Genomic DNA, 144,179 nt, shown 5'->3' on the forward strand with positions numbered 1-144,179 from the left:
ATTTAAAAAACAGCAGGATGCAATATTTAAAACAAAAACACTCAACCCAGCAAAAAACCAAGCCAACTAGTACAGTGTTTATTTAAATGCACAAAAGCTGTGATAATTAGAGAAGGTTAGTTAGCCTGATACTACTAATTGACTGCAAGGACAGGACTGCATGACTCAAAATGGCCAGTACAGTACAACATGTTACCAGAATGATTCTCGGTGAAGCTGCAGAAACCTTGGTATTTCTGCCAAGAAACAGCTTCTATAAACAGAAAAAAATGAATCCACTTTAGAATATGGCCTCTGGGTTCTGCTACTGTCATCTAAGACGAGAAATATATTATAATAGGTAAAGGAGAAATGTTTTTCTATTGTGGTTTTGTTTTACAGCAGGAGTTTTAACTGTCTACTTCTAGTAATTTTCCTGAAAGGAAATGACAATTATTTCTATATTATGTTTTTCCCTATAAAACCCTAAAAGGCAAACAAGTATAGTATGCCTTGATTGTGGGCTTTTTAATGGGTAGAAAAGGGTGGCAGAATGTTTTGAAGCTGGATTGTGGTCTAGCAACAAATACACTTTTTGCTTTATTGCCAGTTGTGAGGACTGAAGTAGGTGGGTACCTCAGTAGGGTAAGAATCAGAGGTTTAAGTTGAAACAGACCAAATTATCCTACACATGATGTCTATTTTTACAGTTCACACAGCATTTTCTTCACCTGCCCTTTCAAACTGACTGGACCTTGCTCCTAATAGTGACCACAAGAATGAGACAATGTTGGTTCTTGTCATGGAAGTAGTAGTTCAGGAACAAGATGAATTTGGTCCATTCCCCCCTGCTGATGACCAAACAATGGACCATAAAGACTTTAGATTCCCTAAGCTTTGGCTGTATTTGAAAAAAAAAAAGTAGTGGTTATGTCTCATATAAAGCATCTCACTGTCCCACACCCCATTTTCTCCATCTCCTTCAGGGTAAGAAAAGTAAATACTTCATTTTGCTGTGTTCTATTACCAATCTCCCTCAGTAAGGAAGTCAGCCCTGTAGGTTAATAATGGCATTTAATAGTGGTAAATCAACCCATATCTACTTTATAAATCATGCTTGCTAAGCAGTTTTGCTTATTTCTCTACTAGGATTTTAAAAAAGCCTCTGGTCCAACAGGATTACAAACATTGTTTCCTTTGGAAGACCCACAAATATGACTGGCTTCATACTGCACAAAAATGCTCAAATGAAGGGGGGTATCACTCACCTATTTATAACCACCCAGTGTTACCATGTAAGGCTGAATGAATTTTAAAAAAAGTTCCAGAACTGACAGGATCTCTATAAACTTTGTTCTCTAGGATACAAAACAATAATATTCAGCCCAAATTAAGAAGTTTTTTTGGTCTTAGATTGGTTCAAACTATTTTGGGGACAATTATACTGGACCTTCTGTTATTCAGTATTATGAAAGGTCTTCTTCATATTTCATAATGCTCTAGAGAGGAACATAGCTTAAAGCTGAGTACAGCTAAAAAATAGAAACAACCAACCTTTTGCTATTTACTACATACAATCTTAAGCCAAAACACAACCCTCCCATACAACTTCTTCCTGATTCCTTTTAAAAGCTGTAAATCCGGGTTATAGTTTGCAATGTGTTTCCTCCTCTTGCTTTTTTCTCTACTTGCTGAATTTGAGCTTGTTAAATTGTCCACTTCAAGGAATGAGTCTAAGGCTGAGACAAATGGATTTTCTTGTTTCTGTTTTGCTTCTTTGCCCTTCAGTTTCCCAAAATATGGTGGCTGTCAAGAATCAATACTGCTTTGAGAAAAAATGCCAAGAATTTATACTCATAGTCTGACCAAATTGGGGTATTCAATGAAATGCAGTGCTGGACAGTAAGAAAATTTTGGCTATTTCCTTAGGCACCCTACTCCTAAAATATAAGGGCCAATATCCAGGGAGATTTTCAAAGTGAGTTATCGGTGCCTTGAGACAGGTCAAATGAAATAAAAATCAAAGTAGATTCACCAAGAGCAGCTTATTTCAAGGACTATAGTGTGGCAACTCAGCAGGGGAGATGGAAAGATGATTATCAAAACAAAACCACATCAGACCCCAAGAAAACCAAAAATTCAGATATTTCAAAAATTATAGCCTTAAAAAAACCCAACAAACAAATAAACAAAGAACCTCAACCAGAGATAGAGGCCTGTGTTACAAAGATCTAAACTGTGCGGAAGAGATGTTGAAATTGATTTTTGGACAAGCTAAACAAAATCATATACAAAAAGCTTAATATTTTGTTTTGGAACAGTTCTAGTATATTTGGCACACTTTTCTCTTGTGCTGCTGACATATACATTAAGGATTAAAGACACAAAAGTAACACAGCCACTTCAGCAGAAGATCCAAACAAAAGTGTTTTCATTTTTCTCATCTACCAAATTCTGACATGGGAAAAAAGTAGGAGAAATGTGATAATAGCCATTATAAAAGACTAACTAAACTCAGGAATAACATTAATAACAATAGATTGTAACAAGCAACTCATTTACTTCTACTAAATTTCAAAATGGAGAAAATGAGCTAGACGAGTCTACATTTTGAGGAGATATTTTTCTTTAGATAAGAAGAAAAGTATGAAGTTATGTGTACTAAATACTAATCCTTACAACTCAAAAGACATAGCTGTGCTTTAAAGACACAGTGAAATTGTACTTATCTAATCTGGTTTGGTAAGAGCTGTTTCTCCTTTGCTTTTTGCCCAGAATACATTTATTTCTTCTGAAAAAAAAAACCAACAATATAGCAAATTCTAAAACAGAAAAGGAACATGCTACAGAGATGCAATACAAAAACACACTGATGATAAATGTAACATACTTAAGGATTACTTACTTCAGCAATCCAAATTTACATTAATCTGCACAAAGTGAATAATATCTTGATAGTAAAAAGAAGTGAAATCTTCAGTTTATTGACAAAACAGGAGCAGGCACTCCAGGCCTCAGAGCAGGTTTGAACACCACCCAGGAAGGAACCTCCTGAAGTTCTGAGAATCTGAATGTTCATTTTCAGCATTAGAGAAACCAACCAAATAACTATTGACCAAAACTTTATAAAACCTCTTGAATGTACCAACATTGATACAGAATATTGAGAAGGGTTTTTTAGGGAGAACTTTTTCCCCCTTTACATCCAAGTAGAAATTCTGACTGATTTATACAATGATCTTTAGCTGGTATAATACTGCAGTAGAAGATTAAGTAATGCAGAAAACAAGCCCTTAATAGCTGTTTTTGTCTGCTGAGTATAATGTTTCAGAAACTTCCATCAAACTGTCAAATTTTATAGTGCTCAGGCATACAGGCACAAGGTGTGTTTGGTTTTGTTTTGTTTTGGTGGTTTTTTTTTTTTTTTTTTTTTTTTTTTTTTTTGGTTTTTTTGTTTTTTTTTTTTTGGTGGTATATCTGAGAAGAAGATTGATGAAGGTGTATGCTATTTACTGCCCCAAAAAATCATGTTCTATAGCTACCTTCAGGAACACTGCAGTTAGATATAATGGGACACAAAACCTACACCATAATATCTCTTATTTTTTTAATAATATTTTGGTGAGGCTCTGGCACAGGTTGCCCAGAGAAGCTGTGGCTGCCCCATCCCTGGAAATGTCGAAGGCCAGGACATTGGATGGGGCTTGGAGCAGTCTGGGATAAGTGGAAAGACGACCCTGTCCAGGGCAGGGGTGGAACTGGATGAGCTTTAAGGTCCTTTGCAAGCCAAACCAGTCTGTAATTCCGTGATCTTAGGTTTCTTCATGTAATATGAAACAGGAAAACTGCTGCAAGGTACATTGGTATGTTATATCTTTTTCATTCTATGGCCTTCTGTTCATTAAGTATCTTTCTACTCGATACTGACTCTGCTCTGTTCACAAAAGAGGTTTGGTAGTGAAATTAACCAGTTATTTTCCCAGTTCCTCACAATGTGTCATTCATAACTTGGCTGTTTGCCCTTACTTTGGCCTCTTTATGCCATGTCCTCTCAGAGAATGGCACAAAGGCTTATCTCCTCCTGCCCAGCTCAGGGCTGGCGCGATCCTCACTGTCCCGCCAGTTCCCGATTCACTTCCATACTTCTCAGTACAAGAAAGACAAGGAGCTAATGCAGAAGGGCCACAAAAGTGATGAGTGTGGAGTGGGTCTCTGATGGAGAGACTGCGCGAGCTGGGGCTGTTTATTCTGGAGAAGAGAGGACTAAGAGGGGACCTTGTTAATACCGATAAACACCTCAAAAGAGTACCAAGAGGAGGGACCAGACTCTTTCCAGCAGCTCCCGTTGACCGTACGAGGAGCACAAGGCCATAAACTAAAACACGGTAAGTTTCATTTTTAACATGAGCAACATCCTTCCCACTGAGGATGGCAGAGCACTGGAACAGCTGCTCAGGGAGGTGTAGATTCTCCCTCTCTGGAGACATTCCAAAGCCATCTCTGTGCCACCTGCTCAGGGTGACCCTGTCCTGGCAGGGAGGTTGGACTGGATGGTCTCCAGAGGTCCCTTCCAACCCTCAGGATCCTGTGATTCTGGGATGACACTGACGGGACGCCGCTGGCGCTCGGCCACGCACCGAGCCCACGATCGGACTGGGTGGGCAAACATGGACCGGGAACCAAAGGACAAGGGGGAGAGGCTCCACTGAGGGCTGGGCGGCTCCGACAGCGGCGCCGGGGTGATGCCAGCCGGGATTCCAGCCGTGATTCCAGCCGGGATTCCAGCGGTGACTCCAGCGGCGGCCGGGCACGGCCAGTGACCGCGGGGGCGGCCCGAGGCCGGCCGGGATGAGCAGCAGGCGCTGCGGGGGCTGTTCCCGACTTTAGGAGCTCCCTAAACACAGCCAGAGCACTTCAGAATATTTACAGGACAGATACGCTTCATCCTCTAAAGGGCGCGAGACGGGGCTTTCCACAACCCACGCTCAGGTGGCAACTTCTTTTATAAGCAAAACTCACATGGACCCGCCTATCTAATCCATTGCTCTCCGCCTACCTAATACATATTTATCCCGTGATGTAATCTTACGCAATGCTCCAAACACAAGGTTGTTTCCTTCATTAAGCAACACGTATTGTAGAAGTAGTCTGACGCCATCGGTTGCGTTTGCACACGGTGAGACAGCCCAGCCCGGGGACAGACAATTCAGCTCGGAGGCATCAAGGTGACCTCGGCCGCGGGCACGGGGGGGCGGCCGGATCCACATCCGGGTGAGGCCGCGCCGGCGGGGAGCGGGGACGGGCCGGGATGGGCCGGGATGGGCCGGGCGGAGCGGCGCTGCTCCCGCCTGGGTCACGGCGCTGCCATCATGGGACACAGCTCTGCCGTCCCGGGTCACAGCGCTGCCATCCCGGGTCACGGCCCCGCCATCCCGGGGCACTGCCCTGCCATCCCGGGGCACTGCCCTACCATCCCGGACACAGCGCTGCCATCCCGGGTCACAGCCCTGCCATCCCGGGTCACAGCCCTGCCATCCCGGACACAGCGCTGCCATCCCGGGTCACAGCGCTGCCATCCCGGGTCACAGCCAGGAGCTGGCCGGGCGGGCGGCAGAGCCCAGCTGGAGCGTGGCTGCGGGATGGGCCCCTCGAGGTCCGGCTCTACCTGCCGCCATTCTCCTGCCTCCACCTGCTTGCAGCTTCACCTGTTTCCTCCTGCCTCCACCTGCTCCACCTGCCTTCACTTGCCCTCACTTGCCCTCACTTGCCCTCACTTGCCTTCACCTGCCCTCACCTGCCCTCACCTGCCCTCACCTGCCCTCACCTGCCCTCACTTGCCCTCACTTGCCCTCACTTGCCCTCACTTGCCCTCACCTGCCCTCACCTATCTCCTCCTGCCCTTTCTTGCTTTTTCCTGCCTGCTCCTACCTGCACCTGCCTTCTCCCCCTTCACCTGCCCCTGCCTGACCCGTCCGAGCCCTCCCTGCGCCGCAGTGCTGGCAGTCGTGTGTGGCGCTGGTGATGTCCTCAATGCTGGGGCATAAGGATCGCTACAAGAGGGGATTTTGGAATTCGTTCAGAGGAGCAGTCGGGGCCTTGCTCTCTTTACCTGCGCCTTTGTTCTTCACAGCAGAAAATTGGTGTCCCTGTCAACGGGAGAACCCTTGGAGTAGTTCTCTAGCCCAGAGGTTTGGAAATCCTGGCTATGAGTTCTTTGCTCTTCTGCTGCCAAGGCCAAACTGTACATGGCCAAGCTTTCAAACATTGTCCAGAATATTTTAGTTGTGAAATATCCTGGGTGATTTTTTAGAGGTGTGTGGGCACCTAGTATCTGTTACTTTAAACAGAGTTAGGTGTTGAACTGTTCCTGAAAATATCTCAGAATATTTAGGCACCTAAACCACTTTCTGTAAATCTGATCTTTAAACATTTTCGGAGTTTTGAGAGGTCTGGTCTTTGTAATAGAGTTGATTGTGTCCCCTTGATACCTCAGTGCCTAAGCCTACCCTTCTGCTCTGGATATTGTCATGATGAACTCTGCCTGCAGCATTGATTCTTGTCAGAATCTTGTAGTTTATCTCACAAGCAGTTTTTCTTTTCTACCTTAGTTCTTAGCCTACCAATTTGCCTACCAATTGTGCACCATGAATGCATCTTTTGCCACCTTACTGCAGCATTTAAGGGAACTTCAGATAGTTTTTGTCACAGTGCATGAAGACCTGTTTCAGTAGACCTGCTTAATAGGTTTTTTTTCAGCACTTCCTGGCTGATTGCCTTTCTGCTCTTTAGGTTTTGCTCTTCCACATACATTTTTTGAATGTATGACCATGATCTCAGTACGTCCACATCCATGGCTTGACTGTCTAAAGTGCATGTTGATGCAAGTGTTGTAATTACTTCCTTGTTTTTCCTTCAGGGGCTCTCAGTTTCTCACTCCCTAATATTGGAAGCAGACTGCTGGCCATCCTCAATCACAGCCTGCAGGGCAGACAGTGTCTGTTGAGTGCAGTAGTGATCCTCATGCTGGCAGGATCTGAAAGAAGAAAATCACAGTAGTGTTCAAACAGGTGATGCTTGGATGCCCAGTGAAGAGTAGATAATCCCAGGGTCTTTTTTCAGAGCCTCTTAAAGAGATTCTTAAGAATATTTTGAAAGGAAGACCGTTAAATACAGGAGAAAAATTTATGTGCTCTCTGCCTCAATGTGTCTGTGTGAATAGTTCCACCAGTAGCACTTTCTACTGTTAGTCTGGGACATTGAAGCTGAGATGGTGTTTTGCTTTAGCTCATCTCAGGGGGTTGGTGGGTCATGTGCACAGCAGATTGAGATTAAAATAGGGTCTTGTCACCTTTGGATTTGTTCTTTTCCAAATCTTTCTCTGGCCATTGCTATAATTGAGTTTAAGGCTTCCTACTAGTTTGGATCTACCTGGAATGGTTGAAAACTGAGCATAACAGCTGACACATTTGCTTCTGTCACGTTCACACAGAAACCTCCGCAAGGATTTTGAGACCCAGGGATCAGACTATCCCTCACTAGAGCACCAGTGCAGTTTCAGCCCTTTTGCAATTCATTATGAGCTCCTTGACTGTTTTTTGCACGTCTTTGAACACCGTGGCTGTTGGGCCAGCTCCTTCACATTTCCTTCCAAGTGACACAACTACTGCCAGAGCTTGGTGAACAGTATCTGCTGTCTAGGCACTGTTAGCTGCTTCTGTGGTGTGAGGCTGATGACAGCCACACAGATTTAGAGGTGACAAAATGCAGTTATTCTGTGAAGCATATTTCTGGTCCAGAGGAACAATTGGATTGCAGTCTTAAAGGGCAATAACTCCCCAAATCTTAACAGAACTGCTGAGACAGGTATCTAAGTGTGGTGTGTCTCTGGGAGCTTGGCTGGATTCCTACTGAAAACCCAGCTTCCAGGAAAGGTTGCAACACCAAATGGAAAAAAAGTTCGTGGTATGATGGGAACACACTTTCTGTGAGTCCTTAAATGTAGGGTTCACAGTGTCTGCCTGCCCATGTTCAGGTACTCAAGGTGTGGTTTGTTCAGGGTGTGTATCCTGTGTATGTGCTCATGTGTGGTGTAACCTGCTGCTGTCCATCTCTGCAGTGCTTCATGCTCAAGTGCCCTTACAGGGAATTTCTTTCTGCCCATGGAAAACTAATTTGGTCATAATAATGAAGGAGAAAAATTTTTGTTAAACGAGTGTTGATACTCACAGCTTTTTTCAGCTGGTTTGTTTTTGTGTTTTTGGTTTGGGGTTGGTTTTTTTGTTTGTTTGGTTGGTTGGTTGGTTGATTTTTGGGGGGTTTTTTTGGTAGGGCTTTCCCCCCAGTACCCGCCAAGGCTCAGGCTTCAGACTCTAAATCTTAAGTCATGTGGACTAAATCTACCTTTAGGTGCAGTGTAAGTGGCAGATCATCTAAAAAGTGTTTCCAGGTGACTTTCAGACACTGTATGTTAACATCTGTTATGCTCCATTACTTCGTTACTTTGAGATTTGTATTTGCATTTGTAAATGCATTTGATTTGCATTTGTGAATGCAAGATTGCATCAGAAGTTCAAAATGCAGGGCTTGATTTTTGTTTTTCTACCTCATACTTCTAAAGACTTAAGATTTATGTGGAAATAACCCCTGCTGGTTTAGTAAAAATAAATACCTTAAACGTGAGGGTTGGATTTATCTTTTCTGATAAGGCCTGTTGCAACCCTAATCTTCCCTTTAAGCATCCTTTAAGCAAAGGTATGTAGTCTCTGGACCTGAGTCTCCAGAAGTAGTACTATTTTTATAGATAAAATTTAAATGATTTGTGATTTTTATTAATGTAGAATTATACTATCTAAACTTTCTTAGCATACAGTAGGATTTGTATTACTTTGTCCTGAAATGTTTGGGATTGACCAATGTGAAGAATTTTGCTTTTCTGACAAAGCAGGCTTTTTTCCTTTTCCATTGTTCAGTTGGCAGATTTATTTTAGGTGTGACTGAAATGAATTCTGGGGGTTCTGTCCACTCTGTTAATTAAACCATTAAAAATGTAAATTGCATTCTAGGGAGTGGTTGGAGGAACAGAATTACATACCCATAAATTTCTTTCCAAGTAATCGCAGAGGACTTTCTGAATTAAGAAAAGTGAATTAAGTTTTTTACTTACACATGCAAGTGGCAATGGAAATTCCTCAAGAGATTTTTAGGGATGTAATTTTTATAGAGTTCTTTGGCAGTTTTCCTGCAGCTTTATGTGACATCTGTGTCTGCCTTAAGTTTGTTGGTGTACATGAGGCTAAAATTTCCTGTGATCACCTTGTTACAGACACTGCCTGGTAAACTTTCCAATCCTTTGAATCACAGCTACAGGAATGGTCATAATATTTATAAAGTCATTTTGGATTCTCAGAAAGAGAAATATTTCTCATACCTATATAATGCCCATAAAAGAAAAGCAGGTTTTTCTAGTTGTCTTTGGAATGATTAAAATTCAGGTTTTGAATGTCTTTCAGAGAAGAATTTGGAAATGGGTTTAGCTTAAAATATATCTTGTGTTATATTTGCAGAAGTTCTGAGTTTTAGTTTTAAGAAAATCAAGCATATCTAAACTATAGTGCTAATTTAGTAAAAAAGAAAACCAAACCAAAACAAAATGACTTCAAATCTCAGTCAATTTGCAGAACTTTGAAGTCTTAAAAACTTCCACTTAGTGAAAATTATATAGGGCTAAATCCTGAATTTTAGGGCTCCCATGAACAACTGTGGTAAGTTTTAGGATGTAGAGTTTTCACCTGTTCAGCACTTTCCTTGATTAAATAACTAAATTTGAATCTTCTTATCTGATAAACATATGGCATTGTAATAATCAAATATTAAATAGTCAGGCAAGTTTGCACCTCCAGTGAAACAAGTAAGATTCAGACCCATTCTTCCATAGACCCGTTCTTCCATAGCCTCCAGGAATACTGTTCTCATTTTAGTGTAGTCCTGAAAAAGATGGCAAATTTTTGTGCACATATAGAAATTGATTTTAGGTGACTATGCAACAGTAATGGTTGGTACTGTTCGTTTGCTTTTGGAAAAAGTAATTAAAATAATGCTGGTAACAGAGTTGGTTCCAAATTGAGACTTTCGCTTCTCTTTATCTTTCCTCTGAATTATAAGGCTGTAGCAGATGTGTACAGGGCAAAGCAGTCTCTTCTGGAGGGTAAGTTTGCTTGTAGAAATACAGTTGGAATCTGGCACTATGGGCTGACAGTATTTACAGCTTGATATCTTTGGAAATGAAGAATTTAAGATGTGCAAGCACATCTTGAGGTGCAAAATATCCAAACTCAAATTATTCTAATATGAAAACTAGTAATTTCAAGGCTGTAGCCTTGGATGTGTTACTAGAACTGTTGCTTTTCCTTCAACAAAGGACTTAAAAAGAGATTTAATACGCTGTGTTATTTATAGAAAAGCAGTGCACAGAGACAAGTGCTATCAGTGTTTGAGCGTGCTGGCTGCTCGTGTTTCAGTTTTTGTGCATGCTAGAGAATTGCACTCTGGCTATGAACCACTGCATTCACGAGAGCTCTTGTGTGGCAGCACAGCCACACCAAGGCACTGCATCGTTTGATCTGAGTAGAAGATGAAAAATTCACAACTGGCAATCATCTCTTTCAAGTGACAACGAGTGTGTATGAAAGTGGAGAGGAAATTCCCTACTTCAGCATGGATACAATGGAAGGTGTGTGCTGCGAGGAGCAACCAAGGACTTTGGGTTTGGCAAAATTTGGAGGGAGGGAGGCTGAAGGGTGCCCTCTGTGAGGGTGGCCAGGCAGGGCAGAGGCTTCCAGGTCGGTGGTCAGTGCCCCAGGCGTGTCCTTGTCTCAGAGGCACTTGGACAATGCCCTTCCTAATGTGCTCCAGCTTTTGGTGAGGGGTCAGGCTGTTGGACCAGATGATTGTTGTAGGTCCGTTGTAGCTGGAACTACTCTGTTCTGTGAAAGCTCTGGGGACGGGATGCAGCTGTGGGAGAGGATATTGAATAAATGTGAGCTGAAAGGGATGACAGATGCTTGCTCTAAGCTGTGGACTTTTCAAGACTATCACTGCTGTAGATGTCCTTGCCATTGCACATGGACTTTTGGGCACATCAGCTGGAGGCAGAAGAAATCTGGAAGAAGGTGAACAGGTTTAGAGGTGCTTCATCCATTAATAACCATGCTCACAAAAACAGAATATAATCTTTTGCAGCGGGACAGGTTGCTTAACCTAGCCCTGGAAGTAGTTTAGCATTTAAAAACCCAGCTGAACAAACCCCCTTCGTCTGGGAAGCCGAAACTAATAATCCATTACATCAATTCATAAGCAATTTGATCTCAGTATACAAGATTATGAAAGGATTCTTTGTCACAACCTTACAAGCCCTAAAATTAGAAGCTCAGAGGTAATTTTTTTGTCTCCTTCCCAGGTGTTTATATTCAAGTGAAATGATTCCGCATAAAATTTGAAGATTTGAAATACAAAACTTCCAAAGGTTTAGAAATTATTTTCTTTTAGAAGGTTCCATAAAATTGTAAATAAATAAATGTACTGAATAATGTGCTAAATATTATAAATTCATTCTGTGTTTCTTTAATGTTTGTGCTATGTCTCCTTAGGGTTTCTGAATGAAGTGAATGCAGGTAAAAGCTATCCAATATTCTGTGTATTGTTGCCAGAACTTGGTCTTGTAGCTCTTTATTCCTCATTAAATATTTTGCCAGAACCCACTGCTAGGATTTTTTTATCTTGAGTTGGATTTACAGAAAGGTGGAGTTGCTTTTTCTTTAAATTTGTTTTAGTATCAATTTATATTAAATACTTACGTTTTCATTTAAGTATCTTCTGTTTATTGCAGACAGTGATGTTTGAGATTTTTCAGAATTTCTAAGGAAAAGAGACCTACAGTCAAGTTCTTTGTGCTAGGCTTGCTTTTTTCAAAACTTTTAACAACACTTTACTATGTTACCGTTCTTGAGCTTAGTGTGTGTGTATAGAGAGAAATAAAGTGGAAATCCTGTCTCTGAGGATTGGAATTTAGTGTAGATTTAGATGGAAACCAAAATATTTTAGTATGCATTTGCCATTAAGCTCTTAAAAGGAGTTTCCGTGGGTTGCAGCTTCTGAAATAGTGTAATAGTGAGTTTCTGAAGAGGTTTCCACATTATACACATGCCACAGTCAAGCTTGCTTTTAGTTTGTAAGTTGCCACAGTGAAGAATCAGTACCTTGGCCTGATCTACTATAGACTGAAGAAAAGTTATTTTGAAATCACGGAATTGTTAAGGTTGGGAAAGACCTTTAGGGTGGTTGAGTCCAACCATTAAGCGCACACTGCCAAGTTCAGTGCTAACTCATGTCCCCAGGTGCCACATCCACATGCCTTTGAAATGCCTCCAGGGTTGGTCGCTCCACCACTGCCCTGGGCAGCCTTTCCCAGTGCTTGACCACCCCTTTGGGGAAGATTTTTTTCCTCAGTATTCCATCTAAGCATTTCCTCTCACAGCTTGAGGCTGTTTCCCCTTTTCCTGCCCTTTGTTCCCTGAGAGCAGAGCCTGACCCCCACCTGGCTGCACTGCACTGTCAGGGAGTTGTGGAAAGCCAGAAGGTTCCCCCCAAGCATCCTTTTCTTCAGACCAAACATTCCATACACTCTGTGCCTGTTCACCCAGCCATTTATTTCACCCAGCAAAGAGTGTACATGTCCAAACCAGGGGCAGCAAGTTTCTCCAGGTGAAAACATTGGAAAAAGATAAGTTTTACTAAAGTCAGGTAAAAAACATCCAAAGCCTTTCCCCCCTCCAAAACTTGGGTCACCTTTTCACAGAAGATCAGGTCAGATCCTTCCCTCTCTGTTTTTAGGTGGGAGGAGTACTTGGCTAATGTCCAGCCAGTTGGGACCTCCCTAAACAGCCAGGACTGCTGGTAAATGACTGGAAGTGTTTATGTGGGCTCTCTCAGCAGCTTGCTCAGCACCCTGAGGTAGATCCCAGCCAGCCCTGTAGAGCTGTGTGTGTGTCTGAGAGGCACAGCAGCATCTTCCTCCGGAATATGGGGCTTTGTTCTGCTTCCTCTCCTTCTCTTCCAGTTCAGGGCTGGGTACCCTTGGGACACCCGGTCTTGCTACTGAAGACTGAGGCAAAGACAGCACTAAATACCTCAGCCTTTTCCTCATTCTTTTTCACTATTATTTTCCACTGTATCCCACGAGGATGGAGATTTAGCCCTCCTTTTCTTGCTGTTGTATTTATAAAATCATTTTTGTACTCTTTTATGGCGGTAGCCAGGTGAAGTTTTAGTTGGGCTTGGGATCCTCCCTCTTAAATTCCTCCCTGCAGAACCTCATACCATCCTTGCAGTCCTGTTTCCCCTCTGCTGTGATGTATTTTCAGCAGACACTCAGTAAAAGGGCCAGTAATCATGAGACTTCTCCCAGTCCTTTAGAGAATACTTCATTTGTGTCTTCATCCTGGCTGGGTGGGCTGTAACATGCTCCCACCAGGATATCTGCCTTGTTTACCTTTCTTCTGATTGTACCCAAAACACTTTACACCCCCTCTCCCCTTTTTGATTTGGGTTTTTTTTTTCCTGCCTGGACAAGTTCCTGCACATTTGGTTGGCACTGATGGACAATAGCATTGGAAACTGTCTCTGGAAGGGGTCTCAGAAACTGAGTTTAAGAATTCTTTTGCTTAATCCACTTAAAAATGATAAAATGAGATACTGATACTCCAGGACCAGATTAATTTTATTAATAGGAGCTAAAACATAGGTTCTGCTTTAGGACTTTGAGAAATACTTTTCCTAGTTAAAGACTGCTTAAAAAGTGTATGACACAGCTATTTAACTTCCATCAATATTGAGCGTACCTGGGATTTAGTTAAATTATCCTTAGAAACGCACTTATGAACGGACTTTAATGTCTAAATAAAGAGGGCTGACTTGCCCTCTCGTTGGGGTTGAAAGAGCAATATTGGTTTAAGAATCTCGAAGTGGAGAAGAGACAAGAACTAATGTGCTTGAGAATTTCAAAAACTGAGGCAATATACTTATGTTTGGAAATTATTTCATTTAAATTGACTTTGTGCCCTGAAGACTTTGCTATACATAGATCCTTTACATTTTACTATCTGAAAATAAGTGTGTTCTTTGTCTTTCTCTATATCTATCTGTATCTTTCTCTATATCATCTATATCTATATAGTTTATATTTGCATCTACATCACTTATATCTCTATATAATCTACATCTAATCTATATCTATATATCTGTATCTATATCTATATATCTATATCATCTATCTATATCAGTTTGTATCTGTGTACACACACCTGTGTTGCCCCAGTGGTACTTTCACAGTTGAGCAAAGTTGGTAGTTGTTTTTTTGGGGTTTTGTTTTGTGTCTTGTTTTTTTCTTTTTTGATTACAGCAAGCAGAAATAATGTGGTATAAATCCCAGGTACTTTCAGAGCATACCTTTACAAGTTAACCACCGTTGTAATTCATTTATAATGGACTGAGCTCCATTACTGTTAGTAAATTAACTTGTCAGTTAAAAGTTTCAAAATGTTTTTAGAAGATACTGCCTTGCTAAATTGCCGTAACATATTCCAGAGTGTATTTAGGAAAGATGGAGGTGGTTAATTTTTTGAGTTTTTGTGATGTGAACTGTATTAAAGACACGTTTTTAGTAAAATGCATGAATACTGAGTAGCAAGAGTGCTCAAAAATAGTTACAGAAATGTAAATCACTTTTTTCAGGTTATTATCTAGATGTAGTATATGTGAAACACTCAGAAATGAAGCAATTCTCCTTCTAACATACTTGAATATTTTTTCTTAAAAAAAAAAAAAAAAAAAAAGAAGAAGAAGAAATTTAAAAAGTGGTTGCAAAGACATAATACATTTTTATTTTAAATGTTTGTCTTCCAGTTGCATCTGTGCTAAAATCTTTCCAATTTCCTCCTGGTGTGAAATACACCATGATCTGATTACAGTGTCTAGTTAATAAAAAAGAGTTTTGAGGGGGTTTTTGAAATATTTTTAATGCTAATTTTTATGTCAACATTGAATCTCAAGGAAAAATTCTTGTATTTAAAATGACACATATTTAACCTGGTCTAGCTCTACATGACTGCAGAACATGTGGAGTTGGTAAAGCTAGCAAAGGATGGAACACTAACAGTGTCTTTGGTAGAGCATGGGCTGATAATTACTAGTTCTTGCTAATTAATCCAGTCCAGTGTCCTTCGTAAGGTTTGAATTATAAACCCACACACCAAATAAAAAAGTGAGGGAAGGCTGAAAGTAGACCAACATTCTCAGAGTTGAGTTTAGTCCTAGTCTTAGGCGGACTAGAACAGGCTGGCTCCTGGTCGGAATTCTGGTACCAGCCAATCAGGCTCTGTCCCGAGCAGCTGCTCTTGTGAAATGCTCTGGATTTGATTTTCTTAAAATTACTTCGGATTAAAATAAAAGGGTTTTTTCTTTGCTCATATCTATTGAAGTGTTTTGCATGTTAATTTTCTGTGTAAGTTGTGTGTTGTGCAATATTTGTCCTGGGGAAGGTAGTCAGTTGATTATAGGAATAACCTAACATAGTATTCATTATGAGTGAAGGAAGATACTTGTGAGTTTTTCTGTTATTTTTGTTTTTTTTTTTTACAATCATATATTTTAGAAGATGACTGAATTAGCTTGAAGTTGGCCATTCACATACATTTTTTTTCAAAGCCTCTACAGAAAATTATAGTTATCACCTGAAACTTTTAATTGGTAAATGCATTTTTTTTTAATTGCTACTGAGTGTAAGTGTAGATTATTTTTCTAATATTCAAGTTTTTTCTTGCTGACTTTAGTCAAGCAGAACTTGTTTTCATGGGGAATTTTGCTGACTGAAGACTGTGTAATTGCCCAGTAATTAACATAGTTAAAAGATATCACTCTACGTGTAGTTTGCACTTTGGAACCTGAATGTTCTGCCGGTTTTCCAAGCATTGCCAGAAGGGATACTTTTGCATAGTAATTTCTGGATAAATTTCAGTAGTTCTCTTTAAACAGTGCTGGTTTCAAAAGCCATTAAGCTCTGTGAATATGTTAGGCCCTTGTTACCTTAAATAATTCCATGAATTCTCAAGTATATTATTTCTGATTTCACTGTGTGCTTGTATAAATAACTAAGTGTCCACTGCAGTTTTTTACTATTTTGTTCTTGTACATGTATTCTGTGTGCATGGAAGTTTTATCCTTTAGGATGAGTATCTATTAGGCATGCATTTATTTCCAGTTTAGCAAAGTTCTTAGAAGATTTATAAAATTGTGGTTTAAAATAAAGTGCATGAGAGAAGGAATGATTGGTTTCTTTTAAACCGGGAAGATGTGGAGTATTTTGGTTTTGTCTGTTTGTTTGGGGTTGATGGGAGGAGCTTAACTGTCCTTGAATGAGAAATAAATTTGGCTTAGTTGTCAACTAATGTGTGATATTCTTGCTATCAGTGCCCTCTTCACATACTTGGTCCTTAAATGTCCTGGTAACTTGCTGAATATGGAGCCTCTCAGGAAACATCTCCCGCTTTCTGAGAAGGGCCTGGTAGTTCTGGCAAATCTTTGTCAAAGGCTTTGGGCTTAGAGAAGGGCTGTATTCTAGAAAGGTATAGTAGGCATAAAGAATCAACCTGAAGTGATAAATTATTTTTAAGTATTGTGAGCTGATTAAAAGAAAAGCATTTAGGTGTTGATCTTAAATTCTGTTTTCACTCTGGCCTGATCTGGAATCTCTGTTTGCAGCTCCTTCAGCATATTACAAAGGCATTGATGGCAATCGGCCTTTTCTGTGAGAATTTTTTTTTTTTTTTTTATTGCAACAGAGAACATACAATTATGATAATACCCATTTGGTCAAAGGTCATGTGATGAAGAGTGTTGTGTTGCATGCTTAGGAGCAGACCAAAAAGGAAGATGAAAAAAAGGAAGATAATGTGCACAGACATTTTGGCAGCAGCGCTTTCTGTTGGAAAGCACATTAGCATTTTCATTTTGCTTGTTTATGAGTTGGGAGTTGGACGATGTGAAACCTCTCCAGTTGGCTTCTTAAGAGTCATATGAAAATGAATTTTAAGTCACATCATGAGTTGCTTCTTCATGAAACAGACAATCTCTTTAGGAGAGTACGGGAAATAAGATTATTCTGCTTAAAATGTCATCAAATCTTATTTTTAAGTATTAGCAAAGGGGGGAAAAAGACGCAATGATGATGCATTCTTCTTTCTGTGTGAGAGGGGGAGTAATATCTGGCCTTTTCTGCTTCTGACAGTATATCTAGAGCTTGTAAAATGAAGGATTGGAAGGGTTTTTTGATCACCAGTTGTGTTGTATTTCAGGGTTTGCATTAAACTTCCATAAAATCTGAATTTATAATAGGTGATTTGGATAAATTAATATTATTAGCATTATTTAAGGTTTTCATTTTCAAGACCAGCAACTGACTCATATAAAATCAGAAGGACTTGAAAATCTGAGACATAATTGTTACTATTTTTGAGGATGTCATCTCAGAGAAATAGCTTGATATCTTTTCTTTTGCTTAAAATGAGTACCTGTCCCTGTGAGAAGTGCTGTGCTTCCAGGGTTTGAGAGGAGTTGTTTTATGAATTGGAAATGTAAGTCTTATAGTTCATTAGGAGGCAAAGAGTAATGATAAAAGAATCCTGTGCATTTTTATTTACTACAGTCTTATCTTACATAATGTATTTATTTAGTATAATCCTATCTTATCATGTGTTGCTGAGTTTTTGCATTTTTTTGGTTCTTTGGGTTTTTTTTAAAGTATCCATGGTCTCAGCTTTTCTAACATAAGATTAGAATGATAACCTGTAAATGCTGACAATTCACAGTTTTTGTGAACTCTGTATATGTAAGCTAAAGAGTATCTTTTTCAAAATATTTAACTATCAGGTCTACTGATTATCTTTTATATTTAGACCTTTACTATCTTATTTCACTTTTAATTAACAGAAAAAGCTTCATTTTAAGTGCATAAAAATAATCTATAGAATTTTTAAAGTTTTTTTTTCTCTTTTTCTACTTCAAAGATTCTTCTGGTGAAGGAGTGTTGGTTTTTAGAGTAAGTGATTCACTCAGCACCAGATTTTCCTAGGCAGTGCATCGTGCCAAAACCAGGTATTACCCTGGGTTTGTTTTTGTTTAGTTGGGATTTTTTATTTTTTATTTTCCTGTAAAGCATATATTCCTTCTTAATGTGAAAGGTCTTGAGCACTCTTTTCATAACATTAATGGCATTTATTAGTGCAAGTTACCACACATTCACATGAGAATGTATTCAAAGACTTAGATTTTTGTTTGACATGTTGTTATATTAAATTGTGTTGCTGTGATGCTCTTGCTGTTACTAAGATTGTGTCAAACCTACTATTTTCACATACCTGTTCCGTGACAAAGTTCGCTTGAGGCAGAACTTGGTGTTTTTTACTCTTGGAAAGCTTCTCCATTGTGCAGGCACCTCTTTTTAAGTTCTGTTAAAGCATGTTACTGTGATTTGCAGGTAGAAGAATCAAAAGAATTTATTGCATTTGCTAATGATGCTTAGTAGCAGTAACATGGAGAAGCAGGAGAATTTCAGTTGTCAGTTTGAGTTCTTGAAGTTCAGTAATATTTTAAGTGGGAATGCATTTGAAACACGTGACCCTAGTATTTTGCTTTTAAACTCTCAATTTCTTAAGTTTATCTTCTACATGAACTGTAGAAGAAAGGCCATGGTTTGTTCTAGTATTCCCAAACCCCTAACAGAAGGTGTTCCTGTACCCTTTATTTGCTTCTAAGTAAAAAGGTTGTGTTCCTAGATCAGCGCTGTGCAAAAAACAAGCGTATAAGTTGGAGTGCCCAATTGCATGGACTTCTTGGAAGTGATATCAGCTCTTCTCTTGAGAGGAAAGCCCTGAATTACAAAGCACTGTGTTTGTTAAGGCAGAGAGGAAGATACAGGCTGAGACTACTGAAACTGGCTCACAGAGCCATTGATTCATTATGAAGGGTTAGACTTTTCTTTTTGAGAAAAAGAGTTGTTATTTGTAAATGTCTTAACCATGTTCATGATCAAATAGTACCACTTAATGGTTCCTAGGAAAGGTTTTGAATTAATTAATGAATTAACAAAGTAATTTATTAGTTTCAAGGAAGCATCATCCCCATACAGTTTTGCTTTCTTGTCAGGACTTTTTCCTTAATGCTGAAAGTTTGCCTCAGCCTTTTTCAAGAAACGTTTCTGTTCAGTACAGAGATTTATGTCAGACATTTTTTCATTGAACTCATAAAGAAAATATTTCATAGAAACATAGAATCATAGAATGGTTTGGGTTGGAAGTGACCTCAAAGCTCATTAATTTCAGACCCCCTGCCGTGGGCAGGGACACCTTCCATTATCCCAGGTTACTCAGAGCATCATCCAGCCTGGCCTGGGAACACTTCCAAGGATGGGGCAGCCACAGCTTCTCTGGGCAACCTGTGCCAGGGCCTCACCACCCTCACAGGGAACAATTTCTTCCTGATATCCAATCTAAACCTCCCCTCTGTCAGTGTGAATCCATTGCCCCTTGTCCTGTGACTCCAGGCCCTTGTCAAGAGTCTGTCTACATCTTTGCTGTGGCATTCATTTCATGAGGCTTTCATTCCTTTTATTCCTCTTACAGCAATGAAGATTCTCGAGCTACTCTTTCCCTTCATGCTCCTCCCTTGAGGTTGGTTCTTCTGTCATCAGCAAACCCAGTCAAATGATCTTGGATAGATGTTGCTAGGTATGAGTAAGGTTCAGCTGTAGAACAATGTCAAAAGTGGATTCACTTTTTCTTTTAATGATGCTGTTGTGGATCAAACTGAACACGTTGAAACATAGACCATCCATGGAATGGGCATTTGGAAGTTTTCTTATCCAAACCTCTGTGTAAAGCAGATCTGATTAGAACAGGTGGGTCAGGGGCCAGCTAAATTCTCTGTGATTATCCTCAGGAACTGAGAGTCCACCATGTCTATGGACAGCCTGTTCCAATATTTGGTCACAATTTTCACTATTCCAACTTCTGTCCTAGGGGTTTTGTCCTAATCCTTGTGCAGCTCTGAGAACAGCCTGTCTCTCTCTTTTAGTGGCCTGTGCCCAATTTATCAGAGTTTTTAGTCTACTATGGTAAGTTTTTCTCAAGCACTTTGGGGCACATGGTGTCTGATTTTTATGACCTTATTAGCAGATGACAATTAAGGCTTTTCTCAGCTTTTTTTTTTTTTTTTTTTTTTTTCCCCATAGAATACAAACTAAATTCCAGACCTTCTGATTATTATTAGTCTGAATCGGGTTTCAGAGACTGTTGTTCTGGACTTGATGTTGATTAATTATAGGTATTGCCTGGCTGTACTTAACACAAATGTTTAATTCTGTTTAATTTAAGCTGTTTTCTGAGATTTTTTTGGAGGTGGATGGGGAAAAGGCTTGGTGAAAGGAAAGGGATTTCTTCGAAAGCACAGTATGTTTGAATTGTATCCACTTTTCCAGACTTCTCACAGAAATTTATGTGCATTTTGTTAAAATGTGTGGCTTTTGAAGTAAAAGGATATTTGTGATAGAGAAAGCTTTGACATGGCCATTAGAAAAATGGAAAAAATGGTTGACTGTGTGTTTCCTTATTTTTGTAAAGCTAAAACTAGCCTTTCCATGTTCTGGTCACAAGAAACCAATTATGGTGAAGACTGAAGGCTCTAATCCTTGAGTTCCTGAAATTGTTAGAATTAAGTCTTGGGAAAGATAGGTTCTGCAGATATTGAAATACGCTGAATAATACCATTTTTTAATACTTCTGCTGGAATAGGTAATGTATTATTTGAAATCATCTTTGAATATCTAGAGAGAATAAGCGTATTTTTCAAGTAAAAGATATAGAAAGGTGGAGGAAATTTCACAGAACATGGGTTTCCCAGTTTTCTTGGTTAGTTTCTTCTAGGATATGGCTGAGGAATTGACAGTTCTTGAATGTGTTTTCCACAGAAGGTTGTGGTGCTGTGGTTTGTTGTTTTTTTTTTCCCTTCTGTGTCCTAAGTTAATTTGAAAACCATTACTTGCCCTCTCAGAGCTAATTTTCCTCTTGTGGGTGAAAGAGAAACTCTTCCTTTCTTTTTTGTGTAGTTGTGTTCAAACTATGGAAGGGAAATGGACTTCTAATTTGTGCTTTGTTGCTTTTTCCTGCTTTACTCACTGTTTAAAAAAGACAAAAGGTATATGCCGAAGAAGAGTGCCCTCAAATTCCAAACCACAGATTTTTATGTAATTGGTTTTGTAGATTATCTTAATACCAGTTTTTGTGGAGTCTCTGAGGTTCGTTCTCATACTAGTTCAGGACCACGAAGATGAGAATATTCTTTCTAATGATTATTCAAATTTTTTTTTAATAAAGGCTATGTGTAGCTAAGGTGTTTATTTATACTATATGGTTCTTTTTCCTTCTAAAAAGGCTTTTAACATTGGAAAAAGGCAATTATGGAAGTCCTATAGACCATGTAACATGGTCTTGCTGCGTGAAGCTGATACAAATGCTGCAGCTATTTTCTGGTGCTGTTTTGTACCTTGCAGCATTGGCATGTGAAAGTAGAGTTATTTCAAAATTACTGGTGATGCTAGGTGTGGAACATCACATCATAGGATACGGAATCTTACATGCTTCTTGCAGACTTTGGATCTTTTAGTTCATGAGGTCTCCTGACAAAAGGACTAAGTGGTCAAAAACGTTTCTTTCTGACCCCCACCTGGCTGCACCCTCCTGTCAGGGAATGGTAGAGACTGATAATGTCTCCCTGAGCCTCTTTTTGTCGAGGCTGAATGAACCAGCCTCAGTTCCCATAGAAGAATTACTGTGACACATTCTCTGTTGTCTTCTTTTTCTCTGGAACCTTGAAGTGTCTTAATTCAAGATGTGGGTGGGCAGGCTCCTGTCCCCTGTTAAAATGAAGGTGCTGACAGCCCTGTCACTGTGCCTTTCACTCTGGGAGCTGACCAGCACTCTGCTTCCTGGCAGGGGAGATTTCCCACATGTCCCTTTTTATGATGGAATCCCCACTGGAACGTGATGGAGAGCACTGCTATTTTAGTGTCGCCCGGTTTTCCCTGTCTTACAGTGGGGTAGGACATACAGCATGCAGAATTGTTAAGGTGGTTTTTCTTCTTTAGGAAATTTTACAAATGCTCTAAATATATTTTAGTTTTCATTATGCTGTACATTCATATTCTGGTCTTTCTTGAGCTAGGTATCCTTTGGGATATGTTTATTCTGTAATTAATTTTTTCCAAATAATGGTTTAGTAGTTACTGTAAGTTTTTAAGATGCCAAGTGCCTATCTCCTGCAGAAGATGAGGAGAAAAGCCTACATCAGCTAGGTAAGAAGAAGGAAGTTTTTTCCTGTTTTAAAATTTGCAGGAGGTGCTTGGAGTTTTGGTGACAAAGCCATGGGGAAAAGTGCATGTGAGCTGGTTAGAGCTCAGTGATACAGAAATTTATCATCTGCCTTGCTCTTTATCACAGAGCTATTACCAGTGTACATGCTTTCTAAATTACCACTTATTGGGCGTTTTGTTTTGGGTTTTTTTGTTTCTTTTTTTTTTAAATGTCATACTTATCCTGGGTAGACTTTTTGGAGCCTGCAGTTTTGGCCAAAGATTTATTCTTCAGATGCTGTGGTCTATATTATGTCCAGTCAAGGAACAGCTAATAAGCCTGTCCTGGACTGAACACATTGGATGAGGCATTTAGGAAACATAAGAATAAAAGTAAAACTGATAGGTTGTCATAGATAGGAGTTACCCACCCCTTGGGGTTGCCAGAAAAACAAATGCAGCAGCCCCACCCTCAGGCAGCTCCACAGACACCCTTCTGACAAAACAAACAGCCATATACTCTGCCACTTGTTCCATTAAAGTGTACAAAATTCAGCCTCAGACTCAAACTTACAGGCCAGGTTATACAGAAGTCACTTGGTTGTACGTGGCAGAATCAGTTCTCTATTACCTGGACAAATTTGGATTATCAAGTAATAGATCAGGACTTGATTAAATTGAATGCTCACTAACCAGTGGTGGATGTGAATGAGGAATTCTTCTTAATTCACCATTTGTTCTTTCCACCACTTTTGCCTTTTGGATATGAAGAATACCAGGATTTCTGGTGGGATTACATTTTTTCTCACCCTAACTGTTGGAATGGGGAAGAGGTTGGTTTTTTTTTCTCCAGGTTACATTTTTTGCCTTGTTTCTTGGGAATGACTCTTGCTATACCTGCGTATAAAAACAAGCTTGTGGTGTGCCTGTCAGGTAAGCACATTTCATGAAGTCCTCCTCACCTGTTGTAAGCTGCTGGCCAGGCTTTGGTGACTGTAGCTGACACAGGAAAGCTTGTGAGCTTCTCAGGTATGCACATCAATCTGAATAAATTCATGATGCAGCCTTACCAGCTGTGCAGGAGAAAGTCTTGAGCAACCTCATCTGAAATGCAGTGTTGACCCTGCTTTGAGGTTGGGTTGGATGACCCGCTGGTCTGAATTTTGGCAGGAGTTTTTGTTCCATTTGGTGGATACAAACTTGTTGATAAAACCTACTCAAAATTCAGTGGCTTGCATATTCGTTGTCCATGGAAACTTTCCTTCTTTTCACGGCGTGTGACTGGAGAGCTTCTCAAGCCTTTTAGGACATGGCTGTCTGAGAGCTGTAATGTTTTGGAAATGACCTGGGCTGGATGACCTACTGTGTCTTTTCCAACCATAATTTCTATGACTCTGTAATTTTGAGGTCAACTTCTTGTTGCCCAATTTTACAGTTACTTAATTCCAGTATCGGGCATATTTCAAGAGACCACATTTAGTCATGGTAAGACTGTGTGGGTTGTTTTGTCTTTTTCTGTTATTTTTCAAATCCTGAAGATTGTCAGCACTTAATGTATTCTTTCCTATTCCGGTGCCACAGATAATGTTCCTACCCTATGAGGAAAGAAAAGTCTGATTCCCCATTTTGAAATAGAAGGTTGATTAAAAGAACTTGCTCCCAAAATTGTTGCAGTTCTAAGGAGAGGTGTTAGGCTACTTCTTTTATTTATTTGTACCAGAAATGCATTTCCATCACGAGAATAAGGGATAGAATTGAGAAATTATGTATTTGATCATATTTTCAGCATTGTTCTCAGTTACATTTATAGTGAATTATTAATACATTTTTAGAGCTAAATGCACAGTACTTTGAGGACTGTGAATGTCTCCTATTTCTTTTTCTAAACAATTCCTATAACATTGATGTGGCCCTTTTCCCTGCAAAAGGCTCCCTTTTTATGCAAGAATAGATCATATTTTGGGAAAGGCATCTCCTAATAAGAACTCTTGCACCAACTCTCTTTGAAGGGAACCTAGCACCTTTGAGTTTTTGAGTTTATATCAGCATCCCTCAGGATTTATTCTATGCTTTCTATCCTAATCTACTGCCTGCATATTTGTGACACACACAGAATTTCCCAGTTTCTGGTATTTTTAGATTTTTTTTTCCACGGCAAACAAAGCATAGAAACAAATCAGGATTTCATTTTGAAACAGGAGTGCATGTATTTGTATGAATATATATTATACACTCCCAAATAGCAAACAGAGGTAGAATTCTCTCACTTGGGGGGAATCACTTCTCCTGGAATTCCTGTGGGGTCTCTGAAAAATTGGAAATTGGAGGATTAACAGCTAGATGTAAGAACACCATTGGTACTACAGAGACTTGCTTGGAGTTTGTTTATCTTTTATTCCTTTGGAATGACATGTGGAATAATTCATAAATAAATCACGCTCTTAGAGCCACAAAATGTCTGTGTTTAAATTTTGTGGGGTAAAGGTAATCTTAGGTCAGAATAGCCTTGGGATTGTTACCAGACTTAAAAAATTGTATGTGAAATGCAATAAAAAAGATGATGGATTCAATAACAGGTTGCTTTCCAGTTTTTCTTCTGCCCTGCATTCTTTTTCTCTATCAAAAGTTCCATTTTATTTATGCATAGTTTCTTATAAATGTTCTTGAAGGAGAAATGGAAATCCTCACATGTTTTCCTTACAGGGCCTTCTGTCTTTACTGCCTCAGGTCAGTGTTGTATTTGAAGAGAAATCAAAGTAGTTAAATCACTTCTTAGAACATGATTTTTCATATTTTTGTTTGCCTTTTATTTTTTTAAGAGCCTCTCCATTTTAGCATGCCTTTCCAAAATTGCTTTAATTCCCATTGAACTCCTCTGAACTTGTTCCAGTTTGTATTTTTAAAATACAGTGCTGAATGTACTTTCCCTGGTTGAGACATACCAGTTCTGGGACGATGGGAATAACATCTCATGCACTTTGTGGAGAAAATCTGCTCTGAAGGGATTTTGTGTAGAGCCTGTAAGACCTGTTGATGTGATACAGAGCGTGTAGATAAGATAGGTTTGCCTTTCTGAAGGCTCCCTTTGTGCAGCTGGCTGCTTGCTACCTGACCACTGTGCTCTGCAGTGATTGTGTCAATTACCAGTCTGCTTTGGGTGGGTTTTCCCAGAATGTGGCATGAATACAGTGACATTCTCAGTTTGGGCTGTCTCCATCTGCAGTCCTGTGCTGTCCACACAGTCTCCATCCATCATTGGTGCACACATGTGCTGTATCCTTGAGCTATGTCTTAAAGCTCTGAATGTTGATAGAATGCATGAAGTGACCAATTAATCTAGTTTTGACCAATTAACCTTAGCATTGATGGGAAAAATACCCAACTATCTTCTTTCTCTCTTGGACAATGAACCAGCACAGAACCAGCACAAAGCCAACATGACACCTCGTGGTCCCTAAAAAGATACTTAGTTCTTATGTCACATGAGACTATTGAACAATACTTGAATTTAATAAAATACTTACACTGTGATAGTGATGATTTGTCATTGGATCACAGAATGGTTTGGGTTTGAAGGGACCTTAAAGATCACCCAGTCCCAGGGACAGGGACACCTTCCACTGTCCCGGGTTGCTCAGAGCCCCATCCAGCCTGGCCTGGAACACTGCCAGGGATGGGGCAGCCACAACTGCTCTGGGAAACCTGTGCCAGGGCCTCACCACCCTCACAGGGAACAATTTCTTCCTGATATCCAATCTAAACCTACTCTCTTATAAACAGTCCCTTTCCATCTTTTCTGCAGTAATAGAAGTTGATCCAGCCCATAGACTGTTTTAACTGAAGTCAATTAGTTTTATAAACATTTTAACGTCCATAAAGACCATAAAGGCTTTTTGGATCTCCCTTCATTTACATATCAGAATTATAGATATGTATTTTTTGTTAATACATAATACCTTTCTTTCAACAGCTTTGTATATCTTGAGTTGCTTTCATTAGCTGAGTAACTTAGCCTGCTTTTTTTTAAAAAGGAACTGCAGTTTAACTATAAATATATCCAAATGCCACAGAATTCAGGGCTAAAAGTCAAAAATGCTGATCAGTTTGTAAAATCTTAATCAGCTCCTCCATGAAACCTAGGGACGGACCTCTGTGGTAGCAGAAAAATTTCCAGAAATTCACCGCAGTCTTGTCCCAAGCTGCAGTTTGTTCTGATGTTGCCAGACAGCTAAGAAGAGATGGGAAAAGCAGGAAATCTTTTTGGATTTAATCACAGTGCTGATTTGGAAAAGCAACTTAACAATGGAAAATATTTTTTATGCTTTAAATCATAAACACAAAATTATACAAGATCTACATGGTAGATCATGACTGCAGTAAGATAGGTTGTTTTCCTTGTGAGTGAAGATAATAATTTATTTTGGAATCTGGTGGTCAGAAATCCTATTTCCTGGACATATTTATTTGTTTATTTTACATATTTAGATACATATATATCCAGACTAGATTATTTGATGGTTGTAGTACCATTTGTTTAGGTACTGAGGACCTGTTTGCTATACCTGAAATCTTTAGATGTAACTTTTAGGTAACATCTTCCTATTTTCCTCTGTGAGAAAGCTTTTCCTGCATTTTTGCTTTCAAAAGATGGTGGACTGTGTTCATGGGCAGGGCTTGTGTTTTCCCCTGAAGTTATTCAAATTCAGTTGTAAAATACCCATTTTTTTGTATTCAACTCAATCAATAAAAAAGTGCTTCTTAAGTGAGATCTTGCAGTTCTTGGTCTTGCATCATCTGTGTGAAAAAGTTCTTATTTAGGCTCCTTGATCTGTTTTAGGACTTACAAATGATGGAGAATTTGAGTAGGCTGTAGAGATGAGACTAGGGGGAAGGACTGAATGCTCATTTCTGACGAGCGGGGGATAAGGTTATGAAAATGTTTTAAAATCAAGATTTCTTTTGTTTTCTAGTGCCTGCTGAAAGATGGATGATGATGACTTTGGAGGATTTGAGGTATGATGTTTGGATAACTTTGATTTGAAATTTAGCTGTTTTGAACTATTTCATGGACATTTATAGCATTTTGTAAAATATGTAACAATTTCTTCTTGTTTCCAGGCAGCAGAGAGTTATGAGTTTGGAAATGGTGAAAAGCAGACTACATCTCCTGCTATTGCTTGGGCAGCATTTCCTACAGGTATTGACAGAATCACTGTAAAAAATCTCAATATTCTATTCCTGTCCTTACGTATTCACTGTAAAAATTAGTGTTTAGAAGGCTGTATACAATAAAATAATGCTCAATAAAAGAATAGCCAGAAGAGTCAGAACTTGAGCCTAAGAATGTTCCTGAGCAATTATTTTGGGAAGCTGCACTTCTCAAAGTTAAACTTTGTTGAGGAATGAAAGAGAAATTCAGTTTATACAGTAGAAAAAGAGTGGAACTTCTTCATTCAAAGGTTACTCTTTACTTTTGAGTCTGGAAGGTCTGTTGCAAATTGTGATAAAAGAGAAAAAGTTAAAAATAGGATTGTAATGAAGTCTTTTACTTGCTTTGGGGAAGATGGGAGGGATGAGAATGATCTTTCTTACTTAAACCATTTATATAGTTGAAAAATATGTTACATATTCTTTATCTCAAGCAGAAGCAGAAACATTAGGGAACTATTTTATTAATTTATTCAAGTGCCTGGTGCCTGTCTGGATTTTAGGAAATTGATAAAAGTTTGTTGATAATTATATATTATCAGTAGAACTAAAACATTATGGAGGTGTTACTGATTTTGTTGTGGTCTAGATTTCACTCTTTTCACAAACTGAAACAGTACTTTTGCAGCATCAGGGAAAAAATAGCCAACAACCCACTTTGTATTGTTATGCGGAATAAATTATACAAAATAATTTATTTTTCCCAGCATGGGGTCTCTATCAATCATGTTCTTAAAATGTTTTTATTAATGTATTCCTGCTTTCATCTATTACAGAATGATTTATATTATTTGTCATTGAAACAGAGGAAAACAAATACTAAGGAAATGTTATTTTTCCAAATAACTTTATTATTCATCTTGTCATTTTGACTGATATTTAAAATTATTGCTTAAATTCAGTGGCATGTCTTAATGTGTTTAATAATTAAATCCAGTATAGCTGTGCAGTGTCTCTCAGTGAAGTGCAATTAAAATCCAGTAAGGTGTGTAGAATTGGAATTATTTGTACATAACACGGAAGTTTTTTGTATGGTTTTAAGTGACACAGAAGTCATAGGGTAAGCTATACCAAGGTATTTCAAGCATTTCAGAATTAAAGGAAAACTTCTGCCTTCTGGATATTTTGTTACTGTAAAATCTTTCAGTGACTTTTTCATGCAAATATTGCTGTGAAGAAATTAGTTTATTGCAATAGGCAAGGTTTTAATAGTATTGGTCAAGTGCTTCTTGGGCATTGACTTGTAGATCAATGTTTTTAGAAACAGAAATAACTGAATTTTATGCTTAATGTTATCTATATAGAAAGATGTTCTTGTCTTACCCTAGAAATTTCTTGGCAAGGCTTGCTGAAAAATTCAAGTGTATGATGGTGCTATTGAGGTGATTTTGATAAATTTGGGGGGGAGGGGGAACCATTGTATACACCCAAGATTTGGTTAACTTTACAGAGGAGGAGTTACCCATGATTTTCCTACATATCAGATGTTTGGAAGTTAGAAAGCAAAGCACTGAAGCCTGTGGCCATATTTTTCAGTTTGCAGGCAGAATTCAGAAGTCTAAGGCCTCAGTGGTGATTTCAGTGCAATTTTGGTCTTGGGCTTCTTACTATCTTTTTGATAGTATGGACCATGTGGCTGTAGATTTAAAATTTTAGGGTAGTAGATGTTTATTACCTTTCTTCTAATAGTTAATTACCTTTCTTCTAATAGTTCGGCTTTGGAAGAATAAAATGTGGGGAAGGGCTTTGTGCTGTGAGTTATCAGAAATCATCTTGAGAGTGCATCAGAGTGGTTTTCCCCGCTGTGGACGCAAAACCAGTTCTTAACTCAATCTTTCTACCTGAATACTGCTTTTAACTGAAAATGTCCAGGGATAGAGTTTTCAGTGTATACAGTATAATTGAAAGTGTCCTTGAGTTGTAATATCAAGACAAGGGGAGTTGAGGAAAGAAGTTTAATTTTGTTTCTTGGGGTTATTTTTAATAGCTGAAGCCTACATGCAGGGGAACTGTGCTACAAGTAGTTTGCAACATTCTACAAAAACATGTCAAATAATTATTATATGGTCTTTTGCTCAGGACCCTGCTGACATATCACTTCTTAATTACTGGATATAAGTAACGCCCAATTAGTAAATACTGCCCATGTGGAACATTTGGTATTTGATGTCTTCATTCTGAAACTCAGTACAAAGAAAAAGACTCAATGGAATGTTGATTTAACAGTTCATGTTCATCCACTTGGTTTTGTTTTCAGAATTTCTGATCCCCCATGGAATTTTAATATTTGTTTGAGCTTCGTTACCAGCATAAAGACACAGAATTTTCCTTGCATTAGCAAAATTGCAAGCTGTCCCTGATCTCTGCGTGTATTAACAAACTGTGTGGTTCTGGCAGTTCTTACACACAAACCTATGACAGAATATTCTTAATATTGGGAAGCCAGGGCTTCAGAAATTATTAGATACTTTTTAATCACAATTCTGGCAATAACTTATATCTGCATCTTATTTCAGCCTTTTTAGGTGTATGACTTTCGATATACCTGTGATTGAGTGCATGCTTCTTTGCTCTATAGTGCTGCAGATCTGATCAATGAACAACGAATTTATTTGGAAATTTATCAGGGTTATCAGACTTAGCCTGTTGGAATCAGGTCAGGTAGTTCCAACAGAGGCATGTTTTTGTTTCAGGGGTTGTGAAACTGTTCCATCATGGTAACTAAGACATGGTAGGCAGGAATGATTTAGGGGTTCTCTTTATAAGCGAATTTTGAGCTGAACTAAAATGCAATTTCACCAGTATATACACAAGAGGAATGAATTAAGAGAGCTTGAATTACAGACATAGCAAGTGTAATTCTAGGAATGTCTAATTTATGAATCTTTAGCATTGCTGAAAAGTGAAAAGTACATTTTGTAAAAAAAGATGTTTGAATGATACCTTGGAGAGTTGCCACCTTTTCTTGTCTTCTGCAAGGTTATGTGTTTCGATGAAAATTTTAAACCACAGTATTCAGAAGTGCTCACCAGTTGTTGCTCCTCATTTCCTAGGATTCATTTTTACAACTTAAGGAGTGGGGATTTTGTTTCTGGTTTCTTTGGTGTTTTTTTTTTGTTTGTTTGTTTGGGGTTTTTTTGTGGGTTTTTTTGTTTTTGTTTTTTGTTTTTTTGGTTTTTTGTTGTTTTTGTTGTTTTTTTTTTTTTCCATTCAAGATGCTAAGCATTCTTTACTATAGTTACAACTACTGAAAGCTCCACCTGATTGTAGGAGTGCATGTAAAACTCTACTACCTGAAAAATGGAGCTTTATCTCTAGGATTGGACGCCCCAAAATATGTGAATGCCTAAAGCTCTTATCTCAACAAGTCTACATTCCTCATATGTGCCCAGTCTCCATGGCTGTTTTGACCTTTGTGATAAATTATTTATGTGTGAATTATGCCTATGCTCTGGTTATCGTCACCAAAGGTTGAACACTCTCGTCACAAGGATCATGCTCAGTTTTTCCGTGTGAGTTGACAGTTCTAGTAAGAGAACCACTTGCCTGCTCAGTCAGAAATTGCATGGTACATTATTTTATCTGTTTTTCCATCAGATGGAAATTTAAAACTGAGACTCAGGGCATTAAGTGGTAGCATACAGCTGAGACTTTAATGTTTGTTTAGATACAAAAAGATGTCACTATGTCACTTCACTGCCACTTGAACTAACAGAGTAGGTAATTGTTATAGGAAGCTGCCTTTGAAAGCAGACATTTGAAATGGGAGGGGTGTTTTATCTTAAGGTGCCTAAAAGAAAGCCAGAAAGGTCCCTTTTCCAGTTCTGGGGAAGAGTTAACTACTAAAATGCAGTTACCTAGACTGGTTTCTGTTGTGTTTGCTGAAGTACTCTCCTCTATGCTTTTCAGCCAAGTTTCCATCTTCTGCTGAGCTGTGATTTTTTTTTTCCTATGTTTTTGGCCATGTCCAAATCTACTATCACTGCAATTACCCTACTGATACTTCTCTGCCTCATGGTCTATTTTCTTTCTTCTTTTCATTCGATGAGGTTTCCATGTTCCTCTATGTTATACCTGAATCCTAGGACTGAGAGCTGAAGAAGATGGGACAGAGAGTGCCTGGATTCAAGGATTGATGTGTCTTTTTGAATGCCTCGAGGCTAGTTGTACACACTGGTTTGTGCTGAGTACTTTTGCAGCATTTAGCAGTGATATCCAGAGGCTGAGACTTGCTCCAGGCTAGTGGCATCTTTTACATGTTGCCATAAAGAGTTGTAATAATAATGGGAGCTGCTTTTCCTGAAACAACTCGATGTGATTCTTTCTGCCTATTGCAAAGACACATCTGGAGCTGACCTTTTCAAAGTTTGCAGGACTTTGCTGTTAAATTAAAAATGTAGACAGAACTTTCCCTTTTTCTTTCTTTTTGTTACGTTTGTTTAGTTTATGTCTTTTTTAAAAAGAAGGTGTTTCTATTGTGCCAGGTTGGTAATGCTGTTCCACTGTTCCGGGTTTTTATGGCATAACTGGAATTTGGTATGGAAGAGCTCTCAGTCCAGTTAGTTTTATTAGCTAGAGACTTATTTACTTTGTTGTCTTTTTATCTCTTATAAAATATAAAGCTGCTGTATCATATGTCTTGGCAAGCTGTTTGTATGTGGCTTCTAATACAGTTGTGGATTTTTTTAACTTTTAAAATGTATAAAATTTGGGAAATTAGAAGTATAGTCTTCCAGTTGACTGAAACTGATTAAAGATCATGCTGAAGCTGACGTGCTGTAGGAATCAAAAGTGACAGAGTTAAAAGTGGTCCTTTTGAGAGCTGTTGTCTTGTAAAACCTCTGTGTAAATAAAAGTCTAAATGTATTGTGACTACCATTTTGAATGTCCTTAAGTTGATGCTACTGAAAAGCACAGGCACTTTGTGTGGAATTACTCTTCAGCGCAATTGGATTATAAGGGGTATATAATCTTAAATTGGTATGACTAGACTTGTGATAGTTTTTACGAGTATGGACTCCAGAAACAGAACTAACTTTTGAGTTGTTCTTCATATTATGTGTGTTTTCTGTTTCAAGTACCTGAAGTCCATAGATCTGCTGATGTTCTCCTGGAGCGCTCTGTGCCTTCTTCCTGCCTGGTTCCTTCTGACTCCTTCATTTTATCAAGTGATAATGTGGCAACAGCTCTTCAAACAGCCAAGAGTGTGATAAATTCAGCTCTTCCTGAAGTACAGGTAAACACACAATTTTTAAACTTCAGTGAAGGAACTCAATGTATTAGATGTCAATGTCTCGTCTTTCCTGTGCACATTTAGGTTGAAATGCTTTTTAAAGGCAAAAGGTTCTTGGATTTCTGTGATGCAGGCCTTGAATGATTTTAAAAGTATTTACGAAACCTATAACTGAGAGAAACCATACTGCTTTGGTATGAACTGCAAGAGAGAGAACTGTGTTTGAGACATTAAAGGCATGCTTATGGTGCTGAGCATGCATGAATGAAACATCAGCAGGAAGGTTCTCTCTAAAAAACTGGCTACTGTTAAAGCTGAAAAGATTACAACTGGAGCTGTATGTTGTACTTACATGTTTTCTCAAGTGGTTTAAGACTAGGTTTTTAGGATTTTCAAGGATGGGGCTTGGAGCAACCTGGTCTAGGGGAAGGTGTTTTGTCCCTGCCAGGGTGTTGGAATGAGATCATCTTGAAGGTCTTTCCAACCCATTCTATGATTCGAGAATTAATGTTTAATCTCTACTTAATTATAATTAAATTAATTATAGGGAGGTTGCATTTTATTTTGTTTTATTTTTCCCCATTACTTTTAAAGTTCGGTTTGGGGTTTTTTTTGGTGGTCTTACAGAGTCCTAGTTGTGGGATCTTTATCTCTCCCTGTGGCTGCAGTGCTGCTGAGAACTGATGCTTGTTTCTTTCTGGGATGTGAAAATGTTTAGTTTTTAACTTAACAACTAGGTGAGCAAGGAAGGGAAAAGCCTTTCTCCCTGAAGATTATCACAAGAATTCTGTCAGAATCTCAGGACCTGCTGCAGATGAGACTTTAATACGTTTATCCTTCCGAGGTTTTTATTGCCATTAATTGCAATGACCCCCATTTCAGCATGTTAATTCATTGTAAACTTCCCTGTTTCAGCACGTGGGGTGGTATATGCTTGGAAATGCTCTTGCCTCACTGTGAGGTTTTTTGACAATTTGGGCTAATTGTCAACCCTCCCATTTTCAGCACTTCCTTAGTTTCTTATTTCTTCAGGTAGGCTCATCAAGTCCTAAGGCTGTGCCTGGTGAAAGCTGAATTTCATGATTAAGTCAGATTTTTATTTTCTGATAATTTAAAAGCATTTCTTTAGAGCTATTTGAACAACATGCACAAAATACAGGTTTTGCTTTAACTGAGCCTTACTCTTTTTCTTAGAGGAGCATCTGTATTTTGGTACTTCCAGAAAGACTGTGGCATCAATGGGGAGTTAATTAATTAGTTACCATTCTGTGTTTGTTCCCAGGCTAATATTCTGGGGAAAGCCTATGAAAAGTGAAGCAGAGCTGATCCCAGATGCAAATGATATCAAAGAGATTTATAAATCCAAAAGTTATGTTGTTTTTTTTTTTTTTTTTTTTTTTTCCTGAGAGGGAGGAGTGTTTGTTTTCTTTTTTTGACTGATGCCAGCCAGGGTAATTTTCTATGTTGAAGGCTCTTCATCTGGCTCTTCAACAAAGTTTTGATAAGTAAATTTCTTTTACTGGCAGGATGATCAAAAAGTGATTTTCTTCAGCCACCACAGATCCTGCCTTTTTTTAATTTTGGCTAACAGTGAATAACCTTCAACCTTTCTTATTTGAGCTAGGCCAGCAATTTTAGCTCTTGTGTTCTCTGGAAAGAGCGCTTGGGTTATTCCAGAACACTAAGGCTTAGGGGTATTTTTTTTAAACTATAAAGTCATTTAGTTAGGTAATCTTACAGAAAACTAAGAAATACACTTTGTTACTTCAGACTAAATGTGCGTGCAGATTCTAGTTCTCATCCATGTTTCAGTTTTTCTCTTCTTGTTCTGTTCAGCTACTGACAGACCCATCATTCCATAAATTCTCTGTAAGGCAGGAAATAGTACAAATTTTAAAACTTTATTAGCAAGTCCTGCTGAAAGGAGTTGAGAGCAGGTTCTTTAACATTATTTTGAAATGGCGATGACTTTGCACTAAGAAGTAAACTAAAGGAAGATGGTAGGCAGAAAACTAAAATAAAATATTCTTATACCTGTTAGAGAGTAATGCTAGGAGAAGTGTATTCTTTTATAATTCTATGTCCAGAGCCTCCCGAGATTTCATGTAAAAAAATCCTTCACTATTACAGGTTCCATGGTCACAGTTTTTGGTGGTGCCAGACTCTAATCTTGAGTAGTACTCAGAAATGGAACTGGTACATATGGCTTCTCTTTGCCTCTTACAGAAGAATTCAGAGCACAAACTGCGGTTTTCTCTCTGTCTGTTTTGTCTGCTGTATTTTATATATTCATGTACAGTCAAGATCTCAGCTAGTTTGGTTTTTTACTTTACTTGAATCCTTTGAGAGATATTTATTGGAAAGTCAATGCACTATCCGAGTATATGTTTGGAATAAAAGGTCCTGGGGGTGGATTAGGTCAGATCAGTCAAACCTCTCTTTAATAAAGATGCTGAGATATTCCTTTCACCACCCAAATCTTAAATTTGCTTGGCTTTCAGATTGTTGAAAAAGTGGCAGCTGAATCAATTTTCCAGCTTTTTCCTTGGAGTTCTTTTGCTGCAAAATGGACAATTGTTTGCCTCCTCCTTTATTTTTTTTAAGAGGGAAGAAATAAAGGCTTGACTTTTATTTTGAGCTTTTTGTCAGTTATACCACAAAATGTTTTAAGCATCACCTAATTTATCTGTGTTCTTTATGAAAGTGTGGACTTATCATCAGTGTTTCACCTGTTTTCTGTTCTTCTACAGTTTACTGAAATAGCAGTAAATAAATGTTGTAGAGATGTCTGAATTACTTTTATTCTCTTAGTCTAGCCTAAGGATGAGAGATTTATTTTAGCGCAAACCCTCTGTATTCCCTTTCTGTGACCACTGTTTGCAGTATACACTGGGTGAAAACATGGAATGACTAATCCAAGGAGAGTTTGTTTCCCTGATGCATTGACAGAGATGATTCAGTTCCACTTTTCTCCTATGAATTAGACTCAAGCAGATACTCCAGTTGCCTCTTCAAATGTAATTGAAGACAAGACTTTAGCTGATGTTGAGACAAAGAGAACAAATGAACCCAAGAGCTGCCTTCAACAAGCCGTTGCAAACCTTGAAATCAAGCTTTGCTGTGCTGAAGAAGAAAAACTAAAAATCAAAAAGGTATGAGTAGTCTTTTTGAATAAAAACATTTGGCATTTATATGGGAATTATACATAGGTGGAGCTGAAAGAGGTTTAAAATCATTTGAAATTAATTTTTTTGTTGAAATTAGCCAAATTCCAGATAAACTGGCTAGATTTAGAATCACAGAATCATTAAGGTTGGAAAAGACTTTGAACACCATTTAAAACTTCAACCTGTTCAACCTGTCCTCACCTCATGACCAGCACAGAGCACTGAGTGCCACATCCAGGCACTCCTTGGACACCTCCAGGGATGGGTCTCCAAACCTCTGTGGGCAGCCCCTGCCAGTGCCTGACTCCCCTTTCCAAGAAGAAATTCCTCCTGATATCCAACCTGAACCTCCCCTGATACACCTTCAGGCCATTTCCTCTTGTCCTTTTCCTCTGGGAGCAGAGCCCAACCCCACCTGGCTACAAAATATAAGGTCCCTTTGAACCTGTGTTTTCCAGCCTGAGACCCCACTGCTGCCTCAGCCTCTTCTCGCCAGATTTTTGTGCTCCAAACCCTTCTCTATCTCTGTTGTTCTTTCCTGGATGCTCTCCAGAGATTGGCCAGAACTGGGCACACCACTCAATTTAGCTGAAATCCGTTTTTTTTTTTTTTTTTTTTTTTTTTTTTTTAATGTCTGGTGTCTGTTTTAGGCTGAATTTTTCTGAAGTGTCAGGAAAAAAATACGTCTTTAGCCTAACTGATTAAAAAGAAAGATACTAGCTTTCTCAGCATGAGCTTTGTTTTGATTTTTTTTGGGGTGGGAGCTCTAGTAGCTAAATTCTTCATATTCCTTCTGACCTGAGTACAATAAGAGCACCAAGCAGGGCTGTGCCTGTAGTTACACATCTGAGTTAGCAAAAGGTCAGTGAGGCATGGGAGAGTGAGTTTTAACTTCTGTTATTTTTAATACTGTTTCTTGGGAGGCCTCAGGTTGTGTTGGGGAAGGAGCAAATGACTTGTTGGAAATGAAAATGAGGGTGAATAACTGGAGCCAAGGATGAAGAGGTCTGCAATGGGCTGGTTTTGCTAAGTGTGTGAGGGAAAGGTTGGAAGGGAAGCAGGAATACAGGCTGAAAGAGGAGGCAGCTGAGAGAGAGGCTTTGAATGGGTGTTCCACAGTCTTGTTTCTATCTCACCAGTGGAATCTCTCAAACTGTTTTGACTATTTTGTCCAAAAGCAGGGTTGAACTAAGCAGACCTGCTCTTTTTGTCCTCTTCATGACCCTCTCAGTCATGCTTTTGTTTGAATAGCTGTGCACTGACCTGGCAGGTCATTTGTTTCTATACTGGCTTCCTACATGGCTTGGAGAAATTGTTGCTCTTGAGCAACTGAAAGGGTGCCAGCAGCTTATGTACAATAGCTATGGCTGCATTAAGGAAAAATAAAAAATCTTTAGCTCCTTGTACAGCAAATAATTTTGAAGTTTACTGTCAGTGGTGTTAGTCTCCTTTTTATCTGTTGGTACAAGTTGGCTCTCTTCAAGATCCCAGAATAGTTTAAGGTTTTATTAATTTTACAGATGTAGAAAGGGATCATTGCATGCATGCATATATGTCATAGGATTCCTGCCTTTTCAGTGAAAACATTTGCTGACAGTACATTTAATATGCTGCTTTTCAAGTGCAGAAAGGCAGAGTAAGATATTAAAATACAAAAATAATTGGAATAGAATAGGAGAGAATAATTCCAGTTGTAAAAACAGGTCCAGCTGCCTGAACCCTTCAGGGTTCAGAAGAAGTTAGAGGATGTTATTAAGGGCACCTTGGCCACTTCACGTGGGTCATTCCTTATACATGGGACATGCTTTGGGTTTTATATGGCTGACTCTTGAAAATAATGTCTCAATTTAAAGACTGCAGCCAAATTTTTCTTGCACTACCCTTTATCTCTGTGATAATTAAGACAGCAAATATCACAGTTTTCAGAAATTAAATTAGTTTGAATGGTTGAATGAATCTGTATTTTCACAATTTGCAAGCATTTGTAATTTCATGTGTTTTATTTTACAAACTTTACAGGAATTGGAATATTTACTGGAAAAACATAGTGTGCTAGAAATGGATTTCTTGAAGGAAAAAAAAGAAAAAGTGCTTCCACATCAAGATCATTACAAGACACTCCAGGTAATTTCTTTCTTGTAGTATCCTTGTTTTTCAGGAAGGTTTTGTATAGAGCATATTTATGTCCTGAAATATTCTTTTAGGCATCTGTGGGCCTGCTTCAAATCCATTTGAATTTAAAGAATTTCAGAGGTTTTTAGATCAGAGCCTGATTTTTTAGATTAGCAGGAATGTAAGTTTAATATCCCACTTGCCTAACTACATTTTTGTAGCTCAGGTCACTCTTCTTTGTTGGGATCTATTTCATAAAACAGATGGAAAGAAAACCACTTTGCTCAGTAGTTGTGTTTAAGAGCGTGACATAGCATGTTCTAGAGTGCTATGGCCAATTGTTTGTGCTGTCTTACCTAACTTCAATGGGGAATAATTCATGCTGCATAATAAATACCTGTAAAATGTAATTGGATGCTAGACAATGGAATTAGAATTGTTTCCATTGTGAAAGCTAACATCTTCAATTAAATACATGTGTAAAGTTTTGCATCCCAGTCATTTTTTTCATTGAAGTTTTGGGTCATCTTCCAGTGTTAGAGCAAAGCAAGCTATGTTACAGATTTCAAAAGTTTGTGTCTGTAACTCAGCTTCACTTAATTTTTTTGCTGCTGTGGATGATCTTTAATACCTATTGCTTTTTTTTCCCATTTGTACTTAAAGGAATGCTGTAATAATTTATTTTGAATTCCTGATAGCAGTACATTCTGGAATTTACAGTAATATAATTATCTAATACTATTTTTTTCCTTTTTTGTGTGTAACACTTTACTCAGTGAAAGAAATGTTTGATTAATCGAACCATGATATAAAAGGAATTTTAACTTAAAACCCTCATGATTTATGGAGTACCATAGTGCTTAAAGTTATTTGCTTTCCTAAACAATAGAACAGGTGGATTTCATGTTAGTACATACTTCTGCCTGAAGAGCGCTGTGAATTTGGATAGTGAAAATGCTACTGAGGTTCGCAACTATCAGTCCGTATCATAACTCATTGAGTTAGGTACTGCAGTTTTCAAAAATGGCTATAAAAGGGTCAAAACCTTTAACTTACTTTGTAGAAATGCTCATGTGCTTCCTCTTGTTGTGTTCTGAGTACAGCCAAAGTCAAACCAGAGCAGGAGAGTGAGTCAAGCTTCTAAGAGCTGCCTGTTAAAATTACTTTCATGAGACTTGAATTGTGGATGCCTTCTGTTACTACAGCTTTTAGTTTCTTTTGTCTTTCTCCTCTGGCTCCTGCACCACGAGGGTCACCACCTGTGGCCACACACTGAGCAGAGCTGGCAGCTCCTGAGGACAGATGTCTGTCCCACTGCCTCTGCCTTTTCCAGTAGAAGCAGCTGGTTATTAGTGCTGTTGACCTGAAAAGCTTTAAAGCAGACTGCAGTGGTGCCTCTGGCACAGCTTTAGGAACTCTCAGGATGAGGTTTCCAATGGAAGCGATGCCAGCGTCCAAAGCTGTAGGTGTGCGTTGACTTAATTCCTTTTAAATGAAATTGCTCTGTTAATGTTTGAGTAAAAAGTATAAAACCAGTGCCTCAGGACACTTTTCTAACTGCCTTTTACATGAACATGCACTGTTTCATACACTTTTATATTTACTAATTAACTGGCTCCAGGCACTTGTGACAGGGAAATCTCAAAATCCGCTGTAGATCTAACAAAGCCAGTCAGTTAATCAGATTTTTAACAAGGTGATATTTAGATAAAACCCTTTTATTTTTTGAAGAAGGTACTTTTCTTAGTTCTGGGAGATTTCATTGATCTTTGTCAAGTAACTAAGTCAGTAATCTTATTTTTTTTACATCTTTGCTTTTGGTTTCTGCCTCAGTCAAGGGTGACAGTTATGTTTATCACAGTTTTGTTCTCACAAAATTGCATCAATGACATATGCTTTAGGTTTTTTGATATAGAAAAAGATAACTTGGAAAGACAAGGTAGGAACATAAAAATATTTCTTGAGCAGGGTTAACATTCTAATGAAGCAAGTTTTGTACTGGGCTACTCACAAACTTTCTTCATCATAGGTGTGAAAAAAGCCTTAAACTGAATTTGGTAGTTCTGCAAATTGAAGAACTGAAGGGTAGTGTTAATCACTGTTCCTAAGTATGGGAGGCAGAATTCCAAATTTCTGGTACAGTGTTAATATTTAACCAATGGATAACAATAGAGTGTGGCCTCATTTATCACTGTGTAAAACCAAAAGGTAAAAAGTTCTGTGTTCCATCTAAGTAAATTTAGCTTTTAAAAAAATCAAGATTGAGCAGACCACGTAGTATTTTCACATTCTTAACATTATTCCCATATGTAACTGCAGCAACCAGAGACAGTAAAGGGCCAGCAGTGGTTTCATAAACAGAATAAACAAATTACTATTAACTAGTATTATAGAATTGTTTGCATATTTAATGGAACAGTCTCTTAGAGATCTTGAATTCATATAAGCTAATAAAATTAGAGTTATGATTCCCACATTTCTGCTTTGGTGTTTGTACTATTTAAGAGGCAGAATAAAATAGTATATTTCTAACTTCTTTACTTGCAAATTGGAACTGAGTTAAAATTGCTGTGGGAAGTGTAAATTTAGGGAGTTTGACTTGTGTGCAGTGTTGCAACAATACAGTTGCAATCTTAGCCTTAGAATTCCTTACTTAGTTTAGACAGGAGAGAAACAGGTGAAAATGTATGTCTGATTTTTATATTTTCTTGGTTGGTATGTCAATTTTATATTTTTCCCTTTTTTTGATCAGAGTGCTTATATTCATCTCAACTTTTAACACTTCAGGTCTTCCTCAGGTGTGAGTTGCTACATATTTTTAAGTCATTTGGGACTAGTAAGTCATACAAGGTTTTGGAGATAATGCAGATTTAGTGGTCACTTAATCCTAGAAATCTAAAATTTTATTGTAGCCACATTACAGTATGTTGTAGAAATAAGCAAAGGCTGGATTTTAAAACTACCAGATTCCAATTTGTAGACAGTGAAAACCTTCATTAGCAAAATTAACATTCCTGTTCAGCAGGTGATATTCTCCTGTTTGCAAATCAGTGAGGGAACGCTTAAATTGAGAAAGGAAAGTAGGGCCTGGTTTCAACTGCTCTGAGCAGGACCTGAATTCTTTAGACAGATTGTTTAGCTGATAAGGCTCCTGATGTTTGGTCTATCTACAGACAACTGGTTTTGGTGATTGAAGTCACTAAGAACTGGATCATACTTTTCTCTGCAACTTGTTTGATTTACCACACAGTCCCATTTGAAGAAGTGCTGCATTTCCACTGGAAAATTCTCTTTGCAGTTATACACATTTTTTCCAATCATCATGCATTTCTGGAAGTTAAGCAGGCTGTTTTTGTAAATGACAATATAGTTGCTGTGGTGTGACCATTTTTGAAATAAACTTCTTTTTTATCTTTTGACAACAGATTTCTGTTCTTCCAGCTTAACAAATCTGTATGTTATGAAAACACCAACAATTTTTTTCCTTTTGGAAGCCAGTGTTTCTGTTCCACCTTTCTTTAGGGAATATCTTAAAAAAATTATTTAAAGAGAGACTTATATATGCATATTTTGTGCAGCAGTATTACTGTTTTTGCAAAGAATCATGATTGGAAATGAATTGGTTGGTAGTGTGACTTCTTCACTATACATAATATTTTTGAGTGTAAGAAAGTGGGTCAGATAGGCTCCTTGTTTGAGCGGTGTTTCAGAAAGGCAGGAGAGGAAGATTATCCTGAGAAAAACATTCACAGAACAGTAGAGAGTGATCAAAAGAAATTAATTAGAACATGCAGTAACTGGGATTAAAGGTAACAATAACCTAAATTCAGTCATTGCTGATGTTAGATATTGTTTCATATATGTATTTCCATAGCTGTTTATGTTTTGGGGAATTTTTCATTTGAATACCTGTACAAATGTCACATTTAAATTATACAGCTTCAAATTATGAGGAAAAAGTCTTTAAATGCAGTTCTATAAAGATAGGAAATGGTAAACCTGAGATTTTGGGCCAGTTTATTCTCTCTTATCTCTGAGGGATGACTTTATTTTTACTTTGATTAATATTGCCTGTTATTTTGGAGGTTTTTATATATTAGACCTATATATCACACAAATTCATAAAAACCAGGATGCATATTTGGTTGTGCCTCTCTCCTTGTTTTTGAAGTTAGTGCTTCCACTTCCCTTTTGTGTTAGAGTTTAGTGATGTTCATCCATGCAGGCTTCCTGCTGCCTGTGCTTGACTTCCTGCTTGTCCCTATGGACCATTCTTGAGTTTGGAGGAGATAATCCCTGAGCAGGAACCAGCTGTTTTGGAGCCTTCTCTCTAGAGCTGTATCCCATGTCACAGGCAGTTCCCAAAGAGGTCGAAACCTTATCCGTCATGTCCAACATTGTGATCCTTGGTTTTGTTCTTCTCCTGAACTCACCCTTCCATGGTCACTGCATTCAGGCCAGATACTCACATCCTCAGAGAGTCCTTCCATGTTTTTAAGGCTCAGGTCCACCAGAGTTCCTCATGGGTTGCTCCTCAGCTGCCTGTGTTCCAGGGGTTGTTATCTGTGTGCCCCAGGAATCTCCTGGATTGCCGTGTTGTCCCACTGGCTGATTCTGGGGTTGGAAACGTTCCTCGTGAGGAATCACATGAGGCTACATTCTGTTCCCTTGAGAAGGTCTCACCTGCCTCATCCCTCTGGAGACTGCCTGGCACAGCAATTCCCACTTTGCTGGCCTGCCTGCAAATCCTGACCCCCAAATCCTTCCCTGATCCCCTACCCCAAAACAGAGATCCATCCACACATTCCAGCTCCTCCCTCACACATGAGGCGACGCCCTGTCATCGCCTGCCTGCTCCTTCCTTCCAGGAGAGTGCATTTATGATCCTGGAAAAGGTGTTCTGCAGGAGGTTGGAAACAGGTCTTGGAGGTAGGTGGTTTTTATGGCTGGAGTACTAGAAAATGTATGTTTTCTTACAAAACTAATATATGACTTACATCCTGTTAAACACCATCTTCTAAGAAAATATTTAGGTTGGTTTTAGGTGCAGACATAGAGGAGACAGAATGTTAATAACAAAAAAAAAAAAAATAGGTGTGAAAATAAAGTTTATGTACTGTACATGCAAACAAATTTATAAATGAGATTCCAGGAAATTTCACGGGTCACAGCAGGGTTTAAAATTATGGAATATGGAAAAAGGGGGAATTTCAGAAAAGACACTTTAACAGATAGCAGTGCATCTTTTTGCTGAACTGTTAAAGGTATTTATGGATATGGCAACAATCCCTTGCCCACCTCTTTTTCAAGTGAGTGCCAGATACCTCACGTTTATTTATTCACCTTTAATTTTTTTAATGTTACTCTCTGTACTCTTCTTTCAGACACTCATTTTTATTCAAAGTCTTTATTTATTAATAATTTCAGAGCTGTTTACATTTTGGCATGTTTCCCCCCTACCCTCGCCCCCCTCCCCCCAGTTTCGATGTCTTCTTTCCTCTAAATTATTTTTCCATCCATGAGGAAAAATAACTTTTTATTTCTGTTATGGAAAGATTTCTGCTCTTTTGCCTTATGTTTTCCTTTTAAACTTCAATTCTTTTATTAATTGTTGTGCTGTCTTGTTTCAGAATTATTAGAAGAGTGGATGTAAGACTAAGCATTCTAATTTTGTTTGAAAAATATACCTCTCTTATGCTATTGTGCTGTCATTTAACAGCTTTGAAATGCCTGACTTGAATTATTATCTGATACTCAGTTACTGTCATAGGGCATGCCAAGCATTTGTTTTTTTACACTTATGTGCCTCCTTTGCCTCCCTGATTTTCAAAGTATTAAAAAAAATGTGCTTAAATATCCTTCATTTTCTTAGTGTGCAAGTAGGTACTAGCAAAACAATTTTTTACAAAACCAGGGTTTGTGTCCTGACTGCTTTGTATGTGTCCTGATCTGTTTTATGCCAGTGCATCCTGGATTTATTTGAGTGCATTGGTCAGACCTACTGCACATCTTCTTTTGCACATTCACAGCAAGTGCATTGGGAGGGATTGATCTTTACTTTTTCTCCTGCTTAATATGAAAATTCCACCTAAGAATGTTGTGAAATGCCCAGATATATTTAGCACTGATTGGTTAAGTGACTCTTTACCACCAGTCTTATCTCAAGATTTTCACATCCAGGTTTTTCTAGCTCTTGTAGGAGTAGCATCTTGTTGGATTTTTGAAGGGATAATGAAAATGTGCAGCATTTATCTGAAAAGAGACCTGTGTAGAAAGGAACTTAGGTAACTGTATTGCTAAGACAATGCTTCAGGCCAGTTATCTGTTACATAAATAAAATTCAATAGAGATTTGAAAAGTGAATTTAAAGGTGTAGCAGGTTAATGAGCAATAAAGTTTTCAGCAATCTGCAGCCATTCATAGTTTAATTAATGAACTGTGAACCAGACAAGATGATTTAACAGGTGAAGGGGAATGTTGCAATGCTTGTAGGACAGTTATCTGCTGCTTGGCATGCACCTCCCTAAAAAATACGGAGAACGGTGCCAAAGCATCTCCGTGTCCCTGGGTCCACTCCGGTGCTGTTTGTGTCCAGTGTAAGGCATCTGAGGCAGGGTAATTATTGTGAGTACCTGAGCATTACTCTCCACCAAAATAGTAAATCTTAACCAATGTTAGCTGAAATTAGTCAATACTTTTAAAAGAATTTGTACTTCCTGTTTATACACTTGGAGGCATAAGATGCACGGCAAATATCGGTATGTTGTTTTGGGGAGAGATTTAAAGGATTGTCCTTTCATTGCCCTTTACTTGTTAAATTTTCTTATTTGGTTTATAGATCATCAATAAACTATGAGTGACTGTGGAATGCAGCTTAATACATTACTGAAACTTTTACTGCCTAATTAACCTGCTACACCTTTAAATTTACTTTTTCAATCTGTATTAAATTTTATCTGTACACACTATCACTTGGTGTTGAAACACAGTTTACTTGTGCTTCTAAAGCCAGCTAAAATGTGTAATTTGCCAAGTACTAAGCAAATTTATTTGTATAAATGTATTCTAATCTAACTAATTCACACCCTGGAAGTTATTACATAGCCAAGAAACTCTTGTGATTTCCATATCAAAGTTGAATTTATTCACCCCTTCTCAGTTGCCTTGGAAACTTCCTTATTAATTATGCCTTTACTTTTTTTTATTTGAGTGAACTGCCAAAATGTTAATATGTAGCCAAAGTGTCAACAAATAACTAATATTTTAAACTACTGTGAAGGTGTGTAACAAGTCACTTCGGTATAACTCCTGATATTGAGAAAGCAGTTCCAGAGATAAAGTTACTTTACTATTGCTGCTCTTAAATAAATAAATAACGTTTTGCTGCTGAGACTTGTATAAGGTTTTTTTCCTCATTAAAGGATTAAAAGGTCCAGAAGAGCATGTGACATTTAAAATAATCATGTACTTAAACTGCTGAGAACTTTTTTACTATTCTTGGCGAAAGTTTTATCACTGAAAGAAAGCTGATATTAATGAAAACTTGAACATCTGTTCTTAAACCTGGAGGATATTAAGATAAAACAGATTTTCCTGGTTCTATGAAATTCCTTAAAAATAAACCTATTACTTGAATGTATTGATAAATACATGGAGTGTTTTGGGTTTTGGATATGCACTACAAGTTAAAGCGTTCTCAGGCAAATAATTGGTTAGGATGATCAACATTAATTTCTAGAAGTCAGTACCATAATGTCAAAATGAAATAATAGGTCTGAGTAATGCTTTCAAAATAACCTGAGGCATTGCAATAAAGGACTGAGAGAAATTCTGAATTTCTTCAGTTATTTTAATATTTCTTTATTTTTTGAAAATAATTTCAGCCAGTAAGTTTGTGCTTAATGTACTTCTGTTTATGTAGGGAGAACGCAAAGTTTCTGTGCTAGGTTTTCAAAGGGCTGAGTTTGTGTGACTTTAGAGATAAGTAAGAAGTGAATGTGTCATTGAAAAGCAAATTTCCATTGACCTGCTGGGCAGAGTATTTGCAATAAGTCTTGATAACTTCAGGGAAGCTCTGAAGGAAAACAGAGTTTGAGCTGGTAAGCAATAAAAAATGGAAAATGTTCTGAAGCTCCCTTATATTCAAACTTTTTAACTGGAAAGGTACTTTTTATGCTTGAAGAGCCTTCTTGTTAGTGATGAGCAGAAAAGGAGATCCATTTCCATCTTTTTGAGCTAAAACCTATTTCCAGGCACTGCTTTTGTGAAAATACTTTGTGAAATACTTCTGTGAAACACTTTGTTTAAAAGAGTAAATAAAACAAAAGGAAAAAGAAAACCTGAGAAAGGTCAGTGGAGGGAACAATTCCAGGGTTTCATATGGAGTGTGATTACATCTCTGCCCCTTGGGAGTTCAATTACCTGCACAGAATCCCCAGTGGGAAAACAGCTGCGTTCAGCTGGGCTGGTGGGGAGTTCCCTGAGTCCCTGGGACTTGGACTCACTGCTTGTAAAGACACAGCTCAACTCTGTGTCACTTTAGCACATTCAGTGGTGTTGTTTTAAGATACATTAGTCTTAGATATCCTATGCTGTTATTTTCTATAAATGTGGCAGCAGTGGCCAACTGAGGAAAATTATTCAGGGCTTTAAGGAATTTAGCCAGAAATGCAGTGGACATCTCCCATGCAAGAAGAAAGGAAATGTTTTAGCTAACAAAGGCTACAGGAATAGTCTAAAGATGTCTCATATTTTGCATATTTTCATTAGAGAGTTCTCTCATGAACGGGGATCTAGTGGCACTTGCCCTCCTCCTTACATCAAATTTGTCTGTCTTTACTTTCACATTCCTTTGAGAAATGATTATTTGTTAAATAAAAATAGCAGCTCTTTGAGGCGTGTTACAATTCCTGTGATAATATTTTATCAACTTTCAACATGGTCCGCTTCTGTCACCACCAATTAAATTATCTTATCCTGGACCAATCACTGCTATAGCAGATAAATCTTCCACTGCACAACAGAAACCCAGCAGTATTTATTAAGAAAGAATAAAAAATTTATTCATTTTTTATGATATTTTGTATTTTTTGACTGGTGCTGCACTACTCTACATTTTTAAATGTGGCCTCCAGTCCTTTAAATACCTTTACATATGCTTAATAAAACTGTATACATCCAGTTGAGAAGGCTATATTCCAGCAGGATTTGCTTTTCCTTTTTGCAAACACTTTCAGCCAAGAGCCTTACTGTAAGCAATGTTTGTGCCCCTCTGAAGAGGGGAGCTGCTCAGAACAAGAACGTGTCTTAATCATGATTTTTCTCATCTGGGTAAGCCAATTTGTGGGAGGTCTGACGTAGTGTAAAATACCAAGAAATTTCAGACCAAGCTAAAACACAGCTCAAGCTTTCTGTCAAATTCAGTCCTAATGCTACAGCCTTTTAAAAATGTATTTACATTTTAATTTCTCACATACAACAAAGGAAGAGTGAGCTTGTTTTTGCCTCCTTGCCAGCTGGCTTGGAGAAAGGAACTGAGGGACTTTGAAAGGGGCGGCGTTTGTATGGTCTGGGTTTGTAGAGTTAGAGGAAAGAATATTTGTGTTCAAATTAGAATCCCTCTGCTTCTCCCTCTCACTCTTTCAGCAACAAAAGGGTTCTTACTTGGGAAGGAAGGTTTTGGCTGCTGTGGGATATTTGGTGGGGTTTTTTGGTTTTGGGGTTTTTTGGGGTGGGAAGAGGGAGATTGCCTTTTTGTTTTTAACTGCAGCATATTGAATAGATTAAAGAGGGAGCTGTAGAATTACTGTTGTTCAAAATAAAAAATTCAAACATGAGAATCGTGGTTTTAACGTTGTTGGAGGGAAAGACAGAGTGAGGGGTGAAAGAAAGTGAGGGGTGTTCTAGAAAAAATGAAAAAGGCAAGAAAAATACATGGAGAGTGAATGAGTGTCAGATACAATAATGGGAAAGTCATTCCCTGCCTCATATTTGTGCATTTATCAAAGAATATTTTTTCAATTTTGTTTAAGTGTTAATATCATCAATGTGAAGAAGTAAATGGCGTGAATAAAAGTGTCAAGAATCTTGAGTTGTATTACTCTTAGACTCTATTTTGAAAAGCACAGATATATGTCTATTTTTTGTTATTTTCACTGTAACTTTAGAATTCTGAATAATTTTCTATATTAATCCATTTGCTTTTTGTGGTCAATAGTAATGCATTTAAAAAATAGATCAGTTGACATAACTTAATGGTCTGTAATTTTTAAATTTTAATAGATCTGTGTTTTTCAAATCACAGTTTAATTAAAAATTAAAACAACCAACCAAACAAACAAACAAAACCCCAAAAAATCAGTTAAAACCCAACATAGCATTTAGTTACTTCTACGTAACCTAAAGTGTCATCAATCATTGCTGACTCTTTTCTGAATGTTACATCTGATGTTTTCTGGCTTAACTTAGGAAAAAAAAGAAAATACTTTGGTGTTTTGTGATTTTAGTGAGACTGCTTTGCTTTGAGGAGAAGATCAGGTTAAATTTATTTTTTGGTTTTTAAGAGACTGGTTAGATTTTCCACCTATCCCATATCCTCAAACATAACTTTTCTCCTCTGGAGTATTTAGTTTTGCTATTAGTTCAGTACAATCAGTGTTTCTGTAACAGTAATTAAAATAGAGAAATTAATACATGTATTGTTATGGTTTTCATTTGGGATTGCTTGTTTAGATGCCCAGGTTTATATCTAGGCTTCAAAATATAAGGGAGTTTTGTGGGAGAAGTTGAGGTTTTTTGTTTGTTTCTTAAAAATACTGTAGAAATTGGAACTTAATTGATGTCAGGCAATTTGATGGTGTCAGGATGTCTTTGCTAATCAAGCCCAAGTTCTTTAACATATTCTTGAGAATTAAATACTGCCATCTTGATTTGTCCATCTTATGTGTTGCTTGTAAAAGAACAAAGCAAGACTTTCTTTCTCCTCCCACATTTGAGTTTAACGTCTATTTGTCAGAAGTGGGGATTTAATCATCTCAGAGGTGGGAGGTGGTGAAAGAAATGACCCAAAGCAGGCTCTCATGCATCAACCAGCACAACAATTGGCTGGATTCTGGGCACCCATGCCAAATGTGCACATACAAATGCACAGTGTCTGGGAAGCAAGCAGAGCCAGAACTTCACCAGCTCAGCAAAAAGAAATGGCAGAGAAGAGGTGTTGTTTGTAAAAACCAGCAGCTCCAGGCCACAGAGCTCAGGAGTGAGGAGAGAGTTGGCCACTGCCATGAGAGAGTTCTGCATAACTCAGAGATTGGGAGAAGCCACTGATTATTGGAAAGAGACAAGAAGGATGGATCCAGGCACACCAGACTCTTGTTCTTTGGGAACATCATAGCAGTCATTTCTGGGTACATGAACAAGATGATTGGAAATGGCCAACATGAATTTACCAAAAGACAAATTATGCCTGACCAACCTGATTGCCTTCTGTGATGAAACTCCTAGATTTTGGATGAGAGGATTGCAGTGTACACTGACTCAGTCTGAAGAAGAGAAGGCTTAGAGGAAACCTAATAGCAGATAGCCAATATGTACAAAGTTGTCAGAAAAATGGAGCCAGGCAGGTTCTGCAGAGGTGTGTAGCAGGAAATGGTGATAGATTGAAACATGGAAAGTTGCAACTTGTTACAAGGAAAAAAGTATTTTATGGTGAAGATAAGCATTGGGATGTCTTAGCCAGCGAGGTTGTGAAATCCCCATCTTCAGAGTTTTTCAAGATCTCACTGGACAAGGATCTGAACAATCTGGTTTAAATTCAGTGTTGATCTTGCTTTCAGCTGGAGGTTAAGCTAGATGACCTCCAGAGGTTCCTTCCAACCTGAATGATTGTGTGATTTTGTGATTTAATACTTTGGTCATAAACTGAGAAAAATAAATAGTCTACTCCCAGTCACTAAAGTTGTAACTCCAGTCCAGGGGATATTCCCCAGGCTGAATGATTTGGAATATTTTCCTCCAATCTGGCCTACCTCATTGCCACTTAAGGGCAGGGTCAGGAATGCCTGAACCAAAAATCTGATTAATGCCGTATTTGAAATTGTAAACTAGTCAAAATATCAGTTACTGTAAACTTAAATAATCGTTGTATGGAATATTACATTTTTGGTGGTTTTCACTATATCTGCCATGTTAGAATAGGAGCTTGTACTATGAAACCTATCCATGTTCAGTATAGGTTTTACAGGTTTTACAGGAAGCAAAATAGAGTTCAGAATGTGGAGCTGCATTACTAGTTCCCTAAGATACACTGGAAGTGAGAAGGACTTCTTATAAAATCTGTGTATATGTGATTTGGATACCTTTTTCTGGACTGTGGGAGATGTTTCCTTCCAGCTGGAATTTTTCTGAGGTTAGGCAAAAATCCCTTTCTTCCAGAATCCATAGCAGTATCCTAAAATAAATGAGCTCTAGTTAGTTCTCCTGTTTTCTTTATATGCTTCTTTGTTTTCTCTGGCAAAGGTGTAACTTCTATCTCTTTAGATACTTTTCCCCCTTCATGCTTAGACTATTTATGACTTTTTCAGGAAGTAAAACAAATAACCAACAAGTTAATTTGGAAGTTTACAGCTTAACAGCAGTTCTGTGATGGAGGAAAATGTTGGGAGTTCAGTTGCAGATGATGTTTACATTCTGGCTTGGACAGTATGGTCTAACTGACAAGCGTTTGATTTTATTTCGTATCCCTCTTTTTTCTGTAACAACAAGGTCAAGAGAAGTTTTTCATGCAGATCTTCAGCTAAGAAACTCTTTGATTTGATGCTCAATTTCTCAAGCTGGTTATTTTTTATTTTATTATCGGATCTAAATTCTTGTCATTTTTTTAATGAAACAAATACAGCAACTAGATGCAAAGATGGATACTTTTGTCTCTGGTTGTCCAGTGAATTCTCTGAGTTTTTGTTTAACTTGCACTTGTCTTCAGGAAACCGGCAAACAAAAATCCATTTGTAGCCCGGAATGAGCATGGCAACAATTTGTGTTGAATATGCTTTGCTTATACTTTGATGGGAAAATAGCTGTTGATCAGCTAGTTTTCATATACTTTGTCTGCTTTGGAATGCTCTTAGTGTTCAAAAATATATTTACAAATTAAAAAAGGAGTTAAGATTGAAAGAAGAGATAAGTACATCACCATTGTTTGCTCCTGGACTTTTAATTAAATAGGCAGCCAAAGAAAATAGTTCACATGCTGAAAATGAAAAGTAGATTCAAATGTAAAGATGTAAGTTTTCTTTCTGTTTATTTTATGCTAAGTATGATTGTTTGTGTTATAGCGGAACTTATTTTCTATACTTCAGAAACAAGGAAGAAAACAATTAGGTTTTTTATTACACTGGAAAAAATTCAAAGATATGTTAATCTTACAGCTTGACATAAAATTAATTGAGTATTTGCGTATAATTATGTTCTTTTTTACATCTTCTAGAAGTAAACCTTGGAAAGTTTTTATTTATGCTTAAGTGAAATTTATTCCTGCATGCTTTGAAGCCTCTTGACTGAGTGCCAAGTTTCTTTGTAGTCATCTTGGGTTTTTAAACATCCATGAAAAGACTGAAGGTGTCTTCTAGGAATCTGCTGTGAGCATCATTATGTGTTACAAATAGTACAACGCTATTAAAATTCCATATACATACTTTCAATTAGTTATATTTCTAAAGCAAATATTGATTACTTTGCAAAGGTTAACAGAGCTGCAGATGGAAATGTTACGAATTTTTGGCACATAAGATATCTCTAGTTAAAGTTTTGTTGATATAAATTGTAGGTTTGGTTACTGTTAGTTTTGACGTTTGACATTTCATATGTTTGAAACTGGTAATAAAAGGTTGTATCCAGAATAAATATTGGAAAACAACATGTATGCTGTAGTGAACTGTATGCAATGGGTCCTTTGGAAGAGCTCACCTGTGATAAATATGCAGCACTCCGCTGTTTGCTTTGTAAGATCTTTTTTAGTACTTTCTGTGGAAAAGTTTTGAGAAAAACCAAGGGGCCTCAGGCTTAATGCCTAGTGTATTAGGACTTGGTAAAAACAATTACAGAATCAATTAGGCTGGCAAAGACCTTGGAGATCATCAAGTCCAGCCTATGACCTAACAACACCTTACCAACTCAACTGAATGCCACATCCAGTCTTTCTTCAAACACCTCCAAGGACAGTGACTCCACCACCTCCCTGGGCAGCCCATTCCAGAACCTGACTGTTCTTTTTGTGTCATCCCTTCAGGTACCTATGTACATTGATAACATCCCCCTGAGCCTTCTTTTCTCCAGACTTAACAGCTCTCTCAGTCTCTCTTTATGATCCAGACCCATCATCATCTTTGTGTCCCTTTGTTGGTCTCTCCCCAGTAATGTCCATGCATTTTTTTCCACTGGGGAGCCCAGAACTGGACACAGTACTCCAGGAGTGGCCCTAACAATGCTGAGTGGAGAGGTAGAATCACCTCTCATGACCTGGGGGCAATATTTACCCTAATGTAGTCCAGGATTGTTGGCCTCATATTCAGCTTCCTGTCCACTGGGACACACTGCCACCCTTTGGGTGTTCAGCCAGTTTTCAATCCACGTCACTTTCAGCTTCTCCTGACCACACTTAGGTCTCACCATGATCATTTTAGAGAAGTGTCAAAATTCAGCAGTAACTAAAATACCCATGAGTTACCAATGCTTTTCCCAGCACAAATCCAAAACGTAGCCCCCTACTGTGAAACACTTCACTCTGTCCCAGGAAAAACCAACACAATTACCTTCCCAGGTACTGAGTTGGGACTGCCTAGTTGGTAGCTCCTTGTGGTTTCTTGTCATTTCTTGAAGACAGATGACATTTACTACCTCCAGTTCTCAGACACTTCTCATGGTCATTGTGATCAGCCCACAGGTATTGAGCAGAACCTCATTACATCTGCCAACTCCCTCAGCACTTGTGGGTTCATCCTGTCAGGCATCACAGACTAAATTATGTCCAGCTTGCTCAAGTATTTCCTAACATGACCCTCTTTCCCTAAGCCATCCTTTTCCCAGACACTTGCAATGTGCAGGTCAGTCTCCTGTCTACAGAAAGAAGGGAAACTCTCCTAGTGTAGTTTTTCATACACATCTATACGTACCATGAAGTGTACTGCAGTAAAGAACTACATAAATGCTGATATATTTTTAAATACATGCACCATGTACAGTTATGTTGGGTTTTATAATTGGCTTCAGTATCAGTAGCCATTGATGACAGCTGGCAGCCGTTTCCAGATTAATATTTTGTTCTCTTTGGACAATGGTGGAATTTAATTTGAGCTGAAGACTGATGCTTTTGAGATAAGAGACACGAAAATATCCTAATGAAGCTCAGAATTCCTTTCATCCTTCTATTAAACATTCTTTCATGTTGTTTAATGGAAATGTTCTCTTGTCATCTTCCTTGGCATTGTCCTCCAGTTCACTCCTTCTTCCTTGCTTCCTCTTGCTATCCTGTCCCACCATTTTGATTATGTGAGGAATAGGAAAGTATCCAGGATGTAAGTTGCCCTGGCACATTTTTAGCCTCATCCCAAAGGAGTATCTGTGTAATATTTTAAAATTTTTACACTATCTGTGTAATATTTTAAAAACCTCAAGGCAGCCAGGGAAGCCTTGAGCCAAGCATAGGTGCTGTTTACCGTATCATGCAGTTCGGTAGCAAAATGTGCATTCATACTAACAACACTTTAGCTTTAGCACATCTTTTTATTGTTTAATGTCTTCTTATTAGGGTCTCTGTATGCACATCCTGTAGGGAAAAAAAAAAAGAGCAAATATAAGCTGTAATTGTTCTTCACAAAATATTAATGTCTTAAAAGGATAGAGAAATCCTTGATATACACTGCAAATATTTGGAAAGTGGTGTGGGAACTGTAATTATGTTTCAGTTTGGGGCATGTACAGGCTCTTCCATACTATTTCCTTTGCATAGTTTTTCACATTTAATCAGTCATAATATTCCCAGCAGGCTGCTCTGTTCACACTCACTCAACTCTGGCTCAACTCATTTCTAACTCAGCAGGAAATGTCCTCACCACCATGATGTTAGGCAGTTGCTTGTGAAAGTTTGTTTGCTACCTCACTTCATTATTCACCTCAAAGTCTTCCATTGTTATGCTCCAGGTACGAATGATATTTACTTGTATGAAATAAATCACAGTGTCTCCTTGCTTCCTGTGGTGAGCTTAAGGTTGTGCATAATGTGAGGGTGTTGGTTATCTTGGGATGTCTGAAATCTTTCTCTCCTCCCTATATTTTTTCCTTATCTTTAGGTCCTTAGCTGTATCTTTCACTAGGATGTTGGCGATAGGACCAAAGTGAAAATACTTGCTTTGCTAGAGACCTGGAGATGTTCCTGTGTCTTAGTTCTGTAGAGCTCACATTCTTATTTCACATGAGCAGAAATAGTGACCAATCTCTATTTTATACACAATAGCACACTCTAGTGTGTATCTTAATTAGCCATTATGGACTGATTCTCATCATGCTTACCTCAATTTCTAATTGATTTAGTTCTATTGCATTCAGTATTACTATTTTTTTCTCTGTACTTGGATGAATTGAAGGAAATATTGATATCTTCAAATAAGAACTTACCAGTTTCTTAACAGAATCATTATGATGCTAAATGTTATTTGTAATTTTTTAAATGATGCTCTTTAAGAAGGGTTGATTTTATGAAGACAAAAATCTCAGTGCAGTGGAGTCCAGTATGAAGAGTTGTAATGATGTAATTGTGTAAAGCAAAGCTGCATAAGATGGATTTGAAATTTGTCTTCTACTTCAGTTACCTGCAGGGAGCTATAGTTCTCCTTCTTGCATGAGTACAGAAATGAAGGGGGAAGAGAGTGCATTACTTTCTGAGATCTGGCTCAGACTGGCAGCAATCTCTGAAGGTACCACAGCCTTAGAGAAGACAGACAGCCAGCAGCAGCTCAGATAACTGCCTTGAATATTTTCTACAGGAAGACTCTTTACAGGTGTTACGGGAATGCTTTGGTGTCAATGCTTCAACTTGCGTTACCAGTTCACATTTAGGACATGATCTTGAACAAATTGCTGGTTCTGAAAAACTTGAGGAATTTATTGTAAGAGGACAAATGGCTTTTTTTTGCTCTGTGCTTTGCTTTGCCTGGTAATGGGAGTGAAAGACACTGTGCTTTCTACCAGAATGGGATATCTCACTTCCTCAGTCAAAACAATTGGGTTTTTTTAACCCATATAATATCAGAGTTGGATTGATTTGTGTTGTCAGTGATACATGATTGCATCACAGTGGGATTAAAATTATGTACCCACATGTTGTGTCTTAGTTTCTGATGTAGTGTTTAATGTACACAGCAAAATATTTCCATCTTCAATTCTTCTTCTACTTAGCAGTTGTTCTTGCTGGGCTTCACAAAAGCCCTCAGTTTTATTAAAGAGAATCCAAATGTCTCATTATATTTGGGCCAGAGGTAAGAGGATTGTGTAGCTGCAGTTTCTTACTTTTTGCTGAGATGACTTTGAGGAGAAAGGAATTGAGTGACAGAGCAGAAATCTCTAGTTAAATACAGTTCAAATCAGATCAATTAATTTTTAATGGTCTTACATGCTTTGTTAGATACTAGGTTTTGCTTATTCCAAAGCATAGATTTGTATTAATTTCAACTTCATTGTGACCCAAAAAGCTAAAAATTATATAGTATAAGTTGTGTATGCAGTCGCATACTGCAAAGGGGCATTTGTGATTAATGTGTTTCTGCTTTCTGCACCAAGAAAATCCAGTAATTTAAATCCAAGATGAGTTAAAGAAAACTACAAAAAAAAAAAAAAGAGTTAAAAAAACTACATCCTGCCATAGGAGCTGATACAAGAACAGATCCAGAAGCAAAGAACGAGGCGGGAGGGAATATTTTTCATATTCTTTCTAATAGATGATTGGAAAAAGTGATGCTGCTCATTGATAAGTGGGAAATGCTGATGAGAATCCAATGAGGTGTTCACATTGCAGACTTAGCAATGATTTCCCTCCTATTAGGTAAAGGAAAAAATGCTAGAATGTTTCTCTCCAGGTTCCTGTTACATAACTGTGCAGAAAATAAGTGTACAATGCAGCTTTGTTTGAAAAATCTTTTTAGGATGTCTTTTGCAAGAAGACTTTCCCAGGAATCCTATGAATAAAACATAAGATAAAAGAGGAGCCATGGCCACGTAATTAGGAGAAGGGTGTGCATTTCTGAGGAAACTCAAAACTTCATCTCAACATTTTTATTGGTAGAGGCAGTAAATAGCATTTTCCAAGAAGGTGATTTGGAAGTCCTGCCATCCACAGGTATACCAAGAAACAAAGAAAGTTGTAAAAAACAATTGAGAACCAATTAGAATCATCTGGCATCTATAAAGTTAAAAAAAAAAAAAAAAAAAAAAAAAAAAAAAAAAAAAAAAAAAGTTTAATACTGGGGCCTACTTGAATTTAGCATATATGTATACACACACATATTCATATACATTATATATGTGTCTTATTATGTGTCTTATCTAAAAGATCCAGCAGTGTGCATTTCTTCATGAAAGATACCAAAAATGAGGAAAACAATTGCTATTTATTTATTTTTCTCCTAATTAAAATAGTTGTATCAGGTGCCTGTGTTGTATATAATGTTTTCTGTATTTTTCTACAGGAAAAGCATAAGCAGGAATTAGAAGACATGAGAAAAGCTGGACATGAAGCCTTAACTATTATTGTTGAAGAATTCAAGGTAAATGAGTTGCCAAGCTAACACAATTTCCAAATAGTGTTATTGTAATAGTGAATAGGATGACTGCCTGCCGTGCACAATTATTAGTACTGCTTGTGCTGATTGCTCGACCTCTCTCACTGTCTTTTCTGTTGCTTTCAATTTAGATTGTTTGGTCTGAAATTTTGCATGACATGTTTTCCCAGTCTGCACTTTGGAAAACTTCAGATAAAGTTGGTTAGCCACTTTCAGTAAGGAAACTTAAACCCAGAACAAACCCAAAATTCTCAGTCAGTTGTGGTAAACTTTGAGTTGGATTGTTTATCACAAATCCACATTTTGGACCTCCTCAGTCTCCAGAGCTGCACTTGCAGGAAAGCAACATCACAAAGCAGTTCAGCAGGTTTTTATCTGCACAGCACTAAGGGAGGAAGTTATGGATGAAATAAAGCTGAATCTGTAGTTCTTTCATGTTTTAGTTCCTGTCCAGCTTCCCCCCCGTCAGAGAGGGAAAGAACTGGATGGTACCATGGAGCATAAATCTGTGTCTTTTGTTCTGTTACGGAAACCATTGAGTAAGAAACACACAAAGGACAAAAACTGAACCAAGTTAGGAGGAGAAGGTAAAGCTAAAAATTCTGTTTAGACTTAAAACAGATCTGGCAGGAAGAAAACTGATAATGGAAAATGGAAATGAAGGCTGGTTTTGAAAATGAAAAGAGAAACTCAAGACCCAGTAGGCAACTGTGAGCTGAGAACACAGATCTTACAGTGTAGTTAGTGAAGGGGAATTTCAGGTTTTAACTGTTTGGTAGCAGTAATTTGTAACCAAAGAAGGATCTGGCATGGAGGGCAGAAAGATTGAGTGGTGGGCTTAGCAGCGCCGGGTTAGGGGTTGGATTTCATGATTTTAGAGATCATTTCCAATATTAATAATTTTATGATAATAAGAAAGCCTTTTAATAATTTTGCTAATAAATGTTAGTAGTGTTCTAGCTAAAATTGAAATTGGCTCTCTGTAGAAATATGTCTGTCTCCATCAATATGACTTATACTAATTTCATTCTGAACCTTTCCAGAAAAGATTTTCAAAATTTTTCCATTCCTGAGAAAACTAAAACATGGCCACTGGTGGTGTCCCACTTCTCCATGCCTCTCTCATTTCATTTCTGGGGGAGAATTATTGTGCTTCTCTTCCCTTACTTCATTAAGGACCCCTTTGCCTTAGAAATTCTCAGAAGGGAGTTTTATTTGGAGTGTGCACCTTCGGGTGTGCCACTGACCATCTTCAATGGCAGCATTTTTAGTTTCAATTTTGTTCTAGATATGTGTGAAATATTTCTGGCTGTTCCTGTGAAAACTTACATTTTGAAAAAGCTTGTGAGCTTTTGGTAATTGCTGCACTTATGTTTACTTCTTTTTAGTTCTGAAATATAAGCAAATTGTGAAATCAAACAATTTTATAATGTTTAATGAAAGTTTTCATTACTTCATTTTACTTCATTATTTCATTTTATAATGTTTAATGAATATTTTCGAGGTGTAATTTTTCACCATTTTATTCGATTTGTGTGAACTAAAGAAGAAGTCTGCATGGGTTATACTGGCCCTTTAAAGGAATAATTTCTTCCTGTGTAGTTGGGTAGAGGGATATATTTATGTGCCATAATCACTTTCTAAAGCTATTTTACCAGTCAGCAGTAGCTGGGCAGATCTGATATGCCTTCTGGAAAAAAAAAGATTTATGTTTATCAGTTTCAGTGATTTGGCACAAAAGATTAGGGAGTTAATTGAGCCTTGTGTTTCTAAACAATGTTTATATTGAGTGTATTATTTCTCATTACATGTTTATATTCAAGTTACATAAAGTCACTCTTTAATACCAGGGAACCATTACATGAATATACCTCATACAAGCCTTCCTGTTGCCTTGTGTGGTTAGTTGAACACTGATGAGGAATAATATCAGATATGCCAAGCTCTGAGTAAATGACTGTAATCAACCCTGTCTGCAAACATGAGGTGACCTATTCATCAGGGTAGCAAGAAAAATCAAAAAGGATTGCTAGGTTTAAAAAAACCCAAACATGTTTTGGTTGGTTGCTTATACTTGAATACCTTTCTTGTAACCCTTTGCCATGTACTTTAAATAAAGTAACACTGAATCATCAGGGAATTCAGTGAAGGCAAAAACTGTTCTGTAGCTTTGTTTGAGAAAATTATCTCATGGATTCTTTTAAAATGTTAATTCATTGTGAGTATTTCAATATGGAGCAGGGCTAAGATACTTTTTTTCTTAAGTAAATGAGTCAAATGTTGTTAAACATTTAACATTATAAAAATACCCAACATGGGTTGTTTAAGGATAGCTTGTAAAAATATGAGCAGTTCATCCTTAGCCCCAGAAATAATCCCCAGAATGCCTCAAACCCCAAATCCTGTCACTTAGGTACTGAAACCTTAAGTGGAACAACAGTGGAAGAAAGCTGACTGATCTGTCTTTTCTGTATTCCTGGCATAGATAAGTGTTATTGCTGATGGATTTGTGAACGTGCCTTCCTTTTGGTTTACAAAGGAAAAGAGAGTTGCTATTTCGTGGCTTCTCTGTACAAGGCTGCCAAGGTGGTAACCAGAAAATCAGTTTTCTTCCATTCAGAGCTAATTCCACTCCTTGCAGATGTACTGCAGCAGACCTCTGTTACTGTTGCTGTATCTTCCTTAAATGGCTTAAACTTCCTTCTAGTCCTTTTCCTATATTTTGGGGACTGACTTGTTGTAGAAGGGACAGTATTTCTCCGCACTAGTGAACTCTCACTAGTGTGGTATCCCTGGGCAGACCAGGTACTCAAGTTTGAAGACAAACTCTCTCAATTCCTACTCCTGACTGGTCCTTCTTAATATGGCAGCAGTACTGAAAATGCAGCTTACACAAGAAGTCAAATATTAAACAACCTATTTTCAAGGACCTGGATATAGCAAAGCCCTTAGAATTAAATTCAGTTGTCTTTGGAATGTTCACTTGTTGAATGTGTTGGGAAATCCATTAATAGAGACCATTAGGTGTTTTGTAGCACAAAGCCTCAAAAGCCTTGGCCATTGTTAAGCATCTCACATTCTAATCTTCATTACAACAAATAAACCATCTACAACATAGTCACGAAATTTGTATTAAAAAACCACAAGAAAGCAAATTAAAAATTAACTCAGTGTTCTGTGTAGGCCAAGTTTCCCCTTCTCATGTTTACCTAATTTTATTTAATTTCTGTCTTTCATGTCATTGTTGTTTTAAACTTTTATCCCTGGTAATTAACCATGGTAAAGAAAAGTAAATGTGGATCTTGGAAGTTATGCTTGTGGGATCACATCACATCTTAAGATATTTACCACAAGCAACATAAAAATTTCTCCTGTGCTTGTTTAGTCAAGCTTTTGTTCTGAAATTGTCACAGTTTTGTAAATAGATGAGTTAATAGTTTTAACCTGTTTTATTTCTCATCATATAAGATATCCTCTAATGTAAGAATTAAAGAATATGAGGTTACAGGCAGGTGTATTTGTTTGATGGGTTTTGTTTCCTTAGATTATTTTATGCAATTAATAATGTTCTAAAAGAGAACCTGCATTTATCAGATGTTCTCTTTATAGAAATTAACTCCAAGGTGAAAAGTTCTTCCCAGCCCTTGCTGCAGTAAGAGTTTTGTCCATCAGCTTTCAGTCTAGGGTGGTGGAGTTTTTTCAGATTTTAAGAATGTAAGAACAGACTGGTTTTCAAAGCACATGGGGATATGTGGGGGCCATCAGATTTTCTTTCAAATATATTTGTGTCAATAATACACCTCTGAACTGAAAAATTACCCTCTAGTAAACAAAGGAAATTTTAAAGGATTTCATTACAAAAGAAGTTAATCTAGAATCAGGATATCTGTTTTTAGACATAGTTTATCCCTAGTGAGAGAAAGCTCTGAAATGTGGCCAGTTCTCAGCTCTTTAAAACATCAGCTTAGCCTATTAAGTTTCCAAGTTGACATCCTGGCTCAGAAAGGCCTGACACATGAATAAAAGGACAAACCCAAAATTTTTGCAAGGGCTTATATTTCACTTCCAACTTCTATGCTTGCTCATGTGCAAGTCACACTAGAATTCAAGTGATCCTCGAATATATAACAACATTGTTTTTTTCTCATGGAGAGCTGATGGCTGGAAAAGGAGAGATTCCTTGGGATTTTACAGTATAGGAATAGTTCTGTACTACAGAGATGCTACTGTGGAAGTCTCTCTACAGAATTCCGATAAAAGTGAGGTGCAATTTTGTCCCATACTTTCAGAGATTTGGCTATCAAAACTATTTTAGCATTGATTAAATAGCCTTTATGTTTTGAAAGCAATTATAAAAATTGCAAGGAATCTCTCCCTCCCCTTCTAGTAACGATGAGTTGTGTATGTGCTTCTCACTACAGAATGATACATTAGATATTGAATTCTGTAAATTTTATAAAAATAGGAAGGTTAATAGAAAATTAAGAGTGAGTTTGCAGTTTGTTTCTGGCAGGAGTCCATGAGAACAGTATTTTGTGGAAAATAAATTTTTACACTCCCATACCAGTAAAACTGAGCTATCTAGATAAACCCAGCATGGTATTCACACTGTAAGTTGTTGATCCTTACTGGTATGGATCAAAACAGTTTCAACCATAAGCAGCTGAATATAAAACTGAATTTTTTATATCACTGCAAAAAATGCAGTAGCTCTTTGTGGTATTTAACCCCTCTTATTCCATAGTACCTAACAGGACATGTTCCCAGTCATGAAAACGTGTAGTATTTTGGGCTGAAGTGGATAAAGTTAATTCTTTTGAAAAGATTTCAGAAATCTTTTAAATAGTTTCATTTGTATCATCTCTGTCGTAGCTAATAGCTGAATTAAAACATAACTTGTCAAATACTGTGTTTTATTAAGTAAATGTGTCTTTTCCACGGGTCAGGAAAGAATTTGCATTGTGTCCTCTGCTCTGTTTTATCATTCTGCAGTTGGTTAATTGCATTTCACCCTTAAATTAAGTAGTAGAAAGTAATTAAATGGTGGAGACAGGATGCTGAATTAGATGAATCATTGTCTAATGCTATAAAGCATAAAAATTCTTTTAGTACTATTGCTGTATTTAATACAGTTTGTATGTTTGAAGCAATGTGGTAACTTCTCATTAGTAACTTTTATTTTTAAAGATGACTTGTTTTGGTCATCCTGACTCAGCAATTTTGAAGTAAAGAAGTAGTTTGATGTACTGGCTTCTGTTTAGCTACTTAAAGAAGCCGCTGATGCTTGAGCAGGATGTTCTTTTGGATTGATTAAGGCTTTTGATACAGTGCTTATAAGAATTACTCTGAAACATAACCCAGCAAATTGTACACTATGATTTGTATTTCATACTGATGTTACATATGAGTAGTTTTAGTGTTTTCAAACAATGCTTTGCATCTGGGAAGCCTGTGTTTTACATGGGTCAGAATTGCTTTTAAATTTTCTTTAGAAGAGATAGGAGAGGATAATTACCTTTGCTTTGTTTTTCCTGTTGCCTTTATTCCAAATAACTGTTTCGTATTATAAAGAGGAGGAGTTGAAAGAAAGGGGGTTGGCAATTTGTTACTCTTAGGGAATTTGGGAAGAACTGAGGATAACAGTCTGTATTTGGGCTGTTTAATTCAATAGGGTTTCTCATAAATTCTAGCTTCTGGCTTTACAACAAATTCTGTCTAGGCAAGTAGCTGTGGTTCTATTGCCAGTAGAATGAATACATTATGCACTAGGACTGTGCAAGTAAGTTTGTATGAAATATAGTCTGGCATGTCTGTGTTACACTTTTGGCAAAACCATAGTTATTGCCCTTTTGCCTTTTTAAGTATGAGGAGGAATATTGGAGATAATCTGGTACTCAGGACATAACACACTAGAAATACAGGATGAAGTGTTGTGGTCATTTGTGGTTTTAAGCTTTTCTTCTCACGTTGGGCACAGTGCAGTTTATCAGTCCCTAGTCTGTACACAGGAATGCTGTTCTCCAGGTAGTGTCCATTCCAGGACTAAATACTCTGACCACTACTAGAACATGTAATAAATGTGTATTCCCTTAAGAACCCCCCCAGGATGATCATGGGTCTTATTATGATACTTGGATTTACTTTCAGCTCAAGGTCTTCTAAGATTGTTCCAGTGTATGAAACTTAAAGCTGAGGTTAGTTCTTTATCTGAGCTCAAACAGGGGTTCAGACTATTTTACTTAGTTTACCTAGTTTAATTTAAAAATATTTTGTACAGTCATTTAGATGTGTGAGGATTTTTATAAGGAAAATAAAAATTTTTGAGGAAATAATGTTTTTCATAATGCATCATATATCAAACTTAAATGAAGACTGTAGAAAACTTAAGGGGTTTCAGCCTCTCTATTCTGTCAGAAGCCACCACAAAGTTTTGGTTATTGAAGGAAAAGCAGGATCAATTCTCTGACAGGCTTTTTTGTTGTTGTTGTTGTTAGTAGAGAGATCAGAAAGTGGGGAAGAAGCCAGGTTGGATGGGGCTCTGGGCCACCTGGTCTAGTGGAAGGTTTCCCTGCCTATAGCAGGGATTTGGTACTGTATAATCTTTAAGGTCCCTTCCAACCCTTAAAATCCTATGATCCTATGATCCTGTGATCCTGTGATGACCTTCCCAACCAGTGTTCAAGGAAGTTCATTGCACAGTTCATAAAAGGTAAAATTATTAACAAGAGAGCTTATATTGAAATCCTACCCTTGACTTCATGCTATAGGCTACATCCTGCTGTAACCTTACTTGAAATTATTCCATCAAAGGGAGATTGTTTCAAGAATTCCAGTTTGGTATTGGATCACTGGCCTTAGGTTTATGGCATGTCAGCCCAGCAGCATAATTAATATCACCTCCTAAGGTAATTAAGGAGGAAAGTGGTATTTCAGCAGTAATAAGAGTATTTGCCCAGAATAGCAATTAATCAAAAGACTTTTGGTGTCATTGTAGCTGTAACTATAAGATTAAAGATACTGAACATCAAGTAGCTAAATGTGTTTTTCAGTTTAGCAAATAAGCTAATTGGTAAATTATTTTTTTTAATTATTATATTTGAGTAGTTCATTATCTTGAAATTTCCCAGAGCTTTTGATGGGTATCACACCTCTGTGCTGTATTTCCCACTGAGAAACCTGTAGTACTGTGCTACATAGGGAGATTTTTCTCTCTTTCTCCTTACTTGGCCAACTAGTGGAACAGTCAAATATAGCATCAGCCCTGTGGTATTATTTAAACTGGGTTAATAGTGTGTATGACAGAAAAGGAATACACAAAAAAGCCTCCCACACAAGACTTTTGTTTCTGAATTGGAATTTCATGTGTTTTCTAAAGAAAAATAGTAGTAATAAGTTAATTTTAAAAATTTAACAGCTTCTACATGCCATCCAATGAATAATAATTATTTCCTTGAAAACTGAAAGTTCTTTATACCATTTAATAGAATTTTAACAGTTGCCAGTGAAGTTTGCACAGCAAAGTGCGTAAGGTGACTCAACCCTTGGCATGAGCAAGAAACTGTCTGAGAAATGCCATGGCAGCCTAATGACCACTCTGTTACTGTATTCACAAAGAACAGAATTATTTTATTTTCTTTTGTACCAGTTACATGAAACATTTCTTGCTACAATAGTTTAAGCAAAAAAAAAAAAAAAAAAAAAAAAAATCCCATGGTCCAGGCTTAATTTTTACCAATGATATGTAACTATTCTAATTTATTCAGAGTATAAAGATTCATGTACAAAGGTTATACTTTTTTGAGGGTTCAGTTTTTCTAAGTGCTGGAATTTCCATGAATGAAACAATTTAGGTTAGAAATAAATTGACTTTTTTGGAAGTAAACTTACGGTTTGCTAAATCCCCTGCAAACACCAGTAAATGTAGTCTTACACTTTGATTAAGCACAAGTTTTAACCTTTTTAATCGCTGAACTTGTGCTGAGAACTGCTACCATGCTACAGCATTACTGAAGAAAAGCAATTTTGGCACAAGAGGATAGCTAGTGGAAAATTTGGAAAGGTAATTCAAAAATTGTCAGAAGATTTTATCTTTTTTATACATTATTGGGTTTTTTTTAAAAGTATTCAGAATTTTATTTGATGTGTGTGTTATGTTCCATAAAGTAAATATATCTCTAAAATAAAGATTGTTTGAAAGATGGGGAATATTTTTCATTGTCTGCATTTGGGCCAAAGGTCTGTTTTCTGTAAAAGTCATGTCTGTTTTAACTTACCCAGTCATTTTGACTACTTCAGTATATTGATTACTAGTTTAGAATAGTTTGGTACATTGTGCATAAATAGCCCGATGAACATTTGGAAAGTAGCATAAAGACTTTGTTCTATTGGGGGAAAAGGCTTAAATCACATGAGCCAAGTAAATGTTTAGCTACCATCATTGTTTAAGGAAACCTGAGCATAATTCTCCAAATGATGATTTGGTTTCTCCACATATCTTCAAGTGTTTTATTTCTCTTTCTGCATTCAGATGCTGGAGGTTCTGCAGGGCTTAGCCAAGAGTGTGTGAGTTCAGGCATTTGCACAAACACGTGCTCACACACTCACAACTCCTACTCCCATCAGCTGTTTGTTACTGCCTTGGTACTTTGACTTTCCACACTTCGACTTCCACTGCTTCACATTCAAGTGTGAACATTCTGGGGGGGCATTCTTTTATGTTTTATGTTACTCAGAATTTCCATCTGCTTTTACTTGACTTGTGGTTCTGAAGATCATGCTTGGCCCATGGGATCTTACACAGTGCCGAGAGGATGTGGAGTTTTGTCAGCCAGGGAAATATGTCTGGCTTTTTTTTTTTATTATTTTTTTTTCTCTTCAGCAGCTTTCATATGCTCCTCTTCTTGTGTGGTCCCACTAAACTGGGTATATTTAACAGAAATACTCTCCCTCTATCTTCTGTATGCTGCTGTCTTTTAGGCAGACTGTATAAGAAATCCGAGATCCAAAAAATGTTAGTCCTGACTGAAAACAAGGTAGTGTTACATAGAAAGGTACTTTAATCATTGCACATTCCAAATTTATAACAGCATTCCACATTCTAGTTGTAGATGAGTCTTAGTGGATCAGCAGTTACCAATAAACATCCCAGTTATATCTTTGTTGAGTATTTTGTGCCCTTATTTTTTTCAGGCACTGCTACAATCTACAGTTCAGCAGCAAGAAGCAGCTATTGAAAAGCAGTATATATTAACCATTGAAAAGCATTCTCACAAATGTGAAGAGCTCCTTGATGCTCAGGTATGGATGTACACATGCAAGAATTTCCACGGTTTCCTTTTAGTTTCAACTCTTTCATGTTTGAAAAAAAGTATAAACATATATGATCCCCTGGGAAAATGATTAGTCTCTCACCTTGTTTCCTCAGCATGCCACTAAACAAAAGTATCTAAAAATAAGGAGTCTTCATCTGTTGGGATCAAATATGTTCTATAATGCTGGAGCCGGCTTAGAACAGATTCAAGGAGAGTGTAGCACTGAGAAAAGTCTCAGAGCGACTTAATACTTACTTCTTAACAGCTGCCATTTTCTGTGGTCTTGGAGTAGCCATTTAATTATTTTTATTTTATGTAGTTAAATGCGGGATTTGATTGTGTGGGTTTGCATGAATTTTTGGTCCAGATTTTGAGGTGGTTCTTAGATGATAGACAAAAATGTGTTGTCCACACCTTTTTTTGCTTCACAGAAATCTTACCTAAAAATTAAACGCTATGAGGAGTTATATAATATCTAGGAAAAAAAAACCATATATATAAAAATTATCTCATATAGCATGACTTGAGTAAAAGCACACTGCATAGCAAGTATTTGAGATTAGAGCAATTAGTCATGAGTATGTGAACAGTGTCTACCTGATTGGTTATCAATAACCTCTTGGTTTCACTGAAGTACATCTCTTGAATCAAAATAATAATGACCATAAGTATGGAAGTTTAAAAACCAAGAATTAATTTGTTAATAGCCCCCTGGAGTCATTCATATTGCAACTACGTTACCTTTTAAGTATTGTTAGCAACATTTCTGCAAAAAATACAAAGGAAATTTTTTAAAATTTATTTTTGTGGAGTATCTTAGACCTAAATATATCAAAGGTCCCCTCAAATGACTCCACCATTTCCTGAAGTGTTTTATGACCATTTGATTGTTCTGACCATATCAATTCACACCTAGTGCAAATGTGTGTTAAATATATAAACATCTGTCTAAACAGTATGAAAGATGCCATAATGTGGAGAAATTGATTGCATCATGAGTGAGGTTATTGCATAGAATTGCAGTTATTTAATACTTGCTATAAAGCTCTGTCTAAGAGCAAGTAAAAATGAATTTTTTAAAAAAAAATGTTTTCTGTTTTTGAAATGAACATATCCTTTGCTAACTTGATATTACTTTCTGAATGAACCTCATGAAATACAGAAATATCATAGGAAGATTTTTTGAGATTGTTCTTATAGACTGAGCAGTAACTTACACCTGTGATCAATCAGATTTGCATCAAAACCCCAGAAATGGGACAGAAGTGTAGAAACCTGTTGAAGAGGTTCAGATTTACCTGGGGAGAATCCAACAATGTAAAGAACTGTTCTTGGTCATGGGACAGGAGAGTGGTGCCCAGTTCACATCATGTCTGCATTTACCACCCAGAAAAAGTGTAAATTTTCTTCACTAACTTTCATGCCATTTCTCATTCAATACAGCTGAGGTTTTTCACCTCTAATTGTAGTGTAAAACTGGGATTTTGAAGCCTAATCAAATAGACAAGTGTGGGTGCTTGTGGTTGAGCTATCAGGTTTAATTAAATATGATTTTTACTGGCACATTTTACTCATAATACTTTGTTGAAAGACCCGAGAAATGGGTGGTATGTTTTTTATTCTTTTTGAACACATCTATTCTTAAATGTATGTTTTCGTGTTTATTTTCACACTTCTTTTTCTTCAAATGGTTTTGTTATGTGCTAGCAGTTGAGTTTGGTGGAATTGTTGCTGATATTTATACACAGATTTCATTGCTCTTTTGTATTACAGGATTGTACATGCATAGCCATCTTTACATGGAGATTTATGAGTGCTTGTATCACTGTAAAGAATTTTTTTGGTGCAGCAGTAATCACACCGTGCAAGTATACATTCAGCACAAAAATCAATTCCTTTTTTTTGTTCCCTTCTAATAATCTTGCCTTATAAGTAGTATTTTGCCTCCAAAGTTTTAAGCCTGTGTAAAACTGTCAAACCACATAGTTTTTTGTGCTTGTTTGCCATTCCTTTTAAATTTTCTGCTGTTTTATTTCCAGTTCCACACAATCAAGATTATCTCACGATAACTCCTTTCTTATGTTTTCTACTTACTCCTGGTTCCCCCGCTAAATTCCCATGCCCCTCTCTCACAAAAGTGCCTTTGAGATGGAAGAAAGGCTGTTTTTCTCTGTTTATCTTTAACTTTTTGTTAGAGTTTATTGAAGTTTCTGATTTGGAAACTTAATTTTATCAGGTGGAGATGCAGGTTAAAATCCTGTCCAGAGTGATGCTCTCCTGCTGATAACGTTCAGTGTACAAGGCTGTGTTTTCCAGGGTAGGGAAAGAAGCAGAAGACCGTATTGCATGATCCTATCCCAGTTTCCAGTGGAACAATACCTGCAGTAGATATTTGATCATTATGTGTCAGCCTTGTCAGCAAACTGCCTTGCTGTAGGTAGCATCCCTGGATGATGATCACTGGAATGGTTCCATTCCAGGTGACAGCCTTTAGGGCTGCTGGTTTTTTCAAGGAAATACATTTCCATATCCAAAGTTGTGTGGGGAGCACGGGAGGAGCTGAACGGTTAAGCACGGGGAGCCTGAACTCCTCTGTCCCACTGCTCAGGTGAGACCCCACCTGCAGAGCTGCCTGCAGCTCTGGGATCCCAGCACAGGAAGGACAGGGGGCTGCTGGAGCCAGAGCAGGGACACCAAGGGCATCACAGGGATGGAGCAGCTCTGCTGGGAGGAAAGGCTGAGGGAATTGGGATTGCTCAGCCTGGAGAGGAGAAGGCTTTGGGGTGACCTCACTGTGGCCTTGCAGTGCCTGAGGGGAGCCCACAGGAAAGATGGAGAGAGACTCTGGACAAGGGCCTGGAGTGACAGGACAAGGGGCAATGACTTCACACTGGCAGAGAGTTGGGTTAGATTGGATATGAGGAAGAAATTGTTCCCTGTGAGGATGGTGAGGCCCTGGCACAGGTTTCCCAGAGCAGCTGTGGCTGCCCCATCCCTGGCAGTGTCCAAGGCCAGGTTGGATGGGGCTCCGAGCAACCTGGGACAGTGGAAGGTGTCCTTGTCCATGCATAGGGTTGGAACCAGATGGCCTCCAAAGTTCCAACCCAGACCATTCTGTGATTTCCTGATGTCAACATTTCAAAAACCAAACCAGGCATTCTTGTGGCACATTCAGGGACACCAGTGTCATGGTGTCCTCCATCAATGAACAGGACAAAGAAAACTATTTTTCTCAGTGACAGAAATTAGTCATATCATCTACTGAATATTTAGGAAAGCTATGCTTGTCAGTTTTACTTTTTTATAATTTGATATCAGAAAATGCTAGTGGAAAACATATATATAAGTTCTCTGCAAGTTGGAAAATCACAAATTTCATCCTCATCTTTTTCTGAGACAGAAACCTTTGATGTTGCCTTCTGAAAATGAACACCAACTGTGATCTTGGGGTTTTACTCATGTGCTGTGTGAAAAAATATGCTGAAAAGCATAATCAACAAACTTTTGAATAGATTTTTTTTCATGATCAGAAATTTCTCCTAATATTCAATCAAGGCAGATGGTGTTAAAATTTGTCTGTAGCAAGGTTTATTTTCATATTCTTCCTGAAACAGTCAGTGATCTGTGTATTAAGATAAAATAAAATCTTAAATATCTACAGCAGTTATTTTTCATGATGATTTCATGTGTGTGAAACATGTCTCATATTTGTAGATGCTACAGCATTTAAGACAACTAGAGTTAAATGTCTTTAATGCTTTTTCCACTCTACTCTATTCCCCACGTCTTAAATGCTTTTTCCACTCTGTCATGATGTTGGCTGCCATTTGTGTCATAAACAGTAGTTCAAAATCTGTTGCATGAAATCTTTTGTCTCTTTGAGACTCACTCAGAGAGGTACTGGTTGATCTTCAACATGAAAACAATTGCTGAAAGGTCAGTCAGAATAAAAGTTCCATTGGCTGGAGCTCATCTTTCAGAGTTTATGATGCTTTCAAGAACAATCTGTGGACACGCAGAAAACTGATGTGACAATAGTCACAAACTGCTGGAATGTGATTGGTATCTTATCTTCTCTAGTATTTGGGTAATTAATTTTGATGATAACATATCATTTTGATATGTTTTGCATAACCTTTTGTGAAAAGTACCAGTATATCTCCTGACAACTCCTAAAATTTCAAATGTAGGAAGTACTGTTCTTCTACAGTGATTGTTTGTATGCCAGGGAGAATGTTTGCTTCAATCAGAAGCTTAGTTTCTGATATAATATAGGCGATATAATTTTCTTTGACTTCAAATTATTGCTTTTATATCTACTCGAAATGTTTCTCTAATAATGCTTATTTTATGAACTTTGATTATGTTTTTCTCCTCTTGTAAACAAAAGAGGCTCTTGTGTTTTTCCCATCTGATGGTAGTCATTGTGAATTTTTTTTTTAATGCCTGATTTTGAAGAAGCCATATGCAAACTAGATTCTGAGAATCTTGAGAGTATTTGCATTTTTAGGAGACATTGGCCAAATTTTTGCAGTGAGAGTAGTAATCCTGAAGACTTGGAGACTGAAAATACAAACACTGCGGTGGGCATAACCTTTCTGGTTCAATAATTCCAACTGTGATATGTTTGGAAATTATTTAGGGTACTTACCATGTCCGCTTCTTTGGGCATTTTCTCTCAATTCCCAGAAATCTTGTACTTTACTGCTGTAGAAGTATTTGTTTTTTCATCCAAAACCAAGTACTTCCAAACAGTCCTTCCTGTTACATTTTCAGGTAATTCACCTGTAATTAATCTGGTTGTGTCTTTTCACAATTTTCTTCTAGTTGTGTCTGCTGCTCTTTCACCAAGAGCAAAGTTGTGCTTTCTCAGAACTTAAAAGGAGCAAAAACCCAAGGATTGATTCAAGTCCTGTGCAAATTTGAGAAATTTATTCCTGTATTCCTGATACCTCCTTGATTTCCATGTGTATAGAGAGAATTGAAAAGAGCAAGAATCAGCCATTTCCTGCTGGAATGGCTTTTTGTTTGTTTGCTTGTTGTTTCACTTAAATTCTAAAATTTTTTTTCAGGATTTATCCTGCTCAAGCAGGGAAGTGGGACCAGATGACCCACTGTGGTCCCTTCCAGCTTGACCCAGTCTGTGATTCTGTCATTCCATGAAAAATCTGATAACAGTCATAACTGCTTGGTGGTGTTTGTTAAATATAAACCCTTGCCAGAGTTTTCTGACCTGATTTCAATATGCCCACTCTCACATGCTAGTTGGAAGTTGATTTTGTGGTCCCTTTGCACTGTCAATTCAGCCAGGATACTTTTAGCATCTCCACCAAAAATCTTACTTGGAAATTACATTTGCTTCCTTGGATTTGTCAAGTGGCACTTGAAAGTAGCTCTTTAGAGTGACTTTTTTTTTCTTTCTCTCTTTTGCTTATATAACTTGTTATCCTCAAACCTTCGCTGCTTGTTAGGAATTCAACTCCTGTCAGTATTCTGAACAGCTAAGTAATATAGAAAGATTTTTCTCCTCAGTTATTTTTCTGTCAGCTGTAGTTAAAAAAAAAAAAAAGGGGGTTGTTCTGTTTTGCTGTTTTCCGTTATTGAATATTTTACTGTTTACATTGGTCATATTTAAGGAGTTCATTTCCTTTATTTCTTCCTGATAAATGGAGCAATTTGTGGAGAACTCATATGGGCTGGGAAATGAATTAGATCACAAAATAGAAGTAATTGACACTTTTTTATTAGTGTCACATTTTTATAAAGTTACTTATCTTTGTATCCCCAGGAGCTTGAAGTGTGTTGGGTTTTTAATGGTCTCTATTACTATGTACACTTTCCAAGAAAAGTATTTTCATTATTAGATGCCTTTATATATCTTCCTACTTTACTTACAAAAACAATGAAGTACGTATGCAGCAAAATTAAACCTAATTTAATCCTCTGATGTGCCTCAAATAATACAGTTTGTGCATTCACTGTATGCTGCTGAGTGGAACCTTGAGTCCAAGCCTGTCCTTAGTTAATTTATTGCCTCTATTATAATTTTTCTTTATATTTACATTGTTCTAGCTTTTCTCATGTAATAATGTTTTGCTGATTCCCAAGCTGTCTCTTGGAAAAGCTTTGCCTCTCTTTTAGACACTTGGACCTCAAACTGGCAAAAAGATACAGTTCAACCATGCAGTAATAAGTTATAATTTGAGGAAGTGGAAATATGTACCAGATGTTGGAATTCTCCAGACAGATTTTCCACCTTGCACTGCCAAACACTGAGATGCCACAGATAGTGAGGACAGTGTAAGAAACCAGTTACAATTACCACTTCTTGTCATTTGACTTAGGCAGAGCTTAGCAGGGCTGAAGAAAAGGTGCAGTATAAAAGAAAATGCTGTTAAATGTAGACGGCCTCATTTAGAGGAGCAGAAAACCGTAATTATTGTTTTATTAAGGTCGCATTTTTCCTCAGGATAATATTTTGAATAGGATGTAGAAATAGGAATATTTTGATAACATTACAAAATCATGATGTATTTTTGTTACGTCACCCTTCCTCTCATGTTTCCTATGACCTGTGTTATTTCTTCCTACTGTTAGATCCTTTCACGAGAGACAGAAATAAAAGTAGAACGTTGTGAGTTAAGAAGGTTTCTTTTAAAATAGGTGAACAGATTTGAAGTGTCGAATTCTTAAAAAGCCCCATCCAGTGTTTTATTTTCTGTGCTGGTGAGTGAAGTGCTGAAACATTTACTAAATGTTCCTGAAGATAATTTTCCCCAAGTCTTGAAGGAGGTGGATGGTTCTATGTCCATATGTTATGAAGGTACAAAAAACCCCCAGTATTGTAGATGACATTATTGGGGTTTTTTTCCATTAAGCAATTAACTACAATGCAGTTTCATTACATTAAAAAAATTCTACTTTTAACAAGTAGATACTTGTTAAAAGGAAAACTGGTCTTTCACTTAGGGTGAATTAGGTATATGAATGTCTCAATATACTGGTTTTGATAATGATGGCATTAAAAGAAGGTTCTAAGTATCATTTCTTTAGTGTGTGACGATTCCTTAGATGAAAGATCTGTGGAAGATGGAAACAGTGATACACCAGTTAATGCAAGGCCTCTTCTTCCTGTTTAGTGTTAGGATTATCATACCAACTTCAATTGTTCCATGATGTTCTTTGCTGTTTTATTTTTGAATTGTTATCTAACTGACTATTTTACATAATCTATGAATAGCAGCTAACAAAATTAATTTAACCCTGCCAGATTTGGTGATCCATGCATAACAATGTACTCAATATTGAGAAGGAAAAAATCTGCAGAAACATAAATTGGATGTCCATTATTATGGCAAAAGAAACGCACTTTTATTTGTGGATGAATTCCTGTACACATTTCCTTTTAAATGAAACAGTACAGGACTCAGAAAGAAACTGTTTTTTAAAAAAAACATTTCAATTCATGCAGGACACCCAGTTTTTTATTTGGCTTTAAATTTGGAGTTTAGGATTAATAAGAATAGGAAAGGAATTATAACTGCACTAAGTTAGAATTAGTTATTGATAGGTTTAATGCATCATTTTATCTGTAAAGGAGCTCATCTCATACAGAATGAGTGTAATATCTTCTATGTTATCCTTCAAATTCTGCTTACCTGAAAGGAAAATTTCACGATTCTTCAGAAATAAATTTAATGTATAAAAATAACAGAAAAGACTGACTAGTTGCTATTGTGATTAAATCTGTTTACAATGTCTTCTCTGACTCACATTCCAGGAAAAAAAGAAAGATTTTTTTGATTTCTTTTTTACAGGAATCAAGAAAAACCACAGGACCTCTGTATTTATATTTGAATCTACATCAAACGATTTTCATTTGGAACCATTGCCTAGAGAACTTCTTGCAGGGAGGAAAACATTATAACCTATTTTTGAATGCCTTTTGTTTTAAGCTAATTTTCACAAGACTCTTCTTGACCCTCTCATGCTACTTTCCAGAGGGTAGGGTAGAAATACTAGTGTTTGTCTACACTGGAATACCACTTTGTAGAAAAGTTTGAGGTTTTCTTCTATTCTTTCTTTTTTTTTTTTTTTTGGAAATCTCTTTCCTATGTTTTACTGGGCCATCAGGTCATGAGACAATTTGCTCTTCCGAATTTTTACAACTTAGAATTTTGCATGCTTAACCCTATTCTCCCTGTCTAAGGAAAATGAGGAGGTCAGTTACAGCTTTGTTGGAAAGAAGTCTACGAGAGAGTGCTAGGCTGTGGAAATCGGGTAAAGCAATGTAGTAAAGAGCTGTCGTATTTGTTTTATCTCAACTAAAGGTTTTTTTAGATCTGAGTGTCTCTAAATAGTGTTCAACTCTTTGCTGTGACTTAGAGAAAACACACAGTATGAATATGCAGCCTAGGAAACTTAGACTGGGTGAAAACTTCCCTGGTGCTCCAAAGTGCAGCTTTCACTGACACTTATTTTTGTCCCTCACTGATTCATGCACTGAATTTCCAGTTCTGTAGCTATCACTTTTTATCAGTTTCAGTTTTCATTTTCATACTTAAACTCAGTAAGGCATATTTGTTTATTAGCAGTTGCAAAATGTGATTCAAAGTTCCAGTTTGTTTAGATTGGTTTTCTACCTGTTTTCTGCTTCTTAGATCATTGGTTAATGAAAGGAACCATCTCATCAACTTCTGTTTAAAAACTTCATGGGCCCTGTCAGGGGTTAATTGCTTTTTTCCAAATTTAAAGCTTCCTAAGTCACCATCCTAACTTTCACAGGAAACGTGGAAGAACTTGGTTACTTTTCACAGGACCATTAGATCTGATGAACTCATTATCCTCCTTACAGGAGACAGATCACTCTGCCTTGAAAGCTTTTATTATGTCTGCTTTTGGAAGCATGAGCAGTGTGCTCTTGACATGTACAATTACCAGGAGAAAGTGGCCTCTCCATGTCTTGGGAATTGGAGTTCATAATTCCCAAGCATACGCTCAGAGTGGTACCTGAAGTCTTGAAGTTCTTCTATTATTCATTTAATACTGTCTGAGAGAGGGAGGAACATGTTGTTAATTCTTACCTGTGGAAACTGCAAATAGCAAATGAGATTCATTCAATTCCCCCTCTTTGTCTGGCTTCAGCTCCTGGTGAGAAAGAGAGGGCTTGTGAGATAAAGCTCTTAGCTGTAGCCATTTAACCCAAGAGATATGTTCTTTAATTCTGCAGTGGTCTGTTGTTCAGAGGCCTTTACTATAGCTGAACAAAAATCTACAAGCCAAGTAAATGGACCTAAAACTTCCTGTTATCCTGTGTTAGCTATAAATACAAGGACACTTGAAAATTCTCAGACGTGTAAGTGCTGAAGTGAAACTGTCGCCTTCTGTTTGTTTCTAGCCTTCAATTCCCTTTACTAAATTTGTCTGAAAGACCAACTGAGGAAGCACTAAATGTATGTGAAGTTCACCATGAGCATCTAGTACCAGACTCTGAAGTCCTTCTGCATGTCTAGAAATTCAATGTATCCAATGCTTCTGTATAATAATTTCTACTTGGATAATTTTGAAATCTGAAATACAGACCCAGCTGCCCAAACTAAAGAATAGTTCCAAAAAGATTAGAATAGTTCGTGATGCAGAGCCATTTAAACTAACAGCTGGGAATTCTGTTGATGCAATTATTATTAACTTTCTTTGAATTTCTGCCTTTTTTTTTTTTTTTTCCCAAAGTCTGTCTGAATGCTGTCGTTATACAGAAATAGCTAAAATTTCTTTGTTGACAGAAGCCTTTACTATCCATAACTTCCCAGATTTCTTGCTCAAGTGATATGCATAACCATGCTCCCTGAATATGCCTTTGAAATATCTGTGCTTCTGAAATAAGTAATTCAGATGCATTCAGATGCAATCTTTTCTAGAAAATGGATTAATAATACCACCAAGATCACTCTACATCATTTTAATAAGTACAGCTTTTTGGGACATTCCGTGCCTCTGTATGAGGACTAACACTGCTGTGGGGCATAGTACTGTGGAAAAAACCAAGACATTCTTGATTTGTAATTAAATTGAATATTAATTACATGCAGAATGGAAGCTTTTATGTTGTATCCACACTAATTATGTCATATGGATTTTCTAGACTCAAGACCCGTTTGAGGGAGAAGCAGTTCATATAATATTTTATTCTATTTTCTCCATTTCTATTTCCTTATTTTTTATATAATTTATGTAACGTAATAGCTGAAGGTATGTTTCTCTCTGAAAAAACAAGACTGACCTAATATAGATTCTGAAGCCAAATAAACAGTTCTCCAAGGTATTTCTCTGAGACTAATACAAGAGAATTTGCTTTACTGGTTTGTATGGACAGCTGTTGCAACATTTGTGATGATAAATGATCTTTTGGATGTTCAGATATGAAGGTAATCATTTATTGGAGGATTATTTCACATGAATAAGCATTTATATTAAAACAGGAAAGGACATACCAAGCTATTCACAAGAGACTTAGAGTATTGAAATTATAAATTCTGTGATTCCATGAGAAGTAGTGATACTATTTAATGTATAATAAATTACACTGAATTATGACAGAAGTTATTAGCTTCTATTTTGAAAGCTAGTAGGGTTTATATTTGTAGTTACGGTTTTTATTTGTAAAAACATTTAGAAAGCATTCTAAATGTCCCTTTACAAACACTTACCTGTGGTATCTTGAAAAATATGAACTAACATGTTTTTATAAACAGATGCAATTATTCATTAAGTTCTTGCTGAATTTCTTTGAATTTAATAAAACTCCAAATGCAATACCATATAGACTTTCTAGTCTACCAAGTAAATAGGAGAGCCTAAAATCAAAGTAATCACTGCAGCCTTCTGGTTTTTCGACTTGTTTACTTACTAGGCAACTTTTTTGTAGTTAGAATCATTTTTGTAGTTTTAATTTTGGTTGTGATACTGGTATTTTTAAGGATTGCAGGTCCCTGACAGGTTAATGAGAATTAATTCTGCGTGCAGGTTTAGATTATGTGAAGCTCTGTGGTCATCAAACTTGCATCATTGGGGACTGACAGTGGTTTTCTCCATGTCCACATGTTCTATAATGCATTCATGCAAGTGTCTGCATTCCTGGACTTCCAGGAAGGGCTTGAATGCCTTGTTATACATACATGGAAAATAAAATTTTAAAACTCTTCCGGAGTTTAGAAGCTGAAAATTTTGGTCCCATTGAGAATGCTGTGATACATACATAGAAAATAAAATTTTAAAACTCTTCCGGAGTTTAGAAGCTGAAAATTTTGGTCCCATTGAGAATGCTGTGAGATAGATCTGGTAGCTGGCCTGTTGTGGCAAATGTGAAAACTATGGATACTGGTAACCCAGAAATCTGACTGAAATCTGATGGTCAGAGTCAAGCTGGAATTCCCCGCCTTCCAGGCTTAAAATAGAAAGTCTCATCTCACTGAACAGACTGACTCCCATTTTATTGCAAGTGTTTTCAAGATAGATGTGATTTTTTTCTAAGGAACTCTCCCTAGAATCTCCTGTGCTGCTTCTTGACAAGCAAAATAAAAATTCAGTGTTTTGCTTGCCATGATTAGTAAGCTTGGATTCATGACATATGTCTGCGAAAATCCTTGCCTGTGTTTGTTTTATATTGTGTCATTGTGAAATAACAAATTTGTAACCTGTGCAGTTAGTCAAGTGAAGAGTTGTGGAGAGCACGTAACTAATAAAATCCATTTATTGTTTCACCTTTGAGTTACTGGAAAAATGTAATTTCTTTAAGTGCCCTGATAGTTAAAGCTAATGTCTGAAAACACAAGAAAAGTGAGTTATGCATCATTAAGTATAAACATGATGTGAATTTTGCTACTCCTTCCACAGGTGTTTTCCATTAGAATATGTCTGCCACATTCAGACCTATTTTAAGTAAATTCACAAGGAAATGCCACTTTAGGTGTTTATACTGGAAGAGCAGATAGGTGTTTTGCTTTATAAAGCAGTCTAAAACTCTTCTATTCTTCAAAGAAAAAAATATTTTTCAGAACATAGTATTGCACTTTGGTAATGTATTTCTAGCTGCCATTAGAGACACTTGAAATTAAAACATAATAACATTTGTGAAACAGAAATTACTGTTTCTTAGATATGCTGATGAAAGGGGGATTTGCCTGCTTAACTGTAAAAAAAATACGTTATATACACTGATATTAATATAAAACTCTACTGAAACACCTTCCTCTTCGTGATCTTGTAAAATGTTAATGCATTGATACTGTACTTTCAGGTTACAATAGATCTTCTCTTTAAAAAGTTTTAAAAATTGTACTGAATTGCTAGCAATTATATCATGACAAATACGTAGCATCAATAAATTCCAGCAGTAATTTTTGGTTTTGGGAAACAGTTTAGCTCTTACAGACAAAACCCACACCCTGCAAATTCTTTACTTGATACAGAGAAAAAAAAAAATGAATCATGACTATGAACAGTTCTGTGTCTGCATATAGAATACATAATCATTTCAGAGTTCATTTTCTCCCTGAAAAAAATGTTTAGGATGACAAGAAATTGTCAAGAAAGTGGCATTCTCATTTGTTCACATTTCCTGGCTCTCGAGGGTCATGACATCACAATTGGTTGAAAAAAATACATCTGCCTTCTATTCTCTGTGCATACAACTGAGGTAGCACAAGACTAATTTAAATTCTGCAACTGTTTAAATGAAATGAAGTGGGGTGTTGCCTACACCATCTTTATCAATTGTGTAAGTGTTGCTTTTACATAGTGATTCATTTTTCAGTTTTCTCCCCAGTACTTTTCAGACTGAAAGGAAATACTAACTATTCAGGAAACTAAATATTTCTTATTATTGTAGTTTTTCCATGGCATGAAATCCCTTAAAGGAGTGCTGTGAATGTAATTTAACTGAATCTACATTTTAAGTAATTTTTTGAGTAACTGACAAGTTTAAGTGACTTGGCTAAATTATTTTGTCTGTTTTACTCACTGGCTGTGGTTACCAAAATATGAATATTTTCTCCCAATAGCATCAGCGACTTCTTGACATTTTGGAAGCAGAAAAGGAGGTTTTATCAGAAAAGATAGAAGAAGCTATGATGCAGCAGTCGCAAAAGCACAAGGTATTGCGTTTGTTTGCAAAAAAAAAAAAAAAATCAGCATTGTGGAGTTTAATGGGAATGATCCTGTCACAATTACTGACAGGAAGAAGAAGCTTTCTTAAACACTTTGACTGTTTGGAATGATTTTTAGCCCCTCCTTTATTGCCTGTTGCAGTTTTAATTTTTCACAACATTTGCAGGAAGTGCTGGACAAATGTTTGGATGAAGAAAGACAGAGAAGCAAGGAGGCTCTGGCAGCTGCTGCAAAGGTATCTCTCATTAATTAGCAGATAATTATGCAATGTGGATTCCATGTGTGTCATTACAAATGCCAAGTTCAGACACTTTTGTTTCATAGCTATGTTTATCAAGCTCTGTATTCTCATCTGTGTTTAGAAGAAGCTGGTTCTACTGAAAATGAACACATCTGCCAAATCCCATGCCTTGATACAGAGATGGAGCTTCCTTCTCTTGGATGATAGCCTCTGAATTGTTTCTAACAAGAAGTCACAATATTACAGTTCAGTTGTTGCTGTTGCCTAAATACCTGGTTTTGTGGTGTTTTGACATCATTCTCTTGATTTGAAGAGCTAGGTAGCAGGGTCAACTGATGATCTTAGTTAGCATCATGTCTTATTTACTTCAATTGAATACGGCCGTCTTCAATGAGGAGAGAACTATTCTTAGATTATATACAAACATGGACAGTTTAACAGGTCTTGAGTTATTTTATATAAGCTGATTGGCTAAAAGGACAATAATTTTGTAAATTTTAAGCTAGAATAACTTCTAATACTGATATATAATCCAGTACAAAACTTCAGTTGCATGTCATGGTCTGGGGAAGCTGGACGTGTGTATTACCTAGCACAGTTCATCAGGCTGTATTATAATTTTCAGTATGTCTTTTTTGTGTATTATATGAACAGTGGTTGAGCACTTCACTGAATAACATTCAGTAGTACCACAAACATTTCTTCCATGGTTGATATCTACAGGAAAATTTGTGTATATAAAACATCCTAATTTGATTATTATATTTCTAATATCTAAGTAGAAAATCAAGTCCCAGTGAATTGAAAGCTGCTTTAGTGGGAAGTGTGGGTACCTGATGAATACAGTGGTTTTTTGCTTTTTAAGACTTGATTTGCCCAGTTCCATATCACCTCAAAGGGGCATAGGAATGACCTATAAGCTTATTAAAAATTAGGGATTTGTGATTAAGTTTTGTTATCCCGTGTTTGCTTATTTTGAACTTCAGTTCTCCATTATTTATTTGTAGATATTATACAGTGGTTGTCTTCCTGATAAATAATTTGCGTGGCTACGCATGTGTGGAGCTGCTGGCTTCAAATTTTCAGTGATTTCAGATAATGGTTGAATATAATGACTGGGGAGAAATTAAAACAGTACTTCTTGTAGCATAATAGCCAAGGAGCTTTGGGAGGGAAGACATGTTTGTTTTAAGTGTATGTTGGCTAATTTTCTACAGAAGATTCTTGGACAGTTTTTGCACTTCAGATATTTGTAGATAAGCGCAGGACTATCACTTACATGGGGATAATTCCTGTGTTTTGAGTAGGTGGGAATTTAAGAGTCTAACCTGTGACTTGCTCTTCCTTTCTATAACTACACAAGTCATTGCCCAGAGGAAATACCTGCTTGATAGCACCGTAAGATAAATTGAACCTCATAGTTCAGAGGTGAAAATATTCACATCCCATGTCTTGCCAGCTCCTAGACCTCTTTAGAAGAAGGTGATATATAGGAGTTAGTCATTCAGGTTGAGTGTGTTCCTCATCTCATTGTGCCTGATCTGTTTCATAGGCTGAAAAAGAAGTAGTGCAGAAAGCTGTTCTGAAAGCAGTAGAGGAGGAGAGGAGAAATATGGAGAAGATTCATGCAGAAGAAAGAAAACTGTGGGAAGCAGAACGTGATAGTCACAGAGAGCAGATTGCCCAGGCTGTTTCAGAAGCCATGCAAGAGCAAAGAAAGCAGAACCAGGTTAGTATGTTTTACCCTTCCATGCATGTGCTTTACGTATTTTTGTTTTTACTTTTGAATGTCTTCTGTTATTGTGGTAGATTTTCCTGTGGCACTTGTCACTCAGTTGATATTTGCAATGCACAGCAAGCAGTTTATCTTCACCTAGACTGTGACTGCATGGAGAGAGGCTGGCACATACAGAGCAAAACTCCTGTGACATTTACAGATACATATTTTGAAATTATACAAATCATGCCTGGTTTTGTCCTCTGACTTCAAAAGGAGCCCAGGATGAGGAGCTCAGAGAGTGGCTGTAAACAGTTTAGATGACTTCCATACCTGTGGAAGACTAAAGATGTTACATTTGTTCCTTAGAGAACAGGTACAAAATAAAGAGGGGTTTATAAAAGCTGGAAAGTTAACAGCAATGAACTAGAAATGTTTCTAGAGTTAATCATTGGAGAGGTGCTTCTGTAATAATTGTAATTCATTAATGCAAATTGAGAGGGACAGTAACAACAGTGCTTTTTAGCATTCCTACAAATTTCAAATTAAATATGTTATAATCGCAATTAAATTACTCTTCCAAAAGTTGAATTTTGTGGTCTGTTATGCTAGAAATATTTGGAGGAACAGCCTGTAAATTCACTGATTTCTTGGTGACATATTCAAAGGTATAGTCTTCAGAAATTTAATATATTTCACTGGTGTGTTGAAATTTGATATTGCTGTATTTTTTTATGTGCTGCATAAGAAAAAAACCTCAAAACGTAATAATTTGTAGTAAAATAAAAGTACTCTTTGGAAACAGACACCATTTCTCTTTCCAGTGTTAAACAAAATTAATAACCTCATATACCTAATCAGCTACCAAAAAAATAGTTTTGATGCAGTTCGTACTGCCTAAATTCCTAATGTAAATAGAATTATTTAATTTTTTTATATCTTCTTTACTTCATTTAAATGTAAAGTATTTAATGGAAAAATGTTCATTTTCAAGACTTTTCAGTGGGTCTTCAGGCAGTCAAACTCTTCTTCAGAGCAGAAGGATAAACAGCTGGGTTCAAAGCTGAATTCAAGCTGAGAACAATTGCCTGGGCTTTAGTTAGATACAAATCATTCAGACTGTCCAGAATGAATACTGGTGCCAGTGGTGTAGAGAATCTGTTCCTGGAAGGAAGAGTGATAAAGTGTTTGTTTACTGGAGTAAAGACAGCAATTTTATAACTCACAGAATGTGAAGAGATTAGTAGGAGGAGGACTATGGTTAGCAAAGTTTGAGAAGGTGGATCCTGAAGATTTTTGGTGAAAGAGTCCCATGGCTGGGTGCTGGAATTCATCCAGTGTTCTGTATTTCTGGATTTGGGAGGCACTGGGTGGGTGTGGGAGAGATTTGGACTGAGCTGGGGGGGCAGCCTGGGGCAGGTTTGTCTTCCCTGTGGAGGGTATTGCAGACTCTCATGGTTGATGTTGCCTTTGAAGTTGTCATGAGACAGGATGACATTAGAAGTAGTTTAGTATTGATGGATATATTCTTTGATAAAGTCCTAAATACACTGCCCATGTCAGTGTTTCCCTGAAGAAACAATTCAGGCCTCTCCAAGGGGCAGGTTTTTCCTCTCAAGCTTCTTTTAGATCAAGTAGTTCCTAGTGTGGAAATACCTGGTGATGTCCTTGTGATGGTGAGCAGCACTGAGGTGTTGGAGGCTCTTGTGATTTATTTTGCTGTAAATATCTTGCCCTTTATGTAGTCCTTTGGTAGTGTCATTAGTTAATTCCTTTTCTTTTAATAACAAACAGCTTTGACAACTTTAATTTTAACAGGAATAGTTTCTCTTACTTGGTTATAACATGATTATTTCACCTTCTTGTCAGGTTCATTTTTCAAATGCCTAATCTATTTTTAATTAAGGAAAAGTGAGATTTTTCTTGAGATTTCCAAAATTCTATCACATATGTCTGTGGTATATATGAAGCTAAACCCTTTATTCTCTAATTAATGAGTACAAATTCCCTGAGGAAGATGGAGATTTCAGAAATTGTTTTCCTGGAGAAATTTTCCCTTCTTCCTATGCCAAGAACTAGCATATTTCCTTAAGGCCATTACAATTATAAGCATGCACCAAATACTAAAATCTTCTGTCAACAGAAGAAGTCCTGCAGAGTTATGTGCCAAATGATAACTTATATGTGATATATATGTCAGATACAACTTCAGTTTAATGATGAAAAACACTTGGGCCTACAAGGCACGTAGTGTGTGGGCACTATTTTTTTTTCTATGTATAGCCTTCCACACAGAGTTGTTTCTTATTTATGTTTTGTTTTCTGCAAACTTTTGTCTTACAAAAGCTATAACTGCATTCTTGACTCTCTTGCAGTTGTTGTTAAGGCAATATTTTAAGTCAGCTCTGTAACGGCCAAAATGCAAACACAGAGCCTAATATTTTAGACAATGAAATGTAAAATAATCCTAGAGTAAAATTTTTGTTTTGCTGTAAATTATTTCAAAGGGATTTGCTTTATTGATTTGAACTAAAGAAGAAATTATGCATAGTATTAAAGAGAAGAAGTTTTCCTTCGCTAATGCAGTAAGTCTGCGAAAAGGGAAGATCACAGAGGGTCAGTCCAGTACTCTGCAAGTCAAAGTGCCCACAAATAACTCTAGGAATAATTAATGGAAAAACTCAATAACACTGAAAATTTTATTATTTTCTTTCAGATGCAAACCCATAGAGAAAAAGGCATTTTCATCTGCATGGCGCAGGAGCTGATAAAAGATATATTTCAAAAACTGTAGCACCACTGTGTATCTGTAAAACATTTAAATTACAAAAATGAGGGGAGAAAAAATTTCCATGTCAAAGTGGAATGAATTTGTTTGCTTCTCCCTTACCTTCTGGACCAGAGAAACATGATTAGGAATTTTGATTCATTGGCTTAAAAGAGTAATTTGACATCCATTAATTTTTTTTTTTATTAAAATAAAATGTGTTGGTTTTTTCCACCAGGTTTTAAAGACGTGCACTAGAAGTTATATGGCTATATATGAGAAAGCAAGTGGAAAAAACCATCAAAGTGTGGGTTGTTTACATTTCATTGGTTAGGCAGTTTAAGCAGAACAATGAAGGTTTGAAGGTCACACTTGTGCTGAATTAGGCAGTGAAATCTCCCTTCGTCACCTAAATAATTTGTTAAAAAGAAGAAAAGATGAGTGTTTCCTTTGCAGGGATGATACAGGTATTGTTTTAGACTTTTTTGGCGGTGTTGCAGAGTGGCCAGGAAAGAGACCCACAGGGGATGCAAATCTGGGAGGTTTGTGCAGATGCCTTCTGCTTGTGAGATATTCATTGGCAAAACTTTGTCCTAAAAAAAAAGTTTGTCCTCAGTCAAATTGTTGTCAAGTCTCCCAGTAAGGAAATACTACTTCCATTTAAGATTTATTATACTAATTTAACATTTCTAGAGAAAAATCAAGAGACTTAGAGACAGTTTAATAAACCAATAATATTTAATATCAAATATTTTGCTACCAAAAATGAAACAGCAGAGTAAAGGTAAGCCTACAGTGCAAGTAGGAACTAAGACATACTGGGTTAATATTTCAACTTGATGGAGCAACCTTGACATACCCCCTTCTTTGTTTTTTCTTTAAGAAATTAATGGATTACAATAAGATGAATATTATTTTGTTTTTCTTTCTAATGAAAACTTCTCATGAAATCTTTGACTATTCCAGTGACTTGGGGTCTTTACTTAGAGATATAGTATTTGTACTTAAAATAAAAGTATTAATTTTTGAAGCCTTATAACTCTGAAGGGATAAATGTGATATTTTACATCACCAGAGAAATGGAAAAATAGTTTTTCAGAGGACTCTCTCGAGGCTGTGAAGTAGTAAAAGTCCAGATGATTTCCATTTTAGTTGAGACTGGCAGCATTTTCAGATTTTATAACTGTGTTATTCAGGTGCTTCATCCTTTTATAACAGTTTTTGGGGGAGTTTTTTGTTTTGTTGTGTTGTGTTATGTCATGTTGTGTTTTGTTTAATTTAGAAGAGCATGCTCATTTTGGGGGAAGAGCAGGCTTGCATTTTAAATCAGGAAGAACAAGCTCTCCTTGAAAAACACAAGTAGTCTTTTGATTAAAGATAATGTCCATTTGCACAGGAACCTCATGATCCATTTACAACACATTGAAAAGTCATCATAGATTAGGAGCTCATCTATTCAGCAGACTAGATGTAGGTTGGCATATCTCCAGTACTTTCTTTTCTGTTTTTCATACATTGTCTGGTGTTTTTTACAGTGGCATCCTCCCTGCGAGGACAGTTAATGTCGTCTGGTAGTTGTCAGTGTTGAGAGGAATACCTGGTGAAATTCCTTCACTAGATTTTTTTTTCTAGAACACCTATTTAAATAAAAAGTGGATATCCTCTAGATAAAGAGAAAGTATAACAAGCAGTGTGGTTGAGGCAGAAGCTTTTTACCCCAGAATTCAAAATTGCAGCAAAGCTCCTGGGGTACAACTCTAAACTGAAAAAACAATGGGCAATTCTCTCTATCCTTCTTTATGTTTTTTTTTACTCATTGAAAAAGCTGAAGTCCAAAACTTCTTTGGGGATATAGGACGATGATATCAATACAATTCTGAATAAAAGAGTGATACTTTAAATTCATAATTAGCAGGGAATGCAGAGTAACTCCCATAGTTATAATGGACAGAGGTCTCTGTGTCATTATCATTTTATGCAGCCAAATACTGAGCTAAATAAAGGAGATGAAATCCATGGTGGTGTGGGAGAGAATTAGCAAAAGAAACTGAAAAAAAAATTATGCACCACTGTTTTTGTTTTAAAATAAATTTATTAAAAGTATAATGAAAGCTGGCAGCTGCAGGGTGAGCCCTGGAAATTTAAGTCCATCTCATAGCTTGAAATAAATAATTCTGCTAAGGCATTTGAAGCAAAGAATCACCTTTGCCATTTCCTGAAGGCTTAGATTTAAAATGTTGTATATAATCTAGTGTAGTTTACTCTAATTCTCCAGGGAAAAAGAGGCTGAGTTCATCTCTGCCATAATCCACACAGCAGATCCATTAGAGACTCAAGTGTTTTGAAGGCTGCAAATATTTAGGAAAGAAAAAAAAAAAAAAAAAAAAAAAAAAAAAAAAAAAAAAAAAGAGAGAGAATAAGAACCTTTAATTTATTAAAAGAACTAACAAAAACTCTACTTCCTCTTGGACATGAGGAAAAGCACTAAAGCAAAATTATCTTACCAATGGGAAAGTATTTCAGGAAAACTGAGGCTGTGGTGTCTCATTCAGCCAAGCCACAACTGAGATATACTGAGGATATACAAAGAAAAAATATTTTTGCAAGAAAAGTTAACTAAAATGCTTATGAGAAAGAGAAAAAAAGGAACTTTCCAGTGGTCTTTGCTGAGTAAACTTTTAAGAATTAAAGGCGATTGAGTATGTTCACGTTTCTGAAGGTTTATGTGGTGGTGTTCTTTGCAGAACAATAAATTTGTAATCTATGGTTCTTAGAAAGTATTAATACAATTTTACTGGCAAACATCTAGATTATTGAAAAAGAATTTATTATTTAAACAGTGTTTAATGAAATTTGATAATTTATGAACATCAGTATATGCCATTGCTTGGAAGGTAAAAAAGAAATGTCTAGGACATCTGGTGCTAAATCCTAAACAGTGAGTGGCTCCTTACCTGCCACATTATCAAAAGTTTTTTGGTTCTCATCTACTTGAGGGAGTGTTTCTGTTGGTAGTTTGGCAAGCCTGAATGAATTTGGTATTGAAATTCTCAAGGATTTCCACACTCAGTTATGTGTAAGGCAATAAAAGATACGTGAATGAAAACATGAAGCTGTTGCCTTTATTCCTAAGGAACTGGCTTTTCTTTCTTTTCCAGAAGTCCCAAAATTAGTTGTTAAATTTTTGTTCAAAAATAATGTTTATCTAAATATTTTTCCCCACTGCCCTGCATTTGAGAAGGTTGCATGGACTAAGAAGGAGTAAAGGTTTTTTAAAAAGTTATTTCCCACTCTAGCTTTCAGGCAGATTTATTAGGTATTAAATGGCCCTTTCTTAGCCCTGTAAAAAAAACACTTCAATTTTTCTCATGCATCAAATGAGTAGGTATTGAAGGAATTTTTTGGTGGACAGTATAAGGGAAAAGGAGGAAATATATGGGGATTATACATTTGTCTTGTCTTTCCATTGTCCAATAAATTTATTCTGTGCAAGATTGCCTCTTGGTTCATACCAAATTTGGAAGCCTAACTCTCTTTTTCCTCCATGGCCTCTTTGTGAGTTCTTTCTGTATACAATGAAAACCCTGATAAATCTCTGTGATATCTCTTTTAAAATGCAGCACTATCACTCAAAATTTTCTTAGTCTTTATTTTTTCCTTTCCCACTTCCCAAATACTTTCTGTACCCTCAAGACTAACCCTGTCACATGTTACTCTGGATTATATAGTGGTTTTCTTTCAGATCTAATTGTAAATATAATTTTTTGTATACAGCATGCATTTGGCATCATATCTGTAGGAGATAAAAAATCATATCTAAAAACAAAGGTACAGTTTTCATACAAGCTCCCACTTTTCCTTTATTTTTATTAATGCTTTTTTTTCTCTCCTTTGAAAATATTGCCATAATTGCTGTTGCAACTTTCCAGCCCTTTACTCCAACACTATTTCTCTGTTAAACAGGTTATAAACTGCTTTTTGCCTCTCTTTCAGGGTTTGCTTTTGTCTCTTTTTCATCATTAATTACTCTATTTATAGCATTTGTTACCAGAAGATCAACTTTTACCTATATTGGCATTGCTTGCCGTTCTTCTATGATTTTTGTTTTACTAGGGAAGATTTTAACATGACACGATATTAATTTAGTTTCCTTAAAATTTAATTTCGTTATCCTCAAAGCTCTTTGTGTCTATACTATACAGAGCTTTGAGGGCATTGTCAGTTAAGGAAATACAAACTATTATGATTATCAGTCTCTCTTTGCCCACTTGGAGTTTTTTTTCATCTTTTTCAGGGGTTGCAAAGTCCTGTGGAGGAGTAAGAGTTTGAAGTAGTCCCTTTATTCTGTCTCTGAAATACTTAGCAAATTGGCATATTTTTAATTTAATTTCAGAAATAACTTTTTGCAACTCTGTAGGATTTTGATTGGATTGATCAGTGCTAATCTTTCGAAGAAAAAATGATTTTTCAGTAACAGGCTTGGACTGTTGTAACATTGCCCTTTATCTTCAGTATTTTATGGACTCATACAAGAAGTTGTTGGGTTTTTTTCTTCTATATCCCAATTCCTACCTAAATAGTCTATTGATAATATGGTGTCACACCATGTGCTGGAGAAGAACTTGCTCTTCAAAGAACCACTTCTCCTGTTTCTGTTGCCTTTATTGTTCAGGCTTTCAGAGGGAGTTGTGCTTACATTTCTCTCAATAAGGTAACAAACCATTATTTTCAGTTTTACTTTCTTCTTGTTTTTCCACTGTCTTGCAGAAACATTGGTGTGGCCAGTGTTTGTAGGGACACATTAAAATAAAATGTGTAATCTTGAATCTCTGAGGAAGGACACAACTCAGTAGCATTGAGTGGAAAGAGATCCCTGCCATTAGATGAGTTTATTTTTAATATGCTTGCAAAGTCTGGAAAAGGAACGGTTCACTGCATACAGACTTTAAACCATGTCTGACTTCAGAAGTAGATTGTAGTAGTTATAACCACAGACATTATAATTTGAGGGTTACTATTTTCTGAAAAAACACTAACATTGCAGTCTGTGGTTGCATTTCCTAGATAAAGTTTAGTGCTGCCACCTGATCCTTGTGTGGAGACAAAAGAATTTTCCTGTGAAATTGCAAAGCAACATATGGCTTGTTTTATTCTTTAAATACTGTCTGGAGTTCTCTGGTGTATCAAGTACACTGCTTTTTCTTTCTGTCTTCCTACAGATTTATATATTCTGATTGTGCGGTTGTCATTTCTAATACGTGCTTGACTGTCATTTGTCAATAGAGTATTGGAATAACTGTATTTTATTTTTGATTAGGTATTCTTATCTTTTAACTGGTGTCATGTCAAGCACCAAGCACTCATACTCATGTATGAGTCATGTAAAGAAGCCAACTTTGTGACTATGATTTGGTACTCCAGCCACTGATCAAATACGTTGTTTTGGTTTTTTTTTTAAAAAAAAAAAAAAAAAAAAAAAAAAAAAAAAAAAAAAAAAAAAAAAAAAGGGAGTAGGGAGAAGAATTGCACCTCAAGTGCCATTTTGTGTAGTGTTCTTCCTTAGCTTCTTACAGAGTTTTTCCATTTTCTTGAGTCTATTAAAATAGCACTAAGAGGCCCAAATAACACTCTGCCCTTTGTGGTTGAAGATGAAATACAGGCCAATTTTTACCTTTGCAACCAAAATCTAAGTTAGGATAGAATCTAAAGGTAGATACAGCATAAGAGGAAGGAGGAAAGAGATGAAGGAAAAGTAAACACATGCTGAGAGAATGTACCTGCAGCTAAGGCTTTCTTCAATAGCAATAGGTAATATCTGAATTTAATACCTTTATATTAGTTGATAATTTACTCTAACGACAGAGCAAAGACAGACAGTGACTTAGAGGAGAGCATGTAGTGGAAGGTCATATAAAAGAAGTGAAGGTTCTTGTCCCAGAAGGAAAAACTAATATCACTGAGTAAGATCAAAAGTATATGACTGAGTTGAGAAGGAACTATTGTGCAGTGTTTGCTCTTTGAAGACTTCTGAGATCTGAATGAAAGGGATAAAAGAGTTTTCTTTCCATTTATTGATATCTCAGCAGAGATTTCTTTTAATAGTCTCAAGTGCCATTGTTCCATAGGACTCTTTGTTAGCCAATTTTGAACTGCAGGTATGGGACAGTGCAAACCAAGTCAGCCAGTTCATGACCCTTGTAGAGGTTGTAGGGCCTGGTTTTTAAGACATAACCTCTGAAGAAAACTCTGGGTTTTATGGAACTGTCTAATTTCTCTTGAATCCAGTGAGCAGGGTAACATTTGAATTCAGATGAGAAACATATTGAGATCTCAGAGAAACACATCCATATGATTCATCCTAGGGTTGGTCGGTGAATAATAACAGAAAAAACCCAAGAAATCAAAAGTGTTGTGGACAGCTGCCAGCAGTCTGGTAAATCCAAACACTGGGATGGAGCCCACTAAAGCAGGAGTCTTTTTGTGCAGTCACATGAAATTGTCCAGTCTGGTGGCTCCAGGATCTTTCTGGTGACACCAACTCTTGAGATGATTTTCAGGTGGTAACAGGAGGTGGTCAGTGTCTGAAACAGAGAACTGTTTATAAATTGGGAAAATAAATCAGCATCTAATTTGGTTAACTAGAATGTGGTAGTTGAATCATAGAATCACTTAGGTTGGGAAAGACCTTCAAGATCATTGAGTCCCTCTGTTAACCTCACACTGCCAAGGCCACACTAACCCATGTCCCCAAATGCCACAACTACACTTTTAAATCACTCCCCTCCAGGGATGGTGATTTAACTACATCCCTGGGGACTTTTGCCAATACCAATGGAAATGAAAAAGAATTCTTTCCAATTTTACTTTTTCTGTTTTAATATCAGTGTAATTATCTAGTGTTCTGTCAGAGTATTGTGTGTGCTTTCTGTTTTCTTGCATTTTATTAATAGACTTGTAGAATTTACTTATGTTTTTATTTGGACTTTATAGTGCAAATCCTTATTTGGACTATGTAGTCTTTCAAGTATCGTATCAAGGATATTTAACATACTTTAATTGATTGTAAGTATTTTATGGGTGTAAAATTTTCTACATATTAAGATACATCAGCTTATCAGTTCTGTAATTTGCTTTGAAGAGTTTTATGGGATAGCTTATGACATCTTTTTTCCATTCTAACACAAGACAGTATTTGAGACCTTTTGACAAATTAAACTGGCATGAGAGTAATAATTATAAGTACAGCATATTTCTGTAATATGTAATTTTCTGCTACATTTTCTGTTAGTCTTGCCAGAGTTCTGTAGTGAAAGAGACCTTTTTCTTGGGATTTTTCTTTGGTAAACTTAATTAAATAGAAAAAAAAATCATAATCACTTTTCACAACTATGATTTTCATGTGTACTGCGCTCCAGAATAGTGGGGGCTACATAGTTACACATTTTAAATTTGGGATTTTAGACTTTTTCTGCTATAAAAATAGCAAAAGTGTAGTTTTGCAGAAACTATTCCTTTTTGGCTGAAATAGAGCAAACAACTAAAGGTAAGAAATAGAGCTTTCTTTTTCAGTGAATAACTTCCACTGAAGGGACTTCTTTAAAAAAAATAAGAGTTTGATCCAATTTGGTGGATTATTCATTTTGTCCACTAATAGTATATTGTATACAATATACAGATAAATTATGCGACTTCATAAATATCTTCTACTTCCAAAACCTTAGAACTCCCACCTGTCCTCCAGCCAGCCTTCCCCACTCCCCTAAATCCAAGCTGTAAATATGTATCATAAAATGTCTGTATTGCTCTGCAGTCAAGCAAAGCTGTAAACAAATCTGTGGGTAATGCAGTGTTATGTCTGACCAGTGAAGAGTAATGAGGAATCCATTTCTATTTACCTTTGATTTTCTAAAAGTTTTGATTTTATAAAAACCACATAAGTCATGTATGTGAATAAATACACTAGAAGTCCTGTTGTGTTCCTGTTTGAACCACTGAGGTTTTTTCGATTATTTCCTGCTTAATTTTTCATTTACACCACTAGTGTTTCTGTTTCTTCCAATTTGGAATGTGTAGAACAAATAGGAATTGCCAGTTTCTGCATGATTTCTGAGGCACTCTCCATCTTCCTCTTGATCTCCCTGACAAATCATTTAAGATCCTGTGATTCCTTTTACTAGGTGGCTGTTTTTTTTGGAGTTTTGTTTGTTTGTTTGTCTGTTTTTGTATTCTGAAACGCTTACGTTTTCAGGATTTATAGGAATTTGGGGCTTGTCATTTTGTTCTCCTGAATCTTGGAAACAGAACACTTGGATTAATAATGTCATTTCTTCTACCAGGAGTGGCTTTGGGATGCTGGTACTTCAGTTTTGGGACAGTGACTTTAGCCCAGAAATTTATTTCCTTAACCAAATACTGCAGGTGGTAGAGATGTTTTAAGAAGTGGTTCCTGGCTTTCTCTACTGTAATGCATTTGATGTAGGGTAATTCTAATTTGAGCGGGCGGGGTGAGTGTCTTTTCCTGCTTTTTACTGCTGTGTGTAGAATGTCCCTGGCAATTCCCAAAGTTTGGAAGCAAATTAATGACTTTTGACAAGGTTGTTTTATATAAGCTTATAAAAAGCTTTGATAATTTGTATCACAGTTTAGAAACTGACTTTGGTGGTGTGGGAATGTCTCAAAACTACATCAAGGGAGGTTCACTGTGAAGCTCTTATTTTAAAGAGGGTGGTCAGACACTGGGAGAGGCTTCCTGAAAGATGGTCTATGCCCTAAGACTGTCAGTGTTCTAGAGGCTTTTGGAGAATCCCTCAATAATGTGCTTTAATTCTTGGGCAGCCCTGAAGGGCTCAGGCAGCTGGAGCAGATGATCTTGTAGGTCTCTTCCAACTGAAGTGGTTTGACCTGATAACACCATCTGGTAAACTCCTGCCTTCCCTGCTCCTGATGGAAAGTAAAACCTGAATTGCTTTATTATTTTCTGCTCTCATGGAACATTTTGTTTCTGTTAACACAGCTTTAAAGTTATCGTTTCTCTCTTTTTTCCTCTCTTATTTACAGTTTAGTACTGAATGTATTGATTTTTATAAAGATACTCGTACATTTAGGATAAGTACGACTGAGAAAAGAGTGTTAAGGTGGTAAAAGTTTAGCAGGAGGAAAAGGGATGGTCTTTTATCACATTTGTGACTTTTTTTTCATATACATTTACATGCTTTTCTTTTGGAAAGGAAATTGTCAAGGAAGCATTAATGGAGGAGCAGAAACGAAGTGAAAAGGCAATCGAAGAAGCAGTAAAAAGGACAAGAGAGGAACTGATGGAATATATTAAAGAGCAGAAGAGGGTGAGTTACCAGTGGATAATGGGTTTCACCATGAAGTGAGAAATTGCTGACGTTTGCTAAGCCTCAAACCTCTCTTAAAATGCACGGGAAAACGGAGTCAGGAGTTAAGTCTTCAGATCTTTCACTCGTTTTTTCAAACAATTTGTTATTATGATACATTTCTTCATATATATTTGTAGACTTCTTAGTCCATCACAAGCTGAAAGGCAGACATTAATAGATCAGTTAAATAGTTAAAAGTTAATTTCTTATTACATGAAGTAACATAAAGGTGGGGCATAAAAGCAGTCTGTCAGTCTTAAATTGTGATCTGAGCTCAGATAATAGAAAACATTTCAGTATAAATAACAGGTGCTATTTTATGTTCACAAATGAGCTTTATTGTGCAGTTTGTAAGCACATGAAGGCCATTAATTTTTTCCTCTCAACCCATATTAACTAAGAACCTGAAAAAGTACTGGTATTCTAGTAAGCCTGATTTATAGTCAGTGCATTAGTCTTGTTATGAAATACTGCAATGTTCTGAAAGTTGTTTTCAGTTGTTCTGTTAATGCTATATCCTGGCAGTTTAATGCTTATGTATAAACAGTAAAATGTAGCTCAAGGGACTTTGATTTGCTTTCAGGAGGAGGAGGAAAAAAATAACACACTTCTCCCCTTTGAAGCTCTTTATAAAAACATAAGCAAAAAAATAATTTTTAAAAACCTCTTTCATATGGCAGTAACAGCCTGAGATCAAATTTCAGTATTCTCAATAAACAAAATCACTCAGCTTGAATCTAATGGGGAATGTTGTCCTGAGAAGGAAGGAGAAATAATGAGTTTGGTCTCTGCTTCTGTATCCCCTACTTTTATGGGTTAAATAATAGTATGGGAAATAGGATTACCTTCAGAAGTTTCACTCTGCTGCTAGTTCAGATTGCAGTTGGGTGAGCTCCTTCCATTATGCTGTGTGTGGAGGCATTTCCTTTTAGCAGGATTTGTTTGATTTGGATAGACAATTTAAACAGAATCCAGTGCAAAACATGATCCATAAGGATGTTTGAGCATATCTGAAGTCAGTTGTTTATGAAGGATATGCTGTGGGGAAGGTCTGCTATTAAAATAACTTACCATGACTTATCGTGTCATAAATAAAAGTGTCATAAATAAATAAGGCCTCCAGTGCAAATATAGAAGAAAATATCCCCTTCAAAGAAACAAACTCTTCTTTGGTTTATCCGGTAGGAGCATAAATTCCTTTTGATTTCACAGAGCGTATTCAAATATTCCAGCCAACCTTTTTCTCTTTTTGATGAGTTGACACATATCCATTAATTAAAAAAAAAAATCATACATAAGGAGAACTAGATTTTTCTGGCATAAGATTTATAAAGACTGCCTGTATTCAAGTTAGAAGTGAAAGTCTTATTTAACTCCAAATCATGTAGCATAATAGCTTTTATATGATTACATAAGAGGCAGAGGAAATGGTCAAAGCTCATACACCTGTAAGAGTAATAAATATACTTTATGGATGGTGCTAAAAAGTAGCAGCTTATGTAAGGAATTCCTAGAAAGAACTCAGGGAGAATGCCTTGTCTAGGATTGGGAGAGGGGTTTTTTTAGGTTTTTGAGTGACAGGGGCATCCCAGGTACAAACTTGCAAAGGTAGAGGACACTCTGTGTCATCATTGTTTTGAAAATCTGTTTGTAGAACCCTTCAAACCATGACCACAGCCATATTTCTACTTGGTTAGCAGGGGATTATTTGAATTGGTAGAAAGTTGCTCAACAAAAAGCAAAAATACTATCATGCTAAAAGGCTGACAAGAATAAATGTAACTTCCTCTGTATTGAAGCCAAAAAAGTCACCAAAGCTAGGAGAGAATTTGTTGGCATGTCTTTCCACCTCAAAAAAAGAACACTAAAGCTAAAAAAGCAACCAAAAAACTGTCATGGGAATGGGTATTTTCATAGAGTAAATGAAGATGTGGCATTCATTGCAATTATGCCATATGAACCCAGGTTTTTACATGGATATATAGCACTATATTGGCAGCAGTTCTAATTATATACAGCAGTCTTAGTTTTATTTTATCTGTTCTATATTAAATGAAGATTTTTATACTAGAAGAATGGGGGGGGCGGGGGGTTAATGTTGCCACAGCTAGCACCTTAAGAATGTGGATATCTAAGATGTGAAGGAAATTTCAATCAGGGATTTAACTCTTTGTTATGTCATGATTATTTCATAACCACCACCATTCCAAAGCAGGTGTCAAAATTAAACTAGAGTCAGGCTGTTACAGCTGTTCAAAGACATCTTCCATAACTACCAAACTCGTAGAGATTTATTTAAACATTTGTAACACCTTGAAAAACCCATCTACATCAAATTCAAATACACATGCTTCTACTGTTACCCAGAATTATTTTCCCCAGTAAAGATCCATCCACATTATGTCCAGAAAGTTATCTTTATTAATTGCCTGAAGGTATATTTGACTGTGTAGTCTTGCTTTGCCTGCATTTGCAGTAAATATCAGGAAGGCAAAACAGTGCTTCACCTTCTTGCTGGTGGGAGGGGAATGAGGGGACAGAGGTGACAGGTAGCACACAGATAAAAAGGCACTGAAGTAGGGCTAAATGGCAAGCCACTGCTTTCACTTCTGTCATACAAATAAACGTTATTTCTGGTTTGGATTCAATGCATGTGCAATGTGCCATAGAGCTCTACCTGAGACACAGATGTAGGGGGAAGAAAAAAACCTTTCCGTTTGGTTATAATTAAATAAAGAATAAGGAAGAACTTGTCCTTGGGTGTCCCAAGTCTGTCTGTTTTGATGTAAGCTCAAGATTCTCCTATTTGTCTTATGTTCATCATCCTGTAACCTCTGTCCCTGCGTTTCTGATCACCTGAGTGCTCTGGAAGCACCCAGCCCTGTGAGGAGCCCCAGCACATTAATTGCCTCAAGATGCACTAATTGACACCTTCCAGCTCCTGAGGCTGTGCCTGTGTTAGTGAGTGCCAGGAAGTGTTTGCCAGTTTTTTGCATTCGCATTCTAGTGTTTGTTTTTATATACTGAATGCTTGTAAAGGTATTCCCTTGAAGGTAGAACAGTGCTAGGGGTTTTTGTAAGGGTTAATAGTTTTATTTTGCTCAAACATCTTGCTGATGTGGTAAAATATATGTACATGTCTGTACACAGGTTCTCACATGTAGGTATAAAGACTTTAAAGACTGGATGTGGCACTCATTGCCATGGTTTAGTTGAGGTGTTAGGGCTGGGTTGGACTCGATGATCTTGAAGGTCTCTTCCAACCAACACATTCTGTGATAATTCCATGTTTGTGTTTGTTACCCAAGGATCAAAGCAAGGAGGAGAACATAATGTCCTGTAAACTCTGGCTTAGAATTGGAGCTACCAAACCCTGATCCCTGAGGCAGAGCAGTGCCCTTCACCTGTACAACTGCATTGCTTTTGTAAAATTTTTGGTTAAAATCTGATTAATGGGTACATGCTGCTCTGTTAGGAGTATAAAGACAGGCTGGGGCTATCCCTGCTCCACTTTTTATGGACTTCACGTGGGGCTTTGGCCCATTTACTGAACAGTTTGCTTCAGTTGGCTGATGCTGAATTAAGTGAGTATAAACAAAGCTTTTTCCTGAAGTGCAGTTTGTAAGAGTTCCAAGGAACTTTCACATCTGTTGTTTGCTCCTGGACATGATGCAGTTCCAAGGTTGGCCGAAATTTTGGAGGTGTGTTGCAATTATTCCAGATCTGTGAGCAAAGGGGAAGTGTGATAATTCCCTGTGTAAAGTGGGGTCCAGATCACAGCTTTTCTTTCGTCCTTTGCTTGCGCTTTGTCTCCTCTCACTGGTCCAAGATGAGAAGAAAAGGAGGTGCTGCCTGCACCTGATGGTCCTTGAAGCTGAAGAGTGAAAGACAAGAATTGCTTTAAGGTAGTAAGGTGAATTTTCAGAATCCACTACTCTGCTCTGGAAGAAGCCAAGACAGCTGACTTAAGGGAGTAATGCTTCATTTCTGAACTGAAAATAAGCTTGAAAATAAATACTAAAATAGGAGATAAGCAATATCTGAATAAAATTATATCAATATTGTAGTATATTAAACTCCTTCTTAATCTTATTTTGAGGCTGTGTGTTGGCCTTTTTTTTGCATTCATAATGTGGACCCACAGATGTTGTGCAGTTAAGTGTAGCTCCTGCTGTTCTATGAAGACAATTCCTAAAATATATTTACATTTTATATGAACTGGCTGAGATTATTTTCTTAAATTAATTTGCAGATAGGAAGTAAAAGAAACAACAAAAATTTATAAAATTAGTTTTTTAATAGCTGAATTAAAGTATTGAAAGCCATGTAATACTGACTTAAGCAAGTATGTCTGCTTGTCAGGAGGCATCTATACAGACCAGAATGTCACCCAGAGAATTCTGGTGGAGTTTTATATTTCCAGGTGTCTCATAAAAATTCTGACAATCAAGGCAATTGATTGATCACTTCTGTACTTCAAACAGAGATCTGTATCCAGTTATTTGTTGTTAGAAAGGTCAGGAAATTCTTTGCTCTGCTTCTTACTTTTTCATACTTGGACAGGATTTTGGTTCTTGAACGTAACTTGCAAAAGTTAAAAACTTTCAACAAAACCTTTTGTTAAAAACTAAACCTTGGTAGTTCTAAAATCACACAAATGTTAGGAAATCTTGTTGATTAGGGGTTTACAAATGTATTCTGTTATAATATTCAGGTATTTTGTCTATGCTACTGGTTGCTACTGGTTGTTTATAAATGTCACAGTTCAGTAATTTACTGCCTATTCATTCCAGTTGAATGCTTAAAAATATTAATTCGCTATGTTTTATTTATTATATATTTATAGCAGACAAAAACCCAGTGATCTAGTATTATTGTGCCTGCTATTTATGTAAATTTCATTTTTGTGACCATTAGCTGTACAAAGATAAAAATTAATTCTTGAAGTTTGTGTACAAAGGCAAGAGTAAGTCACAAGAGGAAAAACATTCTACCGAATAAATCTTGTGGTGAATAGGTTATTTAAATAACTTTTCTAAATTACAGAGATTCACTTCATGAGGTGAGTAGCTAGCCAACAAGCAAATTTTAATTTTTCCTATTTACATTGACATTCATCTCCCCTCAGGAAAATCTACTGCTTGTTTTCTGACAGCAAAGCTGAGGATATTAATCACTCACCTTTTGTCTGCTAATTGTACACAGTTTTCATTTGCTTTAAAGGGCATATTTTGGCCTGTCAGGGAAAAACTACGTGTTAGGGCTTGAGTAATCACTGGAATGACAGATGGGCTTTTAATGCAGCCCCTGTTTCCCTGAAGGTCAGACACATAAATGCACATCCATACTGATTTAAGGGTCAGATTCTGAGAGCTGAGATGTCACCATCATAACAAAACTCACTGTACTACTGTGTGCTCCCATATGATTTGTGCAGCTGTGCCTCATAACCTTTAGAAGAAAACAGAACTAAACATTTCTCTGACTAATGCTTACCAAAATACTGCAGAATTGAGAATAGCCAAAGAGATACATTTGGGGGTTTTGTATTTAATAGATTTTTTTTTTTTAATATTACAGAAACTAAGGCCCTGTTTCAACCACAGTATTCATATTTAAGAATCTCTGGCAAGCTGGTATAAACCATGTCTGTCTCATAGGAAAGAAAAAAAAAAAAAGCCAACAAGTTTTTCTTCTGATTTTGCAAAGAGGAAATGCCCCTTTAGTTGAGTAATAATACAGGTGCTTTTGGAAAACAGAATTCCAGGCTCATCCCAGGGATGTGTGGGATGTGCCAGGACAGGCAGCTTGGCTTTTTGCCATGTGACCAAAAGAACCAGAGTTATTTTGACTATTTTCTGAAAAAGACTTGGAATATTTGGAAAATTCTGGTTTACCCTGATAAAACACCTTTATAGAAGGTCAGCTTATTCCAGGCAAGAGCAAGTCATACCTTTTACCACTTGCAGTGGGATTATTCTGCAGTACAAGAAGTATTTCCACTTGAAGGGGGAACTGTGCATTTCATTCTGTGCACAAATGCAGTGTAGTCACAATGCTTTCTAAGGGAAGAAAAATAGTGATCAAGTTATATCCAAGACAGCAGGACATATCTGACATAGTCTGACAGTAAATCAGATTAAATTTGCTAATTTCCCCCCATGGTTATCCTTGTTTTTCAGGGTTATTTTTAATAACATGCTGTGTTTATGGAGTGTACTTTGTATGTTTATTTTGCCTGAAGGAAACAAGTAGACCTTCGTTTTCACCTTTTGAACAGATTTCTAACTGATACACTAATTTTGGGGGTTGGTTATGCTACAAAATCCCATTTCAGGGTTTTTTTAAGTGACATGTGCTATGTTTCATAATTAAATATATCCATACAAATCTGATTATCATGAGTGCAATATTAAAACTTCTTGGGGGTTTTTGTTTGATTTTGTAGTTAAGCAGCAGAGCCAGTATAAACCTATCTTGAAAGCACCTTTAACAATACAGATTGTAGAAGGGGATCTGTTTTAAATTGCTATAATCCCTGTTATCTATGTAGATTTTATTTTCTTAAAGTGTGAAATATTTTCTGTGCAAGTTCCTCATTCTTTGATATTTTAAGAGAAGATTTTATGATGACAAGCAATATCTTACATTTCATTATTTAAGGTAAAGTCTGAAAAAGAATGCGTGAAACTCAAGTTTAATTAGATTTATCCACCTTGTTGAGGAGAGGGCTGCTGCAAATTCCTTTGGGTTTTCAAATTGTCTGAAGAATTGTCTGTAATTCACCTCCTGAAATGTGACCTTATGAGAAGATATGTGCACCTCTACATAGTTACTCTATTATTCAGCCATCAGAACCATTACAGAAAATGGTCAATTTTCCTAAGTTTTTCTTAAACAAACCTGACTAAAAGATCTCTCTTTACATAGCAAGTGCTGAAATTGAAAATAACATTTTAGTTCTTTACAATGTTGGCCCTAACGCCTTAGTTTATCATGTAGGTCATACATTCTTTATAAAGACCTTGTAATTGATAACCCTTTTTGTAGTAAGAATTAGATCAAACTAATGAGGGGGGTCAGTCAGTACAGAAGAGAAATGAGATGTCTGTCTGGTGGCTGAAACTGGCTGTGATTGTAAAAAAGGATTTGAAAACGATATTACTATCAGAAAACACCCTCAAACATCAGTTTAAGTGGAAATAACGATGGCTTATTGGCCCCTCTTGTCAGACAGAAAAGTCTCCATGGTTTTTTTTTTACTATTGTTTTTTAATTTTCTGCTTTCAAAGGTGACTTTATCATTGTAGAAAAATCTCTGTATGTAACTGGTGTTTCTGCCACTGACAAAGTGTCACAAGGCTGGACCCATTTTCATCTTACCCATACACCAATCTTCATTTTTATTGTCCTAACTGCAATCAAAGCAAAATTTTAAAATTAAAAAGTGCGTAAAAAGCAGTTTGGCTTTCTGTCCAACTAAGAATTGACATCGAGTTCAACTCCTGCTTATCTATATTTTATCTTTCATTATATGGGTAACATCTCTGTTTAGCTGAGAAGTCCTTGACCTTCTTGACCTTGCCCTTTGCTTTCCTCTCTGTGCTTCCATACCTGTGTGATGGTAACTCCTTTTATGATACATCTACTGGCAGTAACCATTGCAACCCTGCAAAATCTCCTCTTGAAACTGAATCCTAATGTAGCTTTAAACCCAAGAGCTCAGATTCTTCAGGTGCTAATTGCATTTAGATTAGAAATTACTACTTTTGCTTTACTTATATTGCCTAATTTTTTTCAACTGTGCATATCTGGTATTTGTTTTCTTTTAAATAAATTTGCTCAATTATTTTATTTCTAATAAAGTAGATAGTAACACAACTGACAGGATGATGAATGGAAATAAAATAAGAAACTTCTATACCTGCCTTTCAGAAATGTACTCCATATGAATGTGAAATTATATGCTTTGAAAGGCTTCTAAATTACCAACTAATGTCTTGAACAGAAAAGAACTGTTCCCATATAGTACCACATTAACTTGACTGGTATTCTAATTACTGCAGATTATTACCTCTAATATTCAGGTTTTTGAAATTTATGGTTGACTTTATGGTTCCAGCAGGAGTGCTGATGTGATTCGTGTTGAGGACTGATGTGTTTGCATAGTTAAAAACTTGTTTGCTGCAACCATTTTGGCTCTGGCTTAGAACAATAATAAGGATCCAGCACTCTGCCCTCTTTCTTATTCCTTACTCCAGCGGAAGCATGACAAATCTGCCACTTTCAGACCTGAATCATAGAATCACAGTGGTTTGTTTGGAAGGGACCTGGAAGATCATGTTGGGTTCCAAGGGCCCCCCATGGGCAGAGAACCTCCAGTAGAGCACCCAGGGCACCATCCAACCCTATCTCGAACACTTCCTGGCATGGAGCATCCACAGCTTCTCTGGACAACTTCCTCCAGTGCCTCACCACCCTCTGATTGAAGAAATCCATTAAGTCTGCAAATGAAAGTGTAGAGTTTCTACACAGTGCTGTTGGTTAGGCCATCAATTGACACCTACTTGGTCTCACTTTGTTATTCACATTGAGAGGCTGATTTTAAAGATAAAGCTTGGAATTCACTCAGTTTATTGGGTAGCAGGCTAGAGTATGTTATATCTTACATTCTTCAAGTTAACTTTGTGTGTTAGTCGTGGAACAAGTCCTGTATGAATTCCTGGTGCACCTTTTTCTCTGTCTCCTTGGTAAATTGGCAGCTTCTTCAAATTCCGTACCCGTGGCAGGTAAGTTAATCCCTGGTTTGAATCATGGGTACAGTCTAGTCTCTGAGTCAGGTCAGTTTTCAACCCGGATTCACATTAGGGGTCTTAGAGCAGTGTTTATATAAGAAACTCCATGCATCCCATGTAGATCCAGACTGTTTTTTTTTCCCATATAGCCATAGTTCCTATGCATCATGAGACATCACAGAAGCTGAGATTAGGATAGGCATGGCTGACTATTCCCCTCATGGGCAAGAGATCCCAATTCCTTACCTGGAACAGGGTCTGTATCTTACATTTTATCCCTTACTCAAGATCCATCTACATGGAGAGGTTACAGAAGGCTGGAGATTTGGGAGAGAGAGAAGGAAAAATAGCTGGAGCAACACACCCTCACCTTGACCAGAGTGTATAGGAAAACAATGTGGGAATACAAGAGATAACTTAAAGAGATGCTGGCAGGAGGTGTTGCAGTAACAGAGTTCTGATATTAGTGTATCATATCCCTGTGAATGGGAAGGATCCGATCTGAGAGCCTTAGGTTACAAATTAATGACTTCCATTTATTGATCCATTTGTGTTAAGTCACCTGCAAAATCATGTATCATAACCAGAGAATTTAGTTTTGAACTCTTGTAGGTAAAGAATTATCTTGTCGGTAAAGAGGTAAGCAGTTATTATCAGAACTTTGATATGTGTTACTGTTTTTCAAGTGTGCTTGATTTCAAGAGTCAAGCACAGCTTTCTTCTGAAGGTTTATTATTTGAAGACAAGTGCAAGTGGGAGAGGTTACGAAAATCAGTTTCTTTTAAGTTATTAATCTCAAATGAGTGATCTCTTTTTTTTATTTTTTTTAATAATACTCGCTATATTTTAATGTGCCTTAGAACAAAATAGGGTGTCATTACCATTCTTGTTCCTGAATGTTTAGTTTGGCATTTGATGCAAGGCCTCAATTGCAGGCTGACGTGCCAGCAGCTGAAGCTGAAAACAAGACTGCGGTGGGCAAACTCAAGATTTAATTTCAGAAAGAGTGTTTATATTTTCCCTGGGGCCCCATTAATGGGAGTCCAAACCCTAAATGTTACCACCAACACATTTTAACAGACCAGTTTCCCAGTTTTTAAAGTGTGGTGTCACCTTGAGTATTTTTCTTTCAACTTTTCCCCCTTCTTCTGACTTTTAAAGAAAAGCAATGAAGTTGTATCATTTTTGGCTGAATTCAGTGTCATGTCTGGGGAACATAAAGTTCTGTGTAATGCAACAGAGTGACATTCAAAAATATTTAATCCTATCTTCTATTTCTGCATCGGCTATTTTCATAACTCAGCTGCTGCAAGTTACCAGCGAAAAACTTTGTGTTGCTGCAGAAAACATCACCACCCCGTGTGTCCTAGAGGTGCCCACAGTGATGTCCTGAATCCACCTGATGTCAGGACATCTGTGCCATGCCCACGGTGAACTTGTGACCAACAGGTCAGTTCCAAGAGAGACAGTAGTGATGGGGTCACTGAGAGTTCCTCAGCTCAGTTTTCTGCTCCTTCAGCTGGGCCTGTTTTGTGGCTTTAGTAGGATTAAAGAAACATTTACATTGAGGCTTTAGGAGCATTTTCACACTGTTCCTTTACCCAACTCAAAGAGCAGTATAAATCCAAATTATTAAGCCTGGGATTTATGGGAAGTTGTAGTGTAAGATGAGTTTGGTGCACCTGGCTCTCCTTTTCTCCTGTGTGGATAAGGATCCTGAAGCAGTGTGATGTATCTGCATGGGATACAGAAGTGAGCCTGGCATTTCTTCCTGAACTTTTAGGTCTCTATAAGCTTTGAAATTACTGTTTCTAAATATTAAAAGGAAATTATAGTCTCCTGTGGAAGAATATAGCATTTCTATCAATTGATCCTATCGGGCATTTTCTTCAGAGGACATTTTGGCTTTTTTTTTCTGCCATTTTTCAATAGTGAAACATCGTGCATTCAAGAGAATTTTTAATTTCCTGGAAATTATAGTTCTCTGTCTTTAACAAATGGAAAGGGTGAAAAATACAATTCTTTGCCACTTAGTTTCATTGAAATACAAAGGAAATTTTTAAATGACCAAAATTATAATTTTCAAACTCTTTGAGTAATCATTTATGCTGATGAAAGCGATTTAGTTGAAACTACATACATAGACTATTGTAGGGCTTTCTGCAATTACTTTAGCGTAAAATTGCCAGTTTGAAATTCTTTACTTAAGTTAAAACTGTTTCATATATCCTTTTGTGCCACAGTGTATAAATCTACAAAGACTGAGATTATGCCTGTACTCTTTAGTCAGGGGAAATTCCAGCTGAAACTGGAATCAAGTGGTGTTATTACTGAGAAAATATTGTGCTATCAAAGCCAAAAAGGGGAAAAATAACAGGATGAATTATAATGTTCAGCAATGAGATGATTGGATACTACACTGTTTCAAAGCTGCTCTTGTGATTGAGATGTATTGTGCTTTTAATCCAATGTGTATCATCTTAATTACTGTAAAAGTAACTTTGGATTTGCTCTGCAAACACATAATTATTCAGCTGGCTCTGTGGATATAGAGTATTCAGAGGAATAAAGACTTGCAGTATGCACTGTACTAATGTCACCCAGACCTATCTATCAGAGATAGATGGTGTGGTGTGGTTTTCTCATCATCAGGTGATCAGGCAACACCTGAGGTCCAGGGAAAGGCAAAATCTGTCAACCAGGGTCCCTCTATCCTGCAAGTATTTGGTAAGAGGGCAGAGGAAGGTTTCCAAAAGTCTCTGTTGTCCATTAGGAAGGCTGTGTGTGACAGGAGGAAGAGAGGCATCCTTACACACCTCTGGCCCCCTGTAAGTGAGGCTCTCCTGTGCTACTCCTGATTCATCCCCCCGTGTTAGGATTTCATGCTGTACTTGTGGAAATGTGAGAATTGTAACCAGATCATCTGTTTGAAGATTGGCTGTTTTGTATTCTGTTTGACTTTATCAAAATATGTTTTGATACTGAATAGAGAAAAAATTTCAAAGTTCTTGATTAGATGTGTTGGATTAAGCTTTTTTAGTGCAACTTGTGGCTCTCATCCATGGGCATTTTCAAGAGACCTTTTGATTAACCAAGAGTAACTAATTTAAGAGAAAAACAAAACAAAACAAAAACAAAAACCAAAAAAAAAAAAAAAGAAAGAAAAAACAAACAAAACAACAACAACAAAAAAAAAACCACCACCCAAAGAGCAAGAACACAAGAACAACAAACCCCAGAAAAAATTTCTGCATCCATGTTTGCAAAAGAATATGAATACCCTTATCTTGCCATCCTACTGAGAAAGTTAGGTCAGCTGAATTCTGAAGATTAAACATTTAATATTTTGTTAGACTGAAAAAGTGAATGTTTTGAGGAGGAGGAGGACTTTGGGATTATTTGTCAATCCTATTAAAATAAAACCTTGAATTATTATTTGCTGTCTTTGTCTTTCAAATTCATCTATGTGCTTGTAACTAGATTTGTATCTCACTCTCATTTCTTAATTCAAAATTTATGAGTATGTACAACTAAGTATTTTGTAACATAACAGCAGTTATAAATTTCATCTTTAAGTTAGTGTCATCCACATTGCTTTGTACTAGATGGAAAGTTTAATCAGTTCAATATGATCACTTGGATTAATTAAAGCTAAGAATATCATCTGCAGTTTTATTTTCTTAGTCATAGGTCAACTTCTTGGCTTTTTCCAAGTCCCTGATGGACCATTCTCTTAGCAGCAAGGGGATCCTAAAGTCTCAGAAAGTTAATGATGGCCGTGCTCAGCAAAGGCATTTTGGCATGCACCTGCAAGGCTGTCAGATTGCAAAAGAGAAGAGACAATTGTTCCACTCTGATTGACTTCATTATGAGTTCCCAGTGCAAGGATCAGAAGTTGGGTCACTGTCTCTTGCATCCCTAGATCTTTGTGATACCATTTTAATTGCACTGGAATTGAGCCCCGAAGAGACAAGGACAGAATACAGAAGGCCCTTTTCTCCATTGTTTCCATGACATGCAGGGGCAGTTTTGTGGTCTCTGTGTTTATTTTGCAAAGATCCAGAAATCACAGTCGTTTTAATGAGGTGCTCTGTAGAATTTCTCTGTCCATGTACCAGGATAAGATAAGCCCAGAGTAATTGCAGAGCCACCACAAAGTCACATAACTTGGCAGATTGTCTTGGCTTTAGAGTTTTGAGGGCAAATTGGTTTTTTCTCTTGTTCACTGCACAATTAAAATGGGTAAATAACTTTGTGTATAAGGGTGGTTTATTCTGTTCTGAGCTCTGTTTTCCTACAGCTGAGGAATACTCATAGTCCAGAGTTTGTTTGGGTTTTTTGTGCTGCTTCTCATTTACACCCAAGTCCTTTTATGTGGAGATAAACTTGAACCTCAGTAGTTTTACCTGCTTGCTCTTTTAGCTGGGGAATTGTTTGAGACTTTTCAGAGTTGGTTATGTGCAGGAAAATTCAAGGTGTTTTTACACCAAATCTTGCAGCTTTTTTGCTCTTTTTTTCAGGTATGTCTTTTGCTGTTTTAATCCTTCTGCTGAACTCTTATTTTAAAAAAGTAGATGGGAAAGTTGGCCTTATCATATGTGTTTTGATGAATCTTTCCTATGATTATTTCCTGCAATTGGATTCCTGTAGCAAAGCCGGTGGGATCAAAATCTGAGACTCAATCTAGTTGTCTGTGAAGCTAGAGAAAAGTGTAAAGAAATAAATTTCCTTACCTACAGCAATAGCAATATTAGATAGATGAAGCAAAGGGATGTGTTTCCCTGTTTACTTTTTGCATTCAAATCTTTACCCGTGTATTAGAAATTCAGCAAGATTCTTCAATGACTTGTCGTTAATAAGTATATATGTTACTTTTTCTGCTTTGGCTGCAGGCTACTGACTCATATAATTTAGTCAAGTATATTTTTCCCTCCCTTGCCCTTTTCCCCCACGCCACCCTCCTAAGCAACAGTCCCTTCTGTTTTCTGGGCTGGTTTTTTTCTTTAGTAATGTGAAACAAGGTATTGCTGATGTGAAAAACTGCTGTTCTCTTTGTGGTTGTATGTCCTGGGTGTAATTTCTCGGCAAAGCCTTGACAGAAATTTGCATCTGGAAAAGCACCAGAATAGCCAGGCAGGTGCCCAAAGAACTGCTTTGGGGAACACACTCTGGCCCTGCTGTTGAGGAGTCTCTGCTGGCTGCCAGTTGCAGGACAGATTTGGAGCTGTGTGGAGCAGAAATCCTGCAGATGATTGTGTCCTGCTGGTGATTTCTCCCTCCTGCTTTAGAATCTTCCTGCCTGTGGTGTTGTAAGTGATGACCTGCTGGGAGCCGTGGGTTCTCAATCTGGGTGTGCTGTGAAACAGGCAGGTCGGGTCTTTGATGACATTGTTGCAGCTGCAGCTTTATGAACTGCTTCGCCAGCAGCTGCCCTGAATTTTGCTGCAGTAGCTTGGCTTCAAACTCCACACTGAGTTTTCCAGAAAAATGTTACTGTCAAAAAAAAACCATTATCTTCAATCTTCTCAATACTGAAGAAGCCCAGTAGTAAATGTGGGCTTAAAAAATTCTGTCTGGATTGTTGTTGGACATTAATTTTGTTTTCCCTGAGCCTTAATGTGTAATTACTTATCCAAAGGCATGTATATTGCCACAGATTTAATGCTAAATTTATCACAGATTTGCTGGAGGCTGTTTTTCCCCTTTTAATTTCTTTGTGTGAATCCATCAACTGTAATCTACAACGGTAATTTTAGAAAGATACCTGCATTTCATGTGATATCATCTTTGCCCATGACTGTACTGACAGAATATGCTGTTTCATCCTGTCACTTCTTAAAATTTCGTTTAAATGAAAACCTGGCTGTTAAATCAAATGTTCCTCAAAACTAAGAGGTGGGATTTTTTTTTCCTGCTGCTGCTATTTACAAAACTCCAGTGTGTTGTTAAGGGACACTTTGGTTTAGAGATTGTGGCAGATAGTGTCAAAGTTTCACAAGCACTTTCAGATAATCATGATCATCAACTCCAGTCTTCTTGATATCGAGGTACAATAATTCCAGTCTGACTCATTATGTTATTTGTAGCTTCAGCTTTCCATATAGCACATTTTTTTCACCTCCCAGCCTAAAGCAGTGATTCTCTGTCATGTGTGTTATCAACCACCTGTTACCCTTCTTAGAGGCAAGGAAGTTGTGCTCCTGCTGCACCTTCTGTTCATGAAGGATCACATCAGATAGAGATGTTTGGAAAGCACCCATAGCAGTGGAAGAGCAGGTATACAACTGTGGTTTCACAGTCATGCGCATTATTAGGATAGTTATTTTTTTCAGTTTGTGTACACTGCAAATGCTTATGGTGCAATGATTATTTCTACTTTACATCTTATTCACAGATAATATAAAATACCTGTTCACAGTGAAAAAGAATATTGTTCTGATTAATGCCTGTATTTGCTGTTTGCTTTTCAGTAGGGCTTAATTAATCCAGTTCTGTAGATATCATCTGAGTACTGTAAGGCAATGCTGTGAGCATGACTCAACATGAGCCCATCAGATGGCATTTTTTATTTGGCTTGGTAACAATAGCAATTTTTATGTGTAGGAAGATTGTTGCTGCTTTTAACCAAGTGTGGTTACTGCGGATTAATTTGGAGCACGTCTGCATACTGCTAAATGAAGCAGATCTTTGATACCAGATCTGTCACCCAGCCCTGCACTCAGGGCTTTTCAGGAAGCATGGTCTGATAGCCTTCAGGCATTTTCCTGGAGAGGTGGCAATTTGGGTTTATGAAACTCCACACAAGCCCTGTGTAATTCCTGCCAAGTCATTTGTAGCTGTATTAAGTCAGGATGTGATAGTGCCTAAGACTGACTTGGTTACTTAAAACAGTTGGAGAGAAAACTATTAAGGACTTCTACATTCTTTGAGCACTCAGGGTCCGAGAAGCCTGGATAGAAACCAGTCTGAGTCACTTATAAATCCTTTAGTTAGGCGCTGTTGTAAATTTCTGGTTCTCTCTTTCCATATCAGAGGAGGTGATCTGAGGAATTTGGCGACATTGTGATTAGTTTTCTGCTTGTGCCTGCCTCATGGAGACTGTAATCCATTGTGTTTCAGAAGCTGTGCAGGCATTTTCCAGGACCAAATATTAACCATTTTTTAATCAGAGATTTTTGAACACACTGTATGCATGTGCTTCTGTGTGTTTGTTTTAGGAATTTTGAATCTGAGACTTAAAACCACAACCATCAGATTGCTAGAGCAATCAGCAATTATAGTAGCAATTATGGTAACTCCTTTTTTTAGTGTATGGTGATAGTCTGTAAATAATTTGGTCAAGAAACCCCATGTTTGCAACCTATTAAATAGGCAGGTTGCTGCAGAGATTTCTCATATGCTAATGCACATAAATGTATTATTTTTGTGGGCTTAGAAAATACCTATTTTTCACCTTCTACAGCAGTCTGAGCAGGTGCTGCAACCATTTTCAGTTCTTTTTGCACTCGATCTAATTTTCTTGATTGAAAGCAAATTTCTTTATTTATATCAAGAAAAGTTACTGTTTTCTAACATTCCTAGGTCCAGCTGGGAGACAGTGGAGATTCTGAGAGGTTTGACAGGGTATTTTCCCACCACCTTCAGCAAACTAGGCAAATCTGTTTTAAAGATGTGTCCAACATATGGTATTATTTTAATGATCAAATTCAGAGCATAAAATCCTTAAGGTTTAGAAGTTGCAGCATTATTTATTTAAAGGGGAAAAAAAAAACATTTTCACATGGCAATATAATTTATTAAACATCACTCTTTCCTAGAGGTTGTCTTGAACACTGATGACTTTCTAATGTGTAGCAGATACTGTATGAATTACAGCCGTGAAGAACCTTGGTTTTATATACTTAGTGTTATCAATAGTAGAAATTCACAGGTGGACCGACAAAAATGTCCTGTCCTGGGATTAACTCGAAAATAAGCTCTGCTGCACATATGTACCATATGGATCTGTTTTCCTTCTCATCCATTATAGAAATGAGAGGAAGTAGTTCATTGTTTCTTCATCCTACTCTCAGATTTGCAGGTTCCTCGAGGTAATATTTTTTCTATCCGTTCTATTTAATGTGGTAGGGAATTATTTTAAGCCTTCTGTTGGATCTGTGGGGAGAAGTTCATGTTAGTGCATCGAGAAAGAATTCTAGACCCATAGTTTTACTAGAAAATATTAGCATGTAGCTGAACTTCTGCAGCTACAGAACCTTTCAGGATCAGGCTCATTTACAGGAGTGGGTTAGTTAGAGTGGGGGGAAAAAACCCAAACAAAACCTGTCAATATATCATAAAAATTGTACAAAGCAAACCCCTTGCCTTTGAATTTTCCTCAAAGAGGAACACTGACCAATCAAGCAGTGAGAAGACACTGATGAGTGTTTGATTACACTGCAAGGGTCTGTTGGACTGGGTTTATTGGCCAATATTCAGTACAGTGGAATCCTAGCACTAAACTGGAGTAGTGCTTTGAACCATCAGTTGGGCCAGGAGGAGGCTGCAATAGTTAAGGTTTTGATCACACATGAAAAGCCATTATTTTTCCAAAATACTTTGTCTCTAAAAATATTTAGAAAATATCACAGATTTAAAATGCAACCATTTATTCACTTAGAATTGAAGTTCAGATCATTGTTCAGAAAGACCATAACCATCATTTCTAGCTCATAATTTTGACTGATGCCAAAATTATTTTGAAATAATTGTCTGTTCTTAAGTAATTATTGTTAGGTACAGATGTACATGTAATTAGGATAAACAGAAATACCTAAAGGCAAATTCAGTTGCAACATCAGTGGTTGACTCTAAGCAAGAAGTTGTGTTAAATCTGGATTCCCTGCTCCAGGAGCAACCTCCTATATTTTTAACATGCTGTCACTGTCAAGCAAGTCTCTGCACAGAGGAGGGAGTGCCACTGACAGAATCTTTTAGTAAATTATTTATATATATGAACAAATCAGGCATCACTATAATTTCTTCCTAATACTTAAGTAATGTATATTCCTTATTCCACCAATTTCAAAGGGACTCAAATTTGTTCCTCTAGTCCTTAATGATTAAGTACAGAAGTATTTAGAAAAGCAATCTGTCATCATCAGCACTTCTGACTGGTATTTTGCTCTTCATGGACACATCCATCTACGTGTTGATCCAACAGTGCTAAGTTATAACTGTAAAATAAAATGAAAAACTATTCCAGACTCTTCTCAAGTAAAAATGTGAATTTTCAGTTTAGTCCTATATTAATTCTTTTTCAGCTAAGATGTTTAACTAAATTGTAAAAAAATACAGTCTGAAGTATGCCTATCATCATTCTTCAATTTGTATTTACTTTCTTTTATATTTAAGTTTTTTTGTTAGTAAATTTATATAATACAAAACCATGAAGAAAAATAGCAAATTGAAATCAGCTTGCAAACAGCAAGCAGACAAAGCTTTAGTATATTTATCGGTAATAAAAATACATAGAGAAATTAAAGACTAAATAAACTAGAGTAAACTACTTTACTAATTATTACAACAAAGCTTCAATCATTTTTACCTCCAGTATCAAAATGTCCCCTTTCTATTGAACACTCCTCAGAGAGGGGACAGGAAATGTATAAGAATCCTTATACTGCAAGTCCTCTGAAAAATGTGAAATTATGCCAGGCTGATATCCATGAATACTTCCCTGTGGCTAATCAATATTTAACTTCAAAGAAAAGCCTTGGTGATGAATCCTATTCAACAGCCAACCAGCAGCCACTTGTAAACAGTAGATCAAAGGAAAGCCTTATCATCAGCTGCTTAAATCCACCTTCAGAACCCATTCTCTTCACACATCCATCTCTGTGTTTTGAATTCCCCAAAACATTCACTTAGCATTTGAAATTTTCCTGTCTTTCCATGAACATGACTTCCTTTGAGTAACAAAGATACTTTTAAGGATTTTACGTCCTTCCCCATTGACCCTTCCTCCTGAATGGATGAATATAAGCGTAAATATCACTGCTGGAATATTTTCTTTATTAGCTTCTTTGCGCTTTTCCTGGAAAAGTAACAGGCCTCAAAAACTTATTTCTGATTTTATGGTCTTTGGGAAACTGCTCTGCTTCATTACAATATAATGGCATTATTTTTTATTGATTTTGTGTGTGATCAATTACAAAAACACCAGTAATAAAAGTACAATTAAAAGTCTTCTTCCTCAACATCTTTGCTCTTTTTTAAATCTTTCATCATTGTATTTGTTGAATTTCATGATAAAAAGAAGACTGCAGTTTTTACTCCTGTTAGTGTCGCAGAGCCAGAGTAGTGAGCTGAGCTGCTACTGAATACATTAATCCTGTAATTATCATTTGAAATACAGGTAAATTTTTCAATATGTATTTGTATAAATGTAGCTACTATTTCTACAGCTGCAAATACATTTGGTATTGGGAAGTTGTATTATCTGAAAAATACACCTTTAAATAGTTTTATACTTATACAGACAGGAAAATTGAAGGGCCATATTTAACCTTAATTTTGTTTTCTTCACTTTCTTGGGTGAACTTCAGGCCACAGTGAGATTAATAACAAACTACACCTTTACTGTGGTGAGGCCAGAATTTCATCTCATATCCTTCAGTGCTTAACCTAAAATTATATTTTCCATGTGCGATTTTATTAGTTACTAGAAAGAGAGAGTATAATTCTGACATACTGGAGTTATTTATAGAGTTCTAACTGGGTTTCTCCTCTAGTAATTTTAAGTATTTTAAAAAATTGGTGAATATTTAATAGAACAAGATAAGCCTGAATGCCATGAAAACAAAGCTATTTGCTGGTAGATATTGCAAGGGGAAGATATGGAGAGTGTGCATGCTCAGTTATTTGTGTAAGAAACTAATTTCTACTTTAGGCATCACTCATGTAGACTTTTTTTCCATTTCACAGAAAAATTGAAATGTAAGATAAATCTAGGAAAGTATAACAGCTAAGAGTAGTGGTTAACTTCAGTTTGGGTTGAGCTATGGGTGGCTGAAGTGATGCAGGGGAAGATGTGTTGACTTAAAGTGAAATAGAGCAGCCTGGGGTGGAAGCATTCTCCTGGTGGTAATACAGTGCCTTTTTTTTTCATTTCCCTAGTGCAATTCTTGCATCCACTCAGGAGCTCTGCTGGGGCTTGTGCCTTCAGGTGGTGCCTTGCATGGCTCAAAGGCATGTCATCCTGGGTGGCCTATGGGTATGGCTAAGGTGAGACCCCACAGGGAGTCTCATCCAGGCATCTTTGGCTAGAAGCAGAGTGGAAATGCACTTAGATCTGAGAAGTGGACTGAAGCTTTAAAGAGAGCACTGAATGTGGTCCTGCAACATTCTGCTTATTTTTGGTAAATGAAATGTCTGAAGGATAATCAGAAGAATTCAAGTGTTTTTTCCAAATCTCATATATCCAGTTTCTCAGCAGAATCCATACAAGTGCCTAGAGAGGCAAGCTCTGGTTCTTAAGGAGAAAAAAAATCTATACAGAGTTAAAAGATACTGCTGAGTAACTTAAAATAATGAAGTTCCGGAACATTAAAGCTTTGAGCAAATGCAAACTCCACCAACTGGACACAGTCTAAAGAATTTTGAAACTTTGAACTAATAGATTTCATAGAGTGAAAGAGAAATATTGACTAACAATGACAACAGTAACAATATGGTGTAGGGAAATGCCCTTTCTGGGCAGATCTGAACCAACATGATGCATTTTTCAGCATGTATAGAATCAGAACAGTTGGGTTGGTTTGGTTGTGTGAATGCTCCAGCCCAAATATGTTATTCATACTGATTACATTTGCATATGAGTCACATTCAGTTTTGAATTTGCCAGATGTCTCTTTATGTTTGTTTAAATAATGAGATCATTCCATGAAGTGAACAGGACCTAAAAATATAGAGAGAAGACTGTTTGGAAAAGTGAGATTTAAATATCTTATAAATTCACCCATTTTTGGTGTGTTGTGCAAGAAAGGAGCACAGCAATGGGAAAGCAGTCTTCAAAAAAGCTGAGTCCATTGCTAACAGTTCATGAAACAATATATTATATAACAAAGCTTCATTTGTTTCTATTTCCCAGCCAAGTCAATTTTCTCATTTACAAGCATCTTCTCCTTCTGAATACATTCAAATGTACATTTTCAAAGCCAGCATCATTTGTTGCTTCTCTTTTTGTGTTTTGTGAAGATCGCAAGTCTGTCTGGATTGTTTTGTCATTTGCTGTAGCATTGAAGATTTTTAGAATGTCCTGCTCAAGGCAATGCATATTCATAAACTGAGCAAACAAGGGGGAACTGAATTCTCAAGTTTTATGTTATTGCATTTACATAAACTTTTAACAAGCAATAAACTTTGCTTATGCACAAACGGAGACTACCAACTAACCACTTGAGTTCAACAAAGGCTCCTCAAATGTGTGCTTAATTCATTTGAGACTTTTAAAATCTTGCTCAAGCCTGAAGAAATTCTGGTTTTTTCATGCTGCAGCCAATCACTACACACATTAAACATTTACTTTAGTACTTGGTGAAATAAATTTAATCCTATACGATTTGTGATTGCAGCCTTGGTAAGGAAAGTTAACAGCAGCGTATCAGAACACACATCTGGTGAGCTGCTGTGGTCTCTTTAAAGCAGAATTTGCAATGAAAGACTGCAAGAAAAGAAAATGGAGAGTTTAGCCAAAGCTCATGGTCAAAGCTCAATAATGAGCTGTCTGGGTGTATAGATATAATATGCTATATAAAGAAACTACTGAAATTCAGTTTCATGGTGAGCTTCTCCAACTGATGCACCTACCAGAAGCAAGAGAATCTGATGGCGTGATAGGAGAATTATATTAGTTAGAGAAAGAGGTGTCTCATGTTCTTTCTTAACATGCAACAGATGATATTATGTGAATTGTGCTATATCTGTCCATTCATTCCCCGGAGAAATATGGATTACAAGCACAAAAAATCTGCAAGCTTCCTGAAGCAAAATGTTTTGGTCCAGAAGATACAGAGGAGGCAAGATAGTTTTCAAATCAGAGAAGATGCAACAGCACAACAGAGTGGGGTTTTTTTGTTCATTTGTTCCCGACTCCTCCAGCTTCTTTAGAGATTAGCTTGCTGTTTCTTCCATTTTCTTGTCAGTAGCAGCTGTTATTTGAATATATAAAAAACAGATTTTATTTGAATTAGATCTGTGTTAAAAACTGCTGTAAATCAGTGGGCTAGGTTCTCATCAGGCTGTGTATGGAGCCCTAAACCTTGCTTTTGCAGAGATGCAAAATTTTGAACAGCTGAAAATACACAGAAGTAGAAACATAGGCAGACTGGGTTAGATGGGGCTCTGAGCAATCTGGTCTTTTGGAAGGTGTCCCTGCCTATGGCAGTGGGTTGGAACTGGGTGATCCTTAAAGCTCCTTCCAACTCCAACAATCCTGTGATTCTATCCTTCTATTACTGAAGGAAAGTTTTATGATTGTGTGGTGTTCAGAAAATATGTGTGTGTTCTGCTGGTGACTAGATTTGATATATTCATCTCTGATAAAACAAATTGCCAAAATATTATAACTACCTGGTTTTGCATAAATTAGAGGAATTTATGGAGCAGAAAAGCACAGGGTCATAAAAATGTTTCCCTTTGTGTATTAAATCACAACACTGCTACTTTATCCTGAGTGCATTTTCAAAGTCAAGTGGGAAGCTGTCACTATCCTTGCCTTGCATTCTGTATTGCTATTTTTAAAAATAGCCTATCTGCTATAAAACAAGATGAACATTCAAGTGACTGTTAGAGCAATTAACTGGACTGCTGACTGATAAACAGATTGGCTTTTGTTGAAAGCTGCAATTAAAACTATGAGTCCAAGATATATGAGTCAGGTATATTTTTTTGAAAAACCTACCATTTTCCATTGCATATGAACTTGAACTTCCATTGCACAATAGTCTGACAGAAGTGCTGACTTCTTCAAAATTCCATTACTTCCTTTCCCTTGAGTGGCATAACTTTTATGCCACATTAGCCTTGTACCACTTCCTTTCAATCTCACCCTGTGAGGTCATTATAAGGGTATTTAGTTGAATTTGGGCTGATTAAAGAATAATCAGATTGAAAACATCTCTCAGTTCTGATAGTATTTTTTGACATTTGAACTTTGACATTCAAATGGAACAAATTTTGCAGTGCATTTTATTTATTAATTAAAGGAATTCAAATGCTTTTCAGTAAACCATATTTTTTGTCATTTATATGACATAACCTGCCAAATCTTGCTATGGTGTTCTTTTTTGGTGGGACAGGCTGTCTATACTGCAAAGTTATATTTATATTTATATTTATATTTATATTTAGTTCACATTATTTGTCATTAGGGGATAAAATGTAGGAACAAGCTAAATGGCAAGTATGTTGACTTTTCCTCTGGGAACTACTTAAACATGCTGCCATTTAAATTACCAGTAGGCTTTGAATTTTTGAATATGCAGTCATATGTAGTGATCACTTTAAAACTGAAGCAGTATTTTTTATAAAAGCAACACTTGTCATTTCTGTGGGGATTTGCCTAGCATGGCAGCTAGGCTGTTTAGCATTCTCAAATGGATTGTGTAGAATTTGGCAGCTTTAAACTTACTTTTAGCTTTGTGTACATGTTATTTTGGAGAAACTCAAATACTCCATTAAAAATTGTTATGAAATTATGCGCATTGAAATTACTTAGGTTCTTTAATTGTTGAATTTTAGTTGTTGGATATGGTTGGATTTTTGCTGACAAACCCTGGCATTTGTTTTCAGGTTTTCTTAAAGTTGATTGATCTTTTTTTTTCTTTTATTTCAACAGCTTGATGAAGTTGTCCGTCAGAGAAATCTGCATAGTTTGGAACTTTTCCTTTCATGTGCACAGAAACAGTTAAATGTTTTGTTAAAGGAAGAGCCAACCCCAGAAGAAAACAGAGACTGACAATCTCAGTGCTGATGATACATGTGATTTGTGAAGCTGCAGATCTCCATCTAGCAAATGATGAATATATTCCAATCTTTTGGATTGTATCGAGTCAGGATTGATCTGAAATGCCTGATAGAAATGTTTGTGGATGATGTTCTTCTATTTATTTATTTATTTTACTACTATTATCAGATAGAAATTATGAGAGGGAAAAAATCCCTGGAAAAACTGGGTTTTTTAGGGTTTGGTTTTTTTAGGATTTGTTTTATTTAGATTTTTCTTTCCATTATATTTTCTAGTAGCCCATGGTTGAAGTTCTAGGTAACTGCAGCAATGATGAAAACATTTCTTTGTTATGTCTGTTTTAAATTTAGCACCAAGTGTTAATGTGATTCACCATTATTTTTGATATTTTAAACAATGGAGACAAACATTCAGTTGATTATAGACACAAATCCCTCTCTATTTTCCAATGTATCTGCCCAAGTCCATTGCCTCAGGTGAGCCTGAGTAGCTTATTTAGTTCTTACTGCTTTTGATGTATAACAGAAGGATCAGTCCTGAAACATAAGACTGTTGTCAGGCATTTATAAACAAATCCAGCTCTAGGAACAGAAAAATTTAAAAACAGTGCATCTGTTTAGAGTAGCTCAAAACATTGCCATGACCAACGTATAGTGTGTATTTTATTTCTGTTTTACAGAGCTAGCTCAATTCCAAAAGTCATTTTCTCATGAAATTACAATTAATGTGACTGACCTCAGTTTCAGGAAGAAGATGTATGTAATTATGTGGAGACTGATACTGCACTGCCTCAGTGGAATTTCTGACAGAATAAGGAGTGCAGCTTGCTGACCTCACATGCCCTTTTCTGAGTACATCGAAGGAAGTAGAAAAACTCCCCACTGACATTACTGGACTTTGGATAACTCACAGGCCTTTCTAGTGTTACTAGCAGCAGATGGAGTGGAATTTCTGTGCCTACACTCTATTGATTGTAGAATTGGGGCCTTAGTTGTAGAAGAGCTCTGAATGAAATGAGGGAAAATAAGTGTTCATGCTTAGGTATACAAATAAACTAAGAATGATCTCTCTTATGATGAGCTTACGGGCATTTTTTTAAGTGTGGATCTTGTTATTTGGAGGTGTTTTGGGTTTTTTCGTTTAGGTGATTTTTTTTCATCAGCAATTTTCATAAATTTCTTTCTTATAGTCATAAAGAACACCAAATGGTTGCATATGTATTTGGCAGTATGAAATATGTATTGCAGAAAGTTAAGGGTTTTTATTTAAATCTTTTTCGTGCTTCATTTTTGTAATTAAGCCCAAAGGTTTTGTCTTTTCAGTGAACACAAAGGTTCTGAAGAAGCAAGCAGTGCTGGTTTTAATAAATGATGAGCTTACCCTGCAAATGGATTAAAATCCAGTCTTCTATTTGATACTTGATTAATTGAACAGTTTCCATTTTTCAGGCAGACAAGAAAATCCTTTAGTGTTAATGAGTTCCCTACTCATTTTCTGTTCCTAAACCAGTGAATTTTTTGTCTCTGTAGCTGCACCAAAGATGACATAGATGTCCCTATGGAGTTGGTTTTTTTTTTTAATGTCAAGGTTACTGTGAAAGGAAATTGATTGCCTAGTGCTTTCTCACAATGTGTGTTTGATTGTGGAAATGTGGTATGAGCAGATTTCTCAATGAACTTCTTGGTTTTGTTCTAGGTCTGTACATGTAACAATATTTCTTTTTTACTAAAGACATCCAAGTGTTCTCTTTCAAAGCCAGAGCCTTAGGTGTCCATCAGCCGCCTTCTAATAAAGAGATTTGTATTCTGACTTGCAACACTATGCAAAAACACTTTTTGGAGAAGCTTATGATTTGAGTCAGTAAGATTTCACTGGCAACTGTGATGTATTTTTTCCCATTAGATCATGTGTTATTTAATTTCAGCTCTTGAATATTCTGATGGTCACAGAAGTGTACATATTTTTTTCTTACCTCTGACAGTTTGTCTTTTGATCTTCCTCTCTGCCCTGCAAGCAAAATTACAGACTAGACCACAGATGTGCAAGACCAGACTGGGAGCTGGGGTTACATTTGAAACTCCAGGTCTCAGAGAAGAAATTTACTTATACAGCAGAACCAGACCGATTCAGTAGGTGAGCTTTGGAGCATACAGTAACTTCCACCTTCTCCATACTGTATCCAAAGCTTTGAAGCTTAGGGATATTTTTCATTTCTATCTAACCAAAGGATAATGCAGTTTGTGTAAATTTGGGAGAAGGGAATCATAGAATAATAGAGTGGCCTGGATTGGAAGAGGCCTTAAAGCCCATCCAGTGCCACTCCCTGCCACAGGCAGGGACAAATTCCACTATCCCAGGTTGCTCCAAGCCCTGTCCAACCTGGCCTGGGACTCTACCAGGGATTGGCCAGCCACAGCTTCTCTGGGCAACCTGTGCCAGAGCTCATCACCCCCACAGAAAGGAATTCTTTCCTAATATCCAATCTGAGCCCACTCTCTTTCAGTTTAAAGCCAGGGACAAGTTTGCAAAAATCGGTCTGTCTCCTTTAAAATGCTGTCTTTCCTTGGTGTTAGTCAGGCCCACTCTATTTTACCACTTTTACTTATATTTTTATAACTGAGCAGTTCTAGACCATGTGATTTGTGTGATTTGCAGCCAGTAGTTTACACAGAGTTAATACTGAATATTGTGCATCATACAGTCTGACACATTTTTGTTATATTTTGTAGATTTCTGTTGGCTCCTTACCTGCTTCCACTACAGGATCCTAGATTGGGTCTGAGACCACGTGTGTGCAAGTCATGCACAAAAGGGAGTAATGGGCAACATGTTTTTTGCATACTGTAGATATTTAAGATACAGGAATATTTGAACTTTTTGCCTTGCTGTAAGAATCTCATTGACAAATTACCCTTGAATTCCTTGAAGCATTGAATTCCTTCATTTCCATCATTAGGTGGCAGAACAAAGAAAAAGCAGTAGTCATTCCAGAAGCTGAGATCACTTTAGTATTTTGAATTTTTTTTGCATCTTTACATTGGCTTCTGATCAGAAGTGTGTCATGTCCTGCCAGCTCAGTAAATGGTGAGGTTATCCCCGACTGTCTGAAATCATCCCTGCAGACATGACCTTAGAGAGCCTAATTCCTTTTCACACCAAAACTCCCTTACAAAACTCAAGACCCTGCTCTTCTGCTATTTCCTGTGCCCACATTTCAGTTTACAGATTATGCCCTACCCTTTGTATAAAAGGAAGGTGTGATAAGATTTTGTCTTTTTTCCTGGAAGGAATTAGCCACCAATAGAAAGTGTTATCAGGGGAATTCACATAATTTATGCTCACTTTCAGATCACATACAGTGTCATTGCAGTCATCAAATGGACTTAGTTTAGGTGCTATAAACTGTGTTGCAGGAGTGACTTAATGTGTGAATGATATTTTCTTAATTTTTTTTTTTTTTTTTTTTTTTACATGGACATCCTGAATGCTGTACAGAAAGATTTTATATCATCCGTGGCATTCTTTTTTTCATCAATGGTTCATAAATGTGCCAAAGAAATGCTGGACTGGTTTTTTACATGGGTACAATTCATGCCTTCTATTCAATTCAATGTTCTTGCAGGAACTGAAAAAAAAAATGTTTTCTATGCTCTGTCCAAGAATATTGTTCTTCTGAGGCTTCAAGAAGATTCATCTACTACCATTGTTTTCATTGTTTATTAATTTTAAAGCCCACATAAAACTAATAGTCTTGCTGCTGAATTAGAGTCATATTTGAACAGTAGAACATCACAGAAAAACCACCCAAGTTGCACTATCAAGTTTTGTGTTTGCTGAGTTGCTCAGGTTTTGTATTTGTTTCTCCTTACAGTGATAATAATTATAATTATAATTAGTATCCTATAGTAGCAATAATATTAACAATATTTTTGTGGTAGATGTGGAATTCATATTTTATTCATGTCTTAAATGCTGTGTAGTTATAAACATTTTAATATGCATCAAAGATTCACATTTGCTTATATTGCCCATAATTCCCCACATTTCAGACTTACATAACCAGCATTTTTTAGATGCTTTCCTTTGTTCAGAATGAATAATACAATGCACAAGCTATTACTGAATAAACACTCAAACTGTTCTTTTTTTTCAATTACAATTTTAAACAGTGTAGCAGTGAACACTAGTAAAACAATGAGATGTTTATTAGCATGCATATCCTAAGAATATGATTCCCAACAAAATGCTACAAATTTATCTTTTTTTTTTTTTTTTCCGATTTGGTAATGAGTCAATAGTAATAGGTACAGAACACTATCAGAAGTCAGATCATTAGCATTTGTTCTCTTCCTTCAAGATAAAGTATTTTGTCTTCTCTCAAAAGCCAAAGTGACTGGCATTCTGTTTTCCATTGATGGTCATCAAATGCCTCTGTGCATTTAAAAAGAAACTTGTCCTAACTGACCCCCTCTAGACAATGCTGCAGGAGGCTCTTAAACCCAGGGAGAAACAGAACTGTTTTTACTGAATGAACTTGGAAAGGATGTTCCAGTTCTTGTACTACTACCAAATTAGGGCACTGGTAAAGTGTTCACATCAATGTTGCCTCATAAATTTTCCAGAAGATGACTGGTCATGGTGATACACGGTCAGTCTCTATTTTTGTGGCAATAATTTTAAAAATTCCATTACTTAAACATCCCAGTCTTTTATTATGATCATAGATCACATATTTAGAGCCTGATTGGAAGCGCTGGCTCCCAGGAAGTCAGCAGGAATTCTGCTGTTGGTTATTTGCAGCTCAAAATGTCTTCCGCGTTTCTTGCAATTGTGACCACGATGAATACAACACACACAGTTCTGTCTTTGTATGGTTCTAGATGTATATCAAGAAATCAAGAGCATACTTTGTGATCAGTTCTTTGAAGAAAGTGTCAGCACTTGTTCTGTTGGTGATGTCCTGGAGAACGGGGATGAGCTGTTGGCTGGAGATGCTGGTGAGGGAAAAACTTGTGTCTCATTATTACTCTAATGCTGCTAAGAAGGTGTCATCTGTGAAAATAAAATGACATGAGAATTTGTAGTTCAAAATTACATCCAAAACCCCAAAATAAAATTTAAATTTAAATTAAATTTAATCAAATTTTAAAAGATAATTTTATACTTTTTTAAAACTTGGAATCATTGCGAGGTTGACATGTTGGCACCCAAATACATTAGTCATTGACAAATACCAATGTTTTCTGAGCATCCTGAGCAGAATGTTACCGGAGCTTCCCTGGAGCTTGCTGGGGATACCACTGAATCAGGATGATGAACATATTCTTTCTTGCTTGATTGCTACACTAGTATTAAAAAACAAAGTTATTTACACAACGGAGAAGTCTTTATAAGCCTGCCAAATAAAATGAAAGAGGATCCAGAGGTTGTGTCCAAAGATAATGTATCATCTAATCATCTTCTTGGGAATCAGAAATGTGTTTGTTTCTTGGATTAAATAATTTTTCATTAGCAGAGATTGGAACAAAAATTCCTATAAGCTCCAGACAACAAGTGCAGAAAGGTCTACAAAGGACTGATTCTTGCACAGGAATGACAAGACTACTCAGAAAAATAGAAAAATACAGATTATCACAAGCAGGGTGAGCATCAAGTTGTGCTCACTTTGGCTACACCAATATGTGGTATAAATGTCTTAGTCACAATGTGTGTGCACATTTTCGACATGATTTTTCCTCAACAAATTTTGCAAAGAACAGGTGAGTTGAAGGCAGGGATGACACAGTATTTAAGAAATATTCAAATGGATGATTGATTGATTGATTGGTTGTTGATATTTATTTTGAATCGTAAACATCCAGAAGTTCATGCTGGTATTCAGAGGAATCATATAACACAGTTATTTGTAGCAATTACACGTTTTGATCAAATTTTTCCTCTTGGTTAAGCTGCTAAGTGTATTAAAATCTTTACTCAAAATTTAATTATGACCATCTCTAGGGCAAAGCTTAGGAATATCAGTTAGCAACTTTAAAAAAGATTGTCTACATTATAGCAAGAGTTGATCCACACTTTGTAGACTTTCCTTAGTTGAGCTCCATGAAATGAATGCATTTTTCCTTTAAAGAGGGCAAAACTGGAGCACCAACTGGTTTGGTTTTATTAATCAAGAAAGCCTGTTGGTCAAGTCTAGTTTCTCACAGTGCTCTGAAAAGAATACATACTGTTATGAAAGCATCCAGAAATCAACCAGAACAGATGTGTTTGCTGACTTTGCAAGTCAAAGTTTGCTAGTGGATTTTACTCCTGCTGTTAAATAGCAAGGCCGGGACTTGGCTCATTGTTTCTAGCTAATGTCTTGCCTTCTTCACAATGGAACTTAGAGGGAAAGTCAGCTATACCACCCTCAGAAAGGACTCTCTGATGAAGAAAAACACTGAAAAGTATTACAGCCTGGAGTCCAGCTGGGAACATGGTGCTTCCATCTCCAAAGACACCATCCTGTCAACTTCTCCAGCCAATTCTGTCATTGTACTCCAAATTTGCAGGGGGAGCTCCCCCACATTACACAGATTCTCATGTTCTGAGTCTTGGAGGAGAGTGTTTTAGCACACTTGCACAGTGAGGATACATCTGGTACTCAGCAGTGCTTCCTGAGATGCTGTGCTACTGTCTTGGCCTTTTAATACTGAATTTTCTGTAGCTGCATCTTGTGCATCGTGTTAAACTCACTTCAGATGCTACACTGAAAGAAAACTTGGAGAGATCTTGAATTTTCTCTTATTTTTTATTAGTGAATATTTCTGGAATTTCTTTGCATAGAGAAGGAGGAGGTGGTCAGTACTGCAAAGCTTTTGTCATTCTTCTAGTGACGGGTAGGGTGTGAATCTTAGTGCACATCTTCAAACATGAGTCCTTTGTCCTTAATGCTTAAAATTGGCTGATGGGACAGAATACTTCTTCCACAATTTAGGAATTTGGGGTTTTTTGCAGAAATGGTGTCACATATAATTCAACTTTAGGTTCAGATTTGGTAATAGTGTGGTGTGTGGAGTTCTTTCAAGGAATTGGCCCCTTTCTACCCTTGTATTTTTCTCTTGTTAAATGGTCCGTAAACTAGTGCCCCAATATATACATGACTGACAATGCCTGAAAATCCTAGCCAAACATTATCCTCAAATATGCCAAGATTTTCATGTACTTTTAAAAGTCTGAGAGTGGCTTTAGTCATTTTAATAATAAGTAATCATGCTTTTTTACTGTGCTTTGTGGTTTTGAACTCCTTAACATTCAAGCTTTCTAGTGGAAATGCAGGTGCTGGAAAGTCTTTTTTCCCTCTTTATGGGATCTGAGATGTCCAGGATTGCAAGAGGTATGGTATTAAAACATCAAATATTTTAAATTCTGTCATAAAATCATCAGGGGAGTAGCCGTGGCTGGAATGTAGCTTTCCTGGAAGAAGGTGTCACACTTCTGTCCTGCTTCTCCTATCCTGCTGTTAACTTCAGTTATGTGGTCATAACTTCACTTGCCCCTCAGGGTGAGGACTTGGGGCTAATTTGCACAGTGGCTTTCCACTAACAACATCTCCATTTGGGATCCCACAGTCCTCTGGTACTAGTGAGACAACATAAGCATTGTGCCACTCTGTCAAGTTGTCCTACATCATAAACGTCAAAAGTCTCAGCAAACATTTTTTATTAAGATTATACAGAAGAAAATATCACAAATGTCACTGCTGTAGGATACACTAGAAAACAGAGGGATTTAACTTGGCGAAAAAATTATCCAACTGCCTCCACTGCAGCTCCCAGAGCTATAGTCTCTGTGTTTTGAGTATGGAGTCCTCACTAGTTCCTGTTGGTGGTCAGCCACAAATGTGAGTAAAATCATGCAGACCCTGAATTAATCACTCCCACATTATTTGGCTCATTCCATACAAAGCTGACAGGCTGCTAGGCAGCTTGGATGCAGATAAGGCAGAAACATGGGAGCTGAGGTGTGCTCTGTATGTCAGAGCTCTGTCGATGGTCCTGTTTACAGGAAGGTTTCCTCACATTAGAAATTCCAAGTCTTACCTCATTCCAGTACACAATAAAACAAGATAAAATGTGCAGAGATAGAGCGGTCAAAACATGCATTTCCAGGATCTATGACTTAAATCTCAACAATTGTATTTCAAATGTAATTGCTAATGAATAGAAGGAAAGCTTGGTACTGCTGAGGGAAAGTAGCAATTCTTTTCCTTGTTGCTTACCCTATGGATATCTAAACTAAGGTTAAAAACAGAGCATAAATAAAAGTGGCTAATCACAGGTTCTTAGAAGACATAGACAGAAATTTTCAAAGCTTATTGTGTCCCCATAAAGTTCATTAAGGCAAAGACAATGCAATGGACTTCGATGTTTGGAGCACACAAAGTGCACAATTCAACCACTGAATTGACTGGAAAAATAGTAGAAAATTACTGGTTCTCATTGTACAAATCAATACCAAGAGGCAACTTGTGTCTTTCAATGGAAAAACTGGAAAAATTGTGGAAGAATAATCATCCATCAGCAGTGTAAGATTTAATTTAGTGCTGTAAGTAAATAATGATTTAATACTGGACTAAGACCGAGTTAATAATGTGAAATATTCATATTATTTTTTCCAATGCTGCAATATTTGACATGTAAGATAATGGAAAATACGAATAAATGGCCATGCTGGAGAGTCATTTTTATTGTCCTTTGAAGGTCTGCTGCTATGCTTTCCCAAGGAGAACAGCACTGCAGGGAGCAAAAGGAAGGTGGAGAAAATGGCTCATCATCATTAACTTAGAGGAAAATTAAAAAACAACTAGGTAAACTTGCTCAGAATAATTAGGGGTTTAGTGTTCCTAGGGAAAGGTGTTTTCACCACCTCCAGATCAGACCAGGGATTGCTTTGATAATTCTGAGCCATGTGAATTCTACTCACATATGAGATCCACTCATTTCAAAGTGAATTCAATACCTGAGAGTTACCTGTCAAGGAAAAAAAAAAAAAAAAAAAAAAAAAAAAAAAAGCAATTATTGCAAAAGGTGATTTTGAGTTACCAACATATAGGGGCTATAAGCTTTGAGGGCTATTTAAAACTGTTTGTTTCCCTAAAGAAAGTAGTATCAAACACTAAATAGAAATGAAGAGCATCCAAGAAAAATCTGCCGAAAATGGCACAGGCAAAAGCTGCATTGAGCATGAAATTAAAATAACAAGGCTACACATTTATAACCAAAGTAAGAAACATGCTGCTAGCCTTTGAAAAGAAAGAAATATAAAAGCTCTTACTAATTTTCAGTTCTACAAATTCTTCTCAATCTTTTCAGCAACACGCAGAGAAATAGTGAATCCACCTGCAGAAGTGAGAGCTGATTCAGAACAAAAAGTGAACTTCTGGATGCTGGAATCTGGAGCTTTATAATAATAAAATAATAAATTTCATACTGTACTGGATGTTGGTGTCAAGGTTTTGGTGAAGGGCAACTACAGAGGCTCCCCTGTGTCAGACACAGCCTGCATGTCTCCACAGGGGCATTTGGGGGAAAAAACAGGCCAGGGAGAGAAGTGTTTTAAATTTTAATTTGTTTCTCACCATCCAACTCAATTTTAATTGGCATCAAATGAAATTGATTTTTCCCCAACGTGAACCTATTTGTTGACAGTCAGATGAGCTCTCTGTACCTCAGCCCATGAGGTTGTTCTTCTTTGTTTTTCTCCCTCTGTTCTGTTGAGGAAGGACAGTGAGCAAGCAGCTGGGTGGGCATCCAGAGCCAGCCAAGGGCAAGGCACCAGGCATGCACTGACACTGGAGCCTCAGTGGCAGCTCCTTTCAGTGGATCCGCACTCCAGTGGTGTCAACGGGGCTGGAAAACCAATGCAAGTCCCCCAGAGCTCTTTCCTCATCTCACACTGTTCTTCTATTGCCATCAGAAACTGGGAGAATAAGAACAGAGGAAGGAGGAGAAAGGGCATAGTCTAGAGGAAGAGGCTGGCATGCAGTTCCAGTGCCAGTGCCAAAGGAGAGACTGCTCCTTCTTCCCAAGTCCTTCCATCCCCAGCACACATTTTCTGATGAGGGTCCCAGCAGCGCAAAAGAACAGCAAACAGAAAGTTGGGTGAACTCAGCCAACACTAAGATATTCTGTTCTGAAGGCCAGAAGACTGGAAGAGAGAAGGCAAAATAAGGAACAGCAAAGGAGGTCATAAGAAAGGAGCGTGAAGCACTGGGAACTGGCACCAGAGAAGGCAGCAAAGCAGGGAGTGGACTGAACACAAGAGTGCAAGGGTGCGATACTGAAGATCACAGAAACCTTGGAGTGAGCAATACCAAAAAGAATGAAAATGGTGGTTAGTGAGAGAAAGGCTTGACAAGGCTAATCAGAAAGAAAAAACAAATAGTGACCATTGAGATGCAGAATTTGGGTTGGGGTGGGGAGAGGGAGGCAGGGGACCAGGATGAATCTCTGTGTAATGTTTGCTTCCACACACGCACTATTAAAGTTGGAGAGTGGTGCTGAAAGGGATTTAAATAGAGTTGATTTCCTGAGCTTGTAATGAGTCCATGCACTTTGGGTTTGGCTGAATTATTTTCCATTTTTATTCCTTTTATTTTTTTTTTTCCACAGGAAGAAGTAATAATATTTGCAAACCAACTATAGTTCTGGTCCAAATCAGTTTTAAGATTCTAGTTTGGGAATGACAGGATCAAATTCTCACAAGCCTTCTCAGGAGATTATGGCCCAGCAAAGATTAAGATATTTCTGCTGTCTTGATCTGGATCCAGAAATTCTTTCCACTTCTGAGTCTCCTTTCCACTGAGTGCTGCTAAGGTGTATTTGAATCAGAAAAGTCAACTGAGCTGTTGTTTTTCTCTCTCCTTTGTCCTCTTCTCTCCTCCCATATCCTAACCCCCAACACTCGAAAAAGTTTCACTCCCTCCTGTTTTTACTTGGCTGCCAAAAAAAAAGGAAAACAAAAACATCACAGCTCACCCTTCTGTTTTTTTAACAAGATCAGATCTTGAGGCTTTGGTTTTGACTCATGTCTATATGAGGTAAAAACCACTCAGCTTTTTTTTTTTTTTTTTTTTTTTTTTTTTTTTTTTTTTTTTTTTTTTTTTTCTCTCTCCAGCCTTAAAACCTGATGTTGCTTTGGGTTTGTGGTTAAAAGGAGATTAATGTCCTTGTGTATTCTCAATAACAATTATTCTCTTTTCTTTTGCATTCAGATTTTTGCATTCATTCTGTAGAATCACACGACCTACTGGGCTGGATTGTTAGCCAGTCTTGAACCAATATGTTTTTTTCCTGTGCTGTTAAGTGTCCCTGCTGACTCTCGTTTTCTGATGTGTTTTTGGCTTGCCATGGTATGATGCTGTCAGGACAAATATAATAGTCTGTTTGATTTTGTTTGTTTGTTAGTTTTGCATACTGTCAAAATATTGCACAAGGTGGTCCTCAGCTTTCCAGGTAGGAAGCACCAATATCCACACACACATGGAGATCCACAGATGTTGTCACTTTGAGCTAATCATGAAGCCCTGTTTAAGAAGCTGTAGTTGAAGACAGAGGAGGAGTTTTGCAAATCAAAGCTTGACTGCAAAGTTGCTTGAGCAGTGACTCACTGAGTAGTGACTGTAAATAAATTAATTTGTACCTCAGTTTACTGCACTGTAAAAACTAAGTGTTCATAAGGTGTCTAGAAACTGAAATGCTATTCTGAGAACATGCTTAGGTGCTTTCTAATTCAGGTGACCATTTGTAAGTGATATCCTGACTGTATCTCCCCTGAGAAATTAACAAATTTGTACTTGGAAAGCTGCCATTCCCAGCAGCCATGCACTAAGAACATTCCTCCTTCTCCACCTTCTCACTTTGTTTGTAAGGGACTCTTCAGTTGTTTTCTTTACACTGGAAAATGTGAAACACAAAATAAGCATAGAGCAAAAAATTTGCTAATGAATGCTAAGGAAGGTAAAACTGTTGGGATTTATTTTTTAGGAACTATTTCCTCCATTAAAAAAAATAAAATCTGTGCCTTCTTTTTATGGGAGGAGGCAAAAAGCAAGGAGTTGGGAGCGAGGGTGGGGGGAAGGTTGCATGTGGCTCTAATGATTAAATGTTAGCTTTGTGCCTATTTTTTTGGCTTGCCAGGAGCTGTGTACCATGGTGATACATAAACAAGAAGTGACCAATTATTCATGTGAAAAGAGGCTTCATGAATCACAGGGAAACAGTAAATTATGTGGAAAAGCACATTTCACACTCTTTTCAGGATCTAATTGTGACAACATGGAATCGGTATAATAACCATGCACATTCCTTTCAGTAAGACAAGTGGGTAGGGGTAGGACATGTGGGAGTGGGTAGGAAAAGAGGTTCTGATAGTTCTGGAATGATTTGCAGCAAACAATTTCCTCTCTTTTTGAGGAGGAAAAGTCTGTTTCAGCTGCCTGCTCCAATGTGGCTCATTGAAGTACGTGCCACATGCAAAAATGAAGCCCTGGCAGAACTGGCCAGCCTGGAGAAGGCTCAGGCCCTGAAGAGTGTGTTGTTTGTTAGCAGAACACCAAGGGGAAGGTGTGTGCAGTGCCACCAGTTAGCTGGAGATGAAATAACTATTTTAGCAACGCAGCATCTCTGTCCACTGGCGTGTAGCTTTGCTTCTTTGGTGGCACACTGAAAGGGAGGAGTTTTTCCAAACCCTCTCCTACTGTAGTCAACTTGCAGTGCATGGGTTGTTCCTTGCTCAAGGGACTGGAGTTCCAGCCTCCCACACTGAGAATCCAGTGGCACAAAAAGCCTCCCACATTTGAGAGATGATCCTGCAATCAGCTCTACCTGAGGGCAGAGTTGGGTCCCTTTGACTTCACCCAGTCTCTGGGATGGCACTTTTGTCCACTGGCCCCAGACATGGCCAAGCAGCAGGGGAGCTAATGCTGGAAAACAGCTTTTAGCTGGAAAGCTAATGCTGGAAAACAGCTTTTAGCTAGGAAGAATAAGTAACTGTTCTTCCTTCTGCTTCTAATGAAATCCTGTTGATCAAAGTCCATCCTTGCCTTCATTGCCTGGGGCTGCTTGGCTTCATGACCAGCTACAGAAATCCATCACCTGTTCATTCCATGTACACATCTGGCTGGTTCCAACAGGCAGCCTCCCCAAACGGCCCTGCATCCCCAGCAGTCAGAGCTGTTTGGTTCTCAGGTGCTCTGCTGGTGTAGGGCTGTGTTAGCAAACACAGAGGTTGCCACACCAGAGATTGCACAAAACCCTCTGTCGTGGAATGCAGTGTCTGAGGAGCATCTGCCACTTGGAAAACCAGGCAGCAAATCTAACACAAATTTGTGGTTCTGAAATGTCACTCCACTGACTTGTTGAGAAAAAACAGATACCCCTTAGCAAAAGCCTTAATAGCACCTTTCCATTAGCACCTAGACTCCAAGGAATGAGGTCAGAATGGACATGGAGTATGCAGCATGTGAACCCCATAGCTTGACTTAAAGTGGTAAAGAGAAAAGAAATTATTTTAACCTTAAATCAGAATGCCAAGAGTTAGAAACACAGTTAGTTTCTGGACGTGGGAGCCTCTCACATTGAAAGATTCATGTGCAGAGGTGCAGGCATAGAGAACTACACGTAGACAGGATAATCAGAAAAGGGCCAAATTATACAGGTCCTACTTTCATCCTGTCTGCAGAGACTGCACTTCTCCCTCATTCTCTGTGCCTCGGATGACCAGCCTTTGTTCTGAACAGCAGGGGTAAAGTTCCTACTATCAAAGGACATTAACTGAGAAATCACACTGATTTTATTTTTTTAGTGGATTTGTTTTGGATGAAATGATTGCACAGGGTGACAGTGACAGTGCCAAACAATCAGTCCCATGACACGGCGGATGAGAAGGAAAAAGAGGAGGAGCTGGTTTATGCCGCAAGGGAAGAAGAGTCCTGCTGCTGAAGCACTCCTCACATCAGAGGTGTGGGCCAGTGTGTCATGCCGCAAATAGGGTAAAAAAGAACCAAGGTGCCCACAGTCCCTACTTTACTTCTTGTTCTTTATCAGCATTCATCAGGTGCCATGTCACATTTAATATTTTCCATTTGCTTTTGGCCAGTGTGGTCTGGTACTGCTCAACAGCAGAAACCTGTTGATTCTGGACTGCTAACTACTACTGGCTGGCACACCAAACTGTAGGGTGACTGAACTGTGGTGCAAGACAGACAGAATTGTTTCCAATGTACACCTAAGGAGGCCCTCAGTAAAGCAAACATTGATTTTGGAGAAGGGCTTTTTTATTTTTTTTATTATTTTTTTTTTACCTATCTGCTGCCAGCAGGCTGTAAATAGGATCCCTATATTTTTCCCTGTTGATACTAACCCACATTGGAGCTCATCAGCAGCCTGCAAGCCAGTAGAAGTTGCTGAGCACTGCTAGAAGCCACACACACCTCGGAGCAGACGAGGTCTGTCCCAGCTGTCACGGACTGGTTACAAGGAGAGAAGGCTCTGCAGGCAGCCCTGCAGCCCATGGGTGGCCTGTGACTGCTGGTTCATTGGGTTCATCTTGCCTTCGTGGCCTGACTCCTGCTGTTATAAATCATATAGGTACGAGTTTGTTCCTGGAGCAACTTGTTTGCTTTATTTATTTGGAAAATTTCAGTAACTGCGTTCACCACAGCCTCTTTTTCTGCTCCTGAATTTGCCATAACTGGGGCTCACTCAAGAATGCTCTGTCTTAGCAGTGTGTGATTTCCCCTCAGGATTTCAGAACTACATTCTGAGTAGATGTGCTGGTAAAGTGTGGTAAATAAAGTGATGGTATCTCAGAAACAACCCACTTCTCCAGAGACAGAATGCCACAGATTTGAGGCACCTTCAGACTAAAAAAGAGTTCGACATCCTGTCTCGTTTCCCCTCCTCCCCCAATTTTAAGATTGGTGAAACATTTAGAACAGAAAACAATTTATTTTTAGTACAATCATACAGTCACTTCTGGTTTTATTTATATTTAAATTAAAAACAGGTTTTAGCCCTTCAGCTAACCCAGAATGCTAATGTTATTTAAGAAATGGGAAAAAGAAAGAAAAGAAACAAAATAAGAAGAAGTTTAAAATAGCTAAATAGTTTTGACCTGGCATCCCACACCGAGAGGAAACAACAGCACCCTGTGATGGCTACAGGGTTTAAAAAGTTGGTGGAAAAACTAGTCAGTTTTCATTTCATGTTCATTTGTAGAAGGGCATGGGTTGCAGGAGGCACGTGTATGCTGTGTAGCAAATAAATAGTTAAAACAGTGCTTGGGCTGAGTCAAATGCCCAGTGGTGCCTGTTTGGAACATTTTCCTTTGAGTCATTTTGTTTGAAATGTAATAAATGGCTGGTCAATCTGTTGTTAGAACCTCTGTAGTTGTTGCCTGGAATATTATTCCAAAATGTTTACTCCACAGAGGTGTCTCATGAGCGGTGCCTCTTACTCACATCTGTCACTTTTTTTAGGAGGAGTAACTTGAACTTCTTTTTCTTTTCATTCCCATCTCACAGATGTTCTGACCAGCACGGCTGTTTCCTTCAGTCACCCTGTCACTGCATATACATTTCCAAGCCGAATTCAGGGACAGATTTAAAAGTGAGTGAAGTGAGCGGAAAGACAACTTTAGGTCAAGTATATTCACAATTAAAAAATATTTCCAGTACAACCAAATTGCTTGGGAAAAAGTGAAAAGATCAGTGTCTGGTCATAGGGAGGTTTCAGTGAGAGATCCAGATCTAGTCCCTGAGATGTTGCAGAAGTCAGTGAGTGAAAAGCATTAAAGTAATAATCCCCAGTATTCCTAAAACACTGAATTCATGGAGTGTGAGCAGGTTTTAGTGGATTTTCTGAAAAGCCTGGTATGTATGTGAGGCAAAGGAAGCTCTCTGTGATTTATCTTAATGCAGCCATCTACTTGGTCTGTAAACAGCTGATGTACTCCTACCACAAACTCCACACAGCCTGGAACCAAAGGGGAGCTGCAAGGAATGAGAGAATGGTGTATTTGACCTAAAACTTCAGGGTGTGCACACTTCCAAATCCTTTTGGTGGGGAACTGTGAACTGGGGCTTGGCGCTGGTGCACGGTGCTGGTTTGAACTGAGAGGAGCTTCAAGGATGTGCTTTGTGATACACAGAGGTGGGTATTGTAGTGAGTTCACAGAATCAGAGCTATCCTGTGTTGGAAGGCACAGGAAAGGATCATCCAGTTCAGCTCCTGGCCCTGCACAAACATCTCAACAATCCAACCCTGTGCATGCCAGGGAGCATTGTCCAAATGCTCCTGGAGCTCTGGCAGCCTTGGGGCTATGACCATTCCCTGGGGAGTCTGTTCAATGCCCCAGCCCCCACTGGGTGAAGAAGCTTTCCCTGATATCCACCCTAACCCTCCCCTGACACAGCTCCAGCCATTCCCTGGGTCCTGTTCCTGGTCACACAGAGCAGGGCTCAGGCCTGCCCCTCCTCTTCCACCTGTGAGAAAGGTGCAGAACTGCTGTGAGCTCTGACCTCAGTCTCCTCCATCTGAACAAGCCAAGTGGCCTCAGATACTCCTCATACCACTTCTCCTCTAGGCCCTTCACCATCTTCATAAGCCTCCTTTGGATGCTGGAATTAGCTGGCAGCTTCTGAGAGTCAGACTCCACCTGTGAGGACTAACATACACTCCTCACAGCTGCTGCAATCCCTCCAGATTTCCTTCCTCTCTGCCGTCAGTGAGGTTGGATTCATGATCTCCTCTTCAATGCATGGACTTCAGTTTAATAGCTGTTTTGGGGAAAAGGTGAATTGTCTGCAAAGGTGTGCATGGGACTGTGAGGGAAAGTACTGCAGTGCTATCCCTCATGGCATAAAAAGCACTTTACTCTTTTGATTTCTTGAAAGCTCCTCAGCTTCATTCTTACAGAGACCACTATTGTGGAAGGAGTGAAGAGCAATGCCATCTAAGCTCTCCTGCTCAAAGACACATGCCGAGCAATGGCATTGCAAAGGTTTTTTCAAGATTACATATGAGAGTACATAAAAGAGACTGGAGAGAAAATCCTCTGTCTTCACTACAGCATCCCACAAAATCTCATCCAGATGAGTTGATTGGGATCAGGTGGTCACCAAACTAGTTTGTACTATTTCCATTCACTTGCTGTCTTAAGCCATTTTCATTGAGAATTTATTTTGTGTATAGAATCAATCTGGTAATGGTTGCTTCAGAGAAGCTTTGAGTAGCAATTTATACCAGGAGCTGTGTTTGATTAACTGTCCTTTTCAGATGGTAAAGTATTGGGGGAAAACTTTCCCTTTCCCAGTGAACAGAATGTAATTTGCTGAGGAATTAATTTTTCTTCCATTTTTAAAAAATGCTGGTTTTTTCATGCTGTCTGCTAAGATCTCATCTGGATATCTCAGACAATTTAAAGTACCGTGTCAGCCTGTGCAGATGTAGTGGATGCCAATATCACACTTCACCTGCTCTGTCAGAGTTCTAGAGTGGGTGTGACATGGGATATCATCTGGTTCAGCTGGCAAACGTTCCCACAGCTTTCACCTCGAGGACTGTGAGAGTTATGGACTGCCTGTACCATGGGGGATCAAGAGTTAGTGTTAGTTTACACAGAGACTCTGGGGAATAAACAGAAGATCCTCACGTGAACAGGCCATGGAAAGTATGAGTGGGAAAATACTGGGATGTCTCCCGACACCAACCTCAAGAGTGATGGGCTGCTACAATCTTGCTGGAACTGGGAGAAGTGAGTTCCCTGGAAGTAGCCCAGGATCACATCGTCAGGCTGAACTTTCAGCACAGGACTGCAAACTTTCTCTGATACTTTGCCTCTGGGCATAAATTGGGCGTTATAGAGGTCTGATTCTGGGCGAGAAACTTGTGTGAAGCATGAAGGCTGTGCTGTAGTAAGAGGTGATAAAGCACCCTGACATTCTGAAAGATCCACACTTAAAGTGGGACAGCTGTCTGCTTGGAGCTTGGAGCGGCTGAAATCTTCCTGTGCTGCAAGGACTGCTTAGAGGATGAATATTTCCCAATCCCTTGACTAGTGTTCCATGGCTCCATGTCTCCCCAAACACTTCCTTCCTTTTACATAAAACAACCAAGTGAACAACAGAAAGGGCCTCTGCTGTCAGTTCTGAGTTTTAGGAAAATGTCTAGCAACTGACAGGAAGCAGTTTGTGACCTCATCTGGCAACAAATAAAAGCCAGTTCTAAAAGCAGCATTTAAAACTGTGACACTTAATTGGTATCTGCCAGAGGAGGACACACACAAACTTTGCGTAAGTAAAACCTGATTGTCAGCATGAAGGAATTTGGAGATGTTTTGACATACTTGACATTATGTAATGAAAGTGTTGAATAGGAAGTGAGAAGATGCTTTTTTTTTGGAAAAAAACCCTATTTTTCTTCAAATACCCAGACAAAATTTAGCAGTACAGTAATGCCCTACTCCTCTTTTCCTTTTCATAGTTTTCTTCCATGCCTCTGTTGTTTACATTCAAGTCAATTTGAGCAAGCTTATAGTTGAAGTCATTACCTGATTGTCCTTTTTTGTGTAAGAAGGAGCAATATAATTGTCAATTACATGTTTGTTAATGAAACATCTGAAACTTCCATGAGTCATTAGAAGGCAGGAAGGACAGATGTGTATCCTTAGAGAAAAATGTCAGAAAATGTAGCCAGCATAATTTGAAGCATAAATATGACATTCTGGAGGAATATTCAATGAGGACAATTGCTTGAGGGTTGGCTGAGCTTTCCTCAATGCTGAGCTTGGTATGATAGAGTGGAAAGAAGATGATTTTCCTTCATCATTATGTCCCACTGGCTTTAACTGGTGCTTACTTGGAGGTAGGAATGAGTTTGGGTGACTTTTGTGCAGCTTAAATAATTAAGTGCTTTGTTAAATTATTCTGGCCCAAATTCCCTTTTTGACTGCAGCCTTCTCAGAGGATAAACAGAGGGCAAAGCATTTTAAACACTCCTGTCTTTCTAGTCTCATCTACTGCTGTTTCCACATGACTCCAGTTAGGTGTCAGGTTCTGTGTTTGGGAAGGTCATAACTTCCCTTAGAGCAGCCACTGTCCGTCTTGTCCCACAACGAAGAAAAGTGCAAAGGGACTATTCATGTCATTTAGAGAATGTTTCAGGGTCTGATATGCTGAGTTCTAAGGGCAAAGAGTGATAGTAAAAGCTTATTCAGTTTTCTTATTCTGTTGTATATCACAATATCTCAAAACTCATTGTGATACTACAAGAGGCTGTTTTGAGGGCCTGCTGAAAATCAGGGCATTCAGCATCCCTTTCCTTCCCATTGTCCACAATGTTAGGCTCTACTGTGGAAAGCAATGAAGCTGGGCAGGCAACACATTCCCTTGGAAAATCCATTCTGGCTCCCTCTAGTTACTTTCTCATCTTTCATGTGTTTAAAAAGTAGCTTCTCAGAGCATTTGCTCCCCAATTTTCCCAAGGACTGAAGTTATGATGGCCAGCTACAAATACCCTGGATTCTTCTCACTCATTTTTGGGGTTGGTGAAACACCTGCCTTTTGCCAGGCATTAGGAATTTTGCCCCATTGCCAGAACCTGTTAAAGGAGATAGAAATTATCTCCTCAGTGACATCATCCAGTTCCTTTAGCAGCCTCAGATGCCCCATCATGTGTTGTGATGGACCTGCGTGCCTCAGTTGAGCGAGAGCGCCCCCAGCTCTTTTTCCTGTGGGTACTGCCAGACTCTAACAGGAGGCTCAGAAACTCACGAGGCCTGAGGACAAGACTCACATGTGAATTCTGAGCTGTGACTCACATCTTTTTCCCTGTATCTTCTCACTAGGACCCTGAACCCAATGAGCAATGGATTCATGGTGTCTTTGCTCTTTCTTCCACCAATATACACAAAAAACCTTCTGATTCTTACCTTCCTTGATAGTTTCAATTCCATCTGAGCTTGGGCTTTGTCCTGGCTGCTTTCCTACACAGGCAGTTCAAGCACAAGTAATCTTACCATTTTACCATTCACCTTTTACAGTGTTTGCTGTTTACATTGCCAGTGCTATCAAGCTGCACCAAGTTTCCAGAAATAGAACAAAACGAATTCCTATGTGATTCAGTTAATTGAGGGATGATTGAATGACACCCCATATAAAATGGCAAATGAGTTTTATTTGGTTTAGTCTTGTTTCCTCCACCTCCAAGAAATTAATCTATTCAAGTCCAAACCACACAGAGGGATTTTCTCTGTGTGACTGACGGTGAGAAATAATGTACAGATCGTAGCTAGTGCTGTGGGAGTGCTTTAATTTACATGAGATGCTGTGAAAATCCACTGCTGTAGCTTTACTGTGCTGGCCTCCGAGTCACCCAGGTGAACCTGAAGTGCACCTGAGCATACAGAAGCTGATTACCTTTAACAAAATCCATCTCATAGCCTGCATAATCCAGTGTCCTTTGGAGTCTTGTTCTGAGGCAGTCAAATGAAGAGGTTTTCCCTGTTGTGATGGAAATCCTGCTTTGAAACAGCTCAGGAAGGTCTAAGAAACAGAGAGGGACTGACACGGTCTCTCTTGGAGAGTGAGCTACTTGACAGAACCAGGAACTGGCTTGGAATAGCAGATGAAAGGATATTATGATGTGTCAGTAAGGCAAAGGAGACCCCAGGCAGATCTGATTTAGGCTCAGCTGTTAATCAAAAATTCTGGGGAAAATCCAAGCCTCTGGATCTTGAACAGAAATAGAAAGGGCTGTTTCCTATTATACAAGCACATAAAGCTGTGCTGAAGGGGAAATCCAACCGGAAAAGGGCTTTTCTCCCTCTCCAGCTCGTAGATAGTGCTGGAGCACTAAGAGGCACAGAGTCTGGGCCCTTTTCTGGGGCAGGGTCCATGTTAACCCATGGCAGAGTATAGAGACAGAAATACTCCATGGGTGTTCTGCTTGGGAATCCCTTTCCATGACATTCTATAAAGAGTTTCTATCACTCCTGCTCAGGCCAGCTGTCACTTAAGGCCTCTCCACATGCATAGGCCTCATCCAAATCCTGTCAAGATAAAGATGGTTGTTGACTTTAATGGGCTTTGAATCAAGCCAATAAAACAACCTGACATCTGCAGTAAATGCTCAGGCCTTAATGACTATTTTTCCTCGGGGTTCTGAAACATCATTCCAACATCTGGGAACCTTGCCTTTCCTGGTGTTTCCCATTTGGTAGAGGATTTTTAACAGAATAAAAAGCATAAGCTGCAAGCCAATTGGTTCCTCACTCTCTGGGTTAGTTCAGGTTCTGCTGCAAATCAGAATGTCAAATAATCCTTTCCAAATCTTGTTCTTGTGCTGAGAACCTGGAATGGTCTAAGCAAGCAGTATTGGATATTCCAGCGAATACAGAAAGCAAGGAGAATATTTTCACCTGTCAAATTGTAATTGTAGCTTCTCTCTTTGAGCAAATAAGAAAAAGTCCGTGGCTGAGTCAATGGACTTGACACCAACCAAAGGGCTGAGATACTTTGGATGGCATAAACAGTGCATGTCTTTTTTGGCTTTCATCCTTTTTATTCTGCACTCTAGCAAGTGTGGGAATAGGAAACCACCACTTTTGTCCACAAAAGCCTGACCACACATACTCACAGCAGGAATTTTACCAGGTTTGCCTTTCAGTGCTTCCTTACGTAACAGCAGTGGTGAAAGGGCAAAGAAAGGAGTCTAAACCACTTGGACAAGCCTAGCCAGTATCTCACTGACTGAAAGTGACCACTGGAACATAAAATGTCCACTGGAGAAGTTGGGAGGCTGAGGGCATTGCCAGTAGCAGCTGGGTAGGGAGATAAAAGGAAGACACTTTCCCCAGCCCAAACCCTGGGGTGGTCGAGGCTGAGGAGATTTGAAAGGTAATTACAAGAACAGTTTTTACTCGGGAAGAGGAGAATACCTATGCAGCTCTTTCCTTTATTAATACTGTGTTCTGTGTGCTACAAGCCTTTTGGTGAAGTGAGACTGGCTTGTTTTTTTGATTCAGCGTTGCTCACAAGATTTAAAAGGAAAATGGCTTACAGGTTGGAAAATGGGATCACTATCTTGAAATCATGACCAGCCCCAAAATATTTGGTCCTTAAGTTTCCATTCATGGTCTCTAAGACAGCACTCAGACCACAGCAAAAAAAAAGATCTGAACTGTGGCATACCACAAACACTCCTTGAAATCCCAGCTAGCAGTCTGGCACTTTCTCTAGCCCACTTCTCACGTCTCCAAGCCACTCATCTATCTGCTGATCATGTTAGACATGAACAGCAGCCAGCACTCTCTCCATCTGGATTCTTGCATATGATTTTTAGAAAGGCTCCAACACAGGCTCTGCTTCTTTTCTTTGTTTTTGTTTCTGCTTTGTTATTTTTTCCACATCCAGATTCAGAGCTTGAGTGTTACTGTGGTTGCCTTTCTCACAATGACACTCTCCTAATTAATTTCTACGCTTTAGAAGCATCAGTGCCTGGTTTGGGATACATGAAGATCTCAGATTTAGAACATTTATATGCAAAACTTTGCCTAAAGTTTAAAGTGGCAGCAGAGTAGAAAACCCTGGCCTAAAGTTCTCTTTATGCAGGGAATTGCACAGAGTGCCAAACCAGAATCAAATTAGTTTCTTTAAGACTTAGATTTTCCCATGTTTTCTGTTACTCAAAGGTCATGATGTTTTTTAAATGTTTCTGCTGTTCCTGGGTTAGTTTCCTCTTCTGCAGCAACCTGTAGGGAAGTCATAATGTAGTGTTTATGATGACATCCCTTTCGTGCTGTGGAAAGAATTTTAATGTCATGAATTCCACCTTATGATTGGAGAGATGGGCTTGAACTGGAATCTCACAATCACACAATCCGAAACTCAGTGGAATTTGAATCCCCAGCTGACCTTACATTTTAGGAGCCAAAACTCTGTTTTCATCCCTCATCTTCCAGCCTCTGAAACAGCTTAGATCTGGGATTCTCTGGCTCAAATGCCTAATGGTGGCTTTAGTGCCAGAAAAAAATATGAAAGAGAAAATGGGAAACATGGAGATAAATAGAATGCTTAAGTGGAGAAAAACTAATTAAAAACTTTATAAAATAACAATCAACAAGGAGAACCTAGTTTTCTATCTGCCTAGCTTGTCCAAGCACCTCCTTTTACAAAGTTCACTAGTAAAGATTTTGGGGTTTTGTGTAGACTCTCATTTCACCTACCCACTTGTGTCTTTCACAGTGGCACAGCTTTTAGCACCTCACCCCATGCCATCCTCCTCAAACAAAATTACTGTGAGTTAAGGAAGGGCAGTTAAGTCTCACCTTTACAAATGGGAAAACCACAATGAGGAGGATTTAAACAGTAGACCTAAGCTCACACTGGAAGGCTGCAGCAGAGGAGGGACTCACTCTACCATTCTCTGTTCGAATGTCTATATGATGACACCAATATTTATTGCTAAATGGTTTCCATATGATGTGCCCAGCAGCCTAGAATCACTGGGTGGTTTGGATGTTTGGGATTTTTTTTTTTTTTTTTTTTTAAGAAACATATACTTAGAAAGACACAGAAAATCATTTAATTATGTACCTACAATCACACTCACTCTTCTGGATATTTCTCCACATCTTTTCTGCTAAAGTTCATGTTCTAGTTCTTTATTCAATCATTACTCCAGAAAATTAGGTTCTGCAATTATTTAAATTAAATTTTAACACGGTTGGAAGAAAGATAACCCATTCCTCACAAGGGAAGTAAATCTTGCTTCTCATCATAAGAAGCACTGAGCAGTGCCTCTGGCCTGGGTCAGTGGTCTCCTCTCATTGGTTGCCACTCAGCCCTCCAAACACAGGTAAGCCTCAAGGAGCAGTGTGTGTATTGGAAAAGCAGGACAGACTGGGATGGCCAGGCAGAGAGCATAGCTGGAAAAGTATATGGGCAAGAAAGAGTTTACATCAGCCCCTTTTGTCCCCTTTCTCCTTAAATTCCACACTTCCTCCTTCCCAAACCACCTCGATTTCTCCCTTTCCCAGCTTTTGTTTCCTTCACAAAACACCCATCCATTTGGTACAGACCCAAGATGCCCTTGCCTGCATCCTGTTAAGTGTCTCACTCCCCCAAGCTGTGACCCCTGGTTGTGAGGTGGCCTGGAGAGATGTCCTGGGTGATTTTATCTCACTTGGTGTCACTGGCCAGTGCTGAGGCTGGCAATCCCCTGTGGCTGCCCTTGGAGGGGCCAGCATGAGGCTTCATTTCTCTGAGGAGGTTTTTGGGGTTCTCCCACTCTGTTTCTCCCCGTGAGTGGAGATGAGCCACTGAGGAGTTGATGTCTCCTGGGATAGTTCCATGTCAGGGTTTTACCTGGGCTCCCCTTCTTGCCTTTTCCTCCTTGTGCACCTCTGTCTGTGTGGAGATGAGCTTTGCGCACATATTAACACATCAACATATTTTTAGTGTCACCACTCACTTTAATGGAGCTAATTATCAAAGTGACCCACCCAGATTCTTGTTCCAACTGTACTGAGCATCTCTTTCACAAATAAAACATGTTTTAATGTACCTTTTTCCTTTATTCTAGATAATTCTTCTGCATGGCTGGAATAGGGCACTGGACGCCCATTCTTCATTTCAAATTTTACTCTCCCAGTGAGCCTGCTGCTATAATGTGGTTTTCTAATTCCTGGATAGTACAGATTGTTAAAAGAGGGGTTAATTTTCCATCATGTTCACATTGCAATGACTTTCATGTCGCTTTAACTTTAAAATTTTCCCCTTCCCTGTTACGTTTTTCTAAAAGATGTAATTCATATAGGACTCAAGTGACCCTTTTTATAATTTGCTTTTTGTTTTTCTGTAAAATATCACACACATTTCTGGTTTACTCAACTGTTTTTCAGAAAAGTGATATATTCTGGTGTCCCTGGCATGTTACATAAGTTTCAGATCTGAGCACAAAGACTCCATTTTGCAAAAATAAATGCATTCTCTTTCAACTCAGTCTGTAGGGTCTCCCAAATGTACGACACCGGGTTTACTGGGCACTGATATAATATGTAGCTGTGCAACCCATGAACATGTTAGTTAAATGCTTAGCACACGTCCTTGATGCATCAATTAACTTCATTAGACTTGGCCCCTCGAATGGTTGTGAGTGCTTGCTTGTACAGAATGTTCCTTGCCTGCCTTTGGAGAGGGAGGCCAGCCAGAGGAACTGCCTGTTTATTTTTGAACCCATGTAAAAGTAGACCAGGAGCAGACACCTCCTGCTGCAGGCTAGACCTGACAAAGAGGTCATCTTTGTTGCACATGGCTAAGGAATCACATCCCCTGCTGAAGATCAGGGCTATTTTTAGAAACAGGATAGAACTCCTCATTCTTGAAATTGTTATAATTTCCATCCGAAGAGTCAGACTGCATGGCTAGGGAAAAGGAAAAAAGTAAAAAATTCTAGTAGGCTGCAGGGCCAGTGCGAGCCGCAAGCCTCTGTAAAAAGAAACCTGATGAAATTGCTTCTTGTGGTGCTGACAGAATTTTGTCCTGGCAGCACCAATGTGCTAATCACTATAGGCTGACAAAGAGCCATTGCCCAAGAGCAGCCCATAATGGTCATGTAAATTTTAGTTAAGTACATACGATTACAAGAAATTGCCCAGAATTTTAACACACATTGTGCTGCCCTGTTTATAGAACAGTATAGATTTACTGGCTCAATTTTTCTACTGTAAATCAAAAGCCTCAGGGCTTGGGAGGAGGGAAAGGGGGAGGAGAGGAAATGTTTTGGCTTCACAGTATATAACTGCCTACGGAATCATTTTAATGTATATTAAAACCTCATCCAGGTCTGCCACAGATGTAGTGAGTTTAAACAATCCAGTGGGGCACATTCCTCATAAAACTCTTCCCCTTCTTTGGTTCGTCAGAGTGCACTTCAGTGAACGGCCACATCTCTCCTGAAGACACAAGAATACTTGTCCTGTTTTCCACAACAAGTAAATGGAGTTTTTCAAAGTTTTCAAAAGCTGCACAGGAAAATTATAAATTATACTGACCATTACATAGTACAGGCTACAGCATCTCTCCCAGAAATTTCTGCCTCAAGCCCAGAGCTCAGGCTGACTGAGGCCAAGTATCCAGGCCTGGGCTATATTTCAAGCTCTCAATTGAAAGACACAGCACCATAATCTCAATGGCTGAGTTGCAACCCTGTTAAAAAGGCAAATTTCTAATCTGGATTATATCTAGCTGCAGTTTCCAGTCATTGAATCCTGTTTAGGTCCTGTCCTGCTGGATTAGAAAGCTATCTATTACATGAAATTGCTTCCTGGCTGTAGTATTTCTAAACCAGTATTTGTAATCTCAGGTCATTGTCACAGCTCTTTCTAAGCACTTCCCAGTTTTTTTTACTTTTTTTTGCCAGGATGGACATTCCACTGGATAGATGACTCCCAGAAAGCTCTCCCTGGTACCAGATGGAAGAGTAGTATTCCATTTGTTTTTCTACTTGGTTGCCTGTTCCTTTTGTAACCAAAATTTATATCAGTAAAGGCAGTTTCAATACATCACTAGAACTCACAAAGGATCTGTTAGAATCATGTTTTCCAGAGCTGCTGATTTGCAGGATTGACTTGCCTATTTAAAGGTGTGATCGCCTCTCTTTGTTCCCAGGGTTTAGAATGCACCTGTTTTAGTAAATTCACTCTACCCTATGATCTCTGTTAATTTGTACCAAGGTTAATATGGCATCACTTGCAGTTCCAACACCTGTTAATGCAC

General features: G+C 37.7%; 1 protein-coding gene across 2 annotated transcripts; it reads left to right on the forward strand.

Annotated features, from left to right (window-relative positions):
• The first annotated feature begins 5,063 nt into the window (after positions 1-5,063).
• Positions 5,064-118,448, forward strand: CCDC91 (coiled-coil domain containing 91). Of its 2 annotated transcripts, none has more exons than XM_066319568.1 (13): positions 5,064-5,204; positions 27,403-27,445; positions 27,551-27,629; positions 32,719-32,876; positions 35,858-36,025; positions 38,060-38,164; positions 56,887-56,964; positions 66,169-66,276; positions 79,349-79,441; positions 79,621-79,689; positions 81,248-81,424; positions 93,407-93,520; positions 117,236-118,448. In XM_066319568.1, the coding sequence occupies exons 2-13, from the start codon at positions 27,416-27,418 to the stop codon at positions 117,353-117,355; spliced, it is 1,299 nt and encodes a 432-aa protein (XP_066175665.1). In that variant the 5' UTR covers positions 5,064-5,204; positions 27,403-27,415; the 3' UTR covers positions 117,356-118,448. The 2 variants fall into 2 exon arrangements, with proteins under 2 accessions (XP_066175665.1, XP_066175664.1); XM_066319567.1 differs by having other exon boundaries at positions 5,064-5,155.
• The last annotated feature ends 25,731 nt before the right edge of the window (positions 118,449-144,179 follow it).

The sequence above is a fragment of the Sylvia atricapilla genome, chromosome 5, assembly GCF_009819655.1.
Source record: "Sylvia atricapilla isolate bSylAtr1 chromosome 5, bSylAtr1.pri, whole genome shotgun sequence".
Classification (NCBI taxonomy): Eukaryota; Metazoa; Chordata; class Aves; order Passeriformes; family Sylviidae; genus Sylvia; species Sylvia atricapilla.

Excerpts from the sequence above, each read along its gene's own strand:
- CCDC91 (XM_066319568.1), top strand. The coding sequence starts at position 27,416 with ATGGATGATGATGACTTTGGAGGATTTGAG. Across the intron at positions 38,165-56,886 it reads ATCATTACAAGACACTCCAG|GAAAAGCATAAGCAGGAATT; the intron begins GTAATTTCTTTC and ends ATTTTTCTACAG. Across the intron at positions 93,521-117,235 it reads ATATTAAAGAGCAGAAGAGG|CTTGATGAAGTTGTCCGTCA; the intron begins GTGAGTTACCAG and ends TTATTTCAACAG.